The sequence below is a fragment of the Aquarana catesbeiana genome, linkage group LG10 (genome assembly GCF_042186555.1).
Source record: "Aquarana catesbeiana isolate 2022-GZ linkage group LG10, ASM4218655v1, whole genome shotgun sequence".
NCBI lineage: Eukaryota > Metazoa > Chordata > Amphibia > Anura > Ranidae > Aquarana > Aquarana catesbeiana.
The window spans coordinates 173391096-173535274 of NC_133333.1; the positions used below are offsets into that span (position 1 = coordinate 173391096).

Genomic DNA, 144179 nt, shown 5'->3' on the forward strand with positions numbered 1-144179 from the left:
TCTACCATTCTTCTTTGCAAAATAGCTCAAGATATGTCAGATTGGATGGAGAGTGTCTTGCAACAGATTATCAATTGGATTTAGGTCTGGACTTTGACTGGGCCATTCTAACACATGAATATGCTTTGATCTAAACCATTCCATTGTAGCTCCGGTTGTATGTTTAGGGTCTTTTTCCTGCTGGAAGGTGAAGCTCCACCCCAGTCTCAAGTCTTTTGCACACTCTAATGACCCGTACACACGGTCGGATTTTCCGACAGAAAATGTTCGATGGGAGCCTTTTGTCGGAAATTCCGACTGTGTAGGCTCCATCGGACAGTTTCCATCAGAATTTCCGTTACACAAAATTTGAGATCTGGTTCTCAAATTTTCCAACAACAAAATCCGTTAGTGTAAATTCCGATCGTTTGTACACAATTCTGACACACAAAGTGCCACACATGCTCAGAATAAATTACGAGACGGAAGTGATCGGTCTGGTAAAACTAGCGTTCGTAATGGAGATAGCACATTCGTCACACTGCAATTTTTTAAATAGTTTAATGCAGCGCATTCTCTTTTTCTTTAGAATGCTAGAAGAATGAAGTTGTTTTGTTGCTCATATTCACACAGAGTTCTCACAAACTGATTTCTTTATTATTTCTCGTGATCTCATGATTAATATTTTTTTCCCGTCAGATCTCCATAATAATGTTTATAATTTTTGTTTCTTCTTTTTTTATTTTTATTTTTTTTATCAAGATCTACATTTTTTTTCTAGTGCTCTCCATAATATTATCGTTTTGTGTGTCAAGTTACCACAACACCATTATTATCTAGTATTTTTTAACCTCAAGGAGGTTGGTTGGTGTTGGTGTCCCTTGTTAATTTCACATTGTATTTAGGAAATGTACCTGCCTACTCACAAACAAACTGTCCTTTTTGAAGTAAAACACATAGGCAAGTATTTCTGAAAAATAAATAGCCATTTATTCTGGGTCATAACAAAATACCACATACCACAGCCTGCATCTTTTGTCAGACCAGACTGAACCCAAGCCATCATTCTCTGGTCTTCCTTACATGCTTCCTTCCAGGCTGTGGCTCTGGTGTTGGAGTTGTGGAGGAGGAGGACCATGGTTCAACTCACAAACGTGGCTTTGGCTTGTGAGTTCACCCCTCAACCCCCTATTTAGGGCTTGTAAGATCACTTCCTCACATAAAAGGTGTTGGCCCTCCTCCATTTCCAGCATTTTGCAGGCTGTCATGTAGGAATAGTCCTCTTGAAGACGGGGGGGGGGGTTTCTGAGGGCTGCAGTAGCCTTCAGAAATAGGCCAAGTGCTGCCTCCTCCAGGTTACTCTTCTTCCTGGCACTTTTTTGTGGAAGGCCGAGGGGAGGGACCTGAAATTCGGGCAGGCTACTGGGGCCGCCACCTCCTGGCTGCCACTTACCCCCGCCACCTCCTGGCTGCCACTTTCCATGGCCTCCTCCTGGCTGAGACATTCCTGTGTATGAAAAAGGGACATAGTTTTAGTTTTTGGTTCATCAATCACACAATATTCAGCTCATGACTGTTGCAAATTGAATGTTAACAAATAGAAAAGACTATCATTCTGACCCCAGCATTTTTCATTCTTGTCCCAATCATTTTTGGTCACTATTGTCTATTGATATGTAAAACACTTTGTGAAATCAGAAATTAGTTATCAAAACTAACATATATTTAACATCATTAAATGGAAACCAGAAATATTTTTAAGAATGCTATACCTGACTCAAGCTGGGCTACTCCACATGTTGCTGCCTGGAGGGCCCAGGTTGGTTGTCGGAAGCCCCAGCTGGGGGGGAAGGAAGCCTTGAAGGAAGACTGGAGAGTGCTGGCCTGGGTTCAGTCTGGCCTGCCAGAAAATGCACTCTGTCATAATACCACAGCCTGGGTATATAAATGTCATCTGCTGCAGCTCCTAATCTCAGGGAATAATGGACCTTTTTGCGCTCCCTATTATAAGTGCTCCTCATGCCACCAATTTTGGACGTTAAATACTTGATGTCTGCCATGGGGATCACCAGCTTCACAAATTCAAGCAGTTTCTCCAGCGCTGCCTGCCTCTTTGTTGGATTATTATAAAATGGGTGGTTTACTTGCCACAGACAGGGCAGCTCCCTGAACATATCAACGAATATTCCTAGAAATTCCCTATCATTGAAGGGATCCATTTTCTCTGCAAGATACAACACAAGACAAACCCTAATGTCAGGTGAAACTCTCCTAATCTTGACCCAATATAGGCCTTAATCTATAAGCAGTATAAGCCACTGATACACCAAGTTAAAACTGTCCCTTCGTTATAACGATTGTCGCTTCCGTTACTCCGTCCTCTGCTCACAGATCATACGTACGACGTACGCATGTTACGCTTTATATACACTTGTCATGCGTGAAACTCCGCCCGCCCCTGACGTTCTTTCTAGTATATTCTCCGCCCCTTGTCTTTCGGCGCAGTGGGAGAGCATATGGCGGAGAGACAACAGCTGCATGCAGAGGAGAGCAGCAAAGATGAAAAAGGCCGGAGCCACGAACCTCCCGATCCCAGGGGAGATTGAGGGCTTCAATTGGTGGAGATGGTGGCCATCCTCAAGAGGGCCGACTATGATGGGAAGTATGGACCGTACCCAAACCCAAATGTGAGAAAGGCCAAGATCATGCTTAAAGTTGTGAAGAGTCTGCACAGGAATTTTGGGGTATGGCGATCCAAGTATCAACTGAGGAAATGATGGTCAGACCTCAAATTGAGCGAGAAAGATCAGTACAGAAAGATCAGGGAACTGCTTCTAAAAAGTAAGTACTTGTCGTGTGTTCCTATTATTATAATTACTTGCATGCTGCTCCATGTGCTTTTCTTTACTGTTGTACAGTTTAAAATGGCAACTTTCATGTTCATGGGCACAGAAATCGGTTGTAGGAAACCAGAACAAACTTTTTAGGGTGTCCCACACAGGTGCTCCATGTGTGATACTTTAACAAAAAAGGGAAGTATTCCAGCTTTAGAAAGGAAATAACATGTTCTTCAGCTTGGAACTCTGCCAAAACAGACAATTGTATGACACTTCCAAGCAATGTTTCATATTCCTATTTCTGCCCTCAAATATCTGAGTGCTAAGTATACCTATTTTTTATTCACATAGGGGAGAAAAGACTCAGGACATTAGACGGCACCAGGGACCCCCCACCTCTTAAAGAAGGGGAAATCCCAAAACCACAAGCAGAGGATGAGGAGGGAGACGTTTATGAAGTGGGCGAAATTGTCACCACAACAGGTGAGTGTCTGAGACCACAGCTTCAGGTAAGAGATGTATGCCTGCATATTTATAATACATGGTGTGTTTTTTTCTTTTAGGTGATGTGGATGTTGTGGAAGAAGAATCTCATTTCACCAGTGAAAGTGCCCAGATCCTCATCGGGGAGAGAATGGGGTGCAATCGTGATTTAGAAAATATAAAGGAAAACATCAATGATGTTCAACAAAAAATGAGGAACATCATTGATGTTTTAGGCAGAATATAAAACACACAAAAATTGTACCGTTTTATCGTGTATTTTTGGTTTGAAAACAAATTTATAAAGTATTTTAAAAGCCAAATTTTGAATATGCACACGGTGTGTCAACATGTGCTATCTGCCATCACGGGATATCAATGTACGCATTTTGTGGGCGCAACCCCTTCCTCACAACTCAATAAGGTGAGAGGAAGGGGTTGCACCCCCGAAACACGTCCATTGATCCCACATGATGGGAGCTAGCACATGTTGACATTAGGCATGGGATCAGGAGGGAAATCCTCAGTTTGAATCCCAATTTGTGTGCATCTTCAAAATTTGGCTTTTACAGGGGTGACATCACCCCATCTGATAAAGGCAATATCAACACAGTTTGGACATACTCATGTCTGATATTGCCTTCAGTTTGTCAAAGTTGAACTTTGTAAGTTCCTGAGTTGTGTATGTTATGCTTTGAAACATGCCTGTTTAACCAAAAATAGGATATTTACAATGTGAAAACGTTATACACCAAAGATGTTGGTTTGTTCCAAAACCCTTTTCTAACGCACATGTGAATGTGCTTTGAGTAAAATGTTTTCTTCTCAACAATGTGTGGCTTCTTCTTTCAATGCCCAATAGCAATTTTTGTAGTAAGTTGGTTTTTACAGTGACAATGGGGGTTAGTTACTAAAGGCAAACCCACTTTGCACTACAAATGCAGTTTCAGTGCAGTTTCTAGTGCACTTTTGCAGTGCACTTGGAGTGCAAAGTGGAATTTCCTTTAGCAAATAAGACACACAGTGCTTTATAATTTGTCACAATCACGCCATTTTCATGACTCCCCAAAATTCTTTCATGGTGCTGAAAATTATGAATATTTTTCTCAATAATGCATTACATACATTAACAACAAAAACAAGGTGTGTGTAGCAGACCCACAACATAATAATAGTTTGCTGAAGAAGTGATTGTCACCTCATGTATCAAATAAATTACATTTGCACTATTGAAGAAAATGTCCAAAAAGAAAAGCCCATTGGAGAACCTAGGAGACAGCTAAAAGAAACCCAGGCAGTAAATCAAAGTAAATCTTCTTTCAGTTTAAGTTAAAAAATTTAGGATAAAATGTTTCTTAAACATTCTCTGGCATATCAATGGCCCCCCTACCCGCAAAGTACTCAACATACTTCTGTCTTACTTTGTGGGCGCTTTGGGGGGGCAAGCCAGGACAGCCAGCTTCAAGCGCCGTCAGGGTTTCTTGTTGAAGTGTGGCCTCCGGCCCAACTGAGGCCACATAGTTCATTGAATTTCTCCTTAAATAGTTGTGTAGAATGCAGCATGCAAGGATTATATGGTTAGGTTTATATTCCGCCATGTTAATTGGCATAAGGAAAAGGCGAATCCAGCTGGCCATTATCTTCTGGCTCTGGCCAGACGGTAGTTATAAACCCTCTGGTCCAGGGTGAAGGTCCTCATGGCTTCAAAACGGTCCACTGGTCAGAACAAACTAACAGAAAGCACTGAAAAACAGAAAGGCCGGAGCTGAAAATCAGAAACGAGCAGACAAGAACGCACTGACAATCAAATACGTAATATAAATACAAGCCCAGAAGCACAAACTGAAGAGCAGCAACGATCGGAAAAGCAGGAGGCTGAAAAGCGTGAATCTTCTGTCACCAAACTTCTACTAACGCGAGATTAGCGTAAGGCGCCCAAAAGGTGGCACACTTGGTATTGAACTTCCTCTTTCTAGTGCCGTCGTACGTGTTGTACATCACCGCGTTCTTGACGTTCGCAAATTCCGACCAACTTTGTGTGACCGTGTGTATGCAAGACAAGTTTGAGCCAACATCCGTCGGAAAAAAAACATGTTGTTGTCGGAATGTGCGATCGTGTGTACGCGGTATAACAGGTTTTCTTCTAAGATTGCCCTATATTTGGCTCCATCTATCTTCCTCTCAACTCTGACCAGCTTCCCTGTCCCTGCTAAAGAAAAGCATCCCCACAACATGATGCTGCCAACACCATGTTGCACGGTGAGGATGGTGTGTTCAGGGTGATGTGCACTGTTAGTTTTCCAACACACATAGTGTTTAGCTCTTAAGCCAAAAAGTTAAATTTTGGTCTCATCTGAACAGACCACCTTCTTCCACGTGTTTGCCTTGTCCCCCACATGGCTTCTTGCGAACTGCAAACGGGACTTCTTTTTGTTTCCTTTCAACAATGGCTTTCTTCTTGCCACTCTTACATAAAGGCCAGATTTGTGGAGTGCACAACTAATAGTTTTCCTGTGGACAGATTCTCCCACCTGCGTTGTGGATCTCTGCAGCTCCTCCAGAGTTACCACGGGCCTTTTGGCTGCTTCTCTGATTTATGCTCTCCTTGCCCAGGCCTGTCAGTTTAGGTGGACGGCCATGTCTTGGTAGGTTTGCAGTTGTGCCATACTCTTTCCATTTTCGGATGACGGATTGAACAGTGCTCCGTGAGATGTTCAAAGCTTGGGATAAAGCTTGGGATTTTTTTTATAATCTAACCCTGCCTTAAACTTCTCCAAAACGTTATCCCTGACCTGTCTGGTGTGTTCCTTGACCTTTATGATGCTGTTTGTTCACTAAGGTTCTCTAACAAACCTCTGAGGGCTTCACAGAACAGGTGTATTTATACTGGGATTAAATTACACACAGGTGGACTCTACTTACTAATTAGGTCACTTCTGAATTGGTTCCACTAGATTTTAGTTAGGGTTATCAGAGTAAAGAGGGCATGCAAAACACATGCCGATGAGTCTGAGCAATTACTCATTATATCCCCTTTTTTTTACGGCTCTGTGGACTGTGAGTCATACAATACTTCCAAACTGAGAGTAAGGGAAAGCGCTCTTTATAAATACATAATGACTGCTGTCCCATGTAAAAAGTGTTTATTAATGAACAAAAAAATATATACAGTATCTCACAAAAGTGACACCCCTCACATTTTTGTAAATATTTTATTATACTTTTTTATGTGACAACACTGAAGGAATGACACTTTGCTACAATGTAAAGTAGTGAGTGTACAGCTTGCATAACAATGTAAATTTGCTGTCCCCTCAAAATAACTCAACACACAGCCATTAATGTCTAAACCGCTGGCAACAAAAGTGAGTACACCCCTATGTGAAAATGTCCAAATTGGGCCCAAAGTGTCAATACTTTGTGTGGCCACCATTTTTTTCAGCACTGCCTAAAACCCTGTTGGGCATGGAGTTCACCAGAGCTTCACAGGTTGCCACTGGAGTCCTCTTCCACTCCTCCATGACGACATCACAGAGCTGGTGGAAAGACCTTGCGCTTCTCCACCTTCCATTTGAGGATGCTCCACAGATGCTCAATAGGGTTTAGGTCTGGAGACATGCTTGGCTAGTCCATCACCTTTCCCCTCAGCTTCTTTAGCAAAGCAGTGGTTGTCTTGGAGGTTTGTTTGGGGTCGTTATCATGTTGGAATACTGCCCTGCGGCCCAGTCTCCGAAGGGAGGGGATCATACTCTGCTTCACTATGTCACAGTACATGTTGGCATTCATGGTTCCCTCAATGAACTGTAGCTCCCCAGTGCCGGAAGCACTCATGCAGCCCAAGACCATGACACTCCCACCACCATGCTTGACTGTAGGCAAGAAACACTTGTCTTTGTACTTCTTACCTGGTTGCCGCCACACGCGCTTGACAACATCTGAACCACATACGTTAATCTTGGTCTTAGTCTGCTTGTCTTCAGCAAACTGTTTGCAGGCTTCTTGTGCATCATCTTTAGAAGAGGCTTCCTTCTGGGATGACAGCCATGTAAACCAATTTGATGCAGTGTGCGTATGGCCTGAGCACTGACAGGCTGATCCCCCACCCCTTCAACCTCTGCAGCAATGCTGACAGCACTCATACGTCTATTTCCCAAAGACAACCTCTGGATATGACGCTGAGCATGTGCATTCAACTTCTTTGGTTGACCATGGCAAGGCCTGTTCTGAGTGAAACCTGTCCTGTTAAACCGCTGTATGGACTTGGCCACCATGCTGCAGCTCAATTTCAGGGTCTTGGCAATCCTATAGCCTAGGCCATCTTTATGTAGAGCAACAATTCTTTTTTTCAGATCCTCAGAGAGTTCTTTGCCATGAGGTGCTATGTTGAACTTCCAGTGACCAGTATGAGAGAGTGAGAGCGATAACACCAAATTTAACACACATGCTCCCCATTCACATCTGAGATCTTGTAACGCTAACGAGTCACATGACTCCGGGGAGGGAAAATGGGCCCAATTTGGAAATTTTCACTTAGGGGTGTACTCACTTTTGTTGCCAGCGGTTTAGACATTAATGACTGTGTGTTGAGTTATTTTGAGGGGACAGCAAATTTACACTATTATACAAGCTGTACACCCACTACTTTACATTGTAGCAAAGTGTCATTTCTTCAGTGTTGTCACATGAAAAGATATAATAAAATATTTACAAAAATGTGAGAGGTGTACTCACTTTTGTGAGATACTGTATGTACAACCCCAATTACAACAAAGTTAGGACGCTATGTAAAATCTACATAAAAACAGAATTCAATGATTTGCAAATCTCAGAAACTCATATTTTATTCACGATATGAAATAGAAAACGAATCAAATGTTTAAAATGAGAAAATGTACCATTTTATGAAAAAAAATAAGGTAATTTTAAAATTGATGGCAGCAACACGCCTCAAAAAAGTTGGGACAGGGCCATGTTTATCATGGTGTAGCATATCATCTCCTCTTCTTTTAACAATGCTCTGTAAATGTCTGGGAACTAAGGATACCAGTTGGACATCAGCTGGAGTTTTGGTAGAGGAAAACTCCAGGGAGAGGAATGTTGTCCCGTTCTTTCCTGATATAGGATTCTAACTGCTCAATAGTCCTGGGTCTCATTTTTCCATTCAAGATGTGCCAAATATTTTCAATTAATTGAGAGGTCTAGACTGCAGACAGGCCAGTTAACAACCTGAACTCTTCTACTACAAAGCCATGCTGTTGTCATAGAGTATGTGGTTTAGCATTGTCCTGCTGAAATATGCAAGGCCTTCCCTGAAAAAGATAATCTAATCTAAGCATATGCTACTCTAAAACCTTGATATTTCTTTCACCATTGATGGTGCCTTTCCAGATGTGCAGGCTGCCCATTTTGCACTAATGCATTAATGCCCCCCCATACCATACCACCAGAGATGCAGGCTTTTGAACTGAGCGCTCATAACAAGCCGGAAGATCCCTTTCTTCTTTACAGGCGATCCCCGGATTACGAAAACAATAGGGTCTGTAGGTTTGTTCTTAAGTGGAATTTGTGTGTAAGTCGGAACAGTGCATTTTTAAGTGTAACTTCAGCCTGTGCAGGGATGTGGGATGTTCTGGGCGCTTCTGGGCATGCAGTTATGTTATCTGGGGCTCTTCTGGCCATGCAGTACATGTAATACTGCAGTGTGGGATGTGTCTGGTGCTGCAAGATAGCTGCTTGGAGGTATCCAGGACCAGCGTGGAGCATGCCGACATTAAAGGTCCGTTCGTACGTAGGAGTCATTCGTAACTCGGGTGTTCGCAACCCGGGGATTGCCTGTAGTCTGGAGGAGGCGGTGCTCATGGTTGCCAAAAAAGAATGTCAAATTTCAATTCGTCTGACCACGGAACAGTTTTCCACTTTGCAACAGACCAATTTAACACGACACGGTAACACATATAAGCAGCGTCCAGGATGTGGGCTTTAAACCTGGGCGCCGTATACATGTATTTTGTTTCTCACTGACAACACTGGGCTTCCTACTAATGAATTCTGGTTCCTGATTACCCGATCGCTGTGATAGCCTCTGATTGGCGATCACAGCGATCAGTGACTGTGCAACCTGCCACTGCAAAGCTGCAAAATTCAGTCTCGGCGTTAAGGTTTCTTTACCTTTGGTCATGCAGGGGTTAAATGAGCTTTGGCCCTGAGAAGATGATAGCTGCTGACGGATTTCTGGATCATGTTCAGATATGGCTTCCTCTTTGCATGATAGAGCTTCACCTTGCATTTTTGGATGACACAGAGATCTGTGTTCACAGTCAGTGATTTTTGGAAGTATTCCTGAGCCCATGAAATGATGTCCATCACAGAATCATACCTGTTTTTATTGTAGTACCATCTGACAGCCTGAAAATCACAGGCATCCAATAATGTGTTTCGGCCTTGTCCCTTGCGCACAGAGATTTCTCCAGATTCTTGGAAGTTTTTGATGATATTATGTACTGTAGATGATGATATATTTAAAGTCTTTGCAATTTTATGTTGAGGAATATTATTCTGAAATTGTTTGACAATTTTAGACACAGGTTTTCACAGATTGGTGAAGCTCTTGTCATATTTACTTCTGAGACACTCTGACTCTATAAGATGCTCTTTTTATACCCAGTCATGTTACTGACCTGTTGCCAATAAACCTAATTAGTTGCAGAATGTTCTTCCAGCACTTTCTTGTTAGTACCACTTACATTGACAGCTTTTTGTTGCACTGTCCCAACTTTTTTGAGACATGCTTGCCAGTGGCGTCTCCAGCTTTCAAATTTAGGGGGGGCACATGGGGGGTCAGGGACAAAAGTAGGGGGGCAACTATAAAATGCATATATATATATATATATATATATATATATATATATATATATATATATATATATATCCTGGGGCCCTTTACTACGACCCCACAACGGGCCCTTTCACATGTTCTGCAGTGAGCTCCCTTCCTACTGTATTGGGGTCCCCCAGGGTGGCAGAAAACAAGAGATATATGTCACCAGCATATCAAGAAAATATAAGGATCCAAAGCAGTGGGAGAACTATCAGGGTTGCAAAGGTTGTCTTGCCTCCGGGCCCTGGTGTTCTGCCACTGTGGGGTTCCCCAGCCTCCTCTTGCTGTCCTGCCCCTGCTATTGACAGCTCTGGTCTAGCATCTCTTGGAATTTACAGGCTGGTCCTCCTGTCCTAAAATCTGTTTTTTCAGTAACTGAAAGTCCTGGTGGAGTCCTTCCTGCAACTCGCTCTTCTCCCTGCCAATGAGGATGCAGGTGAAGGAGCAGATCAGGCGGCCGTGGTTGTGTGAACGCTCGCATTATGCAGTGTCAGCGAGCAGGGGAGGGGGGAGGAATCACCCGCAGGAGCTGACTGGGGACTCTCTCCCTCTTAGACATTGATTTTTTGTAAAAAAAAAAAAATTTTTTTTTTTTTGGGGGGGCACATGGTGGGGCACAGCATAATGTTGGGGGGGTCAGGGCCCCCTCTGGCCCCCCCCTAGGGTCGCCATTGATGCTTGCTGCCATCAATTTCAAAATGACCTTGTTTTTTTCCAAAAAATGTTGTTAGTTTAAACATTTGATATGTTTTATATTTTCTATTGTAAATAACATATAGGTTAAATGAGATTTGCAAATCATTGCATTCTGTTTTCATGTAGATTTTACACAGTGCCTCAATTTTTTTGGAACTGGGGTTGTATCAAAATAAATAGATATAATATTGACAGCTCAGAGCACTAGTGTATGGTACTTCTAAAGATGGCCAACACCATATTATTATTATTATTTTTATTATGACCCCAGTCTCCAGCAGTGTCTAGTCCTTGACCCACTAATCCTACTCACCACAGTTGCATCATATCTCCCCCGCCTTTGAGTAGCCTGGGCATGCCTTCAAATTTTTAAACAATTTCACAAAATGTATTCACAGTGACTCTGCGAGTTACCCGATTCCCAGACAGGCCTATAGTTCAGTTTTAGTCAGCTAATTAGGTTATTAACTTACAAAACAGGATGGTCACTGCCATGTATTTCTGGTCACCCAGTCCACACAGCCAGCCAGCCCAGCAGCGTACTTTGTATAAGCTCCCAGGGAGCGCCTGTGCAGGGATGTTTTTTTGGCAGGTGTTGCGGGAAGGAGGTGGGTCTACATCTGGACGTTGGTCTTTATACAAGTTTCAAAATTCAGTTAATATGTTAACCAATTGCCCTCTGAAAGATTTACCCCCCTTCATGACCAGACCATCTTTTGCAATACGCCACTGCGTTATTTTAACTGATAACTGCGCGGTCCTGCGACTCTGCACCAAAACAAAATGTATGTCCTTCTTTTCCCCTCGAATAGAGCTTACTTTTGGTGGTATTTGATCACGTCTGCGGGTTTAATTTTTTGCGCTATAAACAAAAGAAGACTGACAATTTTGAAAAAAAAAACTATATTTTTTTTTCTGCTATAAAACACATCCAATAAAAAATAGAAAAAAATCTAATTTCATCAATTTAGGTCAATATGTTATCCGCTACATATTTTTGGTAAAATTATTGATTGGTTTGCGCAAAAGTTATAGCATCTACAAACTAAGGGTTTTTTTTTATTCATTTATTTTACTAGTAATGTCGGCGGTCAACGACTTATAGCGGGACTGCGATATTGTGGCAGACAAATCGGACACTAAGTGACACTTATGACATTTTTTGGGGACCAGTGACACTAATACACTGTCACTGTACTGACACTGGCTGGGAAGGGTTCAATCAGAGGGTTAAATGTGTTCCTAGGCAGTGCTTGTGTACTGTGGGGGAGGTGCTTTTACTAAGGGAAGGCATAGATCCGTGTCCCTGTTTTGCAGGAACACAGGATCAATGCCTTCCCTACTGACTGAACTCTGATCTGCCTTGTTTACATAGGCCATTCTGCCTATGTACTGAACAATCGGTGGGTGCCGGCAAACATTGAGTCCGCGGTACCGGCCGCTAGGCTCCCACTGTGTGTGATCACGGCAGGAGCAGGCCGCCGGCGGTGTGTGTGCGTGCCCCAGACCTGGAAGTGTCAGATCAAATACTAGGTACATGATTTGGCACAGAGAGCCCGCCCTGCTGCAGTATATCTACGGTCCGCAAGTGGTAAAAGCTTGTTTGATATTTTAGTGACTAGATTTATAACTACTTTAAGGCACAAATTATTTCATAAATATTACACAGCTGTGTGCGGTTAAAACTTTAAACCACAAATTAATTCTTCTAAAATCAAACTGAAACATTTAAAGCAATCAAAAAAACACTACATTATGTTTATGGTTTATGGTGAAGTGCATATTTGCTGCTGGTAAGTAAAAATTCCAGCCTCCATTAAGGTGTTGGTTGGCATATATTAACAAAAAAAATGCCCTGTGAAATTTTCAGAACCTAAAAACAGATTCTACTGAATACATCGGTCTCTTCAATAATACAGTACAAGGTGAAGACTTGTGAGGGAGGAAGGTAGGTTAAATACTGACTACCTTGGGTTTGACACTATACCTGGTATTCTGTATACTACAGATATACTGTATGCCTGTATTAAATAAATAGCAAGCTGCATACATTAAAACTTTTTTAAATTTGACAATTTTTATTCATGATTAAATACAATACATCACATTACTCAATATACAAGTTACCAAACAGTAATAAAACCTTCTAATACCCAAAGTGGTGTATGGATTCACACTATAAAAGATACAATTTTGTTTTACACCCCCCCCCCCTTACACCATTATATATACCTTGTACCAAACTTTTTTCCTTATATAGAGCACCAAGCATATTACTGCTACTCCAATCTTAAGAGCCACATCCTCCCTATCTTCTTCTTACTTTGTTACTCTGTAGGGTGGGCTACACTCATCAGCCAGGGATTCCATATTTTTTTAAATTCTTTTAAGTTTCCTGCCCTTATAAACACTGTCCTTTCTTTTCCTATTGTTTCCGACACTTCTCTACACCAGTCAGCAACCGAAGGGGGTTTCTCAGCTTGCCATCTCTTGGTTATTCCCTTTCTTGCCTGATATAGGCATCTCCGCACTGCTTTTATTTTATCTCTCCCATTATCCAAGTTCCCACCCACCCCCAAAATACATAGCTTTGGGTCTAGTTTAAGATTCATCTTAAAAAAACCTGTTTATATCCTCAATCACTTCTAGCCAATAGCGGGATAGTTTAGGGCATTTCCATACCATATGTAACAAATCTCCATTCATTTGGCATCTAGGACATTGGGGATCTACTCTTCTCCCCCATTTAAACAGTTTTTGGGGGGTATAGTATGCCCTATGCAGTAACATTAGATGTGATAATTTCTGGGCTGGCGAGACTGAGACCTGATGACCCCCCTTCAACACCTCCCTCCACTGGGCATCAGATATTATCCCCAGATCTCTTTCCCATTTCCCCCTACACCTAAGTTTATTTGGTCCTTCCCTGCTATTTCTGAAGATATGTTGGTAGAGTTCCGCTATTAATCCTCTTGACCCCTCAAAACTCTCTATCATCTGAGGGATGGGTGATTGGCTCCATTTCGGGCCTTGTTCCCCATACTGGGCCTGCAGTGCATGCCTGATTTGGATATACCCGAAATATGACTGCTTTGGGACAGCAAACTCTTCTTTTAGGGCGGCAAAGGATTTCAGAACATTACCATTATATAATTGCTCTAGTTTGGTTATCCCCCTTGCCTCCCATGTTTTAATTTTCCCTATCTTTATTAGTTCTTGCAGAAGTTTGTTATCCCAAAGAGGCATATCTCTCACTATTCCTTCCATACCCTTCAGGCTTTTAATACTTTTCCAAACTTTTATCATTAGTTTGATTGTGGGAGTCCTATATGCAAACGAATTTGCCTCCAACACCTCCAGCATTCGTCTATGGGGTGCACCTGTAGTCATTATACCAAGATTATTATTACACATAAGCCCACTACCTGTTCTTAGATGTTGCAGCTGGGCTGCTAGAAAGTAGCAGCGTGGATGCGGGACCGCCATGCCCCCCTCATCCATTGCAAGCTGTAGGGTCTGCAAACTTATCCTTGAGTGCCCTCCCCTCCACACAAGCCCTCTAAACAGCATATCTATTTTTTTGAACCATTTGCCACATATACAAACTGGTGAATTATGTAAGATATACAATAGTTGGGGCATCCACATCATTTTAACCAGGTTGCACCTTCCAGCTACCGACAAAGGGAGTCCTTTCCATATATCAACCTTTTTTTTAAATTTCTCCAATAATGGGGTCATATTATTATTCAAAAAATGGTCTGGATCCCTTGTTACCTGGATCCCTAGATATTTGGTTTTCTCCACTATTTTTAATGGGGTTTCTTCCAAAAAAGTACCTTGTTTGATGGGGTCTATTGACAGCAGGACAGATTTTTCCCAATTTATAGTGAGGTCAGAGACCTCCCCGAAAGTCTGCAAAGACTCCCATCACCTGTCTTAATGACCCTTCCGTATTCCCCAGGAAAATAAGGACATCGTCCGCGTATAGCGCGATCTTCTCCTCCCTGGTCCTTCTCTGAAACCCCTCCACCATCCTATTTTGTCTTACCGCAGCGGCCACTGGTTCCATAGCTAAGGCAAAGATCAGGGGTGAAAGAGGACACCCCTGTCTTGTCCCTCTCTCCAACTGAAACTTGCTAGAGAGTACATTGTTCGTTCTAACCCTAGCTATGGGATAACTATATAGGATTTTCACCCACCTCCTAAATGAGGGGCCGAAGCCATACACCTTCAGAACCTGCCAGATAAATCCCCATTCAAGACTATCGAAAGCCTTCCCTACATCCAACATCATAACAGCTCTGGTACCCATATTTTCTGTTGGAATCTGCAAATTCAAAAATAGCCTCCTTATATTCTCACTAGTTGACCTTTGGGGAATAAAACCTGTTTGATCCGGGTGAACTAAACTATGAATTATCTTTTGAAGCCTAGTGGCCAAAATTTTTGCCAGGATTTTTACATCTGAGCACAATAAGGAAATAGGTCTATACGATCCAGGTTCCAAGGGATCCTTCCCCTCCTTAGGTATCATTATAATTGTGAAAATAAATAAAGAACTGCGCTACGTGCATAAATATAAAAACCTAAAAATAAGTGAAATGTGAATGACCAAGTTTGAAAGGTTAATAAAGATATACCAAAATCCTGCTGCTAAACACTAAACCCTCGACATAAGGCAAAAGCAAAATACATACTAGTGAGTGTAGCGCTGGATATATAGAATTGAATAATTATAATGACTAGTGACTACAAAGATATTGTGCACAATCTCTAGTGTGACTAGAATATCAATTAGACAGGATAACCATCGTGGAAAAATAAGAAGTGACAAAGGTGCAGCATCAAATTAATAATACAATACCAAAAAATCGCATAAATTTAAATATGAATAAAGTTCAAATAAGTGATAAAAGGAAAATTCTAAAAAGTGTCCCAAATAACACTGTGTTAATTCCAAAAAAGATCCAGAAGAGATGTTTTTGCAGAGTTCGGGAATGTTTGGTCCACCTTTTGTGCGGCCCACCACCAAATGGAAAAAATGAAGGCTTACCGACAAGCCTGCGACCGCCCTTATTCAGGGGGGTCAAAACAGGCTTAGTAGTGGAAATCTCCTAGGATAATGGACCCTCCGAACTCCCTCTCTCCTCGTTAATCCGGCAGCCCACCGCAACAAGGACAGCAGTATGGAGATGTGCTCATAGGGAATCCTTTAGTGTTCCTTTTCAAAAAGACTCAGGCACAGATAAACCACGATTCCCAGGGGAAAAGAATAGAACAAGGACTCCAATAGTGTAGATTGTAAAAAAATCGGGGGCAATTTATTTAAAAACTAAGATGCATTAAAGCATAAAACAGCAAAATGACAGTGGAAAGAAAGGAAAAACGATTTAAAATCAATCCGCGCATGCGCGTTGCGCATCAACGTTGTGACCCTACGGCCGTTTCGTCACAACTGACGTCATCAGGGGTACGTGGTTACGCACGCGCATGCGCATTAAATAGCTTGGCATCTCCACTATGAACGGCGCTATTGGGTGGCTCAAACCTGGACTGAATGTTGATAATAGGCTGATCCAAAAGCCCATAAATCAACGATAACGCCCAGTGTAAAGGATAATACAAATCCAAGACGTTGATTAAACGTACACAAAATAAAATAAAAAAGAGCCACAAGCAACAGCGCCATCTAGTGGACATTATACAAAAGGCTCACAAGTAGCAACTTAGGCCACCCATAGTGAAGCACTTAACATTAAAAAAATCAATTAATTATGATATCATGATGAAATTAATTGTTAGTCCCAAACAATACTGCATCATCCTTACAAAGGATACTAATAATAACATAATTGAGACTAATTAGAAAATTAAAGAATCTAATGTAAATGGGAAATGTATAATAATTAATACAGTTCAAAACCAAAGGAACATCATATTATATATCATACTTCCTAGCAATATAATTCTCCCACTGAACACCTCACAGGGATATCCCCACTATAAAGCCTTGATTAAATTAAATAATCATAGATAAAAATTGTACATGTAGTAATAAGCACCAAACCCATAATCCTAAATGAAGGGCAATAGATATGGTGCTACATACCCAAAAAAACAGGAAGGGAGGGAAGGAGTTGTAGGAGGCTGGACAGAATAACAAATGTAGGGGACCACGTTAGAAGTATAATCCCATAATTATAAGGGGAACAAAATATCCCGAATGGGGCTAATAACAGCAAGAAACCGTATCCCAGAAAAGACATCAACTGTTGTTAATAAAACAGTTGATGTCCCATTCTATATTCAAACCACTAGGGGCATGAGAACCCAACCTATAGATCCAGTTGGTCTCGGCTCTAGAGATGGTTCTCTTCCCATTACTACCCCGCCAATGGGGAATGTATTTCTCTATGCCTATAAAAGTGGTGCCTGTTGGGTCTCGATTATGTACGAGATCATAGTGTCTGGAGACACTGTGCTTGTCGAAGCCCTGCTTAATATTGGTGATATGTTCACCTAGCCTCACGTGCAATTTTCTAACAGTGCGTCCAACATACTCCAACCCACAGGGGCACCTAAGGAGATAGACGACACATTTAGTGGTACAAGTAATCAATGATTTAATGGGGTATGTCAGGCCCGTATTGACTGAAGTGAACTCAGTCAATCTCCTGTCCTTTACTGTGTTGACCTTACACACTGCACACCTTCTACAAGGAGAAAAGCCTTTAAGGTCTCCAAAAAAACTCAAACGCACAGGTGGATCTGGAACATTGGGTGCCAGCATATGTCTAAAACTGGTGGCGCCTCTAAACAGAACCCGTGGTTTTTCTGACAATAGGGGCCCAAGGATCCGGTCATTTTTAATAACTGGCCAATGTTTTTTTATGATCCTTTTTATGGCCCAATGCTGGCTTGAATAGGTGGTAATGAAAGCGAGTCCAAAGTCCTCTCTATCCTCAGCTCGAGGAGGTTTGTCTAATAATAGGTCCCTCCGGTCTCTATTGCCAACCTCTAAGATTAACGAGTCCAGGGTTAAAGAATCATACCCCTTGCTCAGAAATCTAGATTTTAAAATAGATGCTTCCCTATAGAATTGTTCTAGATTAGAACAATTCCGCCTCAATCTTAGGAATTGTCCTTTAGGAACAGCTGTTAACCAGGAACGATGATGACAAGAGTCCAAGGGGATAAAGCTGTTCCTATCGGTTGGCTTGAAGAAAGTAGAGGTGGTGATATTTCCGTTGACAATTTTAATAACCAGGTCCAAAAAATGGATCTGAGTTGGGCTAGCTTCATGACTAAGCACTATACCCCTATCATTATTGTTGAGGCCCGAAAGGTAGGAATCAACCGATGCTTTGTCACCATCCCAAATAAATAGGATATCATCGATGAATCTTTTCCACATGACAAGCTGGTCAGGTCTGTCATGTAGAACTACATCTTCTTCCCATTTAGCCATGAAGAGGTTGGCCATACTTGGGGCAAATTTAGCCCCCATGGCCACGCCCTTCACTTGCAAATAATGTGCACCATTGTACCAAAAGTGATTATGCTCCATCGAGAAGTCCAATAGCTCCATCACAAAATTACATTGTGTGATGGAGATATTGGAGTCCCGATAGAGAAAATGCCGTACCGCATCATGTCCCAATTGATGGGAAATCGAAGTATAGAGCGATGCGACATCAGCTGTCACTAACGTGTAGGTGTCTTTCCATTCCACCTCACTCAATGTGTTAAGGACATGTTTAGTATCCTTAAGGAATGAGGGTGTGCCCATCACCAGTGGCTGAAGGTAAAAATCAATGTATTTACCAACCCGTGAGGTAATAGAATCTATGCCACTGATGATGGGCCTTCCCGGGGGGTTCACTAAAGTTTTATGGACCTTGGGCAAAATATATATGACAGGTAAACGGGGAGCTAAAGGAACCAAGTGTTCCTTCTCTTTTTTGTTCAGGATCCCCATGTCATATCCTTTTTCTATTAATGCACTCAGTTCACGTTTATACGTGGCTATTGGGTCTGATGGCAAGGGACAGTAGGTATCCGTATCAGATAAAATTCTATCCATTTCGTTGGCATAAGAATCTCTATTAAGGATGACAATGGCCCCGCCTTTATCCGCGGGGAGTATGATAATGTCCCTCCTATTGCATAAAGTTTCTAACCCTACTTTAATATTCCACTGAGCTTGCACTGATCTTAGTTTTAGCTTAGTCAAATCACTCAGCACCAAGTCACGAAAAATACTGATGTTGGGTGCTGTATTGCCTGGCGGGTTGAATAGCGAAGCATTAGACAAACCAGAGTGGACCACTACGGATGCTTCTCTGGTTAATTGTCTGGATGAATTACTCATAATGTACCTTTTAATATTAAGTTTACGTGTGTACTTTTGTACATCAACAAACGTTTGAAACTTGTCCAGATTGCGAGGAGGGACAAATTTCAAACCCTTGTTGAGAGTGATGAGTTCATCCGTTGTAAGCTCTTTGGTGCTTAGATTGATAATGCCATTGGTATCTAGATTCTCCTCCTTTTTGGGGTGAAGCTTCCTCCCCCCTCTGCACCCTCTCTTGCGTCGCCATTCCTTTTGTTTCGTCCTCTGCCAGCCAACTGAAAATCCCGTCTAGCGTGATTTTCTCCCATATGTTGGCCTGGAGGAGGACCAGTGTTATTACGATTACTACCTAAATCCACCGTATTGTCCTCAATGGTGTTAAACAAAGGTGAAAATCTATTTCCAGTGTTAATATTGACACCATATTGCTCGCGTCCGTCATTATGTTGACGGCGTCCGGCTCTGGAGTTGTGTTGGTCAAGATGATAGCGATCACTATTGCGACTTTGATAGTCAAATCGGCCCTCCTGTCTCCAAAATGAAGGTGAGTGCTGATATGAGCGAGAGACAGAGTTATTGCCCCCTCTCATATTTCTTGACTGACTAGGGTGTCGTTGTGGCTTTCTCCCTCTAGAGGGTTGAGAATGATTATGATAAATAGTATTGGAAACAGGAGCCCTAACTTCATGTGTCACTGCCAAAGGCTGTGGCTCATGGTTAGTGGGAATAGTGGAGGGGTCAATAGGGGGAGGTATCTGCCATTTAAAGACCAAGTTGTCTTTATAGTCCTTAGCATCCCTATTGTACTTCCTCCTTTTTTTCTGTTTTTGCTCACTTTCTTCTTTGATCAGTATGGTTTTTAGGGCCTCAGATCTACGAGAATATTCCTGATTATCTTTAAAGGGGGTAAGCCTTGTCTTGATATCATTAATTTCTAAATCAAGCATAGTGAGTCTACGTTTCTTTTTAGCCACCAAGAATTGCAGGAAACCCACCCCTGCCTCATTGAAGTACTTGAACCACTCCGCTAGTTCATTATCCTCCTTCTGGGGGTTGACCTCCCACCTTAGGCTCCTGGGAACCATATTCTCTTTTATGTATTCCTCTAAATACGCAATATCCCATCTTAGGTGTACTTCCGTGATGGTAAGGTTTTTAAGTCTGAGGAAACACCCAGCCAAATCGTCCCTCAGATCCTCCCTTCCATCAAAAACACCCTTAAGGATACTAAACATGTCCTTAACACATTGAGTGAGGTGGAATGGAAAGACACCTACACGTTAGTGACAGCTGATGTCGCATCGCTCTATACTTCGATTTCCCATCAATTGGGACATGATGCGGTACGGCATTTTCTCTATCGGGACTCCAATATCTCCATCACACAATGTAATTTTGTGATGGAGCTATTGGACTTCTCGATGGAGCATAATCACTTTTGGTACAATGGTGCACATTATTTGCAAGTGAAGGGCGTGGCCATGGGGGCTAAATTTGCCCCAAGTATGGCCAACCTCTTCATGGCTAAATGGGAAGAAGATGTAGTTCTACATGACAGACCTGACCAGCTTGTCATGTGGAAAAGATTCATCGATGATATCCTATTTATTTGGGATGGTGACAAAGCATCGGTTGATTCCTACCTTTCGGGCCTCAACAATAATGATAGGGGTATAGTGCTTAGTCATGAAGCTAGCCCAACTCAGATCCATTTTTTGGACCTGGTTATTAAAATTGTCAACGGAAATATCACCACCTCTACTTTCTTCAAGCCAACCGATAGGAACAGCTTTATCCCCTTGGACTCTTGTCATCATCGTTCCTGGTTAACAGCTGTTCCTAAAGGACAATTCCTAAGATTGAGGCGGAATTGTTCTAATCTAGAACAATTCTATAGGGAAGCATCTATTTTAAAATCTAGATTTCTGAGCAAGGGGTATGATTCTTTAACCCTGGACTCGTTAATCTTAGAGGTTGGCAATAGAGACCGGAGGGACCTATTATTAGACAAACCTCCTCGAGCTGAGGATAGAGAGGACTTTGGACTCGCTTTCATTACCACCTATTCAAGCCAGCATTGGGCCATAAAAAGGATCATAAAAAAACATTGGCCAGTTATTAAAAATGACCGGATCCTTGGGCCCCTATTGTCAGAAAAACCACGGGTTCTGTTTAGAGGCGCCACCAGTTTTAGACATATGCTGGCACCCAATGTTCCAGATCCACCTGTGCGTTTGAGTTTTTTTGGAGACCTTAAAGGCTTTTCTCCTTGTAGAAGGTGTGCAGTGTGTAAGGTCAACACAGTAAAGGACAGGAGATTGACTGAGTTCACTTCAGTCAATACGGGCCTGACATACCCCATTAAATCATTGATTACTTGTACCACTAAATGTGTCGTCTATCTCCTTAGGTGCCCCTGTGGGTTGGAGTATGTTGGACGCACTGTTAGAAAATTGCACGTGAGGCTAGGTGAACATATCACCAATATTAAGCAGGGCTTCGACAAGCACAGTGTCTCCAGACACTATGATCTCGTACATAATCGAGACCCAACAGGCACCACTTTTATAGGCATAGAGAAATACATTCCCCATTGGCGGGGTAGTAATGGGAAGAGAACCATCTCTAGAGCCGAGACCAACTGGATCTATAGGTTGGGTTCTCATGCCCCTAGTGGTTTGAATATAGAATGGGACATCAACTGTTTTATTAACAACAGTTGATGTCTTTTCTGGGATACGGTTTCTTGCTGTTATTAGCCCCATTCGGGATATTTTGTTCCCCTTATAATTATGGGATTATACTTCTAACGTGGTCCCCTACATTTGTTATTCTGTCCAGCCTCCTACAACCCTCCCCCCTCCTTCCCTCCCTTCCTGTTTTTTTGGGTATGTAGCACCATATCTATTGCCCTTCATTTAGGATTATGGGTTTGGTGCTTATTACTACATATACAATTTTTATCTATGATTATTTAATTTAATCAAGGCTTTATAGTGGGGATATCCCTGTGAGGTGTTCAGTGGGAGAATTATATTGCTAGGAAGTATGATATATAATATGATGTTCCTTTGGTTTTGAACTGTATTAATTATTATACATTTCCCATTTACATTAGATTCTTTAATTTTCTAATTAGTCTCAATTATGTTATTATTAGTATCCTTTGTAAGGATGATGCAGTATTGTTTGGGACTAACAATTAATTTCATCATGATATCATAATTAATTGATTTTTTTAATGTTAAGTGCTTCACTATGGGTGGCCTAAGTTGCTACTTGTGAGCCTTTTGTATAATGTCCACTAGATGGCGCTGTTGCTTGTGGCTCTTTTTTATTTTATTTTGTGTACGTTTAATCAACGTCTTGGATTTGTATTATCCTTTACACTGGGCGTTATCGTTGATTTATGGGCTTTTGGATCAGCCTATTATCAACATTCAGTCCAGGTTTGAGCCACCCAATAGCGCCGTTCATAGTGGAGATGCCAAGCTATTTAATGCGCATGCGCGTGCGTAACCACGTACCCCTGATGACGTCAGTTGTGACGAAACGGCCGTAGGGTCACAACGTTGATGCGCAACGCGCATGCGCGGATTGATTTTAAATCGTTTTTCCTTTCTTTCCACTGTCATTTTGCTGTTTTATGCTTTAATGCATCTTAGTTTTTAAATAAATTGCCCCCGATTTTTTTACAATCTACACTATTGGAGTCCTTGTTCTATTCTTTTCCCCTGGGAATCGTGGTTTATCTGTGCCTGAGTCTTTTTGAAAAGGAACACTAAAGGATTCCCTATGAGCACATCTCCATACTGCTGTCCTTGTTGCGGTGGGCTGCCGGATTAACGAGGAGAGAGGGAGTTCGGAGGGTCCATTATCCTAGGAGATTTCCACTACTAAGCCTGTTTTGACCCCCCTGAATAAGGGCGGTCGCAGGCTTGTCGGTAAGCCTTCATTTTTTCCATTTGGTGGTGGGCCGCACAAAAGGTGGACCAAACATTCCCGAACTCTGCAAAAACATCTCTTCTGGATCTTTTTTGGAATTAACACAGTGTTATTTGGGACACTTTTTAGAATTTTCCTTTTATCACTTATTTGAACTTTATTCATATTTAAATTTATGCGATTTTTTGGTATTGTATTATTAATTTGATGCTGCACCTTTGTCACTTCTTATTTTTCCATGTTGGTTATCCTGTCTAATTGATATTCTAGTCACACTAGAGATTGTGCACAATATCTTTGTAGTCACTAGTCATTATAATTATTCAATTCTATATATCCAGCGCTACACTCACTAGTATGTATCATTATAATTGTGGCCTCCGTCATTGATTCGGGTAACCTCCCTTCCTGGTATGCCCCCTCAAACACCTTGAGAAGTTCCGGTATCAGTATCTCCCCATATTTTTTGTAGATCTCTGCCGGGAGACCATCCGGACCCGGAGATTTCTGATTGGTCAGTTGTTTTACAGCGGCTTTAACCTCTTCTAATGAGATTGGGGCCTCCAAAGTCTCAATCTCCAGCTCTGAAAGGGATGGCAGTTCCATTTTCCTAAAGAATCTTTCCATTATCTCTCCTGCCACTGGCCCCTGGGATTTATATAGTTCTTCATAGTATTTCTTAAATGTTTCATTTATTTTATCTGGTTGATATGTAGTTTCACCTTCCCTGTTACTAATGGCGGGGATTATTGGGGGGGGAGCGTCTACTTTAGCAATATGAGCCAATATTTTCCCTACTCTTTCCCCCTCTCCAAACATTATATGTTTTTGGAATGTTCTTTTATTTTCAGCCTTCCTAGACATTACCTCTTTATATATTAATTGCTTGTTTTCCCACCTTTGATATTTTTCCGGGGATGGGTTTTCCACCAGCTCCCTTTCTGCTACTAGGATCTCATCTCTAGCATTCTCTTCCTCAGCCTTTGATGCTTTCTTTACTCTTGATATCTGTTGAATCAATATTCCCCTCATGTATGCTTTCAGCGCATCCCACATCACCCCTCTTGTTACTGAGTCCCCGTTTAGAGCTATAAATTCTCTCAGCTTTGCTATGGTCTCCTTCGGGTCCTCAAGAATCTCGAGCCACACTGGGTTCAGTTTCCAGGTACCCCATTGTTTCCTTATCCCGATATCCATCATAACTGTCACCGGTGTGTGGTCCAAGATTCCTCTTGGATGATAGGTAATATTACTAACCAATAGAGCAGCCATGTCATTTCCCAGAACTAAATCTATTCTTGACAGAGAGGAGTGGGTACCAGAGTGGCACGAAAACTGTTGTACCCCAGGGTTTCTCACTCTCCACAGGTCCATCAGCCCAGCCTCTTCAAGAAATTGGGTCATTCGTGTCCCACATGGGCTTGGTCCCGCTTTTCCTGGGGGAAATTTGTCTAATTCTTTATTTATTACAACATTAAAATCCCCTACTACAATGACAGGGGTCCTCGGTTTGTCTATCACAAACTCCAGCAGGCTATATAAAACTTCTAATTTAAAAGGTGGTGGGTTATAAATGTTTGCTATTATACATTCCTGGTTCCCTATCGTGCAGTGCAAGAACACGTATCGACCCCCTTCATCTATATTGCTCTGTCTGCAGGAAAACACAATCCCCCTTCTAATCAGCACCCCCACCCCCCTCGAATAAGAGGAGTGTACCGCATGGTACTGATTCTGAAATTTCTTGTTCTTAATAATTACTTTTGTCTCCCTGGTCAGATGCGTTTCCTGCAGGCAAGCAACATCTACTCTAAGTGCGTCTAGCAGATCGTATACCTGTGCTCTTTTTATGGGAGTACCCAGTCCCCTAACGTTCCATGAGCCAATCTTTATTCCCATTACCTATTTGCAAGTAAGGTTATCACTGCGAAACACAGGGAAAAAAAAAAAAAAAAAAACCCCTAAGCCCCAGTGACCAAGTATGGGAGTATTCTCCTTATTCCGTGAATTATATCCGAAAAAAAAACAAAAAAAAAAACCTACATATTTCACTATCAAATCTATCTCATTGCTTAATTATAATATCAGCTATACAATTTCCTTTATCCATATCCTTTGTGTCTTTATATGGTGTAATATACCTTATGCTTAATGTGTTATTTGGTACCTTATATTGCATTTTAATTTTCCTGTGCTCTTTACCCCCTCCCCCCTCCCTCCCCCCCCTCCCCCCCATCCCTCCCCCACCCCCCCTCTCCCTCCCTCCCATGTACTGGTTTATTTACCCATCCTTCCTCCCTCCCCACCTCCCCATACCACTCTAGGTTACCCCTCCGGGCTTTTTTAATGGCCGACCCATATCCATCAACCCTTCCGTACCTCCCCCCTCCCCCCCCATCTCTCCCCCACACCCACTCCCTCCCTCCCCCTCTACTTTCAAAAAAACAGAATCTTACTATAAACACACTCCATCTCAAACCTACTTCCATTTACCGTGTCCCCAAACCATCCCCACTCCATTTATGTAACTATTAATACAACTAATTCAAATTATACCCAATTACTAAATATTAGTTTTTCGCAGTATATCCCCTCTATTTCTTAGGCAATTGATCTTTCTTGTCCTCCAGCCATGCTAGCGCATTCGCAGGGGACTCAAAAAACTGGCTACCCCCTAACGCATTTATCCGCAACTTAGCTGGATAGAGAAGGGCATATGAAACATTATATTTCTGGAGGCTACGCTTAACCCCCAGAAACTCGGCTCTGCGTTTCTGAAGGTCCGGAGAGAAATCGGGGAATATTGATATCCTCATATCTTTATATAGTATCTTCCCCATTTCACGAGCTTTACGTAAGAGTTTTATTTTATCCTTGTAATTTAAAAATTTAACTAGAAACGGTCTTGGGGGGTTTCCCGGTGGGGGGGGCCTGAACGGGACTCTATGCGCCCTTTCTATAGAAAACTGCTGTGTAAATGTTTCACCTCCAAATACCCCCAACACCCAGTTCTCCAAAAATACAATAGGGTCCGGGCCTTCACTCCCCTCAGGGATTCCCACCACTCTGACATTGTCCCTGCGAAGTCTATTTTCCATTTCATCGACTTTCCCTGCGAGCTTTTCCATTTTTTCCTTCCAGATCTTTACTTCTTGTTTCATAGGGAGTAAATCATCCTCTATTAGACTTATTCTCTTTTCCGCCTCCATCACCCTTTCAGTTGTCATCTTAAGATCCTGGCGTACTAGGGTCAGCTCCTCTTTGATATCCTTCATTTGCTCTCCCAATGTCCCCAAAGAGAGGTTGCATGCGCCTATTGCCAGGAAGATATCCTTTAGGGAGGGTTCTCCTTCCACTATGGGGATTGGAGCGGCTAATGCCTCCATCTCCTTGCTGACGGCTCCTGAGCCTTTTGTAGAGGGATTCTTTGTACTGGGGTTGCCTACAGACTGACCCACATGACCCTGGCTTTTCCTGTCCGTTACTGACTTGGTCGGCGCTTGCTGTCCTCCCTTATTTGGGGTATGTTCCGCTGCCAGGACCAGTTTCTCTAATTTAGCAGAAGCTGCCACCACTGCAGCTGTTGCCCCCGCCACAGTAAGATGTGGGCCTTTTTCCTTCTCCTTGTCTTTGGCTGACCGCAAGGATTGAGTTCCCATATTTTCCTGGCTGGAATGATCCTCTCCCTTTCTTCTCCCTGTCATATTGGTTTTCCCCGGGTTGTCTTGTTCTCCTTAAACCTCTTGTATATTTATACACTTGTACCGCCAACTGTTGATATCTTTTTGAATACTCCTTATTACCAGCCTGGTCATTTACTAGAGATTCAAACGTTATACCCAGTTGCCCAACAGCAGTCCTGGTCTGGTATCAGACCTCTCTCCCCCTTAGTCCCAGATCTTGATGAAGTATCAGTAAGTCATACAAAGTTCTTATACATTAGGTCCCCCCCTCCAAAGCTCACAGTCCCCCTATTCTACTACAGGTCACCTAGGGACCCTTAATGCAGCCCTTCATAGTTCCCAGCAGTAGGGGGGTCAGAACCGTCCAGTATACAGCAGGGAAAATCCGCTCAATGTCTCCCTTCCATACTGCAAGGGGGAGCTTTAAACTGATTTTAGACAAGGATCAGCCTAGGGGGAGACTTCAGAGATTTTTCTTCAGAATTCAGGGTTCCTCCGTTAAATGCTTATCAATATGCAGCATACAGCTAACAAACTTCAACACTGCTCAAACAGGATACATTTACTGTGTACCTGTTTCTTGCTTGCAGCGGTCTCTCCGAGGCTCCGTCTCCTCGCTCGCACTGACAGCCAGACCGAGCTCACGCTCCCTTTCTTCTCTCTCGCGATGCTTGTGATGTCAGCGCTAGGCTCTGTATCCTCCCTCGATCACCGCCGACCTCACACCGCCTCGAGCGGCGTCTCAGGCAATGCCCCCACACGCCGCGCCAGCGGCCGCTCCAGCAGTCCCAGCAGGCAGGGTCTCCACAGTCCTCCGAGTCCACCCAGGACAGCTCAGCAGGCAGGACAGAAGCCCAACACAGCTCCGCAGGTATCTATGGGGGTAAAGGTGAAGCGGCTAACAGTTAGCCGCGGGGCTTACAGTGCTTCATGGAGCGGGATGGGGATCGCGTTCTCACTCCACTCCTCTCACCTCCATCCGCTTCCGGCCACGCCCCCGTAAACATTAAAACTTTAATGGAAAATGCTGATCATGATCCGCGGCAAACTCAGCACTTCTTCAGCATTAGGCATTAAGGTTTAATGTTTACACCGACATTGGTTTTGCAGCTTGTTACTTCTTGAAAGTATGTGGATGTAAGAGCAAATCTCTGCAGGCACATCACTTGTAGCCAACATTTGCAGCCATACCACTTTCAGAGGTACTCGATAGACAGTGGAACTGTAGATGCATTTTGCATGATATATTATGTCTGAAAGTAAAGGTTTATGATGCAGCTTACATAGCAGCAACACTTTACCCTTGGACACTGTCTTGCTACTCTGTGATTTAGAGAAACCTTTTAATCTTACAAAAGTTTCTTCTCCATATGGCTCTGCTGTTTATGTTAAACAATAAATAACAACTGAGAAGTCAGTATGTGTTGAACTATGAGTTCAACACAAAGAAACTAGGTACAAATCCTAGATCCGAAGGTCTTGGTTATTGTTGGCTTGGTTAAGTAATTCCACACTTAATTACATAAACGTGGTTTTGCAGTTATGTTTGACGGCAAGATATTGTTTGGACTAATTCAAAAGAATATCACTACACCTCAAACAATTGTATAATGTAAGTTCTACTGGAACTTTTTATTTAATGCCTACTACTTTGAGTTATAATAACACAATGGAAAGAAGATTGCTGTCAGATCAAGTGAGTAAAAATCTTCAGATAGAACATAAACAGCAATAAAAACTGAGATTCTAAGCTATTCCTCACTCTGTCCAAAACGAAGAGGAAAACAAAAAAACGAATAGTCTAGAAGGGCATTAACCCCTAATTGTATCCTACCCTAACTGTAACCTGTAAACTAGCACTGACTGAACCCCTAAACAACCCTAACAGTGCATACTTGTCTCCCAAGAAATGTGTCCCACAAAGTTGGTATCCCAGTGCTCATGAAAAATGTTCTGCTCCCATAGTGCTAGCATATGTTAACATTGAGCCATTCACTGTTCACATATTGAAAATGCCTGCCTATAGACATGTGAATCAGTGTTTCTTAATGTTGGTGCTCTAGTCGTGCCATCTAGTGCACCCACAATAACCTATGTTTTCAGAATGTTCTTCACTAATCCCATATCATATACATAGCGCTTCTGCATCTTTCTTCAAAGCTACATGCCTGTACCAGTATCTTATTTCCCTCAATAAGGATTTTTTTTATATGCAGCAGTGAGCAAGGTAAAAGAGGCACACTAGAAAAAAGGTAAGGTGCAGAGTAGAGATGATGCGCTTATGATTGACAGGAAAATTAGCCAGAAGGCTCTGTTGCTTATGTACTGCCATTGTTCCCAGAGGGCCAACGCATGAAAAGTGGTTGGTTTGGCCAACTGGGACAGAAACTCAAGCAGACAAGTATCCATGGTCTGTAAATATTTTAATGGCTCAGTCTATCCAAAATTGATACTTAAAATAAACTAAACCCTCCTATCCTTTACAGCCAAGGAAGTTGCAATCTTAGCCTCTGCAATTACCTTGGTGCTGCACATGCGATCAGTTATGGCATCGGCTATTTGACGTCTGGACAGTTCAGTTGATGGCATAAGCAACTGGGCTCATGGCATGCCTTGATTGTAACTGTTTTGGAACTCTAGCCATGAGAACTCCTCTTTTTTAGGTCCTGGCTCTGTTCCTATGCTTTGCTACTAGCCACAGAGCTATTGCACCTAACAAGTATCAACAACAGGACAATTCGGACTTGAATTGAGGTGTTATACCTGGATCATAGCTGCAGCTACAGCCATGATCCTGGTACCGTTCCTTTCAGGCAGTGGTTCTTTTTAATGTAAAAGTGATCTGAATGGCTATACAGCCACTGGATCATTTTTACAGGCAACGGAAGAGGGTCGCACCCCCCCACCTCCACCACCACCTTTACTGAGCTCTCCTGTCCCCCCTGTCAGGGAGTACTGTAAAGATGGGACCGGTTCAGTCTCATTCACTGAGGGGAGGGGCAGAAACAGAAGTTCCTGCCCCTCTTCTGTGACATCAGAAACCAGAAGCGATGAGGATTTCATCACTTCCGGTTTCATTTTGTTTGTTGACAAGCCATTACTGGCTTGTACTGCTTCTGTTTAAACCAATCTTGGTTTGATCACATGCTTTGGAGGCCAGAGGAGAGATCCAGGGTCTAATAGACCCCAGATCGCTCCCTAAAGAGGACCTGTCACGGCCCATGCAATAACAAGGGATGTTTTTCATCACGTATGATAACAATAAAGGTAGTAAAAAAAGCGTAAATATACAGTGAAAAAAAATGTACATAAAATAAATATTAAAGTAAACATTTTTTTAAAGTGCCCCCATTTTCCCATGCTTATGCGCAAATGTGAAAGCACACATAGGTTGCACACTCATAAGTCAGATCAAGACCAATAATTCTAGCGCCAGACCTGCTGTGCACCTGTAAAATGGTAACCTGTAAAGGCTTTTAGCCTATGCCTATTGCCCGTTGCCTATGGATAATTTAATGTACTGTAGCTTGTCACTGTCCCAAAGGCGTGCACAATTTAAAAGTATGACGTGTTTGGCATCTATTTTCTCTGTGTAACATCATCTTTTTTATTTTCTCCCAAACAATTGGCTATTATATTGTGTTTGGGTTCACTAACATTCATTAAAGTAAATTTTTGCCCAAAAATTTACGTTTGAAAAACTGCTGCGCTAAAATCGCAACAAAATTGCAACACGCACCATTTTATTCTCTAGGCCCTGTGCTTAAAAAAATATTGTTGGGGGTTTGGGTTCTAAATAATTTTCTAGCACAAACTGAAGATCTTTACAAGTATGAGAGAAATGTCAGAATTGGTCTGCGGGTCAAGTGGTTAATTTAATGGTAATCATAATACATTTGTGACATGGCTTGTAGCTAATTTTCCCTGCTAAAATTCTTTTCAAAGGGTGGGGTGACTGAGCTTCCATAATCAAATTTTATACTATAAGGGTTTCCACAGTGACATGGTGTTTAAATGAATTCTACGAAGCCAGTTAATGAGGATATCTAAAACTATTAGTGATCCCTTACAGAGGAACATGCATCTCTATGACTAGATCAGAGGATATTCTGAACAAGAGTCATGAAAGGAGAAATGAACATAAACTGAGCAAACTTTTCCAGATGGGAGCATCTTTGATAGATGATATAGACACTGAGGGTGAAGTCATTAATCGAACGTGTGAACCGATGCACATTGAAGCGCAAATAGCGATAATAAATACCCGCATATGTAAACAACTGGCGCTAGGGTAACTGCGGTTTTCTCATTGATAATAGCGCATGCCCAATACAATTGGTTAATTTCATCTCACTGGATGTGTCTTGTTAGGCAATTAGTAGGTGTTCTCAGTTAATTAACCCTTTTGATGCTAATCTCATTCCTATCACTTCTAATATATCTTTGAAATGTGTTTTTTTCTTTTTTTTACCCAAATCTTTCAATACATTACAAAGAACAGAAAAGTGTTTCTAAACTCAATAAATTAATAATTTCAGATCTTGATCTTTAAAGGTGACCATGCACTGCAATCAGATCTTAAATAAATTAGATTTAGTGCAAGAGCCTGTTTGATTTCCTATAATTTTGAATTAACTGTGCAAGTGCGTCTTCCTATTACCTATTTTGCCTAAATATCGAGTTGTACAGAGATTGGCCAATTAGATTGCATAGAGCATGACCATCTTAAGTGCCAAATTTGGAATGTAGATGTGCCATGACCCACTTGTATTTTCCAAACGATATTTCGTGGGCATTATACAAAGCACATGAAAAAACACCTTTTTTCAAGACATGCTACAGTGATCAGGAATCTTCAAACTACGGCTTTCCAGCTGTTGCGGAACTACACATCCCATGAGGCATTGTAAAACTCTGACATTCACAGACATGACTAGGCATGATGGGAATTGTAGTTCCTGAACAACTGGAGGGCCGTAGTTTGAAGAACTCTGTGCTAGACCATTATTATGCCTCCAGAATTGGGAGTTTGGCATCTACCCAACTTCTCTCTGCTGGTGGACACAAGAACCTACATCTATAGAGATATATAGATATATCTATATATACATACACACTGAAGCAGGAAGCAATATACATTTGCCCGGAAGTGAATCTGTACACAGGAAGTAGATGTGTGTTTTGAGGCCAAATCATTTAGACATACACACATGACCCACACAAACACCACCCCATGTAAAAAACAACTTAAAAATAATCTTAATTTGCAAATAAGGATCATCTCTTCCTCAGAGAAACGTGAGCGGGGCATGGTGGTGGGAAGAAAGTCACAGCAGGACAAGCAGCTTCCTGGAGGGGCGTGATGCAACCAGATATGCGCCATGGGTACATACCTCCGTGCACACAGCAGTTGCGCATCTCGCATACACATTGGTCGCGCATCTAGATGCATTTGGCGTATCTAGCTGCAGGAACCCAATTTTTTTTTTTTTTAATTAATAGTAAAGCAGATGCAGATTTCCAGGACTGGACTAACAAATGTTTCTAGTGACTAACAAATGTTTCTAGTGAAAGGCAACTGGTGTTTTCTATTAAACAAGGTCTAAATGGGCCATTGACATGCATCACAGTTGAACTTAGGAATGTGTCTTTGCAAAGTTAAACTAAATTAAATCCTTTCCTAATTTTGCTTGGGGATAGAGTGCAGAGGGATTAGAAGTCTTGTCAGTTTTGGGGGATGTCTGCACCCCTGATAGGGTGAAGACACCTCCCAAATTTTGCCAGTTTCTCCTTCAAATTAATTCACTTCCTGTCACATAGCCAAACAGGAAGTGAGGATAAAACCCTACCAATGTCTTTCCTTGGGGACACACAGGTCAATCTAAATAGTTTCCCCATTAGGTAAATTGTACTCTAGCATTTTGCTGTGTACACCCCAAATTATTAGGTATCTTGGACTTTTGGGTTTACTTACCAAAGGCAAATCCACTTTGCACTACAAGTGCACTTGGAAGTGCAGTTGCTGGAGATCTGAGGGGGACATGCAAGCAAAATAAAAAAACAGCATCTTTGCTTCTCCATGATTGGATGATAAAATCACCAGTGCTTCCCCTCAAATTTACAGCAAGTACACTTGTATTGCAGAGTGGATTTGCCTTAAATAAACCCCAAAATACCTATAAAATTGGGGTATACACAGCAAAGTGCTAGAGCGCAATTTACCTAATGGAGACACTAGTTAGACTGACCTGTGTGTCCCCAAGGGAAGACATTGGTAGGGTTCTGCCCTCACTTCCTGTTTGGCTATGTGAGAGGAAGTGAAGCCAATTTTCAGAAAAGGGACTCAAAGCCCAACCTAAAAAAAAAGACAAGCAGTGGTTCTAACACTCACTTGGTTTACCTCAACTGCTCACAATTAGAATAGGATTGTCTTGAGTTCGATTTTAGCTCAGTGCTTTAAATCAGTGGTTCTCAACCCTGTCCTCAAAAATATGGTTTTGAGGTCAGACCATTTTGCAGAGGAAATTAATGGGAGTTAAAAGGACTACGCCCACAAACGGACAGTCTCTTGAGGATTTAAACATTTATTAGTCACAACATCTTGAGGAAGATTTTGCAAAATAATGCAGCACAGACAATTAAATCGAAGTAAAACTAGCAACCTACAAATGACACACATTGACAACATCAAAAATATTTCAGGGAAAAATATACCCCCCCAAAAAAATAAAGAAACAAAAGTAAAAAAAAATACTTGCTCTAAAACACATCTGTTTTGCAAAGACATAACAAACAAAATACAAAGAGAAAATACATGTGTTACTACATGTGTACTCTCTTGCCACACACACCATCAAGCAATCTGGCCTCTTTTCAGGGCAAGGTAAAGAATGCTATCTGCAAGCTTTATATAACATAGGTTTGCGTGCTAATGATGCAATTGAAAACACAAGCACAGTCCATGAAACGCACAAAATGCGAGTTCACCCAGTGTAGAGACATTATGTCAAAGTGGGTACACCTGTTAAGGATGTCCTTAAATTACTAACCCAAAAAACACACTCTCTGAGCATGCCCAGAAAAATCCACGTGCTGTTCACACACAAAAAGCACAAAAAAAAAAACAACGTTCCTGAGCATGCCCAGATAAACTCAAATGCATTTCACACACCAAACACCACAGCACAAAAACAAAGTTCCAGAGCATGCCCAGACCAACCCAAATGCAGCTATCACAAAATAAGCCACCCCCTGTCCAAAATTAAGCACATCATCCAGCATATCGGGTATTTTTATTCCTGCGCTACCATGCGAAAGAGGTAATAATAAAGGAAAAGCAGCTTGCACCGAGTAGGGTCCAGCCTGACCCTAAGAACAGATGTAAATTAATCAGTAAGAATGGTGCTGCGCTAATCGGTGTGTACATTAGGATTAGCGCAGCACCATTCTTACTGATTAATTTACATCATCCAGCATGCTACAAAATTACAGATGGGACAAACAACCCCTCCCCCCCCCCCCGGTCCGGGGAGCAAACAAAGAGCCTAACATGGGCAAAAGTTATACAACAAATACCATTACATACTATGGAAATGAATGTTTATTTTGCTGGTCCCCACTTGGCTGGCTTATATTCTAGTTATTGGCCTTAAAATAGGTATGGGGGCCCAGGTCCCACCCTGAGGGACATATATCAATGTCACCAATTTGGATAAACCCAAAAACGAAACAAGGAGAAGTGCCTTTAAAAATGCAAAATTGCTTAAAAGCTAGTTACTTGGGGGGGCTTACTCTGCCTGTAAAGTGGTGCATCTGTAGCATGTATCCAAAATGCTGCTTCAAAGATTTATGGCTTTAGAGGAAACTTAAAAATCTACATTGCAGCTGCAAGATTCTAACCCCCCAAAAAAAAATAGCCCCCCCCCCCCAATACATACAAGGCCATTTGAGTCTGTTAAGGCTTAAAATGAGAACCCCCACGTGAAAAATACCACCCCAAACTAAAAAAACATTGTGCCCCTCCCACACACTAACAAACCACTAGCCAAATATACAGCAAGCCAGACCATTAAAGGGGTGGATGCTTGGGGGCAGGAGGGGCTCGGCACCCCTAAAGTCAACCACCTTGTTCCCATATTCAGGAAGACTAGGGCCTCTTCCACACAACCCTAGGCTGGGGTTGTGGGGGGCTGCAGACAGGGGGCTTTACGGAATGTGGAAAGCCCCTTTAAACTAGTGGGTACAAGGTGCTTTGTGGTGTTTATTGGGCTGAGCCTATCATGCCCCAAAGGCAGCCAGCTATGTTGAGTGCATGCGGCCTTGTATGGTTCAGGAGGGGGTTGGGCGATTGCTCTTCTCTGCCCTTTCCTAGCTGACCCTGTTGTATGCTCTGAAAAAAGGATGTGGTTTGGATTGGTGAAGGCAGCTCACAGCCTTTTGAGAATCGAGTGGAGTGTGGAGTTCCCCTTTAAAAGCAATAGTTAGCCCATGGAAATCCAAGGGATTAGAGAGGGGAGAGAAGTGCATTGGAGAATGGAGTGTGGAGTTCCCCATTAAAAGCAAAATCTAGCCCATGGAAATCCAAGAGATTAGAGGGGTGAGACAAGAGCATTGGAGAATGGAGTGTGAAGTTCCACTTTAAAAGCAAAAGCTAGCCCAAGGAAAACATATGCATTAGCGGGGGAAGGTTAAATGCCCTTTTAGGAGGAGCTAGAGGAGCGAAAGTCTTTTTACATAATTTTAACAAGGTGCATGTCACATGTTGGCAAGGTAATATGCTTACATGACCTGTGTGCAAATCTTCATAAAAAAATACATAAAGGTGAATCAGCGTTAAAAAAAAAAATTGTCAAGATTAGAGGTGCGCCCGTTCAACCCATGCAATTGCACGTACGTTGCTTAACATTTACTAAGATTTTGGCCACGCAGTGAACAAACTCATGTGAACAAGGGCAAGAGCCGCTTGCGCTTGCGCATGCGCACTGCTTACATTGATCTAACGCAGTTCTAAACGTACTTACAGGCACAGCAGCCTTTCTCTGAAAAAGTTACTTTCTCATTCTATTTTGGGCATATTTGTTATTTGGGCAGTTGTTACTAAACTTCCTCACATCACCCCATAATATTGGCACCTCCATCTTCTGTCAATATTGAATTGGAGATGCCGTGCATCATGTCCATAGTGGCGCATAGATTGCATTCTCCCGTGCGCCGAGATTGCTATAGTAAATGGGGGATTCAAGCTCTGTTACCGGCGCACCATTTCGTAAATATGGAAATGTGCGATGCGCCTCGCTGTGTGCCTCTACTGATGGCGCACGGCTTTCATAAATCACCCCCACTCTATTCTGTTCATTATCCATTTGCTATAAAATATTTTTCCGATCAATAGAACACATTGGCATAAATTGAAAGCGAGCTATCTCACATCTCATTTGTTAGCCATTTCCTTGAAGGTTTCATTCTGTAGCACATCTAAAATATAAGATCATGTAAAATATATGAATACATGATAATAGATAGCATTCTGGAGGGCCAAATAACTAAAACTTAAACAAAAGAATGTTGAATGAATAAGTAAACGCAATTTATTCTGAGGGCTTTGATAGAGATTTTTTATTATTATTTTTTCTAATTTTGTAAGTATGATTTTTTTTTGTTTTCGATTTATTTGATTAGATCATTCTGCTGCTTTTATGTTGTTGTAACATTGATCTTGTTCTTTTCAATAGGTAGTAATGCTTTTTTGATTGCAGATGTCTGTACTTTGATCTTCACATTCACTATCTTCACAATACTATATGCTGGTGTGATTTGTTATATATACTGTGTTGCTTCGTTACAGTTCCTGTGATTTTCTATTGGTGTAATGCCCTGTACACACGGTCGGATTTTCAGACGGAAAATGTGCGATCGGAGCTTGTTGTCGGAAATTCCGACCGTGTGTGGGCTCCATCTGACTTTTTCCATCGGATTTTCCAACACACAAAGTTTGAGAGCAGGCTATAAAATTTTCCGACAACAAAATCCGATCGCGTCAATTCCGACTGTGTGTGGACAATTCCGATGCACAAAGTGCCATGCATGCTCAGAAGAAATTCCGAGACGGAATTTGGTAAGTCTGGTAAAATTAGCGTTCGGATATAGCACTTTCGTCACGCTGCAATGTTTTAAATTGTTTAATGCAGCACAGTCTCTTCTTCTTTATAATGCTAGAAGAATGAAGTTGTTTTGCTGCTCATATTCACACAGACTTCTCACAAATTTTTTTCTATATTATTTATCGTGATTTCATCAATATTTTTTTTCTGACTAAAAAATTAAAAAACTGTAATTTTGGGTTTTGTAATTTTTTAGTTTTTTTGGTTTTGTATTTTTTTAAAGCCTGATCTTGTTTTTTTTTGGTTACTCTTTTTTACTACAGAATAGTTTTGGGTGTGTTTTGTGTGTCAAGTTACCACAACACCATTATTATCTTGTATTATTTATTAATCTCAAGGAGATTGCTTGGTGTTGGTGTCTCTTGTTAATTTCACATTGTATTTTTGAAATGTACCTGCCTCCTCACAAACAAACTGTCCTTTTTGAATGAAAATACACATAGGCGAGTATAATTGAAACAAAAATTCCTTTATGAAAGGGCTCATAACCAAACAAAGGGGGAGGCAACGCTGGATAAACATCAGAGATTGGCGAAGCCTTTGGCCCCCAGGGCAGAGGCACCCAAGGCATCAGTCAGTAATCACTGACTCTGTTTATTCACATAACTGAAACATTGTAATATCCTGTGATTACGATGTCTCAGTGTATGAATGGGGAGGAGCCGCTGTCTTCTCTCCATTCATTTTCAGTGCAGCTGAGGCTGCAGAGAAAGGAACTGGGGAATCTCTATCCTCAGTCTCTTTCTCTGTCTCAAGGGGGAGATTTCAGGGGTCTATTAAGACCCCTGATATCTCACAAAGCCCCCAACAGGGCTAATTTAAAAAAAAAAAAATATTGTAAAAAATAATAAAACTTAAAATAAAAAACACACAGACACCATCCACCCCCTCCCTCCCTAAAAAAAAATAAAAAAAGAAAGCATTGTAAACAAACAAAAATAAAAATGGTAAAAAAAAACCAAAAAAACACTGTCGCGTGACATTAAAAAAAAGTATCGGTAACGGTGAGTACTTGAAAAAAAGTATTGGTACTTGTACTCGGTCTTACAAAAGTGGTATCGGGACAACCTTAGAAAACATCAAGCACAACATCAATGATGTTCAAAACAAAATAAAGAACATCATTGATGTTTTAGGGAGAGTTTAAAACCCCTCGAAATCCCTTACTTAGTTGTGCTTTTTTTACAGAAAATATATTTCTCATTTTTTGACATGTTCTCGAAAAGCCAAATTTTGAAGATGCACACAGTGTGTCAACATGTGCTATCTGCCATCATGGGAAATCAATGTATGCGTTTTGGTGGTTCAACCGCTTCCTCAATAATAAAGTAGCTGAGAGGTAGGGGTTGCACCCCCAAAACACGTCCCTTGAGCCCCCATGATGGCAGCTAGCACATGTTGACATTCGGCAATTTGTGTGCATCTTCATAATTTTGCTTTTCCACAGGTGACTTCAGCCCATCTGCTGAACGCAATATCAAATACAGTTTATAAATACTCATGTCTGATATTGCCTTCAATTTCTAACAAAGTTGAACTTTGTAAGTTCCAGATTTGTGTATTTCTTGTTGGTTTTAAACATGCCTGTTTTACCTTAAATGGACATTTCTACTTTTATTAATGTGACCAAAAAAATTATTATACAACAAACATGTTGGTTTGTTTTAAAAACCTTTTATAAATGCACATGTGATTGTGCTTGTATTAAAAAGATTGATAATCAACAATGTGTGGCTTCTTCTTTCAATGCTCCTAAACTTTTTGTGTGGTAAAATTGGTGTTTTCAGTGACAATGGGGGTTATTTGCTAAGAGCAAATCCACCTTGCACTACAAATGCAGTTTCAGTGCAGTCTCAAGTGCACTTGTAGTGCAAAGTGTCTTTGCCTTTAGTAAATAACACCCAACAGTGCTTTCTAATGTTACACAATCACGCCATTTTCAGGACTCCCCAAATTTATGTCAGGGTCAGCTAAAAGAAACACAAACAGTAATGTCAACAAATATTTTAGTACCATATATACTCAAGTATAAGTCGAGTTTTTCAGCAATTTTTTTTGTACTGAAAGTGCCCTCCTCGACTTATACTCGAGTCAAGCACTTTTCTGCAGCAAAAAATTTCATTTTCTGAACCAACTTTGGGGCCCTGTATCTCGGGGTCACTTGGTGCTAGAAACCCCAAATTTGGTGTGCAAACCCAGTGGAACTGGTACCATAACATATCCAAAGCTGGGGTTCCTAGCACTAAGTGACCCCGAGATACGGGGCCCCAAACCCGGTTTGGAAAATGTCATTCTCTGCTGCAGAAAAGTGCTTGACATTTTCTGAACCGATTTTAGGGGCCCCATATCTTGGGCCACTTGGTGCTAGAAACCCTAGCTTTGGATATTTTATGGTGCTAGTTCCACTGGGTTTGCACACCAAATTTGGGGTTCCTAGCACTAGGTGGCCCCAAGATACGGGGCCCCAAAGTCAGTCAACTGTGTCCATCTGCAGCAATGTCATTTCGGGACCCTTCGGGTTCAGAGACCCCAAATTTTGGCTGCAGCTAGGGGGCATCTAGGAACCCTTAACTACCGAGTTTGAAGTTCAGGGGACCTATGGCTGCAAATGGGCACAGTGAGGCATGCAAATGGGCACAGTGAGGCTGCAAATGAGCATTGTTGACCCTCTTTTCCACTTACAGTAGCTGTGCATTTCTCACCCTCGTCTTATACTCGGGTCAATAAGTTTTTCCCATTCTTTTGTGGTAAATTAGGGCCTCGACTTATACTCGGATCGACTTATACTCGAGTATATACACGTTAGTTAAAATTTGTTTTTTATTTAAAAAATGTCTCAGACATTGTCTGGCATATTGATGGCCCCCCTACCCGCAAAGTATTCCATGTATCTTAGACGGACCTCGCGGGCACTCAGGGGGGGCAAGCCAGGATGGCCAGCTTCAAGCACCGTCAGGGTTGGTTCATTGAGATTAATTCCGGATTCAGGCCCAACTGAGCCAGCATAGTTCACAGAATTTCTCCTTAAAAAGTTGTGGAGAACACAGCAAGCCAGGATGATGTGATTAAGTTTATACTCCGCCATGTGTATCGGTGTAAGAAATAGGCGGAACCGGCTGGCCATTATTCCAAATGTGTTCTCCACCACTCTTCTGGCTCTGGCCAGCCGGTAATTAAAAACCCTCTGGTCCGGGGTGAGGGTCCTCATAGGGAATGGCCGCATAAGATGGTCCCCCAGCGCAAACGCTTCATCCGCAATGAAGACGAATGGGAGTCCTTCCGCATTGTCTTCTGGAGGTGGCAAGCCCAAGCTGCCATTCTGGAGACGCCTGTAGAACTCCGTCTGGGCGATGACTCCACCATCCGACACCCGCCCATTCTTCCCCACGTCCACATACAGGAACTCGTAAGTAGCCGACACCACCGCCAACATCACAATACTGTTGAACCCCTTGTAGTTGTAATAGTATGACCCCGAGCTGGGTGGTGGGATGATGTGGACGTGTTTCCCATCAATTGCCCCTCCGCAGTTAGGGAAGTCCCACCACTGGGCAAAGTGGGAGGCCACAGTCTGCCATTGCTGTGGGTTGGAAGGAAACTGTGGAGTCAAACAAGAAATAAAAATTAATCATTTTGCACATAAACATGGAAAGCAGATTAGACACAAACATTCTTGGCCAACATCAGTATTACATTTATTTTAAGGAGTATTTAAAGACAAAGGTATAAGGTCCACCTATCAGATTCCTCCCCCCCCCTCTCATGGGCCATTTTCTAAATTTTATGGGGGGGGATGTTTTGGACAGGTAACCCTTTCCACTTCATTGACAGATGAATGCCTAAATAATGTGTATTACTTTGGCCAGCCCCTCCTTACTTACACTATTGGCAGCCCACTGGACAGGTAAGAAGTGTCATAATACAATGAGATAAATACACACTGTACACATTTTAGCACATTTTTACATTCTGCTATTACCTATCAAGATAATAATAGGAAAACTTAAAAAGTACCATTTGAAAGTATTCAGGCAGGCCCTTGCACTAAATGCTTTGGGGAATTCATCCATAAATCTGACCACAAAAGAGGTGGGTATAGTATGTATGGGTTTGGCAAAGTCAGCAGATAGATGATTGGTATCAGCTGAGTTAGCAATAACAACAAAGGAAAAATGGCGCAAGGAACCAGCCAAACATGGAAGACAATAAGGATAATATAAACATGTTAGTGTCCAAACACGATGGTCTAAAACCGTGGTGTATGCGTATATGGAAGAATAATGTTAATATATAAACGCATAAACGCTAAGAAAGTAAAGTCCCAAATGGTGATGGAAAGTTCAAAAGGAGATGACACTTGGCACCAGCGGCAGCTCCCTTGGGAGTAGAAGCAAAAGGCAATGTGGAGAAAAAACAAGGTGCGCCAATCTAAGTGCAGTATCCAATAAAACTTTAATAAATAAATGTAAAAAAGAACAGGCAAATGGCTACTCACAAAGGCTCAATGAGGGTAAGGAATGTAAAGGCATGAGGATAGCCCATAAGCAAGACTGCGGCGGCTCACAGTGAAAAGTCCCAAGGTAGTGAAAAAAGCGGTCTGGAAGATGTTCGGAGGCTGTCCGTGATGTGCTGTCCCCGGTCGGTAGAGGCCCTACCATGGAGGGAACTGGAGACCCTGGTGTCAGCAAGGTGGTACATGTATCCTCTCAGACGCCGGAACAGGAAGATGACCAGCGTGAAGCACACAATACACTGGAGTGGAGGCAGCGGAAATGGCGTCTGGACGTGTTAGCAGTTGGGGGGAGGGAGGGTTCCAAATGATTTTGGGACCTAAAAAAAAAAAAACTCTGGCACTCTGAACTCTGGCAACTCTGAATTTAAAGCACAAAGCACAATTTTAAACATTTTAGGGGGTATTTAGGGTAAAGCACTACTATGGAGCTGAAAAAATACATTGTTAAGTGACTACACTAGGTGAATATAGGGCCAGGAGAGCATGCTGGGGAGGTAAGTGAAGGCAAATATGTATGAAGGACAAAAAAATATATGTATAAAACAATTACAGCATGCATGAGGACAAAGGGGACATTCACAGCATATTACAATCATGGTAATTAGGGAATGAGGAAAGAAATACAATATATTATCAGACATTATATACAATAAAATGTGATGTTAAAGGATAAATCTTACCTTAATATACTCCTTCTGCAGGACCTGGATGATGGCAGAACAGGTCTCCGGGATAATGATCCCCAGAGCCTGGGGGGAGATGCCTGTCGAGAACTTAAGGTCCTGCAGGCTTCTCCCCGTCGCCAAGTACCGCAAGGTGGCGACTAGCCTCTGCTCCGGAGTGATGGCTTGCCTCATGCAGGTATCCTGCCTGCTGATATAGGGGGTCAGCAAAGCCAACAAATGGTGAAATACGGGGTCCGTCATCCTGAGAAATTTCCTGAAATCAGCAGGATTATTCTCACGGATATCACGGGGCAACGGCATGTGACAGAACTGGCCACGCTGGAGCAACCAATTCTTGGTCCATGAACTCCTCTCCACCCTGTTCATGGACTGGGCTTGTGTCAAAGTAAGGACCCCAACACCAAGCCCCCACACAGCACGAACTCTACGATGAGTACGTACACGCAACATGGCTAGAAAACGGTCGGCTGCTCAGAACGAAGTAACAGAACGCGCTGAAGTACAGCAAGGCCTGTGAAGAGCGACCTGAAAATCAGTAACGAACGAACAAGAACACAATGACAGTCAAGGGTAACTCGCTGCACGCACTGAAGACCAGATATAAACCCACAAGCACAAACTGAACAGCAGAAAACGATCTGAAAACCACGAGTCTGAAAAAGCGCAAATCGTCTCTCACCAAACTTTTACTAACACGAGATTAACAAAAGGAGCCCAAAGGATGCCGCGCTTGGTTCTGAACTGCCCTTTTATAGTCTCGTCGTAGGTGGTATACGTGACCGCATTCTTGGCATTCGGAATTTCCGACAACTTTGTGCGACCGTGTGTAGACAAAACAAGTTTGAGCCAACATCCGTCTTAAAAAATCAATGGATTTTGTTGTCGGAATGTCCGATCAATGTCCGATCGTGTGTACAGGGCATAAGAAATGGCTCCTACCATAATGTTATATGACATTTCAGATGTAATTTTGACTTGCCAAAGAGCATTTATTCAGAAACTTTTTATGCACATATGTTGCACTTGATTAAAACTCTACATTTTCCTAAACAGAATGTATGCACAGAAAAAAATGTGACTCCTTTAGTCTCTTTTATGTAAAAAGAAATATAGATTTCAAATGTTACTTATTAGTGGTAATAGGCTCAGCAATCCAACATTTTGTGCAGTGGTGGCTGGTGCTCCAAATTTTTTGGGGGGCGCACAATATTAAACAAATTTGTGCACAACAAAAGTGAGGATCTGTCCATTTACTTGTGCTGCTGAGTGTAAACAAATATAATATTCTGACGCTGCGCAGAATCAGTACATTCAGAAAATGCTGCAGCTCAGCTTAAAGGGTCACCATCCCTGTGCTGAGTACCTGGGTCTATACACCCGCTGTGCCCATTATGAGGGGTTCCCACCATCCCTGTGCTGAGTTCTCAGGTCTGTACACCTGCTGTGCCTATTATGAGGGGTTAATTTTGTTTATTGAAAAAATCTTACAAACAACAACTTATATACAATAAAACCATAATAAATAAATAAAACATATTTACAAAATAATTGAATATGCCTATACAAAACAAGAACATAATAAATGGTGCAAACCAAATTGCGCACAACACAATCCCTATGGGAGAGCCAGACTAAGGATAATCACCATCACCATGCATGTAGCCTTTTATCAAAAATATATTTCATCTTGAAAATCTAGGGGAGTGAAACAAGAATACAAAGAAAAGCCGGACACCCCAAGATCAACAGGCAGCAGCTACAGAGTCCTGATATTCCTCTACACCCTTATCCAGGCCTCCTGCTGCCACCTGCCTTTCTCAAGACCCTGAATCTTCCCAACCTCACCCAGAATGTCCTGCACCACCACTTCGACAGGGAGGATTTTACTCCATAAGGATACCTGACACCGTGCACTCCACGTGAAATAACGGACTACTAGACTAACAAAAAAAAATTGTTTACAAATCATAATCCCGACGAGTCTGGAATGCCCCATATACCGACTCTGCATAACTCATATGGGGGAGGAAGGGTATACTAAGAGCCCTCCCCACCCTCTTGTACACCTCTATATTTAAAGGGCACTGAAGTAGAAAGTGATCCATGGCCTCCACCACTCCTCCACATTCCACTCTCGGGCAGCCCCGATCACTCATGGAAAGAAACATTAAGTTGCCCTTCACATATAGTTTTCCATGAAAGGCAAGCCAAGCCTGATCCCTAAACTTCATTGGGATTCTCTCCAAATTAATCAATCACAAACCCACCCCCAAAACCAGGCTTGGGCAATCCCTCAAGGCCAGTGGCTCGCAAAAAGCAGAGCTCATGATCCGCTTCTCAAGAAGTTTCCTTGGAAGAGATCTGACTTCTCCTGCTGTTACTTGCCACTGTTGAAGCATTTTCAAACACGGGGCAACATAAGCCGGGAGCTTATCATGCCTGACCCTCAGGCTTTTCACTGGCCCACCATTTTCCTAGTCTTGCAGAAAGGGCCTAAACCAGGACTGGAAAATACCAACCCACCCAGGCGGTCTCTCTGCCAACATGTTACCAAGATTATACTTCGCAAACATCAGAGAGAAAAAGACCACCCTCCGGCCTAGAAAGGTAAGTCACATTCCTTTTGACAAGGTTTATTCTGTTCCCCCATAACAGCTGGAAGAAATAACTATAGACCCTGGTATAGAGAGAAACTGGCAAAATGCAAACAAAACTGACATACAGAAAAATCGGAATCAGGTATATCTTGATCAGATCAACCTTTTCCCTCAAGGAAAGCTGCTAACCTTTCCAGCTTGCCACTTTGGCATCGGCATTCTCCAGCCTGTTCACCCAATTGGCATGACCATAGTCACCTGTGCCGAAATAAATGCCTAGAATTCGAATTTTTTGTTGGGGCTCCGGGAAGTCATCCGGGAGAACAAAGCTCTCACCTTCCACGCCCATCCAGAAAGCTTCACACTTGTCCTGGTTGACCTTTGAACCTGATGCCTCTGCATACTGCCTTATCACTGAGACCACCTCATGCGCCTCCCCAGTCCCAGTGATAAAAACAGAAACATCATCAGCATAGGCCACAACCTTCAAAAGAGGCTCACCAGCGATGCCCAAAGGTATCCCACACAACGGTCCACTCTCTAGCCTTCTAATGAAGGGGTCGATTGCAAACACATATAGCAGAGGACTCAATGGACACCCCTGACGCACACCCGAGCCGACCGCAAAGGGCTGTCCGACCCAACCATTAACCAGAGGAAAGCTTTCAGCCTCTTTGTACAAAATCTTGAGCCAATCAATGAAACCCCCCTCCAGGCCATATTTGTCAAAAAGGAGCCACAAGTACTCATGATTAACCGATCAAAGGCCTTAGCCTGATCCAATGTCAGCAAAAATTTACCCCAACCAGCAGCCCTACAATGCTCCAAGGCCTCCCGGACAGCTAACACTGAGAAAGTGCTTCTACCTTTGACCGAACAGTGCTGGTGGCGGAATAACAAACTGTCTGCAACTGGTGATAATCGCCAGAAGAAAATCTTTGCCAGTATCTTTCTATCGACATTAAGAAGGCTAATGGGGCGTCAATTCCCAATCATCTAAGCATCTTTACCCTTTGACAGAAGGATCACTGCAGATTGCCTCATGGAGAGAGAGAACCCTCATTCAAACAACCATTAAAAACCTCCGCAAGGTAGGGAGCCAGGATCGTCTTAAAACATTTATAAAATGTGACTGTCAAACCATCTGGCCCTGGCGTTTTCTTGATGGCCAGTTTATCAATAGCCTGAATTACCTCATCTGCAGTGATTTCATCTGTCAAATTCATCAAAGGAACATTACTTCCCAGTCCCGGTGTAGAGTCCAAAAAACCCAACATCCTTGTCCGATCAAGGTTCCTTCCTCCCAGATCGGCATAGTATGACCTAACAACCTCCAGGATCCCTGACCTAGACTTCGTCAGAGAGCCCGCACTGTCCCTCAGGCCATTGACCGTCTTAACTGCTACGCTCTGTTTACAATTCTGGTAAGGGTCAGGCGAATGGTATTTCCCGTAATCCCTCTCCTGAACCAAAGAGGAGTGCCGGTCATGTTGATATCTCCTAAGGAGGAGCTTCACCTCAGAGATCGCCCCAGAATCTCCTCCATTCGAAACAAGGCAGTCAAGTTTCCTCCGCAAATGCTGATAGGTGATATACTTATCTTGCTGCTTCTTTCTTCCTATGGCCTTGAAAAGCCCAACAGTCCACTGTTTAACAAGCTCCCACCATTCTGACTTACTGCTCCCCCTAGGTGGCATGTCTGGGGCATTCAGAGTCACAGATAGAATACAGTGATCAGAAAACTCCACTGCCCGACACACAGGCGCCGAAAAAACAGTCTCCCCTACTCTGACTACTACCTCGCTGAAAAGTGAACCCCATGCTGTCTGGGCAGCGCTTAATGTGCGCATCTACCAAACCTGCTTCCCTAACTATGGCATTGAGAAAAAGGGTGTCATAGCCCAGCTTATCTCTGAAACCTCTCCTGTCTTTAGACCTAGTAATGGTGTTGAAACCACCTCCAAAGATAATCTGCTGGGCTGTAAAAAGACAAGGTTTAATCTTTGTAAAGAGGCATTTCCTATCCCACTTCGTCTGGGGACCATAGTTGTTAATCAGGCGCAAGTCCTGCCCCTTCACAGAGACATCTAAGACCATGCATCTCCCTATCTCTACCTCAATTACCCGCCGTAACGTTACCATACCAGAAAAAAGGACTGCAACCCCGCTGTAAGGCTCGCCGCAAGAGACCAAAATGAGGGACCATGTCTCCACTCCTTCTTTGCCAGATGTATATCGGCCAGACTACTCAGATGGGTCTCTTGCAAAAACAAAATGTCAGCATCAAACTCGCTGAGCAAAAATAAGGCCATATGACGAGCACTTACTGATCTTATGCTGGCAACATTAATGGTTGCCACTTTTAACGGAGTGGGAACTGCAATTAGGGTAGTTGAGGCAGCCGTTTCTTAGCCTGACTACTCCCTCTCCCTGGAGAACCAGCGCGCTTCGTTGCACCCTGGCACTCATCCTCCATAGAGGATGCAGAACTCAATGAGTCCCATTCATCCTCATCATCTGACAGGACCTTAAGCTTATTTTCCAAAGGCAAAACCTTAGGACTTAAGGTAACTGTACCTCTTTTTTTTTTTCTTCCTTTTGCCCCTCCTCCTTTTATCCTCCAACCACTCCATATCATCCTTGGACAAACCGGAGTTAACAGCCTCCCCACACCTATCCTCCCCTTCACTCCCCTCCCCCCCACTCTCCCTTCCCTTATCCACCACCAGGCCAGCCTCTCCACCATCCTCCCCACTCCTCTGCACCCCACGATCCTTAACAGGAACCCTGCAGCCCCGAGGGAAGGGGACTGGCACCTCACCTGACGTACCAGCCTCAGCACCTCTCGCTGCCTCTGCAATTTTAGAAGACACAGAAGGATAGGATACATTCTCAGTAACTAAAAACTTACACACAGACTGGGAAGACACTGGCACACTAGGTAAACACACAGATTGAGGCACCACAGACTGGGAAGATACTGGCACACTAGGTAAACGCACAGACTGGGGCACCACAGACTGGGGAGACACAGACACATTGGGTGTTGGCACAGACTCAGATGGATTCACAGGCACCCCAGCTGCTGAGCTCTGAGCATCCTCCATGTCCAGGCGGAAGAACCCTCTCATGAGCTCAGGCTTGTTGTGTATTGCCACAGGACACTGACTATAAGGATGTCCCACCGCATTGCACAGATTGCACCTGATAATATTACAGTCCTTCGCCAAATGTCCTATCCCCTGACACAGAGAGCACTTCATCACTGGACAGGAGGATGCAAGATGCCCTTTATCTCCACATTTGTTGCAGAGCTTTGGCTGGCCTGGATAGAAGATGGTCAGCCTGTCCCTCCCCAGGAAAGCTGAGGATGGCAGATGCTGGACGACATTGTCAACAACCTTTAATTTTAGCTGCACAAACCATCCCCCCGTCCATATTCTCCGATCGTCCACAATCTTTTTTAGGGGGCTCAGGACGTCTCCATACCTCCTCAACCATACAGATAAATCCCCTTGTGGTATGGACTCATTGCGGACCAAAATTGTGACCATTTTAATGAGGGGCTGGCGTGAAACAAGCTTTGGGATGAGCCCTTTCTAGTCCGGCAGGCCCCTACACACGTGTTCATACTTCTCCCAAAATATGTCCAAAGACTCTGGACGGATAAAGGACAAATCATATTCATAGGAACCTGCCGGACTGATCAGAGCAAAGATATCTATGGGTGTAAACCCCATCTGTAGAATCTTATCCACCACTGCCCTCCTATGTGGGGAGATTCCACCGCCTTCCCATCTTAACTGCACAACATTCCTCCTTTTAAACAGGGAGGAAGGTAAAACATTTTCATGCTCCTTCCCTGCTTGCTGTCCCTTCCCAAATCCTGTAGCAGCAACACCAGCATAAGTTTTTCTTACACCAGCAGCATTTGCAGTCTTGTCCTTAGACACAATCAAACCTGCTGGCAGAGAGTCTAAATCAGCTGGGATAGCAGTCTTCTGATTAGCAGGGGCAGGACCCTCCCCCTCCCCCTCCTCTGAACACACAGTTTTTTTCCTGGGATCAATCACAGTCATGGCTGCTGCAGACTCCTGGAAAGTTGTAGCACTACTGCACCCAGCATCTCCTCCACCATTCACAGGAACAGCCGCTGTGCCTGGTCCAGGCAAAGTCTCTGTATTGTCCATGGACCTCTCTGCAGACTGAAGCTGACAGTTATTAGCAGATGTTATTGCATGTTGTACATTGTCTATGGGTCTGGGCTGACTGCCTGCAGCACTACAACCCTCAGCAAGCACATTGTCATTAAAATTCACACCATTATCCTGCACACACACTGTACCTGCACCTTGTCTCTCCACAGGTCTTTCTTCCACAGGGCTAGGAACGGCGTCCATCTTCTCCTCACCATCCTGGGAAGCCACACCTGGAGTGGATTCAAGTTTATTGATGAAATCCAGCATGCCAGAACCTTCAACCTCCTGCTCAGATGTTCCACATTGCTGGGGAGTGAAGGGGACAGAGGCCTCCACCATTGAGGGCTCAGCAGATGTCTGAGGTGTTGAAGAGCTGGGCTCATCCTCCGGCCCACTTTCTCACTCTCTGCTGTCTGTACCTGCATCTCCTCACTGGTCTCCTCACCCTCCATGCAGGAAGCGGTTCCTCTTCTCATTTGGCTGAATCTTTCTTCATTCTTATATTTTTCTTTAAATGCTCCACTATTCTCCTTCAGAGAATTCACCAGTTCTTTCTGCTTCCGCAGAGCTTGTTCCAGGTCTTTCAGCTCAGGCCTCAGAGCCGGTCTTTTCTTGCTGAACACTTTGGCACAAATCTGCTTTTTCTTTTTAAATTCATTTTTCAGAGCTACCAACTTCTCCTCTTCCTTCTCAATCCGCTTCAGCGTTTCAATAACCCTCCGTCTAAAGGCAGACAGGGACTCATCTTTCCTTGGGCCAGGCCCAGTGTCATCCACAGGCTAAGGCCTATCCAGGGGGCCTCCACCAGGGTCCTCCCCAGGATCCTGCATCACTCCTGGGGCAGAGGAGCAACTCTAGCCCCTGGTCTCTGGAAGCACAGGAGCAAAGGAACTAGCAACCTCACACCTCGTTGTCAAGGAGCGGAATGGCAGTTTCCCACCATCCCTGTGCTGAGTTCCCGGGTCTGTACACCTGCTGGTTGCTGTTCCCATTATGAGTGGTTCCCACCTTCCCTGTGCTGAGTTCCAGGGTCTAGACACCTGCTGCTGGGCTCTTTATGAGGGGTTCCCAGTGATGCAGCTCTGCCAGCAGCAGCAACACACAGGGACTAGTCTGGGAGTCAGGGACAGCATCTGTAGTCTGAAGTCCACCACCAGCTAACAAACACATAACATGATGAGTTCCTTCCTAAGCCCACACAACCATCCACACTTCCCTTCCCTGCACTGATATCTTGATCCAGCAGTTTTATGCCCAGGTTGAAGCCCATCCCCACCAGCTAAATCACCTCATCTTCCCTTCCCATATCGACCAACAAGGCAGTAAGTAACTCGCTGCCTGTGCTTACTGGTTCGGCCGAGACTCAAGGAGGAGGCGCCGCTCAGGCCATGCATTCCATCCAGGGCCAGGGGAAATCGGATGTGACGCTGCGGCTCCTGGGGAATGCATCACCCATGTCTTATGGCGGTGCCAATAGAAAACCCCACAACAAGGAGAACGCTGTAAGACGGGAGGTGTTGCGGCACATTGTATTGCGCCACAAGGATTTCCAAAATCAGGAAAATGAGACGTTACGTGATTGCATAGACATCACGCTGCCCATAGTGCACTGTGTCCAGCACCCGTACACAGTGCACTTAAAGAGCCTTGTTTTATTTATTTAATTTTTTTTAAAGGACCTTTTTTTTTCTTTTTTTTGGTGACCAGCTCTGGGGGGGGGGGGCTGTGCGCCCCAATGGACAGGCCACTACTGATTTTGTGATCCATAAGGCATAGCATTCTGTGCCCAAAGACATAGAATTTTAAAGTCCAACTCCAAGAATATCCAAAATTCACCCTTGTAGGGGGCCACAAAGTTCCCTTCCCTCACCCCACCTCCCACTGCCAGGGTTAAGCTGGCAGTACATTCATCATTTTTTTTCTAAGGGTCCATTCACACCACATACAGTACAGTGCTTTTTTCTGCAACAAAAAGAGTAAAAGTAGGTTATATGAGTTCCAGTGGCATAGTTCACACCAGTTCCAGTATGTTTCAATTGCAGAAAAAAAGTACAACATGCTGCTTTTTTCCTGCACAGAACTCTACTGGAATGTAGGAAAAAAGCATCAAAAAGGCATCAGAAAATATCAAAAACGCACCGGACCCCAGTACAATTAGAAAAAAAGAAACAGAAATAGAGAAGAAAAAAACATCTGGAATGCATCCAGAGACTCATTAAAAATGTGCGTGCAGAAGAGCTTCTGGAACGGAATCTGGAGTGTGTTTTTGTGGTGTGAAGCAGCCCTAGTAGCCTGATTGAAAACTGAATAGATTCCCCCGTTCACACCTTCAAGGTGAATGGAAGAATCTTAATCCTCCCCGCTATTGTATTCTGACAGCGGGGGCTCATTCACTGTAAAGATACACTAGTCAGCGCTGCAGCAGTGAGTGAACACATATTTTCCAACAGGCCTGTTTGTGAGAAGTTGACCATTAGATTGACTTCTCACAAACAGGAATGGCATTAGAATTATTGAAATTCAGCCTTTTCTTGCTGAATCAGTCCAATTTTAATCCATCTATGGCCAGCTTTAGATGCTTGATATGTCGAGGGGTGTACAGTGCTGGCTCTATCACTTACCTGTTTCCTTGTTCCAGCCACCTCTGGTGCTCTTCTCCTCTCCCATAGCTTCAGTCTGCGGTAGGAACCTTGGTGTCGTCACATACAGTACAGGGACAACTACCCTGTATTGTACATTGAGGAGGCTGGAATGTCACCGGGGACACTGCTGGAGTGAAGAACAAGGTAAGTATTTCTCCATATTCTTCTACACCTGGGCAGAACAAGCATTTAACCCTTGCAGTGCGGAGAAATAGAGCACTGCAAGGATGATTTTTTATATACTGTATATTCTTGGAGTTGGGTCTTAGGCTAGGTTCACACCTATATGTTTTCTAGCACTTTTGCAGAAGTGCAGGAATGCACGACAATCAATTTTAGATTGTTTCCTATAGGTCCCATTCACATTTAGTTTTCTGCAGTGCATTTGTGGAAGAGGTGCAGGGACTTTTTCTCATGTGGGAAGGTACAATTTTGGGTCCATAGATTTTAATGGAAATGCATCCAAAATGCATGAACATGCGATTTTGGTGGGGTTTTGTGTTTAACAACCAGTCTCTTCCTACAAAAAAAAACACAAAGCATAAAAATGCCTTAATAATTAGCTTGAAAATGCACCAAGACAACATTAAAAGCACACACATGGGTGTGAAACTAGCCTAAAGGAACAATGGCAGCTTTCATATTTCTCTGCTTTAACATTAAAGTTTTACCTTTAAATGTAATGCCAAATGTGATCATTTGCTATCAATACATCCACATCATCACTGCTGTTTGCACAAATATCGGCAGGTAGTCTTCTAAATAAAGTTATTAAAGTATCATACTCATGAAAACATGTAAAGCATATAAATGTAAAAGCATTAAAGTGTATTCATGCATTAGAATGAGGAAATATGTAACTTTTTTTGCATGTGAGTAATCATGCTGATCTTGTTAAGTACTTAGGATTATGCCATTATGCAGCAATATAGCTTAAACTGAATCTCCCCACATCTGACAATTCAGTATTGTTAAACAATACAATGAGAAAATCAACTTTGTACATAATATTTGAAGTTTATTTTACATTCAATTATGAGAGTTTAAGTGTTTTTATTTATATTTTGATGTGTTTTATCTTCACTTTAAATAATAAATTCTAGATTGGTTTGAAGTGTCATATATAAAAAACTTCAATAGAACCTGTTTATCAGAGTGTTGAAAGCACTGTAGGTCATTTTCATAGCAATCGGTTAAGCTGTTGGATTTATTTAGTATCATGTCTAGTTCTATTTCAAAGCCTTTTTTGTTAAGTTTTGGATAAAATGAGGAAAAGTTAAAGCACATCTCCAGTCAAACCTAAGGCCCCATGTACACGGGACGCTGCTAAACACACGTTCAGAAGCAGTTGGACCCATTTTTTTAACTGCCCCTGAACTCATTCAATGTTATCCTAAGTGACCATGTACACAGTCTTGTTTATTGCCTTTTTTTGCAGTTGCGTTTAACAGGGTTTCTTCGGAAGCAAAAAAATGGGTTCAGATGCAGAAGATTTCCACGTTTTAGACGCCAAACGTGGCTAAATGCGGCTAAACGCGGAACCGGCGTTTCGCCGCGTTTGTGCTTATAAGCGTTTTTAAAGGTGCCCTATTTTTTTTACATTAAAAATCTCAAAAATGATGGCAAATGATAAAAATCCATTAAAAATTTTTTTATAAAAATTGTAATTGCTTGCAATGATGCATAGACCATTTTAATACCCTAATGAGCCCTTGATCCAATCCAATACACCACTAGCATTGCTGTTATCAGAAGTATAATTGTAATTCGACCCATATGTTGTTAGATTTGAACAATCAACTTATGGCAGGTGACGTGGCAGGTGGACAATCCACAACTTGTGGCAGATGACATGGCAAATGACAATCCGCAACTTGTGGCAGGTGATGCGGCAAATGTTAATCCGCAACTTGTGATAGGTGACGTGGCAAATGAAAATCCGCAACTTGTGGCAGGTGATGTGGCAAGTGACGTGGCAAGTGGACAATCCACAACTTGTGACAGGTGACATGGCAAGTGGACAATCCACAACTTGTGGCAGGTGACGTGTCAAGTGGACAATCCACAACTTGTGGCAGGTGACGTGGCAAATGACATGGCATATGGACAATCCACAACTTGTGGCAGGTGACGTGGCAAGTGGACAATCGACAACTTGTGGCAGGGGACGTGGTAAGTAGACAATCCACAACTTGTGGCAGGTGATGTAGCAAGTGGACAATCCACAACTTGTGGCAGGTGACGTGGCAAGTGGACAATTCACAACTTGTGGAAGGTGACGAGGCAAGTGGACAATCCACAACTTGTGGAAGGTGATGTGGCAAGTGGACAATCCACAACTTGTGGGTGGCAAATGGACAATCCACAAGTTGTGGCAGGTGGCGTGGCAAGTGGACAATTCACAACTTGTGGAAGGTGAAGTGGCAAGTGGACAATCCACAACTTGTGGCAGGTGACGTGGCAAGTGGACAATCCACAACTTGTAGGTGGCAAGTGGACAATCCACAACTTGTAGCAGGTGATGTGGCAAGTGGACAATCCACAACTTGTGGCAAGTGGACAATCCACAACTTGTGGTGGGTGACGTGGCAAGTGACGTGGCAGGTGAGTCCACAACTTGTGGCAGGTGACATGGCAAGTGGACAATCCACAACTTGTGGCAGGTGACGTGGCAAGTGGACAATCCACAACTTGTGGCAGTTGACGTGGCAAGTGGGCAATCCACAACTTGTGGCAGGTGATGTGGTAAGTGGACAATCCACAACTTGTGGCAGGTGATGTGGCAAGTGACGTGGTAAGTGGACAATCCACAACTTGTGGCAGGTGACGTGGCAAGTGGACAATCCACAACTTGTGGCAGGTGACATGGCAAGTGGACAATCCACAACTTGTGGCAGGTGATGTGGCAAGTGGACAAGCCACAACTTGTGGCAGGTGATGTGGCAAGTGGACAAGCCACAACTTGTGGGTGGCAAATGGACAATCCACAAGTTGTGGCAGGTGGCGTGGCAAGTGGACAATTCACAACTTGTGGCAGGTGACGTGGCAAGTGGACAATCCACAACTTGTGGCAGGTGACGTGGCAAGTGGACAATACACAACTTGTGGGTGGCAAGTTTACAATCCACAACTTGTGGCAGGTGACGTGGCAAGTGGACAATTCACAACTTGTGGCAGGTGACGTGGCAAGTCGACAATCCACAACTTGTGGCAGGTGACGTGGCAAGTCGACAATCCACAACTTGTGGCAGGTGACGTGGCAAGTGACGTGGCAAGTGACTCCCCAACTTGTGGCAGGTGACGCAGCAAGAGGACAATCCACAACCTGTGGCAGGTGATGTGGCAAGTGGACAATCCACAACTTGTGGCAGATGACGTGGTAAGTGGACAATCCACAACTTGTGGCAGGGGACGTGGCAAATGACAATCCGTAACTTAAAGGTACACTATTTTTTTGACCTGAAAAGACCAAAAAATGATGGAAAACAATGGAAAAACATAAAAAAATAGTTAAAAATGTTTTAATTACTTGCGATGATTCATAGACCATATATAGCCCTTGATGCAATGCAATACACCACTGGCATTGCTGTATCCAAATTATGCTCAATTTGGATCCATTGCAAAAAAATGCACAGAAATAGAGGCAAATACAAGTAGACAATTGCGCTCTTTGCTGCTGCTACTCACTCTGGTCAAAATGCCTGAAACAGTTAACAATGTTTTTTTAGCTTGGGGAGGGTCTTAAATGAGGTAATCTTAATAAACGCTACTAGACGCAAATGCGGTTAAACGTGGCTAAACGCGGCTAAACGCGGCTAAACGGGCGTTTTAAACGCTGGTTTCAAGGTGTCAAAAAAATTCATTCAGAGACTTTGCCTCAGCGTCCCGTGTACATGGGGCCTTAAGCTGAAGTTTAAAGTAGAAGTTCACCCTATACTAACATCTCTAAATCTACTTCCAGCCACAATCTAATGCCGCGTACACACGATCGGAATTTTTCATCGGAAAAACCTTGGATGGTTTTTCCGACGGAATTCCGCTCAAGCTTGGCTTGCATACACACGGTCATACAAAAGTTCTCTGAACTTTTGACCATCAAGAACGCGGTGACATACAACACGTACAACGGCACTAGAAAAGGGAAGCTCCATACGAAGCGCGCCACCCTTTGGGCTCCTTCTGCTAATCTCGTGTTTATCTCGTGTTAGTAGAAGTTTGGTGAGAGACGATTTGCGCTTTTCAGCCTTGTGCTTTTCAGATCCTTACTGCTCTTCAGTTTGTGCTTGTGGGTTTGTATCTGTTCTTCAGTGCGTGTAGTCAGTTCGCATCCGGGTTTCAGTGCGTACTACTATTATTATTATTATAGTACATATTTGTTATACAGTGCGTTCTTGTCCGCTCGTTTCTGATTTTCAGCTCGCTCTTCTCAGGCCTTTCTGTTTTTCAGTGCTTTCTGTTAGTTCGTTCTGATCAGCCGACCGTTTTGAAGCCATGTTGCGGTTACGTACTCATCATAGAGTTCGTGCTTTGCGGGGGCTTGGTGTTGGGGTTCTTGCTTTGACCCAAGGCCAGTCCATGAACAGGGTGGGGAGGAGTTCATGGACGAAGAATTGGTTGCTCCAGCGTGACCAATTCTGTCATATGCCTTTGTTGCGGGAGATCCAGGAGAATAATCCTGATGATTTCAGGAATTTTCTCTGGATGACGGACCCCGTTTTTCACCGTCTGTTGGCTTTGCTGTCCCCTTATATTATGAAGCAGGACACCTGCATGTGGCAAGCCATCACTCCCAAGCAGAGGCTAGTCACCTGTACTTGGAGACGGGGAGAAGTGTGCAGGACCTCAAGTTCTCGATAGGCATCTCGCCACAGGCTCTGGGAATCATTATTCCAGAGACCTGTTCTGCCATCATTCAGGTCCTGCAGAAGGACTAAATTAAGGTAAGATTTCTCCTTTAACATCACATTCTATGTATTTAATGTTTGCTAATGTATTGTATTTCTTTCATCATTCCCTAATTACCATGATTGTAATATGCTGTGAATGTCCTCTTTGTATGCATGCATGCTGTAAGCTTTTAATGCTCCTTTTTTGTCCTTCATGCATATTTGCCTTCACTAACCTCCCCAGCATGCTATCCTGGGCCTATATACACCTAGCCTAGTCACGTAACAATGTATTTTGTCAGGTCCATTGTAGTGCTTACCCTAAACACCCCCTAAAATGTGTACAAATGTTATTGTTGTCCTTAAATTCAGGCAAAGTGCCAGAGGCTTTTTTTGGGGGTCCCAAACTCATCTAGAACCCCCTAAAAATTTTTAAATGGGCCATCAGAGGGGGTGAAGAATCTGATAAGTGTACCTTATCTTTTTGTCTTTAAATACTCCTTAAAATAAATGTTATACTGATGTTGGCCAAGAATGTTTGTGTCTAATCTGCTTGCAATGTTATGTGCAAAAGTACTAATTTTATTTTTTCTGGTTTGACTCCACAGTTTCCTTCAAAGCCACAGGAATGGCAGACTATGGCCTCCCAGTTTGCCGAGCATTGGGACTTTCCCAACTGCAGAGGGGAAATCAATGGGAAACATGTCCACATCGTCCCACCACCCCACTCGGGGTCATACTATTTTAGCTATAAGGGGTTTCATAGCATCGAGTTGATGGCGGTGGTGGCGACACATGAGTTTTTATATGTGGACGTGGGGAAGAATGGCCAGATGTCGGATGGTGGAGTCTTTGCCCAGACCGAGTTCTACGGACGTCTCCAGAGTTGGTGGCTTGGAATTGCCACCTGCTGAGGAGAACGTGGAAGGACTCCCATTTGTGTTTGTTGCAGATGAAGCATTTGGTCTGGGCGAGCATCTGATGAGGCCATTCCCCCAGAGGACCCTCACCCCGGAGAAGAGGGTTTTTAATTACCGGCTGGCCAGAGCCAGAAGAATGGTGGAGAATGCATTTGGTATAATGGCCAGCCGGTTCCGCCTATTCCTTATGGCAATCATCATGGCGGAGTATAAACTGGATCACACAGTGCTAGCATACTGTATTCTCCATAATTATTTAAGGAGAAATGCTCCAAATTATGTGGCCTCAGTTGAGCCTGAAGCCGCAATTCAGGACATAAATACAATGATGGCCCTGGAAGCTGGCCGTCCTGGCTTGCCCCCCCCAAAGCGCCTGTGATGTGTGGCAAAAGTATCTGGACTATTTTACGGGTAGGGGGGCCATTGCTATGCCAGCAAATTTTTGATTCTTTTATAAAATAAAAAATTATTTTGATCTGAAATCATCTTGAATTTGATTTACTGCTTGTGTTTCGTTTAGCAGTCTCCTAGGTTCTCCTAGTGCACTTGAAGTGCCAAGTGGATTTTGCTTTATTAATTAACCCCCATTGTCACTGTAAACACCAACTTAATACAAAAATTGGTATTGAGCATTGAAAGAAGAAGCAACACATTGTTGAGTATAAAAACTTTTACTCCGTGCACATTCACATGTGCATTGTAAAACATTTTTCTACCAAAAATACATCTTTGTTTAATTAAGTTTGACATTTTTAGTTTTATATTTTGCTTTAACAGGCATGTTTCAAACCATAACATACACAACTCTGGAACTTACAAAGTTTAACGTACAAAAAGTGAAGGCAATATCAGACATGAGTATGTTCAAACTGTGTTGATATTGCCTTCATCAGATGGGATGATGTCACCCCTGTAAAAGCCAAATTTTGAAGATGCACAAAAATTGGGATTCAAAAGGGGTTTTCCCACCTGATCCCATGCCTAATGTCAACATGTGCTAGCTCCCATCATGGGGGATCAAAGGATGTGTTTTGGGGGTGCAACCCTTTACTCTCACCTACTTGAGTTGCGAGGAAGAGGTTGCACCCACAAAACGTGTACATTGATATCCCATGATGGCAGATAGCACATGTTGACACACTGGGGGCCTTTTACTATAGAGCTAATTGCCGCTAATTAGCGCTAAAACGGTATTCACTATAGCGCTGGTGAGAAAATACTCCCAAAATAAAATTTACTATAGTTCCCTTAAACCAAATAGCGCCCAAACCCTTACTCTGCTAATACCTGGAGTAGTGTAGTATATTATTTAAAGATAATCTGCTTTTAAACTGCGTGAAAAAGTGATTTCTACACTGAAATATCTTTAAAAGTCTGAGAAGTGAAAAATTCCCCATTTTGTACAACTAGGTGCCAACACAACGGAGCATGCTCAGACCTGAAAATAACTCTCATTTTAACTCAAGTGTCTTTTTTAGCTGGTGCTATTGTAAATACCAAAATGAGAGCTAATTAGAGAGCATTTTTTTAAAATGAAAATCTGCTCTATTCTAGTCCAAATCAAGTATTAGCCATTGATTCTAAAGGAACAATTTTAACTTTCACAAAAAAAACCTTTTAACCACTTGCCGCCCGCCATATAGCAGAATGACGGCGGCAAAGTGGTTTCAATAACCTGACTGGATGTCATATGACGTCCGCAGGATATTGAGCCGCTGCGCGCCCCCTGGGGGCGCGCATCGCGGCGATCGTTGTTGCGGGGTGTCAGTCTGACACCCCGTAGCACCGATCTAGGTAAAGAGTCTCTGACGGAGACTCTTTACCACGTGATCAGCCATGTCCAATCACGGCTGATCACGATGTAAATAGGAAGAGCCGGTGATCGGCTTTTCCTCACTCGCGTCTGACAGATGCGAGTAGAGGAGAGCCGATCGGCTGCTCCCCTGACAGGGGGGTCTGTGCTGATTGTTTATCAGCACAGCCCCCCCTCGGATCCTACCCAGGACCACCAGGGAAGCCATCCAGGACCACCAGGGAAGCCGCCCAGGACCACCAGGGAAACCAGGCATACTGGACCACCAGGTATGCCCCCTAGACCCCCAGGAAAATACTAACCAGTGCAAAGGCAGCTGCCAATCAATGCCCAGGCAGCTGCCAATCAGTGACATAAAAAGAGAGAGGGGCGCACCGGCCATGTGCATTATCTTTTGTAAAACATTTATTGAATAAAATAATAAAAGAAATTACTCACAAGCAGTAGTACAATCAGGTGCCATAAAACTCGAGCAGCAACAAGCAGCAAGTAGTTATAGTGATGAGCGAAGCTTTCCAAAGGTCTTAGAGGAACATACAGGCATCACTGCTAGCTAACGTGTTTCGAAGGGCACGTCCCTTCTTCATCAGAGCTCAGCAGTCAATCAGTGCCCACTCCAATGCCTACCACTGCCAGTGCCACCAGGGATGCCTATCAGTGCCACGTATCAGTGCCGCGTATCAGTGCCCATCAGTGCCAGGTATCCGTGCCCATCAGTGCCCAGCAGTGCCGCCTATCAGTGCCCAGCAGTGCCGCCTATCAGTGCCCATCAGTGCCACCCATAAGAACCCATCTTTGCAGCCTTTCAGTGCCCATCAGTGTCGCCCATCAATGCCCATCAGTGCCACCCAGTGCCACCCATGAGTGCCGAACAGTGCCGCCTATCAATGCCCATCAGTGCTGCATATCAGTGCCACCCATCAGTGCTGCCTACCAGTGCCCATCAGTGCCACATATCAGTGCCCATTGTCAGTGCCCATCAGTGCCCGCTCATTGGTGCCACCTCATCAGTGCCACCTTATCAGTGCCTGTCAGTGCCACCTTATCAGTGCCCATCAGTGAAAGAGAAAATTTTGCTTATTTACAAAAGTTTTAAACAGAAACAAAAGCAAAACGTTAATTTTTTTTTAAAATTTTCGGTCTTTTTTTATTTGTTTAGCAAAAAATAAAAACCACAGAGGTGATCAAATACCACCAAAAGAAAGCTCTATTTGTGGGAACAAAATGATAAAAATTTAGTTTGGGTACAGTGTAGCATGACCACGCAATTGTCATTCAAACTGCGACAGCACTGAAAGCTGAAAATTGGTCTGAGCAGGAAGGTGTCTAAGTGCCCTGTATTGAAGTGGTTAATGTTGAGATGAAATGTATCTTTCTCTGAAATAAATTTTCCTTTGCAACATTGTTGCTTCTACTTAAAATATTTTGTTTTTAGGAATGCTAGAATGTGGAATGTTTTGATGTTTTGGTAAAATATATTTTTCTCTGTCACTTTCATTTGTTACTCTCCATCTCACAACAACCTTTACCCAAACTCACACAGGTGTCTTTACAATCCACAAACAAATTTGCAATGCAATGCAAATTTAAAATGAATCACCATTTTTTATGCTTTTTGATATTTCAAAATATTCATAATTTGAGCCCAAAAAATGTGATATGTGTACCAACATCAGAAAACAAAATGTAATTCCCAAAAATTTGAGGGTAATATTCTACTCTCACCCACAAAAAAAACACCAAATATCACAGAATAACTCATGACTATTGTAATTCCATCACTTGTTTGTCCAAAGAAATGCAGTATTTATGTGTAGTTATGTGTAGGAGGTTCTCACACATGGCAGCTCTGAGGCTTAGAGGTTAGAACTTCTGCTTAGTATCCCTTAGTGTCTAGGTTCAAATCAAAACCATGTTACTTCATGTAGAGAAGTTGTCTCATCTCCCAGGTCCTATAACTATGTCTAAATGTAGTATTTATGTGTAGGAGGGTTCCACCACCATTGTAAGTCTTTTCCAGATACACTATTTAGCCAAAAGTATTGGGACACCTGCCTTTACACACACATGAACTTTAATGGCAGCCCAGTCTTAGTCCGAAGGGTTAAAATTTGATTTGGCCCACCCTTTGCCGCTAGAACAGCTTCTGGCAAGGTTGTCCACAAGGTTTAGCGTGTCTATAGGAATGTTTGATCATTCTTCCAGAAGCGCATTTGTGAGGCCAGGCACTGATGTTGGATGAGAAGGCCTGACTCGCAGCCTCTGCTCTAATTCAGCCAAAGAGTGTTCTATCGGGTTGAGGCCAGGACTCTGTGCAGGCCAGTCAAGTTTCTCCACCCCAAACTTGCTCATTCATGTCTTTGGGGACCTTGCTTTGTGCACTGGTGTGCAGTCATGTTGGAACAGGAAGGGGCTTTCCCCAAACTGTTCCCACAAAGTTGGGAGCATGAAATTGTCCAAAATGTCTTGGTATGCTGACACCTTAAGAGTTCCCTTAACTGGAACTAAGAGGCCAAGCCCAACCCCTGAAAAACAACCCCACATCATAATCCCCCTCCACCAAATAATTTGGACCAGTGCACAAAGCAAGGTCCATAAAGACATGGATGAGTGATTTTGGGGTGGAGGAACTTGATTGGCCTGGACAGAGTCCTGACCTCAACACAACAGAACACCTTGGGCATGAATTAGAGAGGAGACTATAGGTCAGGCCTTCTCGTCCAACATCAGTGCCTGACCTCACAAATGCACTTGGAAGAATGGTCAAACATTCCCATAGACACACTTCCAAAACCTTGTGGACAGCCTTCCCAGAAGAGTTGAAGCTGTTATAGCTGCAAAGGGTGGGCCAAATGAGTTTTGAACCCAGTATGGGATGCCATTACAGTTCATGTGCATTTAAAGGCAGGCGTCCCAATACTTAGGCCAATATATTGTATATTGCTGTGACACTAAGCATGGCTATGGACTTAGGGCTGGTTCACACCACAGAGATGCAGAGAACATGTGTGAGGCTGCCTGGTGGCTAAGTGGGTAGCAGTTTTGTCTAGCAACACCTGGGATGTTGGTTCAATTCTCCAACATGCTAATCCTTGTGTTGAAGTTTATATGTTCTCCCTGTGTGGGTTTCTCACCACAATCCAAAGACATGCTGGCACTATATTTGTCTCCCGTCGAAATAGGTTCTAATGTAAGATAGTTAATTTTGGACTTTATATTGGAAGCTCATTGCAGCCAGGGACTGATGTTAATGTTTATTAGCACTAATCATGCCCAGGGACGTGGACATTTCAAATTTTAGGGTTTACACTGCACGGGTACATATGCTTAGAAAACTGTTGCTTTGTTTATATGGATACAAATGGACTTTGATCTTTGTCCTGTAGTTGGAGATTTGATGCACATAGCCAAGGGCTAACACAGTATGTGTTCCTGCCCATCAGCAGGTGCAATCACTTTAGACATACATGAAGAGACAGATTAAAAGATACTGGTGGGTGTGTACTTCTGTTGGGTGTGTCAGTGTGCTAACAATACAACCTCTCTTATATAAAGGCCTGCAGTAGGGGGGTTCGTTTGGCCTGAGAAGGTTAGGTTTTTTGCTGTGATTTGTGGGGGAGAAGGAATGATATTGTGCATATTGACAAATGCCCAACTAGGGATATTTGATGACATTCTTGTGCATTTTTTCAATCAAAAGTGGGTTTATGTGGCCATGCTGTCAATGTTGTGTGTGTATTGTTCCTGTCTGATCATGCAAACATCCTTTGGAAGCATCTGCTGACCTACTCTTTTTGATCTCGTTTAATCGTGTACACCGAAATGCAGCTTCCAGCAGAACATGGTCACCAATGTATGTATGTGTGGATTGTGGGCTGGTGGTGGGTGTTTTGAATAAGTCTTTTTTGTAATATTATGTTGGAATGCTTTATAAGAATGACTGTTAATAAGTATGTTTCTATAATCTTGCAGATAAAAATGTGATGTGTTGCCCATCATACACTGAAATTAAAGCTGTGTCCACTCTAAGGTTTTGTCAAATTTTAGATTATAAGCTCCTATGAGTTCCTATGAGCAGGGCCCTTAAAATCCCATTGCTAAATGTAGCACCATATATCCTGTCCAAACTTCTTGAAGCTAGTAAATGAATGTAATTTTTTTTCTGCTGGTAAAATAAAAGTACATTATTGAGCTTTGTTGTTGTGTTTTTTTGGTTTTTTTTTCTTCTACTTTTCATTCTCTTTAGTTTTGGTGGGTGGTGGTTTTGGGGAAGTGCAATATCTCTTATATTTTATTTCTATATGTATTTGTGCACCAAAAAAATAATCTCTTTGCTCTGGTTCACATTGATGCTACTTTGAAATCGCGCTACTTCACTTGAAGTAGCACAATTTCAAAGTAGCAAGGTCAGCGTGATTTCAGGTGCTACTTGATAGACATCCGTGTGGCTTCATACACGAGTGTCTATTGAAGTCGCACCTGAAATCGGCAAAAGTAGTGCAGGAACTACTTTAGCAAATTGGTGCGGCGCCACAAAATTGGTGTCGCATCAATTGGAACAGTGCATTGCTGCCAATAGTCATGCGATTTGATCTCTCAAATCACATGACAAATTGCTCCAATGTAAACCTAGGCTTCTGCACACCTGCAAGTAAATGATAAAGGTGGAATCTTTATATATAACAGCTGTGGAGAATTGCAGGCAATGAATTCAGATGGTGGATAGGCAGTGTTGTATGTGTCAGCTTTAGTTCACATTGGTGCGATGTGACAATTGCACTGTTTTAATTGGTGCGACTTTGGGGTGCAATTTGTATTGATATCAGTGCAGAAACCTGCACCGATGTCTCTGAAATTGGCTGGCATGCGGGAATGAAAGTGTGTGATTTCAGCTGAACGATTTCCTCCCTCTGTCAGTGTGAACCAGGGCTCAAACTGGGCCTTTTGTTTTTGTCATTCACCTGCTGCTAACCCAGGGACACCATTTCTTATTGAACACCTTTAAATATCATAAGTAGAAATACAAATTTGCATATCTGCAAATAAACAAAAATAATAAAATTCTAATTGTGGTTGCAATCAAATATTCGCAGCAGCGATCAAAAGAGTGTGGTTTTGCCTTCTGACCTAGAAATAAGTCATTGTAATCACCCGGAAGTTCCTGTGCTGGTCAGGATCTCCATCTAGGTAGACATGGCGAGGTCTCTCTTTAGCAAAGAGGAGGTGCTGCTCATTTTCCGGATAAGGGTATGCTATGTACTTGTGCTTAATCAATGCGGGGGTGGATGTGGTAGTTAGATTTGGTGTGGGTGGGGTTCATTGATTTGTTTGGCATCCCCACACATTTGCTTCTGGCCCATGTGCACACATCACTCCCTGCATTTGTTCTGCTGATGTAAATGCAAGTATAAATGAGAGCTCCTTTCTATTAAAATATATATGACTTGTTTCACAGTTGGGTGACTTTGGACCTCCAAGTTGCTTGACAAGTTGTACCCCATGATTCTCAATGAGAACTAGGGATGGGCCGAACATCCCCCCTGTTCAGTTCGCAGCAGAACATGCGAACAGATAAAAAATTTGTGCGAACACCGTTAAAGTCTATGGGACTCGAACATGAATAATCAAGTGCTAAGTTTAAAGGTTAATATGCAAGTTATTGTCATAAAAAGTGTTTGGGGACCCGGGTCCTGCCCCAGGGGACATGTATCAATGCAAAAAAAGTTTTAAAAATGGCTGTTTTTTCGGGAGCAGTGATTTTAATAATGCTTAAAGTGAAACAAAAAAGTGTAATATTCCTTTAAATTTCGTACCTGGGGGGTGTCTATAGTATGCCTGTAAAGGGGTGCGTGTTTCCCATGTTTAGAACAGTCTGACAGCAAAATTACATTTCTAAAGGAAGAAAGAAGTCATTTAAAAGTGCTAGCGCTAGTGCCGGTGTTCTGTCGAGAAAGTTCCCCCGGCGGATAAGGACTCCCCTGTACTGTGCAGGCGCAGCGCTTGCGCAGTACAAGCCGCCGAAAATAGCCAAAGCTGAACACCTGTGAGTCATCTGTACAGGGCGCCTGTAACAGGGCCCCTCGCGGGCTCGCTTGACTCGCCACGCTTCGGGCATGGCCTCGCTTAGTTCGGCATATCTTTATTCTAACTCTTTGTCCACTTGGATGGTGGGGCTTGAACCTGGATTCAAGGCAGAATGTAGTGCGCAGGCGCCGTGTAGAGCTGACGATCAGCTGTTCAACTTCGGAGACTTTCGGCGGCTCCGTAGTTGTTCGTACTGTGCAAGCGTAGCGCATGTGCAGTACAGGGGGGTCCTTATCTGCCGGGGGAACTTTCTCGGCAAGACACTGGCTATTAATGAATTGTCGGTCCCGACAATACACATAAAAGTTCATTGATAAAAACGGCCCGGGATTCCCCCATAGTCCATTACCAGGCCCTTTGGGTCTAATATGAATATTAAGGGGAACCCCAAACCAAAATTAAAAAAAAAATGCGTGGGGGTCCCCCCAAATTCCATATCAGGCCCTTCAGGTCTGGTATGGATATTAAGGGGAACCCCAGCCAAAATTTTTAAAAACATGGTGTGGGGTCCCCCTCAAAAAGGGGAACCCCGCGCCAAAATTAAAATAACATGGCGTGGGGTCCCCCCAAAAATCCATACCTAACCTGGCAGGCCACAGGAAAAGAGGGGGGGACGAGAGAATGGCCCCCCTCCTGAACCATACCAGGCCACATGCCCTCAACATTGGGAGGGTGCTTTGGGGTAGCCCCCCAAAGCACCTTGTCCCCATGTTGATGGGGACAAGGGCCTCATCCCCACAACCCTTGCCCGGTGGTTGTGGGGGTCTGCAAGTGGGGACCCCCAGATCCCGACCCCCCCTATGTGAAATGGTAAACGGGGTTCGAAAGATCCCCTGCCATTTCACAAAAAAGTGTCAAAAATGTTAAAAATGACAAGAGACAGTTTTTGACAATTCCTTTATTTAAATGCTTCTTCTTTCTTCTTTCTTCTATCTTCTATCTTCCTTCGGTTTCTTCCTCCATCTTCTTCTTCTTCTTCCTCCGATCCTCTGCTTCTTGCTCTGGTGTTCTCGTCTGGCATCTTCCTCCGTGGTGTCTTTTTCCCTTCTTCTTCTCGGGCTGCTCCGCATCCATGATGGGAGGCTCCCGCTCTGTGACGCTTCTCGTCTTCTGGCGGCTCTTAAATAATGGAGGGTGGGGCCACCGGTGACCCCGGCCCCCTCTGACGCACGGGGACTTGATGGGGACTTCCCTGTGGCATTCCCTGTGATGTCAGAGGGGGCGGAGTCACCAGGTGGCCCCGCCTTTCATTATTTAGGAACTGTCAGAAGATGAGACGCGTCACAGAGTGAGAGCCTCCCTTCATGGATGCGGAGCGGCCCGAGAAGAAAAAGGGAAGAAGACGCCGTGGAGGAAGATGCCGGATGAGAACACCGGAGGAAGAAGAAGAAGATGGAGGAAGAAACCGAAGTAAGATAGAAGATAGAAAAAGGAAGATGAAAGAAAGAGGATAGAAGAAAGAAGAAGCATTTAAATAAAGAAATTGTCAAAAACTGTCTCTTGTCATTTTTTACATTTTTGACACTTATTTTGTGAAATGGTAGGGGTATTTTTGTACCCCCTTACCATTTCACACAGGGGGGGCTCGATCCGGGGGTCCCCTTGTTAAAGGGGGCTTCCGGATTCCGATAAGCCCCCCGCCCGCAGACCCCCACAACCACCGGGCAAGGGTTGTGGGGATGAGGCCCTTGTCCCCATCAACATGAGGACAAGGTGTTTTGGGGGGCTACCCCAAAGCACCCTCCCAATGTTAAGGGCATGTGGCCTGGTACGGTTCAGGAGGGGGGGATGCTCTCTCATCCCCCCTCTTTTCCTGCGCCCTGCCAGGTTGCGTGCTCGGATAAGGGTCTGGTATGGATTTTTGGGGGACCCCACAACATTTTTTTTTTGTTATTTTGGCGCGGGGTTCCCCACAACATTTTTTTTTTTGTTATTTTGGCGCGGGGTTCCCCTTAAAATCCATACCAGACCTGAAGGGTCTGGTATAGATTTTGAGGGGGACCCCACGCCATTTTTTTTTTTAAATTTTGTCCGGGTTCCCCTTAATATCCATACCAGACCTGAAGGGCCTGGTATGGAATTTAGGGGGACCCCCATGCCATTTTTTCTTAAATTTTGGTTCGGGGTTCCCCTGTGGGGAATTCCAATGCCATTTTTATCAGTGAACTTTTATGTGTATTGTCGGACCGGCAATTCATTAATAGCCGTGAGTAGTTTTAAATGACTTTTTTCCTTTGAAATGTCATTTTGCTGTCAGACTGTTCTAAACACAGGAAACATGGCCCCCTTTACTGGCATACTATAGACACCCCCCAGGTATGAAATTTAAAGGAATATTACACTTTTATTGTTTCACTCTAAGCATTATTAAAATCACTGCTCCCGAAAAAACATCCGTTTTTAAATTTTTTTTTTGCATTGATACATGTCCCCTGGGGCAGGACCTGGGTCTCCAAACACTTTTTATGGCAAAGAACTTGCATATAAGCCTTCAGTGAGAATTTTGGATTTTGCAGGTTCAAGCCCCATTGACTTCCACAATTCCAGCATATGTGATCTGACAGGCATTATTGCTGGCAATAGCGCTGCTTTCCATTTGCATTAGCGCTGACTTTCTGAGAGTTGAAGTCTTTCTGGCCTTTTTTGAGAGTTATTTTTTGGTACTGCAGGATAATTTTTTGGCACTATAGTAAATGACCCCCACTGTGTGCATCTTCAAAATTTGGCTTTTAAAATGTATTAAAACTTTAGGAAATATCTCCAAAAAATTATAAAATTGTGTAATTTTGTTGTTATTTAGATTCTCCCTAATACATCAATCCTGTTCTTCAGTTTTTGTTCAACATCATTGTTTTTTTTGCTTTATGATGTCTAAATCCTGACTAGTACACACCATTATGTCCTGGATTAGCATTTGTGCACTTTCACTGGTGAAATGAGTAGATTGTTCTTCCACAACATGCACATCACCTAAAATCAAAAAACACACCATGTATTATAAATATGCAGGCATACATCTATTACCTGAAGCTGTGGTCTCAGACACTCACCTGTTGTAGTCATTATTTCAACCACGTCATCCACCTCTACTTCCTCCACATCCTCAGGTTGTGTGCTGAGTTCCCCTTCTGTCGGAGATGGGGGGTCCCTGGTGTCCTCAGACGTCCCAAGCCTTTTCTCCGCTATGAGAATGAAACAAAAGGTATACTTAGCACTTAAATGTTTGAGGCCAGAAATAGGAATATGAAACATTGCTTGGAAGTGCGGTGCAATTGTCTGTTTTGGCACAGTTTCAAGCTGAATACATGATTTTTTCCTTACCAAAGCTGGAATACTTACCTTTTTTGGACAATATTGACACATGGAGACACCCCTAATATCCCCTGGAGCACCTGTATAGGACACCCTAAAAAGTTTGTTCTCGTGTCCCACACTAGTGCTCCTGTGTCCAGATGTGTAAAGAGCTGCTGAGTATCCTCTCCTTACATTACACTGAATCAAGTTTGCATTTCATTCTAGTTAAAAACACATCTAGACAACAATGTACTAAACTTATTTTAATACAAATAGGCAAGGCCAAATGTAGTTAACCCTGTATCTACAAAAAACATCGTATTATTAGTGGGCGAACGAACAATGTTTACTACGACCGATTACTAAACTGTACAACAGTAAAGAAAAGCACATGGAGCAGAATGCAAGTAATAATTATAATAGGAACACAGGGCAACTACTTACTTTTTAGAAGCACTTTCTTGATCCTACTGTACTGATCCTGCTCCCTCAATTTCAGGTCTGACCAGCGTTTCCTCAATTGCTCCTTGGATCATCGTACCCCAAAATTCCTGTGCAGACTCTTCACAACTTTAGACATGATTTGGCCTTTCTCACATTTGGGTTTAGGTAAGGTCCATACTTCCCATCATAGTCGGCCCTCTTCAAGATGTCCACCATCTCCACCATCTCTACAAAGGCCATATTTGAGGCCTTAAATCTCCTCCAGGATTGTGACGTTTCTGGCTCCGGGCTTTCCTCGTCGTTACTGGAATTATGCACCTGCTGTGTCTCCGCCATGTCCTCTCCCACTGCACCAAAAGAGAAGGGGTGGGGAATATTCTAGAAAGAACGTCAGGGGCGGGCGATGCGTGCAGAGTTTCACGCATACGCAGTGTATATAAAGCGTAACGTGCTTGCGTCGGACATACGATCTGTGAGTGGAGGAAGTGCTGATCGTGAGAACGAAGTTAACATTTTAACTTTGGGCATCAGTGGCCTATACTGCTTCTAGATTGAGGTCTATATTGTGATAAGATTATGAGAGTTTAGCCTGACATTAGGGTTTTTCTCTTGTTTTTTGTCTTGCAGAAATAATGAATCCCTTCAAAAAGCCAGAGGTTTTTTTTTAAATTTGGTTCATTTTCACACACCTTCTTGCACTTAATTTTCCTATTCAGTTTATTCAATACTAATCACTCACTTTTATAATTCTATTTACTTTCTACAGCTCCAGTATGGTTTTTGTGATCACACATGCTTACTCACACATAGGGATGAGCCGAACACCCACCTGTTCGGTTCGCACCAGAACATGCGAACAGGAAAAAAGTTCGTTCGAACACGCGAACACCGTTAAAGTCTATGGGACACGAACATGAATAATCAAAAGTGCTAATTTTAAAGGCTTATATGCAAGTTATTGTCATAAAAAGTGTTTGGGGACCTGGGTCCTGCCCCAGGGGACATGGATCAATGCAAAAAAAAGTTTTAAAAACGGACGTTTTTTCAGGAGCAGTGATTTTAATAATGCTTAAAGTCAAACAATAAAAGTGTAATATCCCTTTAAATTTCGTAGCTGGGGGGGTGTCTATAGTATGCCTGTAAAGGGGCGCATGTTTCCTGTGTTTAGAACAGTCTGACAGCAAAATGACATTTCGAAGGAAAAAACCCATTTAAAACTACTCGTGGCTATTGCATTGCCGACAATACACATATGATACATATATATATATATATAAAGTATATATGTATATGTGTATATATATATATATATATATATATATAAAAAACCATCTTCCGAAATTGGAATTTGGTACAGAATGAATTTGAATAGAAAAGATTAGAATAGAATATTTTATATTTTTTTCTAATCTGTTCTATTGTTTTTCTGTGCTATTCTTTTATATTATTTTCTGTTCTATTCTAATCTTTTCTATTTGAATTCATTCTGTACCAAATTCCAATTTCGGAAGATGGTTTTATATATATATATATATCTATAGATATAGATATATATATCTATATCTATATGTAGATATAGATATAGATATATATCTATATCTATAGATATATATATCTATAGATATAGATATATATATCTATAGATATAGATATATATCTATATCTATATATATAAAACCATCTTCCGAAATTTGAATTTCTTATAAAATGAAGAAAAGATTAGAATAGAGTAGAAGAGAAAAGACTAGAAAAACAATAGAACAGAATAGAATAAAATATATATATTATCTTTTATTGTGTTCTATTGTTTGTCTAGTCTATTATTTTCTATTCTAATCTTTTCTATTCAAATTCGAATTCATTCTATACGAAATTCCACTTTCAGAAGCCATCTTCCGAAATTCGAATTTCGTATAGAATGAATTCAAATTCAAATAGAAAAGTTTAGAATAGAATATAAAAGAATAGCATAGAAAAACAATGAAACAGAATAGAAAAAAATTATATATATATATATATATATATATATATATAAAACATCTTCCAAAATTCAAATTTCATATAGACCGAAATCAAATTTGAATATAAATGATTACAATAGAATAGAAAATAATAGAAAAGAATAGACTAGAAAAACAATAGAACAGAATAGAAGAAAATATAATATATATATTATATTTTCTTCTAATCTATTCTTTTCTATTATTTTCTGTTCTAATCTTTTCTATTCAAATTCGAATTCATTCTATACGAAATTCAAACTTCAGAAGCCATGTTCCGAAATTCGAATTTCGTATAGAATGAATTTGAATTTGAATTGAAAAGACTATTATAGAATAGAAAATAATAGAAAAGAAAAGCATAAAAAAACAACAGAAGAGAATATTAAAAAAAAATGTTATTTATATATATATATATATATATTCTATTGCTTTATTATTTTATATTCTATCTTATTGGGTTTTTTTTAGAAAAACGTTTTCTATTTTTTTCTAATTCGATTCGAATATGTTTTCGAATTCGATTCGAATTTGTCTTCAAATTCAATTCGAATATGTTTTCGAATTCTATTCGAATTTGTCTTCAAATTCAATTCGAATATGTTTTCGAATTCGTTCGTTTTTTTTCGGATTCGTTTAAATTCTTTACTTTTGTAATTCGGAAATTCGGATGCTTCCGAATTTCCGAAAAATGAAAAATTTGTCCGAATTTCGATTCGGAACGAAACGAGATGCACATGCCTACTAAATGTTGTACCTTCATCAAATGTAACCGTATTGCTACACTTAGAGATGCCTCTCTAATCTTTTATACTCTGTAGCTCCTGCTTGATTTTGCTTCTAATCCCCTTGTGGAGACTTCCATTTATGGATGGACATTTTATGGTTACACAACCTATCACATTGCTATAATCATTATTTATGGACAATAAACTGGAGGACTTATGAAGAAATGGTTGTGGAATGAATCACTTGAGTTTCCATTATTTCTTATGGGGAGATTCGCTTTGATATGCAAGTGCTTTGGATTACAAGCATGCTTCCGGAACGGATTATGCTCGCAATTCAAGGTTTTACTTTAATAGTTTTGTATGTACAGCATCTTTGTATAGTAAAGCACATTTACACACTGCAGAGGTCTCAGCTTCCTTGCTTATACCACAAAGTAACCTTCCTAGATAGACGCAGGCAAAACAATTTGGGTGCTCGTGCCGCGATCTGTGCTATAATTCAACTGAAGCAGACCTGTTTTTCTGTGGTGTGTTGTGTAGCTTGTGGTAGGTAAAATGCTGCGTAAGCTGTTTAGGAAAAACAAGGCTGCAGAGGGTTCTGGTGGCCAGAGGGAAGTGTGCAGCTTACCTATCTGGGCCAGAGACAATGAGTGGGAGCCTCTTGCTAAAGAATTTGTAAAGTATGCTTCTCCCTTGAAGTTGACTTGGGTTGACAAAGTCTCAGATCATTTTGTAGATTTTAGCCTTAAGGGGTTATATTTAAGTAAAAAAGAGAAGAGGACAGTGTCCTCAGTGAGTTGGTACTTCCTTCATGCTATTTATACTGAATTACATAGAAGGGAGAAGGCAGAGGCAGAAATGTATTAAAAGACCAGCTAGCAGTTGCTTCAGAGTGTGTTCGTTCAACTGCTAGTAGGGCTGATGATTTGCAAGAGCAGTGTGCAGCCCTCATGACCAAATCAATTAATGCCTTAAGGAAAAGGAAGGGCCATAAACCTGTTAGTAAAGCCAGGGTACGTGCCATTGTCACATCCCAAAACTGGGATTGTGAGGTTGTCCTCAAATGATAGTGAGGATGAGGAGATCGTTTGATGTTTCTGATGATGATTATCCAATGGGAAGGAAAAAGTGTGCCAGACCTCTCAATACTAAGCATAGGAAAAGGCAACATGATAGAGAGGATATGGCAGATGGGGAGGTGCATTATCGCAACAACAGAGATGTTGAATTTGAAGAAGTATGGGAGTTTACACAAACTGAACTCCACAAGCTGGCAAAACAATACAAAAAAAGGTCTGGCGAGCCCCTATTGAGTTGGCTCCTACGCTTGTGGGATGAAGGGACGGACAGTGTTGTTTTGTTAGGTAAGGAAGCAGTGGCTTTGGGAGTGTTAACCCATGATTCACAATTGTGTCAGGCAATGCAAAAAGCCTGAGAGTTTAGTGTGAATTTTTCGCTGTTAGACCTCGTAAGAGACGGAATAGTCTGAGTATACGCTAGTCCTACTGACCTGGAAAATACTTCTGGAGAACAATAGGAGAGGGTATTTCCAGGTTACGTGAGATGGATTGTAAAACTGGATAAAATACATTTCCAGAATGATGGGTCCAGATATGGAAGCCTTTACGTCTGCTCTGCGCTCCAAGCTGATGAAGTCTGCACCATTTAATCTCAGGGCTACTTGCTTGGAGGCCTGGGATTAAACAGCAAGATTCAAGAAGCCACTACCCTTTTAAGCCAGTTAGGGGAGCTAGAGGAGACTAAAAAAAAACCTGTCAGGGCAGTAGATAGGGTCAAAGCCAGACAGGAAGAACACAAGCAGAAAAGAACAGAGAAGAAAGGGAATGGGGTAGAGAGGACAGGAGGTCAAGAGAAAATCAGGCTAGTTATCGCTAGGAAATAAATGTGGTTGAACCTATTAGGTAGGAATACCTAAAGATGAGATAATAGGATTTTTAAATACAGCTTACCTGTAAAATCCTTTTCTTGTGAATACATCAATGGACACAGAGGCTTGGTAATTACTTAGTGGGTTAGATAGTACCTTCAGGTGATTGGACATTGGTAACCCTAATTACAAAGTGAGTTCCTCCCCTATATAACCCCTCCCATATGGAGAGTACCTCAGTTTTTGTAGCAAAGCAATAAGTACCCCAACGTATAATCCCGAAGAGGGGGGGAGCTCTGTGTCCAGTGATGTATTCCCAAGAAAAGGATTTTACAGGTAAGCTGTATTTAAAAATCCTATTTTCTTATTCATACATCACGGGACACAGAAGCTTGGTAATTACTTAGTGGGGTGTCCTAAAGCAATGCCCAAATTGAGGGGAGGGAGACACAGATCAGAAAATACATAGACTGCCAAAGGACAAAAGGATCTATACTGCTGCCTGCAGCACACTGCGCCCGAAGGCTGCATCCTCATGCCCTCTTACATCCACCTGATAGAATCTAGTGAATGTATGGAGAAGACCAAGTTGCAGCATTGCAGATCTGAGCCATGGAGGCCTGGTGATGCACTGCCCAAGAAGCACTAATTGCTCTAGTTGAGTGTGCCTTAACCTGAAAAGGAGGAATCTTCTTCTTTATACCATAGGCCTGAATAATAACTTACCGAATCCATCTAGAAATAGTGGATTTCGATGCTGCCTGGCACTTTCTGGGAGAATATTCTGGCAGAATAAACAGGCAATCAGTCTTTCGTATTTGAGCGGTTGCCTGCGAGATAGATACTGACTGCTCTTACAACATCTAGAGAGTGTAACAACTCCTCTTCCGCGGACTGCGGATCTGGAAGAAAAGGCGGTAGGATCTTGATTCAGATGGAATCCTGACACCACCTTAGGTAAAAAAGTCGGGTGAGGACGCAACACCACCCTGTCCTTGTGAATAATCAAATAAGGCTCTTTACAAGAAAGAGCAAGAAACCTGCTAATGGCATACTTTCTAGGATGCCACCCACTGAGTTCACACCAGGAAACATATGCCTTCCAGATTCTGTAGTAGATGAGCCTGGAGGCTGGCTTCCCAGCATTAATCAGAGTGAAAAGGACTGATTCCGAGAGCCCACGGCTTTTCAGAATGTGGGTCTCAGCAGCCAAATCATTAAATTCAGATTTCGTAAAGCAAGATGGAATATTGGACGTTGTGAGAGTAGATCTGGGCGCAGCGAAAGAACCGAAAGTCTTCTCACTGCCATCTTTACGATCTCTGCATACCAAGGTCGTCTGGGCCAAGTTGGGGCCACCAGAATGACCGACTTTGCTTCTCTTTTGACCCTCCGAAGGAACCGCGGAAGAAGCGGAATTGAAGGAAAGGTATAGATCAGACAGTACCGATCCCATGGAATCGTTAAGGCATCTGACCCTTGTGCTAGCAGATCCTTTGTTCTTGACACAAAGCTGTCCAGTTTTTTGTTGAACCTGGATGCAAACAGGTCTACATCCGGGGTACCCCAATTTTGTCATATGGTCTGAAATATGTCAGGGTGTAGAGACCATTCTCCTGCTGGCTGCTTAGAAAATCCGCTTGCCAATTTTCTACCCCTGGAATAAAGACCACAGACAGGCAAGGAATATGCCTTTCTGCCCAGAAAAAAATATGATTCACCTCCCTTTGGGCATCCAAGCTCCTGGTGCCTCCTTGGTGATTGATATAAGCCACAGCCGTGGCATTGTTGGACTGTATCCAGACAGGATGACCTTGTAGTCTGAAAGTTCAGACCTTCAGGGCTAAACGAATTGCCCGAATTTCCAGAATGTTGATGGGCAAGAGCCTTTTGGCTCTGGACCATCTTCCCTGGGTGGAAGCTTCTTCCAGAACTGCTCCCCAGCCCAATAAGCTGGCATCTGTGGTTACAAGTTTCCAAGTGACTGGGACAAAGGACTTTCCTTTTAGAAGATTCTTGGTCAGTAACCACCAATTGAGGCGCACCCCTGGGAATAGGCACATTGGAAGATCCAAGGCTTGAACTCTCTTTTTCCAGGCAGAGTGGGTGCTGCTTTGTAAAGATCTCGAGTGAAACTGGGCGTAAGTGACAGCCTCGAAAGAGGCGACCATTTTCCCCAATAGTCTCATACATAGTCGGATGGAGGGATTTCTCCTTGCTGAGACTACCCGGACCAAACCTTTTATGGCCTTGGCCTTTGATCTGGCTAAGAACATTCTGCTTTGGACTGTGTCTATGACCATACCCAAATACTCCAGCCTTTTTAGGGGCTGCAAGGAGGATTTCTCTAGATTGAGGACCCAGCCTAGGTACTCTAAGTACTTTACCGTGCAGAGCACATTGTGGTCTAGGCGAGTTATGGAATGTTCTATGAGTAGCAGATCATCCAGATAAGCTGTCACAGTTATGCCCTGAGCCCTTAGATTTGCCAGGGGCGGGGCTAGAACTTTTGTGAACACTCAAGGAGCGGTAGCAAGAGGAAGAGCCACAAATTGAAAGTGGCGCTGATCCACCGCAAACCTTAGGAATCTTTGGTGAGCAGGAAATATTGGCACATGCAAATAAAAATCTTTGATGTCTATTGGTGCCAGGAATTCTCCCCCCTGAAGGGTGAAGACCACTGAGCAGATAGACTCCATGCGGAAAGGACGAATATCTAGAAATTGATTCAGGCCTTTTAGATCCAGAATAGGTCTGACATTTCCCTTTTGGGACCGTAAAGAGGTTTGAGTAGAACCCTGAGCTCTTCTGGGGCCACCTCTATAATTACCCCTTGGGATAACAGACGTTCTAAGGCCAGAAGGGCCTCTTTTTCTGGGTCCCTGGGGACACTTGACCTTAGGAAATGAGATGGCGGAAGCTCCCGGAACTCTAGCTTGTAGCCCAGAGACACCGTGGAGGCTACCCATCTGTCCTGAATCTCTTCCCGCCAGGTGCCTGCAAATTGCCGCAGCCTTCTCCCCACACGGCCGAGCGGGGGTGCCCCTTCATAGGGAGGCTTTGGGGTTCTGTTGACCAGATCTTGGACCCCAAGGTTTCTTTTGCCATTGGGCTTGACTTTGCCACTGCCTGGAGGATGAGGCTCCAGGGGCTGAGGACAGAGAACGTCTAAATGAAGGACGTTTACTCTTCCTTTTGACTGGTATATTTGTCCAGATCATTCCCAAACAGGCATTCTCCATGAAACAGAAACCCAGTTAAATATTTTTTGCATGAAGCTTCAGCTGCCCAATGCTTAAGACAAAGGGACCTGTGCATGTGTACCAGCAGGAGAGTGAGGCGAGATTCTTGCTGAGCAGAATCCATAATGGCATCAACCATAAAACACAAGGTTTAGGAAGTTCTGCATAAACCTTGGCCTCCTCAGTGGAAAGGAGGTTAAGCACCTGCTTTATTTGTTCATTGAGGAACTGGCACATGCCAATTGCTGCAACCGTAGGCTGGACCACAGCGCCTGCCACAGAGAAAGAGGCTTTAAATAAAGTTTCCAGTTTTTTGTAAGTTGGTTCCTTAAACCCTTGAGCATTGTCCACAGGCCAGGTCAGGCTCTTATTCACACAAGAAACAGCCGCATCTATGGCTGGGACTCCCCATTTCTTGGTGAAACTTTCCTCCACCGAATAAAGCATAGAAAACCTTTTAGTGGGAGAAAATAGTTTATCTGGGTGATCCCAGTCCTCATACAATTCATGCAGTAAAAGATGAGTTGGGAAGGCGTACGCAGCCTGTGGGGACTTCCGGGACCCCAGGGAGGAAACAGGGGAAATGGCAGCCTAAGCAGAGGGCAATCTGTATATGTAACGCACCAATTCAGTATAGTATTGCACCTACGCTTTGAGGGCCTGGGAGGTAGAAGATAGCTTTTCCTCTTCCACTGATTCGTCCGACTGCACCTGATCCCTATCCTCAGATAGGGATATTTCCTCATTATCAGAATGCTCATCCGATAGGGAACCCAAAGCAGAGGGAGGGGATCTACCCCTTTTCCTGCTATTTTTTAAAGAAGCTGTGACAAAGGTAGTAATCCTTCCTTCTAAACCATCCAATGCAGCCTTTAAAGCGCCTTCTGTGACATAAACTGGGACTGAAACATTGGGAGAGGCTGCAAAACCTGACAGGGGTACAGACTCATCCTGTGAGGCTGCCTCCAGTCTTGCAGGGGGGAATGGTATCCTGCAGGCATGTCCAGAACCCCTAGATGTAGGCAGTGATTTTCTGGTGCCTCTTTTCCCTTCCCCTGAAGTCCTCTTATGAGGAGACATAGTCCTAAGCTGCAAAGCAGAGGTACTAGTGTAAAGTGCAATCACTGTTGTGCTACAGTCTTACAATATAAACATTAACTACAAACTGCACAACCTGATGTCGAGTAGGTGTCTTAGGTTTGCCAGGATCCCATCCACTGGGAGGCTTACTGCCCACTGCTCTGTGTCCCACCGCTTACAGAAGCTCTGGTGTCTTGGGCTTTAAAAAAAGTCCGCTTTGCGTCTGCGCGCTGGCGTGCCATGTACGCCACACATGTACGGCGCCGCAATCATGCCCCCTTCCCCGCCGACCCTGCTGCAAAAGCAAGCGCACGCGTAGGGCCATCATGGTGGTGGCCGGGGTGAGGGGGGAGAAAAGAGACCATCAGAGGACGTGAAGAATGGGAGGAGAGAGCACTACCGATGCCACATCCGGAATATAGGGACAGAGGGAGGGGTACTAATTAATGTAATCAAAGTCGGACTTTGAAGGCATGGAAACAATGGAGAAGTATCAAGGACTAATATTCATAACATTTATTTAAAAAAGTACATAATATAAACATAGTGTTCAAAAAGATAAAAAAACATGAAAAATAGTACAGTAAGTACAACAAGCCCTAGTGCATCTCCGCGTTTCGCCGTGAGGCTTCTTCAGGATACGATCAAGGTTCTGAGACGTAACACAAGAAAGGAAAGAGCAAGTCTCACTGTCTGAAATTAGATACATTCCAATTAAAAGAAATGTTGCATAACAATATTACAACATGTTGCATTTAAAAAGCATATGCTAAAACATCCAAGAAGATTCTGAGGGAACAGTAAAATGGCAAGCAAGAAAAGGGGTACCTTTGGAATGGTTAGGCCTCATATATAAGATCCACGTGGTAGAAAATTCTCCAAGCTTATAGAATCTTTCATATACACGATGGAGATAGAGAAAATACAAGAGGCTCTAATACACAGAGTGTGATGCAAACGAATAGCTTGTATATGATTAAGAGCTAGCAAAGCCATGGTACCTACTAGTTTATATACTTTAAGGTATATCAGTATCAGGGGAAAGTGTGCGTCTTGTGTCCATAAAAGGGAAAGACCGTCAGAACCGCAGTGTTGAAAAATCCAGCGTAATAACATGGGATATACCTTGGTAAGGTTAGCACTGCTAGCAGCATGTAATAGAGCCCATGCTAACATGCATTACCTATGGACACAAAAACAAAAAAGGGAGGGGAAGGGTGCATTACATAACCATAAGTAACCATAAGCCAGGATGATATCCATAAAGGTGACAGGTAAAAACTTACGTGAAGATACCGACGCATAAATATGCCCCTAGGAGACAGCCAGGTGCTGTACACAAAATCAGCATTCAAAACATGGGCTATTTATATAGAAATCAGCCACGCCGCATCCCATGGGAATAGTGACGTCATTTTACGCAATCGCATCCAAGCATAATGGTAAAAGAAATTATAGGCAATGTAGGCAGAACGGCGAGTGGATGTGACGTTTAGTTTGCGCATGCGCGGAGTGCACCAAAAGAGACCGCTGCTTTGTGGGGCTTGTAGGCAAAGTAGTGAACCAAGCCGCGCTTCACACGTATGATTTGCACATACGCGGAGTGCATAGGAACAGGCCGCTGCATTATGGGGCTTGTAGGCAGAGTAGTGGACCAAACCGCACTCATACTACATCAGCATACCACCCGACCTCCAAGAGCCAATAAAGGCCCGCCCAAGCATTGCATATCGAATGCGATGACAGAACGGGGATTGTCACTGCCAGAGACACTTCCATGGGGAAACAGAGGAGACAAAGGGCAAATGATATCCTCCCATAGATAGGGGCTACATAACGTCATTAGAAATAATGACAGAGCATGGAATGCCACTGTTATAAGTACCTCTGGGGGAAGAAAAAAGGATAAACAATACCATATTGTAAATAAGGGCCAGATGCTGTCATTAGATGTGATGACAGGACGGGGAATACCGCTGCTAAGAGTACCTCTGTGGGGAGGGAGAAAAAAATGATAGATATTACCATCTCATCAATAGGGGCCAAAATACTGTCAACATCGATTCCCGTGGATGAAAAAGCACATGCTAAATAAAAACCAGCAAAAATACACATGAATAATAGTGGATAAATTATATAAAAATTGATTGATTATATCTTGTTTCATTGTATAGGGAGTCAGTCAATGTAAATGGCTTGCAATACAGCCGAGCAACATACTCCAATTGTGTGAGCTATACCTCATGGGAAAAACCTGTTGATCCACTTGTAGGATCCTTAAAGTTATTGAGTAGGTAACCACTGCAAACAAAACAAAACAGATAAGTAGAAAAAAAAAAAAAGGCAGGAAAACAAGGAATAAGGAAGAGGATATATGAAGGGCAAATTATCAATTCTAAAGAAAGGTACTAAGGTCACTTTACAGGAAAGGTCTAAAGCTCATCATATCGTTCAGGCCCGGGTATGTGGTGGCCTGCAAATTATATATCCATTGGGTCTCTCTCTGAAGAACCCTTCGGTCAAAATTGCCCCCTCGGGGGTCTTCGTAGATGACATCCACAGCAGCAAATTTCAAAACCATAGGTTCGTATTTATGTTTAAAGGCTATATGATAGCCCATAGTAGTGTTCAAAAGGCCACTAGTGGCATAATAAACATGATCTTTGATCCTCCTCCAAAAAAGCCTAATAGTTTTGCCAACGTAGAATGCTCCACATTGGCAAAATATAATGTATATCACTCATTTAGTTTGACAGGTGATATGATGTTGTAAGGAGTGAATTCTGCCATTTGGAAGAGGAACAAAGGATCCCACCAATAATAGGTCGCAGAAATCACAAGCATTACAACGAAAAAGACCCGGTGGGTCTAGAACTTTATTTTCGTTCTTGCAGTAATGACTTCGCACCAAGCGATCTCTTATAGAGCCTGCAAGATGATAAGTGATTTCTGGTTTGGACCCTATATATTTAGTTAGGATGGGATCTGCCAAAAGAATGTGCCAGTGTTTTTGGATCACTGACCTATTTTTGAATGTTGGTCCAAGTAAGTAGTTATAAACCTCACTTTCTGAGAATCAGTTTGTTTGGGTTCTGGGAAGAGGATGGTATTCCTAGGTTTAGCCACTGCTTTTCTAAAGGCCTTTTTTAGGCTGGTTTTGCTGTATCCCCTGGCTAATAACCGTTCGTATAGTCGGTCTGCCTCCTGTTTGAAACTGAGATCACTCGAACAGTTGCGTTTAAGGCATAAATATTGGCCAAAGGGTTCTAAGTAAATCCGGGGTATCCTTGATATATGACGGTAGTGTGACAATGTGTGGGTGTAAGTATTTATCCACAAATTTACTCGCTCTTTCCGTTTTAGAACCTACACCCGAGACTATGGGGTGTCCTGGTGGATTTATAGGGTTTTTGTGTATTTTCGGGAGCAAGTAAAAGGTTGGGACTCTCGGATGGGGGACTTGGATGCCCTCAAAAATCTCCCTGGTGATCAAGCCATTGGCAAAGGTGGACTGTATAGTATCATCATATTGTTGGTTAAATTTAGCAATAATGTTAACAGATATTGGTTTGTACCATAATCTGTTTCTGAGAATATCCCAGCACATATTTCTATATTGAAGTTGTTCATTACTACATTTCCGCCCTTGTCCGAGGACTTGATCATCAGGTGAGAGTTGCTACTCAAATTCACAAGTGAAGCTCGGTGTGCTTCACTTAAGTTTCGATTGGTCGATTTATGAAATAAAACTGATTGAATGCCCTTGGTGGTCTGTGAGAGAAACGTCCACACATTAGAATTAATGTGTAAGGATGGGAACTGGGTGGATTTCTTCTTAACTACCTCACCTAATGATTTAATTTCATTCTGATATACTGTTGTTTGGGTTCAGAGGCCTAGGGCCTCATCAGATTCAGGGGTGTCTTCCGTTGTTACACTCAACCTATTCTCCTCAAGTAGCAGGATCAGATTTTTTAGAGCTCTAAACTCAGCAACTGAGAAATCTTTCCAGATTTCTTGGTGTGAGATTTCAGCTTGTTTATTGCGTCTGTCATTATCATACATATATTTAAAGGTGAGTTTCCTAGCAAACAAGTAGAGATCCTTTATAAACTCAAACTTGTTTGGGGAGGAATCGGGGCAAAAACTTAGGCCAAGCTGAAGTAGCTCGTGTTCTGTGGTACTTAGAGGGTAAGAGGATAAGTTTATAACCTCCAATTTACAATGATCTCCAATATGTTCAGTGCTCTCTATGGTTGGTGCAGATGTGGGAGGATTCAAAGATGAATTGGTGTTAAAGTTAGAACTATGGGTTTTAGCCTTGGGAAAAAATCTGAACCCAAACGACAGTATATCAGAATGATATTAAATCATTAGGTGAAGCAGTTAGGAAGAAATCCACCCAGTTCCCATCGTTACACATTAATTCTAATGTGTGGACGTTTCTCTCACAGACCACCAAGGACATTCAATCAGTTTTATTTCATAAATCGACCAATCAAAACTTAAGTGAAACACCCAGCTTGTGTGAGTAGCAACTCTCACCTGGTGATCAAGCCCTCGGACAAGGGCGGAAATGTAGTAGTAATGAACGAACTTCAATATAGAAATATGTGCTGGGATATTCTCAGAAACAGATTTAGGGTCAAACCAATATCTGTTGACATTATTGCTAAGTGTAACCAACAATATGATGGTACTATACAGTCCACCTTTGTCGATGGCTTGATCACCAGGGAGATTTTTGAGGGTATCCAAGTCCCCCATCCGAGAGTCCCAACCTTTTACTCGCTCCCCAAAGTACATAAAAACCCTATAAATCCACCAGGACGCCCCATAGTCTCGGGTGTAGGTTCTAAAACAGAAAGAGCAAGTAAATTTGTAGATGAATACTTACGCCCACACGTTGTCACACTACCGTCATGTATCAAGGATACCCTGGATTTACTTAGAAGCCTAGATGGCCTCACTGTACTTTCTGGCTGCTCTTTGGTAGCCATAGATGTTGAGGCCCTTTATTCATCAATTCCACATGAATTGGGAATTAAGGTTATTGCCAGGTTCCTCAATGAAAGGGGACCTAAATCTGCAGGCCTCAATGGCCTTGTACTGCAGCTACTCTCTCACATTCTCACAAAAACGTTTTCTCCTTTGATGGGTCCCACTTCCTCCAGGTACAGGGGGTCGCTATGGGTACGTGTTGCGCACCTTCTTATGCGAACCTGTACCTGGGGGGTGGGAACGTGATCTGTTTGCCAACGATGAGCACTCCAATCTTTTTTCATATGTGCTACGGTGGTTCCGCTACATAGATGACATTCTGTTACTATGGGCGGGACCACCAACAGCGCTTGAAGAGTTTATGGCCATATTGAGTCATAATGATTACAATCTAAAATTCACCATGAAATCTAGTCTCACCACCATTGCATATCTTGACATTATTATCAACATCACTGAGGAGGATCTGATTAGCACGTCACTTTATCGGAAACCCACCGTGGGTAACACAATTTTACACGCATGCAGTGCACATCCCCAGTCCCTTATTCAAAGCATCCCCTTTGGCCAATATTTACGCCTTAAACGCAACTGTTCCAGTGATCTCAGTTTCAAACAGGAGGCAGACTGACTATATGAACGGTTATTAGCCAGGGGATACAGCAAAACCAGCCTAAAAAAGGCCTTTAGAAAAGCAGTGGCTAAACCTAGGAATACCATCCTCTTCCCAGAACCCAAACAAACAGATTCTCAGAAAGTGAGGTTTATAACTACTTTCTCAGACCAACATTCAAAAATACGGTCAGTGATCCAAAAACACTGGCACATTCTTTTGGCAGATTCCATCCTAAGAAAATATACAGGGTCCAAACTGGAAATCACTTATCGTCGTGCAGGCTCTATAAGAGATCGCTTGGTGTGAAGTCACTACTGCAAGAATGAAAATAAAGTTCTAGACCCACCGGGTCTTTTTCATTGTAATGCTTGTGATTCCTCTTCCAAATGGCAGAATTCACTCCTTACAACAACATATCACCTGTCAAACTAAAGGAGTGATATACATTATATTTTGCCAATGTGGAGCATTCTACGTTGGCAAAACAATTAGGCCTTTTTAGAGGAGGATCAAAGATCATTATTATGCCATTAGTAGCCATTTGAAGACTACTATGGGCTATCATATAGCTTTTAAACATAAATACGAACCTATGGTTTTAAAATTTGCTGCTGTGGATGTCATCTACGAAGACCCCCGAGGGGGCAATTTTGACCGAAGGGTTCTTCAGAGAGAGACCCAATGGATATATAATTTGCAGGCCACCACATACCCGGGCCTGAATGATATGATGAGCTTTAGACCTTTCCTGTAAAGTGACCTTAGTACCTTTCTTTAGAATTGATAATTTGCCCTTCATATATCCTCTTCCTTATTCCTTGTTTTCCTGCCTTTTTTTTTTCTACTTATCTGTTTTGTTTTGTTTGCAGTGGTTACCTACTCAATAACTTTAAGGATCCTACAAGTGGACAATTGGTCACAAGCTCACACAATTGGAGTATGTTGCTCGGCTGTATTGCAAGCCATTTACATTGTCTGTATTCCTATACAATGGAACAAGATATAATCAATCAATATTTATATAATTAATCCACTATTATTCATGTGTATTTTTGCTGGTTTTTATTTAGCATGTGCTTTTTCATCAACGGAATCGATGTTGACGGTATTTTGGCCCCTATTGATGAGAGGGTAATATCTATCATATTTTTCTCTCTCCCCACAGAGGTACTCTTAGCAGCGGTATTCCCCGTCCTGTCATCACATCTAATGACAGCATCTGGCCCTTATTTACAATATGGTATTGTTTATCCTTTTTTCTTCCCCCAGAGGTACTTATAACAGTGGCATTCCCTGCTCTGTCATTATTTCTAATGACATTATGTAGCCCTTATCTATGGGAGGATATCGTTTGCCCTTTGTCTCCTCTGTTTCCCCATGGAGGTGTCTCTGGCAGTGACATTCCCTGTTCTGTCATCGCATTCGATATGCGATGCTTGGGCGGGCCTTTATTGGCTCTTGGAGGTCGGGTGGTATGCTGATGTAGTATGAGTGCGGCTTGGTCCACTACTCTGCCTACAAGCCCCATAATGCAGCGGCCTGTTCCTATGCACTCCGAGCATGTGCAAACCGTACGTGTGAAGCGCGGCTTGGTTCACTACTTTGCCTACAAGCCCCACAATGCAGCTGTCTCTTTTGGTGCACTCCACGCATGCGCAAACTAAACGCCACATCCACTTGCCGTTCTGCCTACATTGCCCATAATTCCTTTTACCATTATGCTTGGACACAATTGCGTCACATGACGCTGCTATTCCCATTGGAATGCGACGCGGCTGATTTCTATATAAATGTTTTGAATGCGGATTTTGTGTACAGCACCCGGCTGTCTCCTAGGGGCATATTTATGCGTCGGTATCCTCATGTAAGTTTTTACCTGTCACCTTTATGGATATCATCCTGGCTTATGGTTACTTATGGTTATGTAATGCACCCTTCCCCTCCCTTTTTTGTTTTTGTTTTTGTGTCCATAGGTAATGCATGTTAGCATGGGCTCTATTACATGCTGCTGGCAGTGCTAACCTTACCAAGGTATATCCCATTGTTATTACGCTGGATTTTTCAACACTGCGGTTCTGATGGTCTTTCCCTTTTATGGACACAAGACGCACACTTGCCCCCGATACTGATATACCTTAAAGTATATAAACTAGTAGGTACCATGGCTTTGCTAGCTCTTAATCATATACAAGCTATTCGTTTGCATCACACTCTGTGTATTAGAGCCTCTTGTATTTTCTCTATCTCCATAGTTTATATGAAAGATTCTATAAGTTTGGAGAATTTTCTACTATGTGGATCTTATATAAGAGGCCTAACCATTCCAAAGGTGCCCCTTTTTTTGCTTGCCATTTTTTGCCATTTTACTGTTCCCTCAGAATCTTCTTGGATGTTTTAGCATATGCTTTTTAAATGCAACATGTTGTAATATTGTTATGCAACATTTCTTTTAATTGGAATGTATCTCATTTCAGACAGTGAGACTTGCTCTTTCCTTTCTTGTGTTACGTCTCTGAACCTTGATCGTGTCCTGAAGAAGCCTCACGGCGAAACGCATAGACACACAAGGGCTTGTTGTACTTACTGTACTATTTTTCATGTTTTTTATCTTTTTGAACACTATGTTTATATTATGTACTTTTTTCAATAAATGTTATGAATATTAGTCCTTGATACTTCTCCATTGTTTCCATGCCTTCAAAGTCCGACTTTGGTTACTTTAATTAGTACCCCTCCCTGTGTCACCATCAGAGGACTGCGTGAATATTGCATGGGATGCCCCCCTTTATGTTTTTATGGCAGAGCCTGCAGCAGAGGAGGTGAGCGGCTTCACAGACCAGCTTCACTGAGCGTGTATCCTGGAAGGCATGTAAGTATACACCAGTCATGTCTCTTACTCCCTCTAGTGGCGGAAACCTGGTAAGACATACAACTACTCACAGAAGATAATCCATAATGTGTATACTTTAGGATTGTCTTCACTTACCTTATCCCTGCCGCAGGAACTGCTGAGAACAGACAGATTCCAGCCTTCACCCATCACGGCGGGTAACGTTGTGCCAATCTTCAGGGTTCTGGGTTCCTACTCACAGGATCCTTTTCCCTGGACCTGTAGAAGACTCTGCCAGAATGTTTTCATGCCACTGTTATATTAGTACACCAAAGCCTTGATCCCAGAGCCCAGACCTTCAAGGAGAGACATTACAGGCAAAACCTCGTTTCTTCTTATCACGAGGCCCAGGTACCATCCGTCTTAGGCGTTTTAGTATTTGCCCGAGGTATGGATACACCCCGAGGGTGTATAGCACCTAGGTCCTCGCAGACCATCAAACAGAGCTTTCTTCTTAGCACATCTTCAATGTGACCAACCACCTTAGACACTAGCGAAAAAACTGAGGTACTCTCCATATGGGAGGGGTTATATAGGGGAGGAACTCACTTTGTAATTAGGGTTACCAGTGTCCAATCACCTGAAGGTACTATCTAACCCGCTAAGCAATTACCAAGCCTCTGTGTACCGTGATGTATGAAAAAGAAAGATGGGATTTCTACTGCAGTAATGCTGAAGAGATGGAAACATTTACTGGGGAAAAAATGTCAGGGTTAGAAACACTACACCTAGTGAAGATAACATCAGCCTAGATTTAGAGAAGACAGAACAGACCCCTTCTGTTAGCCCCAAACCAATTCCCAAAACTGAACATGAACCCAAACCCAAATCCCTTTATCCTGGGGAGGAGTTAGATAGGATCAGAAAAGGGAATTGGGAGGTTCCTTATCCTTTATGAAGGGAAGGTGAGTCTCCTGTAAAAGCAGTGAGGGCAGTAACAGCAGGAGACCGACACCCATATGCACCTGTCACTGTATGGTGGGGGAAGTCATCTCCTACACATGTAATGGCTTTGATACTGGAGCTGAAGTTACACTTTTGCAAGGAAATCCTTCCCATCACAAAGGAGAATTGATTTATGTAGAAGGTTTGGGAGGGCAAACCACACCAGCAGTTAGGATACGGGTGAAATTGGCTATTGGCAAGGGATCAGGATTTTTGACAAGTGTTTTGGTATTAGAGTTACCCGAAAATATTCTTGGGATGGATGTACTTCAAGGTCAGTCAATTCAGAGTGAAAGGGGTACATTCACATTCGAGTATCCTGATAAAGCGTATCTGGTTAGGGCGGTGAAGGCTGTGGTCAGAGGTCATGCAAAATGGACCCCTGGCCACATTCCTCTACCAGAGAAGCCAGTCTTTCTCAAGCAGTACAGACTTCCTAGAGGCCACAAAGAAATTGGGGAGACTATTCAAGAACTGTTGAGAGTAGGGATCCTTAGACCTGTTGTAAGTCCTTTCTCGTCTCTGGTGTTCCCGGTAAATAAAACTGATGGGACATATAGAATGACCGTGGATTACAGAGGTCTAAACAAAGTGGCTCCTCCATTGAAGTCAGCTGTACCTGATATGGTCTCAATTGTTGAGAAAATTGCTGAAGAGGCAGGAGAATATCATGCTGTGATAGACCTGGCTAATGCTTTCTTTTTGATTTCGATATACCCAGAGTGTCAAGATCAGTTTGCTATGGTGTGGGACGGCCGCCAGTACACTTTCACCATGCTTCCTGAAGACTATGTTCATTCTCCAACAATTTGTCATGAATTGATTGCCTGAGATTTAAGTACTCTGAGTTTGAAAGTCGCTGAGTTTCACTACATTGATGACATAGTGATCTCTGGAACAAAAGAAGATGTAACTGAAGCACTGCACCTGCTGATACAGCACATGGAGAACAGAGGGTGGGCTATCGACAAAGACAAAGTCCAAGGACCTGCCACAGAAGTGAAATTCCTGTGAATGATGTGGACTGGGCCGCAGAGGAAAATTCCAGAGACAGTTGTGCAAACTATCCAGGCTCTGTCGCCCCCAACTACGAAACAGGAGGCACAGAAGTTCATTGGTGTTGTGGGGTTCTGGAGATCATTCATCCCACATATTGGACTGATTCTGAAGCCTATATATAATGTCACCAGAAAAAAGACTGTTAAAGAAGCTATTTTGCAGCATTAGGGATTAGGACCCGTGAGACAAGGAATACCATTTCAGCTGGATGTAGTGGAGCGGAATGGTACCATATTTTGGAGTCTGTGGCAGCCAAATGAAAAGAAAGAACTGAAAGCTATACCCATTGGATTTTGGTCCAAACAACTGACAGGGGCACAGAAGAGATACACGCCCCTAGAGAAGTACCTGTTTGGGGCCTACACAGCACTTCAACATGTAGAGATTATTACAGGAAAGGACACAGTCACTATACACACTGCAATGCCAATAGCAGGATGGGTGAGAGATAATGGACTGACCATTAGGGCAGCTGTAGCCCAGAACCAGACACTGATGAAATCGAAGTGGTACCTTCAAGAAAGAGGGGGTATTGCAGCTGGGCATGTCAGAGCCATTTCAAAACAGGGCTTGTTACGTTTACCATCACCCAGCCAGAAAAAGAAATTCCTGTGCTGCAGTCACCCCCCATTCAAGAGGCTCCACCCTTTGAGCCTCTGTCAGAAGACATGAAGGAGTCAGCGAGGTTCACTGACAGTTCAGCCATAGTCGCCTCGTCTGGACATGAATGGACAGCAGCAGCCTACAGCCCATGTACAGACACAGTGCTGCAGGAGACCGGAATTGGAGGGTCCAGTCAGTATGCAGAGTTGAAAGCTGTAGTGATGACTCTTCAGGAGGATCCTTCTTCCCATGTCACTATCTACGCTGACAGCTGGGCAGTTTTTAAAGGGATGACAACTTGGATGCCCACGTGGAAGTCCGATGAATGGATGATTCATGGAAAGGTGGTGTGGGGAGGCAAGGAAGTCTGGGACTACATCTGGAAGGAAGCTCACTCCCGCACCATAAAAGTGGGGCATGTTGATGCACATGTGCCCCTAGTCCCAGACTTTGAGAACTATAACAGAGTTGCAAATGAAATCGCCAAAGTGAAGGCAGTTGTGCCAGTTTAACCTGTCTTGATGAACTTGGCCAACTGGGCCCACAAGCAATCTGGACATTTGGGGCAGAAAGCAACATATGAATGGGCACAGCAGAGAGGACTGCCTATATCCATGGACATGATAAAGACTGTAATAGGGAACTGTACAGTGTGTGCAGAAGTGCGATAATGGCCATTGCAAAAGTACTCTACCGGGTCGATTAAGAGGGGTAAGAGTCCTGCAGAGATCTGGCAGATTGACTTCATCGGTTCCCTGCCCCAGGGAAACAATGGACTGAGATATTGTTGCACTGCAGTGGACACCTATTCAGGACTTATGCTTGTTCATCCTTGCAAACATGCAGATCAAGCCTCAACGATTCAACTGCTCCAGAAACTTGTTGTTGCTTATGGTTGTCCCAAACAAGTCCAAAGAGATAACGGCTCACACTTCACCGGATCAACAGTACAACAGTGGGCCAAAGATTCTGGAGTGTACTGGTTGTGCCACATCCCATACCATCCACAGGCAGCTGGTTTGATTGAAAGATACAACGGCTATTGAAGGACCAGATATGCAAACTTATACCCACACATACACTAAGGGGGTGGGATAGGGTCCTCACACAGGCAGTCATGTTGTTAAATTCTACGCCAATAGCCAAAAGCACACCATATGAGAGGATAGTAGGGGCTTGGGCACAGATTCCACAGCTGGAGTGCAGAGTTCAGTATTTATGTAAGGTTCCTGAAAGAACAGGGATGAACAGATACCGTGTTACTGCTTCCCATGACATAGAAACCAAGAGTGACGTATCTGAAGCTGAAGCCTATCTAGGAATGAGAGGGAATCTGGCAGGAAGGTTTGAGGTTATATTTGCATTGGCAGATGAGCTTCAAGACAGTGGCTGGGACTCTGACTGGTTAGTGGATACTTCTCAGCAAGAATGTAAAGTGAGGCTACATAACATCAAACCTTCCAAAATAAACAGCAGCGATCTTCTGGGAAATATCAGTATATTTCCTCTCCTCCCTATTTATGTTCTTTGGTAGGGTCAGAAGTGCATGCAGGCAGGTGGCAAAGTATTGGTCAGATATCCAGGCAAGAAGCCATTTAGAGGAGAGATTGTAGCTGAAGGGCCAGTATCTACTGTTTATGTATTATTAGAAGGAACAGATAATCAGCGAAAAGTGGTTACATGATGGACAGAATGATGGAAGACGGCAAGATCTGTGGAGAGCAAGGCCTTTGATGTAAACAAGCCTGGAATTGTTTCTAAAGAACTTTAGAATGGACTTTCTAATGAACTTTTAGCCAAAGACTGAAACACCTTCTCAGTGACATAAATATGGGAGGGGGTTGCATTCAAGGAAATTAATGTGTAGAATGAGTTGTAAGTAATGAAGAGATTTTTTGTGTGTAGTCTGAGAGAAAAATCAAGGGCGGAATGTGTTAAGTTTGATATAAAATATAAGATTGGCTTGGTAACAATGGGAACTGTTGACAGTTGGAAGTTTTGTTGTTTTGTAACCATTGTCAACAAACTGGTAAACAAAAGGCCAAATAAAAGGAGCAGTAGAGACTGATAGGAGGCCACTCAACATGGATTAACACCAAAGGACACTTGAATCTGTAATCAGCGAACAAGAAGGTGCCTGATCTCCAGCAGCAACAGAGATCGTGAACTCAGTAACTGGAGTTAAGTAACTTTTAAGTGTATTTCTACTGTTACAGACCATAGTCTGTTTATTTTCTAGGCATTTTGCTTGTTATAGATCTGTCAGTCTTGTATTGTATTCCTAATATTGTACTATTTTTGTATGTACAGCATCTTTGTATACTAAAAGCACATTTACACACTGCAGAGGTCTCAGCTTCCTTGCTTATACCACAAAGTAACCTTGCTAGTTAGATGCAAGCAAAACAGGGGGTGCGGAGGTCGCAGCCAACAGCGGCAGCCCTATAGTAACTCTATGGGTGACGTCACTTCTCATTCATTTCCCAGTCGTTGTCAGCTGTCTCTCTTGCAGAGCTTCTGCCCCTTCAGACTGGACTGGTTTGGCTTCAGAAAATGTATGTATAGACATTTCTTCGTTACAGGGCTAGATAGGTTAGTCTTAAATTGTGGATGCCAGTAGATTTTAGTATTAGGGTGAACTTCCACTTTTATCTACATATATTTTGCCTTCATTGGTTCCTTCTTCCCACTTTATTCACATGCTAATAATATTTTTAAATACAGCCTTACCATTTTCATTACATACCTTATTTTAGACCCTTTGATGCTATCATTGGGTCTCTGGGCTTCTCTATGCAATGCAGGCAGATCATGGCTGGTGAGAGGGACCAACAGGGTGCTGTAGGTAGCTTCCTGAAAACACCACAGAACCGTGCCTCAGTGCCCCTCAGAGCCATCAGCTTTGATGGAAGTAGTGTGCTTGTTCTTGGGAACTATGCAAATATCAGAATGTTCATGATGGGTGGATGTCTTTTGAAATCCATTGGGGTCAGAGACAGTAAAACTGGGGAGTATAAGACTAGATAATCCTGAATACCCTCCAGCAAGGAAATAAGGTGAGCTCTGACTTGCTGCAGCTTATAATGCACACTGTGCGAAGCTCAAATTAAAACGAAAGACTTTTTTTTAGTATGTCCCCTGTCATTACTAGCACATTCTTCTACTCTGTGATAGTTTGACAGACAATGAAGCCTAGTACACACAACAAAAAAGAGACTAGCATGCAAAAAAACTCAAAAAGCAGGCCGATCATTCATTTGATATTCTGATCGTGTGTACAAAGCTTTAGTGCTCTTTCACATGGGCAGCCAGGAGGCAGCAAAAACAGATGGCTGAGCCGTGGCTTTATCACCCCCCCTTCCCTTCCTGAGTACCCACCCCCGAATGCTGTCATTACAGCCTGACAGGACTGTACACATGCCATGGTTGTGGCATTTTTTATTTTTTTTGGCGGTTAACAGTGGGTTCCCCTAAAGAAAGCCACACGTCGTGCCGAAACCAAAAATGCAGGATGCACTTGGCCGAAGACCGAAGATTACAGTTTTTAAAAAATACTTATATTTTTATATATTTTTTGTTTAATATCTTTTTATTGAATAAAAGATATACATATTGAGAAAAAGTAAACAATAACACAATTAAGTCATTATTCCAGCATGCAATGAGGACGAATATCTGAGGCTCCCGCGCTCCCACCTAGTCGCGAGTAGAAGAAATATAACTTAGGATCCATGGAGGTAGGGAATACAAGGCTGTCAGGAGTGTAGGTAATGATCCTTAAGCGAATGTGGGAATGTAACCGCCTAACAGTTATGCCGCGTACACACGGTCGGACTTTTCGTCTACAAAAGTCCAACGGACGCTGACGGACTAAAGCTGGCTGGTAATCCGATCGTGTGTGGGCTTCTCCGGACTTTCAACGTACTTTTTTAGCCTCAAATCTGACGGACTTTAGATTTGAAACATGCTTCAAATCTTTACGTCATAACTACGACGGACCCCGAAGTCCGCTCGTCTGTATGCTAGTCCGACGGACAAAAAAACGACGCATGCTCATAAGCAAAAACTAAACGGAAGCACTCGGTCTAGTAAAACTAGTGTTCGTATTGTAGGTAGCACATTCATCACGCTGCAAAATCTGTGATCGTTGAATGCAGCGCATTTTATTTCTTCTTTACGAATGCTCTAAAGAACTAAGGTGTTTTGCTGTTCATAATCAGAGTTCTCCCAAACTGATTTCTGGATTCTTTTTCTCTTTGATCTCATGAATGATATAGTATGCATTTTAAAAACAATGTTTCCATACTAATAATACTTTTTCCCCTTTTTTTTTTTTTTTTTTAGGTTTGTAAAGTTACCACAAAGAACCCATTATTCTATTTTTTTTTTATAGTGATTATTTTTTAGTTTTTAGATAAAGTTAACCCAAAGCACCGTTTTTGGTTATGTAAATTTTTTTATTTTCAAGACTTACCACTTGAACATTATTAACATTAGTAATGTATTTTTGGTGTGTTTTTTTCAAACTCAATGAGATTGTTGTCCCTTGTTAATTTAACATTGTGTGTAAAATCAATGATTTAAAAGAAAACACATAAAGTCTTTTGCTAAACTCCAAAAAGATCCATTTATTCATGGTCAAAATAAAATAAAGAGGAAGTCAACGCTGGAAAAAGTCGGTGTACAAGAAAATTGGGATCTTGCGGAGTCCATATAAGAGGGAGCACAATCTGGTCCAAGAATCCCAGAGATCAACAGCACCAGCAGATGATCTAGATGTCCCCAGACTGTGGTCCTACAACAGCCTGCGTCTTCTGTCAGACCAGACTGAACCCAGGTCATCACTTTCTTCTCTTCCCTGCAGCCTTTCCTCCACGCTGCCCTGCAGCCTTCCCTGTAGCCTTCTTTGGAGGCTGTGGCTGTGGTGTTTCAGTTGTGGCAGGAGGAGAAGGAGGAGGAGGAGGAGGGGGGGCTGCCTCATGTAGTTGGGTGTTTTGTGTTAGCGTGCCCTGCAGCCCCTTATGGATTGTTTCCCCAAATAGGCGCTCACAAATGAGGCGCTGCTCCCAATCCATCTGAAGAAGCCTGCTGGCTAAGTAGCAGCCATAGGATTCTTCCGCTTCGGGGGGGCTCCTTAAAAAACGGGTGGCCTCTTGCATGAGGCGCAGGGATGCGTCCTGTGTGACCATCCCCTTCCTGGCCCTTTTTTTGGGAAGGTGGAGGGGAGGCACTTGGGATTCGGTCAGGCTCCTACTGGGCCCAGCCACCTCACTTGGCCCAGCCACCTCACTTGGCCCAGCCACCTCACTGGGAGCAGCCACCTCACTGGGAGCAGCCACCTCCTGCCTGACACTGGGCCCAGCCTCCTCCAGGATGATGGTGAATCCGGCCTCCTCCAGGCTGTCCATGGGCCCGGTCTCCTCCTGCCTGCCACTTTCCCCACATTCCTCCTGGATGGACTCATCCTGTGTATAAAAAAAGGACAATAGTTTGAGTATATTTTTTTGGGTTCATCAATGACACACAGTTTGCTTCTCATGAATAGCAAATTCAATGTGAATACATCTCTTTAATAAAAGAGTCTAATCAGACACCCTAATTATTTCAAGCAGGTGCCAAACATATTTAGCCACTACTGTCAATTGATATGTATACACAATTTTGAGTGCAAAATTATTTTAGACAATTAGAACATCCAGTTAACATCATTAATATTAGTACAGTAAATATTTGTTAAAATAATTTACCTGACTCCAGATGGTCATATCTGGTTCATCCAGGATGGAAGACCCAGCTTGCTCCTCATCAGCCTCTGCTGGGGTGGAGGGAAGGGTGGAGGGAAGGGTGGAGGGAAGGGTTGAAAGTGATGGCCTGGCTTCATTCTGGTCATCAAGAAAACGGAGTTGATTGTAGTACCACAGCCTGGGTACATAAACATCATCTGCTGATGCTCCTGATCTCCTTGATTCCTGGATCTTCTTATGCTCTCTCTTATACATGTTCCTCAAGACCCCAATTTTCTTGAGCAATGTCTCCATTGTTGCTTCCGGGATGGTCGCCTGGACAAAGGACAGAAGTCTCTCCAGCGTTGACTTCCTCACATGCTTTGCATAATACTGAGGGTGTTTCACCTCCCACAAATTCCTCATCTCTCGATATTTAGAAATAAAAGCTGTAAGGAACTCTGGATCCTTAAATAGGGGATTCATTATATCTGGAAAAGATGAAGTCACAAGACAAAAAACACTTTTATTATAGGTTTCTGCTAACCCCTCATCATCTTCTCCCTATGTAGGCCTCATCAATCTATCAAGCCATATAGGCCGCTTGCTACAAAGTCATGACCATAAAACCCAAAAAAAAAATATATCTAAAATTACCTTCGTTTTGTAACGTCCTGGTCCACTATCACCTACGCACAGAACGTACGTACGACACGTGCGCAAGGGCCCTCTTTACACACTACGCATGTGTGAAACTCCGCCTGCGTCGCCCGCCCCTGACGTTCGAAATTAACTCATGTTCTCCGCCCCCTAATTCGACGCACAGAACGTACGTACGACACGTGCGCAAGGCCCCTCTTTATACACTACGCATGTGTGAAACTCCGCCTGCGTCGCCCGCCCCTGACGTTCGAAATTAACTCATGTTCTCTGCCCCCTAATTCGACGCACAGAACGTACGTACGACACGTGCGCAAGGCCCCTCTTTATACACTACGCATGTGTGAAACTCCGCCTGCGTCGCCCGCCCCTGACGTTCGATTTTAACTCATGTTCTCCGCCCATTTTTTGTTACGGCGCGTAGTGGAGTAAATAATGGCGGAGACACCTGACATGTTGACGACCTCAGGTAGTGGAGACAGCCCGGAGGCTGGAACGTCAACAAAATCTGTGAGGCCTAGATTTAAGGCCTCTAATATGAGTTTTAAAGAGATGGTGGAGATGGTGGCCATTCTTCACAAAGACGACTATGATGGGAAGTATGGGCCGTACGCACGGCCAAATTTGCGCAAGGCCAAAATAATGGCGAAGGTCGTGGACACTTTGCAGGCATCTTTTGGGGTCCAGCGCTCCAGAGATCAACTTCGAAAAAGATGGTCTGACCTGAAACTCAGGGAGCCGGATCAATACAGACGTATCCGGAAAGTTCTTAAAAAAAGTAAGTACTTGTCGTGTTTTTCTCTTGTGTTTATTACCTTGTATACTGCTCCATGTGCTTTTCCTTCCTATACGATTTTTTTGTTCATCGTTTTAAACGATCTTTTAATAAACCTCGTTACATATCTATAGATAGATCTATCTATCTATATATATATATATATATATATATATATATATATATATATATATATATATTATATAGATATAGATATATAGATATAGATAGATATAGATATATAGATATAGATAGATATAGATATATATAGATAAAGATATATATATATATATATATATATATATATATATATATCTATATATATATAGATATATATATATAGATATATAGAGATATATATATATAGATATATAGAGATATATATAGAGAGATATATATAGAGAGAGATATATAGAGAGAGATATATATAGAGATATAGAGAGAGAGAGAGAGAGAGAGAGAGAGAAATATATAGAGAGAGAGAAATATAGAGATAGGTAGATAGATAGATATAGAAATGTAAAACATTCTTTTTGAATATTTTAAGTTATCTTTTTTTTTTTCTTTACATTTAGTTAGATATTTATAGATTTTGTTCCAGATATAGAGAGAGAGAGAGAGAGAGAGATCAAAAGATTATTAACTATATTTTGAGATATTGATATCTAGATATCTATCTATCCGATATGTCTTTATAATTTTAAATATTGAGGTAAAATAGGAACTCTACACAAACCACTTCACTACAAATGTTGGAAAATTACTATGTACTAAAATATCTGTGTGCTAAGTAGATTAATAATTTTTTGTTTCACATAGGGGAAAAATCACTCAGCCAAAAAGAAGACAGTCCACCCCAAGCCAAACATGATTGGGAAATCAGCCCAAGCCCCACTGAGGATGTGGAGGAAGGAGAGGTGGGCGACATGGGCACCCCACCAGGTGAGTGTCTGACACACCAGCTTACGGTAATCTATGCATGGCTGCCTTTTGTTTAATGTAATTTTTCTACTCTATTTTAGGGGATCTTGTTGTGCTTGATTCAAGCAACAGCGCCACCCCCGAGGATGTGGAGGAATTATGCTACATGGGCACCCCACCAGGTCAGTGTCTGAGACAACAGCTTTATTATGGTAAGGTAAACTATGTATGTGTGCATATTTCTAAAGACATTTTTTGGTTTCATTCCATTTTAGGTACAAGAAGTGACTATTTCACCTCAGAAAGTGCCCAACGGCTAATTGGTCAAATAATGGCCTGGAATAAGGACATCGATGAAATGCGTAATCGGCTGGATCGTATGCAGCAGGAAATGAAGGACATGATTGATGTTTTGGGTCGAATCTAAATGCCCTTTTTGAAACCCCAAAACATCAATCATGTCCTTCATTTCCTGTTTTGCTGACCCCATTCTGGGCCTTCTCTTTATTTTTTTGGCTGAACAGAAATGGCTGTTTAACCTAATTTAAAAAAGGAGGGCTGTTTCTCGAAAATACATAAAAAATCCACAAAAAAATAAAACTTGATTTTCTCAAAAACCCAAAAAAAAAAAAAAATTGATTTTAAAAAACCAAAAAAAAAAAACAAAACTTGATTTAAAAAAAAACAAAAAAAATAAAAAACTTGATTTTAAAAAACCAAAAAAAAAAACAAAACTTGATTTTCAAAAAACCAAAAAAAAAACAAAACTTGATTTTCAAAAAAACAAAAAAAAAACAAAACTTGATTTTCAAAAAACCAAAAAAAAAAAAAAAAACTTGATTTTAAAAAACCAAAAAAAAACCAAAACTTGATTTTAAAAAACCAAAAAAAAAACAAAACTTGATTTTAAAAAACCAAAAAAAAACAAAACTTGATTTAAAAAAAACAAAAAAAAAAACAAAACTTGATTTTAAAAAACCAAAAAAAAAAACAAAACTTGATTTTCAAAAAACCAAAAAAAAAACAAAACTTGATTTTCAAAAAAACAAAAAAAAAACAAAACTTGATTTTCAAAAAACCAAAAAAAAAAAAAAAAACTTGATTTTAAAAAACCAAAAAAAAACCAAAACTTGATTTTAAAAAACCAAAAAAAAAACAAAACTTGATTTTAAAAAACCAAAAAAAAACAAAACTTGATTTTAAAAAAACAAAAAAAAAAACAAAACTTGATTTTCAAAAAACCAAAAAAAAAAAAAAAAAAAAAAAGCCTGTTTGCGAAAATCAAAAAGCCAAAAATATTTTTTTGTGGATTAGGTAGAAATATTTAAATATAATTATATTTTTCTACATTATTAAGATATCATTATATTTTTGTCTATGAACATTTTATACTAAATGCAGAACTGAATGCATAACAACCATTAATAAAAACATCTCCTTATAGGAATTAAATAAATGTGTGGTTTGTTATTTCAATGCTCAGTATCAGTTTGGTTATAATTGTCAAAAAGTTGTTTACAGTGGCAATTGAGCTTATTTAGACATTTAAAATGAAAATACAGTTGGCACTACAACTGCTCGACCATAACCTAGGAGAAAGCCCAAAAGAAAGGCAAGCAATAAATATAATTCAAGATTTCATCAATATTTTTTTTATTGTAAAAAATTAAATATCCTGGCCCATTGCAATGGCCCCCCTACCCATAAAATAATTAACATATTGCTGTCTAACTTGACGGGCACTTTGGGGGGCCAAGCCAGTACGGACAGTATCCAGGCCCGTAAGGTTGGCATCTATAATAAGTCCGGCCTCAGGCCCAACTGTGCCTATATAATTCTGAGAATGTTTGTTTAAAAAGTTGTGCAGAATGCAGCACGATAAAATTATAAAATTAAGTTTGTATTCCGCCAAATTAATGGCTGTTTGAAACAGGCGGAACCGGCTGGCCAGAATTCCAAACGCATTCTCAACCACTCTTCTAGCTCTGGCCAGCCGGAAATTAAAAACCCTCCTCTCCGGGGTGAGGGTTCTTTGGGGGAATGGCCTCATGAGGTGCTTGCTGAGAGCGAAGGCTTCATCGGCAATGAAGACAAAGGGGAGTCCTTCCACATTATCCGCATCAGGTGGCAATCCCAGGCCACCACTCTGGAGACGCTGGCAGAACTCCATCTGGGCAAATACTCCTCCATCCGACCATTCTTCCCCACGTCCACATATAAAAAATCATAGTGTGCCGACACCACCGCCATTAAAACAATACTGTGGAACCCTTTATAATTGAAATAGTATGACCCCGAATGGGGTGGTGGCACAATGTGGACATGTTTCCCATCTATAGCCCCTCCACAATTGGGAAAGTCCCAACGGCTGGCAAAATGGGATGCCACAGTCTGCCATTCCTGTGGCGTTGAAGGAAACTGGGGAATCAAACAAGAAAACCAAAATCAATTAATTTGGAAGCTAACATTGCAAGAAAATTAGACAATTAAAAACATTATTCCCCAGCATCAGTATAACATTCAATAATTTAATTCTTCTGGAATAACTAATATGGAAAGGCACACTTATCAGATTGCTCACCCCCTCTGATGGAACATTGATTACATTTTAGGGGGTTGTGAAATCCCTAAAAAAGATTACTTTTAGGACACGCAGGAATTTAGGGACTAAAAAGGCTACAAGACTGCAGTTGTCGCACTCTGCAGGTGCAGTTGCTAACCAGCTTACAGTAAATGAGGTAATGTAAAAAGGCATTCATGTTGCAAGGAGTACACAATCACATGCAAGGGCAATTAATGAAAACACTTTGAGGCTTGCATATGATTTGATGATGGAAATCAGCAGAGCTTCTGCTCATTTACTAAAGCACTGGAACAAATGCACTTGTAGAGTGCACATGCATTTTGCAAAGTGCAACATATATTTGCTTTAGACAAATCAACACCACAGAACATTCAAGCTAATTTTTACGAGGGTGGGGGGGGGGGGGGTTGTGAAATCTAGATAATTGCTAATTAGCAGCACACTATTTAGAGTGAGTTTAGGTGGGGGGGGGGTTGGGAAATCTAGATAATTGCTAATTAGCAGCACACTATTTGGAGTGAGTTTAGGTGGGGGGGGGTTTGGGAAATCTAGCTAATTGCTAATTATAAGCACACTAAATACACTCAAACAAAATACATTCAAAATGAGTAGACTAGGTGGATATGTTTCCATCACTTCATGCTGGGGAGGTTATTGAAGGAAAATATACATGCATGACAAAAAATAACAGGAAAAAAATCCAGCATGTGTGAGGATAAAAAGGGGACATTCACACTATATTGCAATGATGGTAAGTAGTGTTTGAAGCAAGAAATACATTACATTATCAAAGATTACATAAAAGAACATGTGATGCTAATAAAAGAAAAATATCTTACCTTAATATAGTCCTTCTGCAGGACCTGGATGATGGCAGAACAGGTCTCTGGGATAATGATCCCCAGAGCCTGGGGGGAGATGCCTGTCGAGAACTTAAGGTCCTGCAGGCTTCTTCCTGTGGCCAAATACCGCAAGGTAGCGACCAGCCTCTGCTCCGGAGTGATGGCTTGCCTCATGCAGGTATCCTGCCTGCTGATATAGGGGGTCAGCAAAGCCAACAAACGGTCAAAAACGGGGTCCGTCATCCGGAGAAAGTTCCTGAAATCCTCAGGATTATTCTCACGGATCTCACGGAGCAAAGGCATGTGACAGAACTGGTCACGCTGAAGCAACCAATTCTTGGTCCATGAACTCCTCCTCGCCCTGTTCATGGACTGGTCTTGGGCTGAAGAATAAACTACAGCACCAAGCACATACAATGCACGAGCTCGACGACGAGTACGTACAGGTAACATGGTTTCAAAACGGTCGGCTGGTCAGAACGCACTAAACAGAACGCACTGAAGAACAGCAAGGCCTGTGAAGAGCGACCTGAAAATCAGGAACGAGCGGCCAATAAAACAAAGTTTTCTCAATGCCAACTGACCAAACGCACTGAAAAGCAGATACAAACCTCACAAGCACAGACTGAACAACAGTTAAAACGAACTGAAAAATACGAGTCTCACAAGCGCGAATCGTCTCTCACCAAACTTCTACTAACACGAGATAAACACGAGATTAGCAGAAGGAGCCCAAAGGGTGTCGTACGGGCTATTGAACTTCCGTTTTATAGTCTCGTCAGACTTGGTGTACGTCACCGCGTACTAGGCTGTCGTACTTTTGTGTGGTCGTCTGTAGGCAAGTCCGTTCGTAAGAAAGTCTGCCGCAAGTCCGCCGAAGGTACGTCGGAAGTATGTCGGACAGGCTGTCGGACTTTTGTAGACGAAAAGTCCGACCGTGTGTACGCGGCATTACACGTAGAAACCTTCGCCACCTCAACCCTTCTCTTCTCTACTCTGCTACTGATCACCTCTATGACAAAATCTCACCTCTGTCCTGCCCCAGCCTAGCCACATTCATCTACAACAGCTCACTGTCTTCCTCCCTAGACAAGCTTGCCCCCCTCACTACACGCAGAATTAGGCCCCAACTGCTACAACCCTGGCAAACAGATGACACCAGAAGTCTCAGAAAACGTAGCCGCGCTCTTGAGCGACTGTGGCATAAGACTAAGATCCAGGAAGACTTCATACAATATAAATCTGCCCTTCTAAAATACTATTCCTGCCTTCACACTGCCAAACAGACCTACTTTATCACACTCATTAACACCTTCTCATCCAGTCCACGTCAACTCTTCTCTACCTTCAACACTCTACTCTGTCCTCCACTACCTCCACCCACCAACTCACTCACTGCCTAGGAGATAGCCAATCACTTCAAAACTAAGATTGATACGATTCATGAGGAGATTGCCAATGCACAAAAACCTCCCCCATGCAACACCCCATGTCCACAGATACAATCATTACTTCCCTCATTCAACCCTGCTACTATTACTGAGGTTGCTAAACTTTTATCTAACACTCATCTAACCACCTGCCCCCTGGATCCTGCTCCCTCACAAAGGCTACGCTCACCCTCTGACTCGATTCTACACTCTCTAACTCACATTTTCAACCTCTCCCTCTCTTGTGGCATCTTCCCAAACTCTCTAAAACATGCGCTAGTCACCCCCATACTTAAAAAGCCCTCACTGGATCCCACCAATCTCAACAACTTACGTCCCATCTCCTTACTCTCCTTCTCCTCCAAACTTCTTGAAAGACTGGTCTACAACTGACTAAGCGACCATCTGACCATGAATAAACTTCTTGATCCCCTTCAGTCCAGTTTTCGCCCTTAACACTCCACGGAAACTACTCTCCTTAAACTCTCAAATGACCTACTAATGGCTAAAACCAGTGGACACTATTCTGTAAAACTTCTCCTGGATCTCTCTGCTGCCTTTGACACAGTGGAACACCCCCTCCTCCTCAAAAAACTCCACTCCTTTGGTCTCCGTGACTGTACTCTTCGCTGGTTCTCATCCTACCTATCCCACCGCTCCTTCATTGTCACTTACAACTCTACTTCCTCCTCTCCTCTTCCTTTCTCCGTTGGGGTCCCCCAAGGTTCTGTTCTTGGACCTCTCCTTTTCTCAATCTACACCACCTCCGTGGGTCAGTTAATTGCCTGCCCACGGCTTTAAATATCATCTTTACACTGATGACACCCAAATCTATCTCTCCACCCCCCAGCTCTCTCCATCTGTCTCCTCACGCATTACCAACTTACTAGCAGACATATCAGCCTGGATGTCACATCACTTCCTCAAACTCAACCTATCCAAAACTGAGCTCATGATATTTCCTCCCTCAGGTGCCACTTCCTCTGATTTCTCTGTCAATATCAACGGCTCAACTAGCAACCCATCTCCCCACGTCAAGGTCCTAGGTGTAATCCTGGACTCTGAACTAACCTTTCGACCCCACATTCTATCACTATCCAAAACTTGCCGTCTCAATCTCCGCAACATCTCCAAGATACGCCCCTTCCTAACCAATGTCACCACAAAGCTTCTAATCCACTCCCTGGTCATCTCCCACCTAGACTACTGCAACTCCCTCCTCATTGGTTTACCTCTAAATAGGCTATCCCCACTTCAGTCCATCATGAACGCTGCTGCCAGGCTCATCCACCTCACAAACCGCTCAGCCTCTGCTACACCCCTCTGCCAATCCCTCCATTGGCTGCCACTCAGTCACCAAATTAAATTCAAGATACTAACTATAACTTACAAACCATCCACAACCTGGCCCCCAGCTACATCTCTAACCTAGTCACAAAATACCAACCTAATCATTCTCTTCGCTCCTCCCAAGACCTCCTGCTCTCAAACTCCCTTGTCACCTCATCCCATGCTCGCCTTCAGGACTTCTCCAGAGCCTCTCCCATCCTCTGGAATGCTCGACCCCAATCCGTCTGATTTTCTCCTACTTTATCCACTTTCAGACGATCCCTGAAAACTCATCTCTTCAGAGAAGCCTATCTGGCCCCCCCTAACAACTGTACATTTATCTTCTCAATCAGCACATCACCCACAGTTATTACATCTTGTATCTCTTGACCTTCCCTCTTAGATTGTAAGCTCTAAGGAGCAGGGCCCTCTGATTCCTACTGAAAAGTGTATTGTATTTGTAATGTCTACCCTGAAGTTGTAAAGCACTATGTAAACTGTTGGCGCTATATAAATCCTGTATAATAATAATAATAATAATAATAATGTAAGGGCATGTGGATCAACATTAATCTGAGGAACAAATGACTTGATAACATGTGCGGAGAGACATAATTGCAAATTAAAAGAAAAGAGGGGTATAGAGAGATACAGATGGTAGAAATTAAGAAGGAAAAAGTTAGAGGAAAGAGGTTTGAGAAGGGGGGAGAGGAGATGGGGAGAGGAGGGGATAGGAGGCTGGCAGACATGGTAACACACATACAGTCAAATTGAATGGGTGTGTAAATAAGCAACTGATGGTTCAAAAAAGGTTGATCTCTACGGTATAGGTAGCAATGGAATGGTAGACTAGTGCCTTGTTTCCACTGAGCGGATCGGTTCGGGTCGGTACAGTTTGAATGGCCTAGAATGGTCCGGTCTATTCTGGTCAGCGTTTCCACTGCAAGTGGGACCACAAGGGGCCATACAGGGTTTAGAAAAAATGCCTCAGCATAGCACAGCAGAGGGTTTTCTGTCAGCCAATCAGTGAAATGTATCGCAGCTCCGCCCTAACCGAACCGTTTCATTTTCTATGGCCCCACATCTGAAGCAGGACCCTGAATGGAACGGTTGTATGGGCCACTTTCATAATGGAAACACCCAAAATAGCGTACCGTACCAAACCGATCCACTCAGTGGAAACGAGGCATAGGTAGTGGGTCTAGTCAAGATATGGAAGTGTCCTGGGAGGTCGAGGAGATAATGTCTTTGTAACAAGAGGAGGTGAGGAATGAGGACCAAAGAGCCCAGGATAGGGCGTGATGGTCGGAGGTCCCCCTAGCGATATGTGTGAGCTCCTCCATGAAGTTTACTTCCGAAACTTTGTGCATCCAAGATTTTATGGAGGGGATAGTAGGTTGGTTCCAAAGGGTGGGGATGAGGGCATTTTTATATATAATTGTATTATATTTGACTTTTTAATTAATTTAATCAATTTATGAATATAAAATTATCGTTGGGCATTATTGGCACCTTTAGCGAAGAAAAGCTCAAGAAAAATTAATCCCTTTAAATTCTATGTATGTCTGCACACTGGTCCCTTGCGCTTCCATTGTGGTGCTAAAAATCCTGCTTGCTGCATTTTTGGTCAGTTAAAAAAAAAACACGCACAAAAAAACGCACATTTTTTATGTTGTTTTTGACCTATGATAAAGACACCATAAGCCCAGTAAAATTGTGATAAAATTGGTGCAAAATTGCTGTGAATTCACAGCGAAATCACACCTTTTTCTCTTATAGGCCAAATGCCAATAACACCATTTTCAGACAAAATTTTGGTGTATCTCTAGTCGTGACTTAACGCGTAGGGAGTCTCGTATGTAGTGCAGACCGGAAGTGACCTGAGAGGCATTCACTGCTGAGTATACAAACCTTATATGTGGATTTTAAACTGTTTTGATGTAAGCAGCTTTCATTTTACTGTTAAACCGTGGATTTACCATACTACACTATGGGAGGCACCATTTAGCTTTTATCCTAACATATATACGCAAATGAGTTTGGTGTTTTAAAGAGACCATCACCGCAATCTGGAGTCACCGTTTGGGGAGAACAAGGAGGGCTTCTTCCACCCTGACTGACCAGATCACTTTATAAAAATTCATGCAAGCCGTTTTTAAGCCTTATTTAAGGTGAGAGTTCTGTGCGCACATTGGTGACCAACAGCAGTGGAAGGACACTACATATTGTGACATCACTTTAAATGAACTGCATATAATTATTTCACATGTCTGAATCCACAGTTACATATGTACATTATTATTTGATTCATATATAGTATCTCGCAAAAGTGAGTACACCCCGAACATTTTTGTACATATTTTATTATATCTTTTCTTGTGACAACACTGAAGAAATTACACTTTGCTACAATGTAAAGTAGTGAGTGTACAGCTTGTATAACAGTGTAAATTTGCTGTCCCCTCAAAATAACTGAACAGTCATTAATGTCTAAACCACTGGCAACAAAATTGAGTACACCCCTAAGTGAAAATGTCCAAATTTGGCCCAAAGTGTCAATATTTTGTGTGGCCACCATTATTTTCCAACACTGCCTTAACCCTATTGGGCATGGAGTTAACCAGAGTTTCACAGGTTGCCACTGGAGTCCTCTTCCACTCCTCCATGACGACATCACAGAGCTGCTGGATGTTAGAGACCTTGCGCTCCTCAACCTTCCGTTTGAGGATGCCCCACAGATGCTCAATAGGGTTTAGGTCTGGAGACATGCTTGGCCAGTCCATCACCTTTACCCTCAGCTTCTTTAGCAAGACAGTGGTCGTCTTGGAGATGCGTTTGGGGTCATTATCATATTGGAATACTGCCCTGCGGCCCAGTCTCCGAAGGGAGGGGATCATGTTCTGCTTCAGTATGTCACAGTACATGTTGCCATGCATGGTTCCCTCAATAAACTGTAGTTCCCCAGTGTCGGCAGCACTCATGCAGCCCCAAACCATGACACCCCCACCACCATGCTTGACTGTGCGCAAGACACACTTGTCTTTGTACTCCTCACCTGGTTGCCGCCACACATGCTTGACACCATGTGAACCAAATAAGTTTATCTTGGTCTCATCAGACCACAGGACATGATTCCAGTAATCCATGTCCTTAGTCTGCTTGTCTTCAGAAAACTGTTTGCGGGCTTTCTTGTGCATCATCTTTAGAAGAGGCTTCCTTCTTTGACGACAGCCATATAGAACAATTCGATGTCGTGTGCGGCCTATGGTCTGAGCACTGACAGGCTGACCCCCCACCCCTTCAACCTCTGCAGCAATGCTGACAGCATACATCTATTTTCCAAAGACAACTTCTGGATATGATGTTGAGCACATGCACTCAACTTCTTTGGTCAACCCTGGCAAGGCATGTTCTGAGTGCAACCTGTCCTGTTAAAAAGCTGTATGGTCTTGGCCACCATGCTGCAGCTCAGTTTAAGGATCTTGCCAATCTTTTTATAGTCTAGGCCATCTTTATGTAGAGCAATAATTCTTTTTTTCAGATCCTCAGATTTGGGGTGCCATGTTGAACTTCCAGTGACCAGTATGAGAGAGAGAGTGATAACACCAAATTTAACACACCTGCTCCCCATTCACACCTGAGACCTTGTAATACTAACAAGTCACATGACACTGGGAAGGGAAAATGGCTAGTTGGACCCAATTTGGACATTTTCACTTAGGGGTATACTCACTTTTGTGAGATATTGTGTATCATAGTTTGTAGACTCTGTAACTTTCACACAAACTAAATAATATACACTGATTTCGGTTATTTCTACCAAAGAAATGTAGCAGAATACATTGGGTATAGAAAAGAATCACCCCCTTTAAAACAATCACATTTTGTTGCTCTGCAGCCTGAAAGTCACAAGCGCAGTTTGTGTTTTATCCAGCTGAATTTACTAGTGCAACTTATAACATTAAAGTGAAGGATATAACACCAACATGTCAAAAAAATTAAAAATAAATCAAAAACAGAATCACGAGCTGTAAAAAGGATCACCCCCTTATGTCAGTATTTTGTTGAGCCTAGGTCCACACTGACTGCGGGATTCATTCCCAACTTCAGGGGTGATTTCAGAGACATCTGTGCTTGTTTCTACACACATGTCAATGGAAATCGCACCCCGAAATTGCCAAAAGTAGTACAGGAACTACTTTTGGGAATTACGGCGCCCCAAATGCAGCGTTGCACCGATTCAGACGCTGCCATTGCCGGCAATTGCCGCCGATTTGGCATGTGATTTGACATGTCAAATCGCATGCCAAATCGCATCAATGTGAACCAGGGCTGAAACGCCTTTTGTTTAATTACAGCCTTTAGTCTGTTGGGATTTGTATCTACTAACTCGCTCACTGCTCACAAGATTGGCAATTACTTAAAGACTGATTGCAATTCGTGGGGACATCTCCACTGCACAGACATCTAACCCACTTAACATACCCTGTACAAATCTGCTCTCAACATTCTCCTCTTTTGACCTTGCTACTACTGAAGAGGTCTCTAAAGTTTTCTCAGAAGCCCGCCCTACCACCTGTCCCCTGGAACCTGTTCCCTCACATCCACTGTGGTCACCCTCTTCTTCTATCTTATGCTCCCTCACTCACATATTCAATCTCTTCCTCTCTACTGACACCTTCCCCTCCCCTCTAAAACATGCCCTGATCACCCCCATACTTAAAAAGCCCTCACTGGATCCCACCAGCCTGAACAACTTAAGACCCATCTCCTTGCTCCCGAACTTTTAGAATGCTTAGTCTGCAACCGTCTTAGCTCCTACCTCACTGACAACAACCTTCTTGGCCCCTTACAGTCTGGCTTTCGCTTGCTACACTCCACTGAAACTGCCCTACTGAAACTCACTAATGACCTACTAATTGGCTAAAACCAACTCCATACTCCATACTCGTACTACTCGATCTCTCTGCAGCCTTTGATACTGTTGACCATCCCCTCCTCCTCAAAAAACTCCACTCTCTTGGCCTTCAAGACTCTGGTCTTTCCTGGCTCTCCTCCTCTATCACAGCGCTCCTTCAGTGTGACCTATAACTCTGTTTACTCCTCTCCACTTCCTCTTTCTGTAGGGGTACCTCAAGGTTCTGTCCTCTGACCCCTTCTTTTCTCCATTTACACCTCCTCCCTTGATCTGTTAATAAACTCCCATGGCTTCCAGTATCACCTCTGTGCTGATGACACACAAATCTATCTCTCTGCCCCTCACCTCATTCCTTCAGTCTTCTCTCGCATTACTAATTCACTAACTGACATATCAACATGCATGTCACACCACTTCCTCAAACTAAATCTTCATAAAACCAAGCCCATAATTTTTCTTCCAGCCCGTGCCCCCCCCCTCACTTCTCCATCAAGATCAATAATACACCCATCAGTCCCTCCCCTCATGTCAGGGTACTAGGTGTAATCCTAGCCACTTCAGCCCCGGAAGGATTTACCCCCTTCCTGGCCAGAGCATTTTTTGCGATACGGCACTGCATCGCTTTAACTGACAATTGCACGACATTGTACCCAAACAATACTGATGTCTTTTTTTCCTACAAATAGAGCTTTCTTTTGGTGGTATTTGATCACCTCTGCAGTTTTTATTTTTTGCTCTATAAACAAAAAAAGAGCAACAATTTTGAAAAAAAGCAATATTTTTTACTTTTTGCTATAATAAATATCCCCCAAAAATATATAAAAAAACAAATTTCTTTCTCAGTTTAGGCCAATATGTATTCTTCTACATATTTTTGGTAAAAAAAATCGCAATAAGCATATATTGATTGGTTTGCTCTAAAGTTATAGCGACTACAAAATAGGGGATAGATTTATGGCATTTTAATTTTTTTTTTATTAGTAATGGCGGCGAACTGCGATTTTTATCGTGACTGTGACATTATGGTGGACACATCGGACACTTTTGACATCATTTTGGGACCATTGCCATTTATTCAGCGATCAGTGCTATAAAAATGGGGGCGATCAAGGGGTTAAGTGTGTCCTATGGAGGTGTTCTAACTGTGGGGGGATGGGCTACCACTGACACGATCACAGGGAGCAGTAGATCCCTGTCATGTCACTAGGCAGAACAGGGAAAAGCCTTGTTTACAAAAGCATCTCCCCGTTCTTCCGCTTTGTGACACAATCGTGGGCCCCCCGGCAGACATCGAGTCCGCGGGACCCGCGGGCATGGTCACGGAGTACGCGGCAGGTGCACCCACAATGCCGCAATTTAAAGGGGACATACCTGTACGCCCATTTACCCAGCCATGCCATTGTGCCAACGTACATCGTTGTGCGATGGTCGGCTGGTGGCTAGACTTTGACCTTTCTTTTCAGCCCCAAATCCAATCACTATCCAAATCGTCCAGACTTCACCTCCAAAAACATCTCCAAAATACGACCACTAAGCAACTTATTCACTCCCTTGTTATCTCTCGCCTTGACTATTGTAACTCCCTCCTCATTGGCCTACCTCTCCACAAACTATACCCTCTTTAGTCTATCGTGAATGCCACTGCCAGACTCATCCACCTTACCAACCGTTCAGTGTCCGCCACTCCTCTCTGGCAATCCCTCCACTGGCTTCCCATTGCCCAACAAATAAAATTCAAAACACTTACAAAAACATACAAAGCCATTCACAATTCTGCCCCGAGCTACATCACCAATCTTCTCTCCAAATATCACTCAAACCATCATCTCCGCTCCTCCCAAGACCTTCTGCTCTCTAGCTCCCTTGTCTCCTCCTCCCATGCTTGTCTCCAGGACTTCTCCAGAGCCTCTCCCACCCTTTGGAACTCACTTCCCCAATCTGTCTGGTTATCTCCTACTCTATCCACTTTTAGGCGATCCCTGAAAACTCATCTCTTCAGGGAAGCCTATCCTGCCTCCAGCTAACAACCGAATCTTCTACTCCCCTCATCAGTTCATCCCTCACAGTCCCTACCTTTTTGTTTGACCAGCACCTCCCTCTTAGATTGTAAGCTTGCAGGAGCAGGTCTCCTCTAACCCTCTTGTTTTGAATTGTACTGTTGGTGTAGTGTCTCCCTACATTGTAAAGCGCTGCGCAAACTGTTGGTGCTATGTAAATACTGTATTATAATAATAATAATAATAATACTGACTTTGCACATCTAGACTTTGCAAAATATGTCCACTCTTTTTTGCAGAACTGCTCAAGTTCAGTTAAATTTGATGGTGAGCGTTTGTGGACTGCAGTCTTCTAGTCATTCCACAGATTTTCAATGGGGTTTAAAGTGGTAGTAAACTGCAGATGATTAAAAATAAATTCCCTGCAAGGCAATGTCATAATGTGGTAGCATGCATTGCATACTAGCACATTATGATAGACTTCCCTTAAAACAAAGCCCTCCAGCGCAGGTATTGTCATTGATGAGATGGCTGAGATCATCCTTCTGTCTTCCTTCTGAGTTTGCAGCCTCCAGTTACATAAGTGGCCAGGGGCACAATGACGTGAGCCGCTGTTTCCGGCATAGGCTCTGAAGGTCTGGCACTGTGAGTGGGACCTTGCGCCATTGTTGTCATCAGCTGCATGCACTCTGAATATCTCCTAAAAATTTAGGAGATATTCACAATACCTACGGGTAAGCAATGATTAAGCACATGATACTGTGTGAAACATGTCTGCCTTCATTGTCGTTTTTCCTGTGGTGTGTCACTTGGATGGATCAATAAAGGACTCATATTCATCATCTTGGAGTGCAGCCATTTCTTCCTTTTTACAGTTTGTACGGCGGGTGAGCCGTGGCTAGCACCCTTGCAGGGCTGGACTGGGACAAAAATTTGGCCCTGGACTTCATCCAGACCGGCCCACTTTACTCCAAACACCTGGTGTTGGCGCTTCAACCTTCTCGGCACCATGGTTCATATGGTGTCAGGATGATTGAAGCGCATTATTTCTATTATTACATTGTAATATAACATGAAATAGTTCAACTCACCATAATGCAGAATCAGTGGGAGCCTTGAGTGTGTCACCTGCCACCTCACTTGCCACATCGCCTGCCACCAGATGCAGTGTTTCACTTGCCACGTCACTTGTCAGCAGAGGCAGCTTGTCATTTGCCACGTTGCCTGCCACCAGATGCAGTGTTTCACTTGCCATGGCACTTGTCAGCAGAAGCAGCTTGTCACTTGCCACATCGCCTGCCACCAGATGCTGCATGTCATTTGCCACGTTACCTGCCACCAGATGCAGAATGTCACTTGCCACGTCACTTGTCAGCAGAGGCAGCTTGTCATTTGCCACGTTGCCTGCCACCAGATGCAGAATGTCACTTGCCACGTCACTTGTCAGCAGAGGCAGCTTGTCATTTGCCACGTTGCCTGCCACCAGATGCAGAATGTCATTTGCCACGTCACTTGTCAGCAGAGGCAGCTTGTCATTTGCCACGTCGCCTGCCACCAGGTGCCGCATGTCACTTGCCACGTTACCTGCCACCAGATGCAAAACGTCACTTGCCACGTCACTTGTCAGCAGAGGCAGCTTGTCACTTGCCACGTCGCCTGCCACCAGATGCTGCATGTCACTTGCCACATTGCCTGCCACCAGGTGCTGCATGTCACTTGCCACTATCGCCTGCCACCAGATGCAGCGTGTCACTTGCCAGTCGCCTGCCACCAGATGCAGCGTGTCACTTGCCACGTCGCCTGCCACCAGGTGCTGCATGTCACTTGCCACCCTTGCCTGCCACCAGATGCCACATGTCACTTGCCACGTTACCTGCCACCAGATGCAAAACGTCACTTGCCACGTCATTTGTCAGCAGAGGCAGCTTGTCACTTGCCACGTCGCCTGCCACCAGATGCCGCATATCACTTGCCCCGTCGCCTGTATCCTGCCAAGTCACTTGTCACCAGATGGCAGATGCAGTGCTACTACATGACTTGATGGGCACCTCCAACCCAGCTCTGTAACCCCCCCAACACACAACGTGACAGGGGAGGAGAGAGAGATACACAGCGCCAATTGTAGCATTAAAACAACTTGTATTCCACTTAAAGAACGTTACTGACAAAGGTAGTAGGGTGAAAGGCATTGAGACACTGTGATCTTAATTAGGAGCCGCCACTGGGAACCGAACGGGCCAGTAGATGCAGAGCATCGGTGTGTACTACTACTTCCGGGTAGCGGTGGAACGCATGATGGGGCGGACGTGATGTCATCATCCGGAAATGATGCAAGATGTGGGAGGTGACGCATCCTTCAGGCCATCATTCCTCCGCCACCAGGAAGTAGTAGTACACACCGATGCGCTCTGCATCTACTGGCCCGATCGGTTCCCGATGGCCGCTCCTAATTCAAATTGTTGACAAGCCTGGATTCTTGCCAGTGTTTCAATGCCTTTCACCCTACTTTGTCAGTAACGTTTTTTAAGTGGATTAAAAGTTGTTTTAATGCTACATTTGGCGCTATGTATCTCTCCTTCCCTGTCTCTGAAACTGGCCCACTGAGCCATTGGCCCACCGGGAATCTCCCGGTAGTCCCGATGGCCAGTCCATCCCTGCACCCTTGAGAGAAATCCTTCAATTCATTTTACTCACCTATTTATCTGGATTCACTCACCTGAGCGATGTTTCTTGTTTCTTCCTTATTATAGGCTTACCTGTAGGTACAAGTGGTGTAACAGAGCTTACTACAAATTTAAGGGCCAGTTCACATTACATGCAGTCCAGTTAATTTTGTTCTGTATCAAAAACTCATGGAAAGTAGGTTATATGGTTTTCAATGGCATAGTTCACACCAGTTCTTGCAGTTCCAGTGCATTCCAGTTCCCAGAAAAAAAAGGAGAACGTGCTGCATTTTTCCTGCACTGGACTGTACTGGATTGCTGTAAAACGCACTTGAATGCACCAAAAACTAACTGGGACACATGTCCTTATCTAAAGTTAAGAAAAACAGAGGGAAAAATGCACTGGACTGCATCAAAAAAGCGCTGGAACGTGTCAAAAATGCGCATGTAGAAAAGCACCTGGAACGCATCCTGACTTCATTTCTATGGTGTGAACTGGCTCTAAGTAAGTGGATAAGGAAATTCTTCACATGACATCACAGAGGAGCGTCTGGGCTCTGACTAGACCATGTAAAGACATTTACCTTTTTCTCTTTCAACCACTGTGTGGTCATTTTTGCTGGGTGCTTTGGGTCATTGTCATGTTGGAAGGTAAACCTTCTTCCCATTGACAATTCTCTGGCAGAGGGCAGCAGACTTTCCTCAAAAATGTGATGGTGAGGGGGGCGTGGCTGGACGTGGAGCAGAGCAGACGCACATGTGAGGAGCTCCGGCCTTCCAGAGGCCTTTGAGACGGGGTAGCGACCCCCAGCAGCCTTACCTGGACCTCGGCTCAGACCCCTGTGACCCTCAGCCTGTCGTGGGACCGCCGGGTCCCGTGGGCGCAGATCGCACCTTTGTCCCGGCAGGCCATCTGCAGGAAAGCCCACAGCGCCGGCCTACTCGCGGGGAAAGGCGGCCATCTTGGTCCACCCGGCGGCAACACCATCGCCTTATCCAGACACCCCGGACTCTCCCACGCCTGTCTCTCTCCCTGCGAGCCGACCGGAACGACTCAGCCTTACGCACGTGGCCAGTGGACACCTCAAAATCCGCTCCTGGGCCTGACAGACGGCCCGCGACCGCGGCTCCCACACAAGGTATAGCGGCCATCTTGCTCCATCCGGGATCAGGGCTGACACACACCCCTAGCCACAGCGCACCCCTTCCTCAACCGCTGGAGCTGCCCAGGCTGTCACACCACTGTCTAGAGTGTGTGCACAGACACTCCACTGTCCTTAAAGTGCCTGGAAAGACGGAGAACGGCTCCAGGCCTAAAAGCGGCAGCCATCTTGCTCCACCCGGTCACTTACTACCATAAGGTATAGCGGCCATCTTGCTCCACCTGGGCTCAGCGCTGATACTCACCCCTAGCCACAATCCCCCTCGGCCACCAGACTGTCATACCGCTGCCCTGCAGCACATACACCTGCACTCCCCTGCTCTTACAGAGGCCTGGAAGGTAGAGTGTTCCCAGCTCCAGTCCTGGGGGTGGCGGCCATCTTGCTTCACCCGGACCTTAGTAGTGCAACACAAGTATATTTCCACCTACAACACAGGTCGCATTAGCTGCTTTACTATTGCACCTATGGGGGCGCGTGACTGACAATGGACGGCTGACGTCATGTACCGCTGAGCTCTGTGCTCTCCCGACAACTGCAGGCTGTGTTCCCAACTAATCATACCCGACCTGCTGATGGCGGCTTCCAACTCTAACTCTGCTGACTTTTCTGAACTACAACAAGGCACTATCGAAAGATATCTACTACGTACAAGCTCACAGGACTCCCGTACAGGGAAAGACAAACTTTCAACAAGCCGAACCCCAGACAAACCAAAACTTCCTCCCCCGACTGCAGCGGCTTCCTCTACCAGCGGGAACAACTCAGGTGCACACCAGGCTCATCCGATGGACCCTCCAGATCCCCTAACTGGATTCGCTCTGTCCCCTACCACAAACGTAGACGCTGTCCCAGCAGAGACGCTCTCCCCAGCCTCAGTTGGTGCCCCGGGCTCCACATCCACTGCCCTACACTCTGCCTTCCGGGCTGACTTTGACTCCTGGGCTTCCAAAATGGAAACTTCTCTCCACGTTGAACTGAATGCCCTCAAACAATGGATTTCGGCATCGGAGGTCGCAGTATCTGCTATGGCTACCACCCAAGAAGACCATACAGCCCATATAATGGCGCTTGAAACTGCATCTACGGCTCATCTCTCCAGGTTATGGCAACACCAGCTCCGAATAGAGGATAGTGAAAATCGGAGCCGCAGCAACAACATCTGGCTGCAAGGTGTCCCAGAGGCAATCTCAGGTACTGATCTCAAACCCACTATCATCACTATCCTCGATCAGATCCTGGGCAGGGAAGTTACATCCCCTATTGAACTGGACAGAGTGCACAGAGCATATTGGGGGCATAGGGGGTGACCGCGAGACCGCCCTCGTAACGTTCTCTGCCGGGTACATTACTATACCCTGAAGGAAGAGATCTTACGCAAGGCCTGGCGCCTGGGCCCACCGGACTTCCACGGATCCTCCATACACCTATACCCAGATCTTTCCCGCAACACGCTATACATGCGGCGAGTGGTCCGCCCACTTCTGGAATTGATTCGCCAAGTAGGTGCAACGTACACCTGGGGCCACCCCTTCAGCATCAAAGTGACCCGGGAGGATGACCACAAATTTATCCTATCAGATCCATACCAGCTTCCTGCCTTCTTCCTCTTCCTGGACCAGGACCCTATCACAGTCCCGAACTGGTTGGATCTTCCAGATGACCGTCAGTGTCTACTGGGCCCTCCCCTACAACATCGTAGACACCCACGGTCTAGATCGGTATCCTCCGGTCCTAGAATACGACGGGCCACGTCACCAGAAGACTGATCCAAACTTTTTCAAATAAGATCTGAACTGGTTCTTTTTTCCATGTAAGGAGGTTACAGATCTTGTCCTGGACTCAGGCCAGGTTTGCCTTAACTATGTTTTCTCTGTTTTGTTCCCCCCCCCCCTTTTTTTTACTTATGTTCCCCTATTGACTCCTGATCATTGTGTCATTTGAATGTTATTATGGTTTAGCAGTTTTGCCTGGCTCGGGGACTCTTTCATTGCCCTCAGCTGGTACAGTTGTGCTTTCTGGGGCTCTGGAAGGGAAGACAATACTGTTGATGTTGCCTATTAATTTGCAGTGGACCCGTTTGGAGCCGGACCGCCCTGGCCCTCATCATGTTCCCACACCATCCTGATTACACTAATAACATCATGACCGCTATGTGTGTTTAGATACACTGGGAGCCTTCTCCTATCAATTGGGTCATTAATACCTCTTTTGGGGGGGACACGGTCTGGGCCCGGGCAGAGCCACTGGTTGCTTCTCAAGGGATTGCTCCTACTCTCATTGTGTTTCTCTAGGCATTTGATTTGGTGTTTCCCGAATACGGTTCCCTGGCTTGTCCTGGGGCTTCCAAGTCTTTCCTCAGTACCAGACCTAAATGTCCCTGTAGCTCAGGACTATTAGACCTTATCAATGGCAACTAATGTGCGTTTACACTGTTATATGAAGCTAAGCTATGACGACGATCATAGATAATGCTGCTATAAAATGTAGTAATTGGGGTGTCCAACCTCTGCATGACCACATGGGAATACTTGAGCCTTTATTATGTCCCCAGCCAGTTCATACCCTGTTCTTCACTGATGTTATTTTTCGTATACTTCTATATTGTTTATGATGCCCAAGGGTACCAATAGTATTAGTTATACACTCTGCTCTTTAATGACCAATAAGTTGAACATTAGATGCCATGGTCATTGGGTATGTTACATTTATGTTATATATGCCTGCTTAGTTGTCGGGATCACAACTCAGCTATCCTAACCTTGTTTTCTCTCCCCAAATAGGATTGGCACAGTTTGTGCCTACCACGTGATATTTCACGAAGTGTTACGTTTTCACGGACACTTTAGTATTCTTTGAGCCACCTTCCCCAGGTGCTCTATCTGACCAACCTCTTTCCCACCTCTCTCCTCCTCCTTTCTCCCTCCCCATCTGTTTTTGACCCCTCTCCCTTTACTCCAGTCCCCCTCTCTATTATATATTTTTTTTCTTTTTTGTGTCACTCTGTCATGGCCCACACGGTGATTTCTCAACCAAGACTACAATTTTGTTCCTACAATGTAAATGGCATCAATAATGCTACCAAAAGAGGACAAATCCTTTATCAAATGCACAAACGCCTAGTAAATGTGTTTCTTCTGCAAGAGACATATTTTCACTCTGCCTCCACTCCTTCCTCTTCCAACAGATATTTCAACAGATGGTTCCATAGTACTAACCCAACCCAGAAAGCCAAGGGAGTATCTATTGCCTTTCATAAGACGCTCCCTATAGAAGTGCTTGATCACCTCTCTGACCCTCAGGGAAGGTATGTTTTTGTGAAATTCATGTTATGGGGCACCAAATTTACGGTAGCTAATATTTACCTTCCAAATGTTAATCAAGTGTCGTCTGCGTTGCAGTACTTGAGGATTCTGTCAGGAGGGTAAGCTCGTCTTGGGAGGGGATTTTAACACCCCTCTAGAACCACTTTTGGATTCCTCCACCTCGCGGTCATGTATTTCATTCCCCAAACTGAGGGCACTGAAACATGCATTCTACGATCTGCGCCTTGTCGACGTTTGGAGGGTGCTGCACCCCACATCCCGTAATTATACCCACTTCTCACAGGTACATCACACTTATAGTCGCATAGACTACCTAATGAGTGATCACAGCTGTCTAGATTGGTCTCCTGAATGTCACATAGACCCTATGGTTTGGTCTGACCACTCTCCTATACACATGACGTTCTCACTCCCCTCCAATTGGTTGCTTACAAATGTGGAGTGTGTGATGAAGGTTACGGATACAATATCTAACTTTTTTGTTGACCATGCCTCGGACACGACATTGCTGCCTTTCCAATGGGAGGCACTAAAAGCAGTTCTACGTGGAACCTTTATCCAAATGGGTGCACGTCTAAAAAAGGAACGTTTTGCCGCCATAAAGGCTGCAATTCAAACACTTAAAAACTTAGAAACTGAACACAAACGATCCCCGACAGAGACAACGCTGGCGGACGTTTCCAAGGCGCGGTCACAACTCAGAGAACTATATGAGACCTCCGCACGCACATATGCAGATAAGCTCGCTTTCCATCAATATAAGTTTCGCTCCTTACATTCGAAAGTATCTTCCACTTTTGTGCCATATTCGGGGGGCACAGGGAGAGTTGGTCTCCTCACCCTCTAAGATGGCTGAGGAATTCAGGGACTTCTATCAATCCCTGTACAATATCCCTACGACTCGACTGACGGGTTCCCCCTCTACCGGGATGGAAGACCAATTTTCCTATGTCTCGGAAACCACGCTTCCTACATTAGATGGTGACACCATTGCTGATCTGGAAACCCCTATCACAGAAGATGAAGTTGCCAAAGCCATAGCGGGTACGCCAAGTGGAAAGAGCCCTGGCCCCGACGGCTTCACTCCTAAGTTTTATAAACTTTTCGCCACCATTCTTACACCTTTTCTAACTAAGATGTTCAACTCTTTGACAGAGGGCTCCATGTTCCCTTCACAAACACTTGAGGCCCACATATCCCTCATCCCAAAGCCGGACAAAGATCCTACTCTTTGAGCAAATGACAGGCCGATATCTTTGATTGGTGTAGATTTGAAAGTCTTTGCTAAAATCCTAGCCAATAGACTACAACCATTGCTACCTGAGATAATACACTTAGATCAGGTCGGCTTTGTGAGTGGCCGCGAGGCTAGGGACAATACCCTTCTTCTAACTAATTATGCCCGGTCCCATAATATCCCATTATGCCTCTTAACAGTCGATGCGGAGAAGGCATTCGACCGAGTAGACTGGCAGTTTCTTCAACTATCCCTGCAACAAATAGGCTTGGGAACTAATATGATAGCGAGAATAATGTCCCTTTTACTCCTCTCCATCTGCCAGGATTAGACGGAATGGTTCACTATCTCCAGCCTTTTCTATCTCTAACGGGACATGCGACAGGGATGCCCACTGTCCCCCCTCCTATATGTTATAACTATGGAACATTTGGCTATTGCTCTGCGTAACAATTCCTCTATCCAAGGCATAACGGTCAGGCCCATTCACACTAAACTCGCCCTCTTCGCAGATGATCTGCTCCTGTTCATGACACACCCACACACATCCTTGCCCTCAATATTGCAAGAGTTCCAGAAATTTGGAGCAGTTAGCAACTTCAAAGTAAATTACAATAAATCAGAAATCCTTAACATATCCATGCATAAGTCGGACTTACAAAGACTCTCAACTACTTTTTCCTTCAAAACTGGTTCCACCTCCATCAGGTATCTCAGAATTCAAATACCGGCGGATGCATCCCAGCTCTTTTCCCAGAACTTTGCCCCCCTACTCCTTAGGACCCAAGCAGATTTATTTACTTATGCGTCCAAACGGCTCTCATGGCTAGGTAGAGTGAATGCCCTGAAAATGGATGTTCTCCCTCGGTTCCTGTATTTGTTTCAAACCATTCCTATACACATAGGTGAGTATAGTAGCAAGTCCTTGTTGCAATCTTGAAACACCCAATACGAGGACAATATGCGACCGGTCTAAACTATGTGGCATGTTCACCAATGCCAGGAGCATGGCGGACAAGATGGGTGAGCTAGAGATACTGTTGTACAAGGAGGATTTGGATTTTGTGGGAATTTCAGAGACCTGGTTCAACAGCTCTCTTGATTGGCTGGCAAACATTCAAGGGTATACCCTATACCGCAAGGATAGAGAGGGTAAAAAAGGGGGAGGGGTATGCCTATATATCAAGAATAATGTACAAGCGAATGTGAGAGATGACATCACTGAGGGAGCTAGAAAGGAGGTGGAATCCTTATGGGTAGAGCTCCAAAGGGATGAAGCTAAGGGGAAAATAATACTGGGAGTATGCTATAGGCCCCCTAACCTGAGGGAGGAAGTGGAGACGGATCTCCTATCACAAATTGGATTAGCAGCAAGGATGGGAAGTGTTATCATAATGGGGGATTTTAATTATCCAGACATAGACTGGGCGGAGGGAACCGCGCATTCATTTAAGGCTCGCCAGTTCCATAATGTCTTGCAGGACAATTTTATGGGTCAGATGGTAGACGCACCAACTAGAAATAAAACATTACTGGATCTACTGATTACCAACAATACAGACCTGATCACAGATGTGGAAATACGGGGCAATTTAGGTAACAGCGATCACAGGTCAATTAGTTTCAGTATAAATCACACAAATAGGAAACATGAAGGGAACACAAAGACACTGAATTTCAAAAGAGCCAACTTCCCTAAACTACAAACCTTGCTAAAAGGCATAAATTGGGATAAAATATTAGGAACAAAGAATACGGAGGAGAGATGGGTTTGCTTTAAGAGCATATTAAATAAGGGCATTAGCCAATGTATCCCATTGGGTAATAAATTTAAAAGAGCGAACAAAAATCCTGGATGGCTTAACTCCAATCTAAAAATGCATATAAAAGCAAAGGAGAAGGCCTTCAAAAAATACAAGGTTGAGGGATCATCCTCAGCATTCAGACTTTATAAAGAATGCAATAAGAAATGTAAGGGTGCAATTAGGACGGCTAAGATAGAACATGAAAGACACATAGCGGAGGAGAGCAAAAAAAATCCCAAGAAATTCTTTAAGTATGTAAACAGTAAAAAAGGGAGGACAGACCATATTGGCCCCATAAAGAATGAGGAAGGACATCTGGTTACAAAGGATGGGGAGATGGCAAAGGTATTGAATTTATTCTTCTCCTCAGTCTTCACGAGTGAATCGGGGGGCTTCAGTAACCAAAACTGCAGTGTTTATCCTCATGACACAACACAGGAAGCACCTCCATGGTTAACAGAGGACGGAATTAAAATTAGACTTGAGAAACTTAACATTAATAAATCACCGGGACCAGATGGCTTGCATCCGAGGGTACTTAGGGAACTCAGTCAGGTGATTGCCAGACCGTTGTTCCTAATTTTTACAGACAGTCTATTGACTGGAATGGTACCAGCTGATTGGAGAAAAGCCAATGTAGCACCAATATTTAAAAAGGGCCCAAAAAACATCCCTGGGAATTACAGACTAGTTAGCCTAACATCAATAGTATGTAAACTCTTGGAGGGGATGATAAGGGATTATATACAAGATTTTAGTAATAAGAACGATATCATTAGCAGTAATCAGCATGGATTCATGAAGAATCGTTCTTGCCAAACCAATCTATTAACCTTCTATGAGGAGGTGAGTTGCCATCTAGATAAAGGAAGGCCCGTAGACGTGGTGTATCTGGATTTTGCAAAAGCATTTGACACAGTTCCCCATAAACGTTTACTGTACAAAATAAGGTCCGTTGGCATGGACCATAGGGTGAGTACATGGATTGAAAACTGGCTACAAGGGCGTGTTCAGAGGGTGGTGATAAATGGGGAGTACTCAGAATGGTCAGGGGTGGGTAGTGGGGTTCCCCAGGGTTCTGTGCTGGGACCAATCCTATTTAATTTGTTTATAAACGACCTAGAGGATGGGATAAACAGTTCAATCTCTGTATTTGCAGACCATACTAAGCTAAGCAGGGCAATAACTTCTCCACAGGATGTGGAAACCTTGCAAAAAGACCTGAACAAATTAATGGGGTGGGCGACTACATGGCAAATGAGGTTCAATGTAGAAAAATGTAAAATAATGCATTTGGGTGGCAAAAATATGAATGCAATCTATACACTGGAGGGAGAACCTCTGGGGGAATCTAGGATGGAAAAGGACCTGGGGATCCTAGTAGATGATAGGCTCAGCAATGGCATGCAATGCCAAGCTGCTGCTAATAAAGCAAACAGAATATTGGCATGCATTAAAAGGGGGATCAACTCCAGAGATAAAACGATAATTCTCCTGCTCTACAAGACTCTGGTCCGGCCGCACCTGGAGTATGCTGTCCAGTTCTGGGCACCAGTCCTCAGGAAGGATGTACTGGAAATGGAGCGAGTACAAAGAAGGGCAACAAAGCTAATAAAGGGTCTGGAGGATCTTAGTTATGAGGAAAGGTTGCGAGCGCTGAACTTATTCTCTCTGGAGAAGAGACGCTTGAGAGGGGATATGATTTCAATTTACAAATACTGTACTGGTGACCCCACAATAGGGATAAAACTTTTTCGCAGAAGAGAGTCTAATAAGACTCGTGGCCACTCATTACAATTAGAAGAAAAGAGGTTTAACATTAAACTACGTAGAGGGTTCTTTACTGTAAGAGCGGCAAGGATGTGGAATTCCCTTCCACAGGCGGTGGTCTCAGCGGGGAGCATTGATAGCTTCAAGAAACTATTAGATAATCACCTGAATGACCGCAACATACAGGGATATGTAATGTAATACTGACACATAATCACACACATAGGTTGGACTTGATGGACGTGTGTCTTTTTTCAACCTCACCTATTATGTAACATACCTAATTCGTACTTCAAGAAACTACGCCAGCTGTTTTCCAAATGTATTTGGAATGTTACCCATCCCAGAATACGGTATGAAACATTATCCCTTCCAAAGGTTCGGGGGGGCGGAGCCCTGGCCACCTCCCTGTACCATAAAGCAGCAGTGCTCACCCGCATACTAGATTGGTTTCACCACTCTTTAACCAAACTTTGGGTTCAGTTGGAAAGTCACATGAACCCAATAGAACTCTCCGCTCTCCCATGGACCTTACCCATGGTCCGGGGGGGTTCGGGCCCTCTCAATTACCTTACCTGTCAAACGATCCAGATCTGGGATCGTATGCTGACCAGAAGGGGCTTATCAAACCACATGGGGCCTATGACTCCCTTTTTTGGGACCCCAGCCTTTCCACCAGCTATGTATGTAACAAGATTCGGTCCATGGCAAAAAGAAGACCATAGGAGACTTGCTCAAATCCTTCGAGCAGACCCCACTTTAAGGACAGATACCCCTACTGGTCTGACCTCCCGACACCCCATGCAGTGGCTTCAGAGACAACAGACTACTTCCTACATCCGGACATTCCCATCCATTCAAGACATCCTTGCTGAACCGACAGGATTTGAGGAACTGCTCATGCAGGCGGAACCTCCAACACATGTGGTATCTCAACTTTACTCCCTCTTGCTTAATATCTCCTCCCCTGACCTCCCACCCTTTACGGTGGCCTGGGAGGCAGAGCAAAAATGTTTTATCCTGACACACAAACTATCCCTAGCCACTAAGACCCAGGAAAAGGGATTCAAATTGGTAACAAGATGGTACAGATGCCCATCGACTATAAACCATTTCAATTCGGCAGTACCAGATACCTGCTGGCGGTGTCTTAGCGCCCGGGGAACCATACTCCACATCTGGCGGGATGCCCTCCTGTGCAGGGGTATTGGCAACAGATCTTCAAACTATACTGCAAACTGATGGTGACCTCTATTCACCCTTCACCTGAGGTGGCTCTCTTATCTATACTCCCTGGAACGTTCAAATCCATCAAAAAAGATGTCTTACGACACTTTCTGGCAGCGGCCAGAGTAGTGATTCCCCGTCATTGGAGATCGACAACCATGCCTTCCCCGGGGGATTGGGCTACTGAAGTGGACCGCATAAGGAACCTTGAACTCTCACCTGGAATTCATGGTCCGTGTTCCGATACTCCTCTGAGTTTATCTCCTGGACTGAACACGGCCTGGATGACGTCGCCCTGGGACCATGATAGAGTGATACTTGTCCCCTATCTTTCTACCCCCTCTTGTCTGCCCCTGCTCCTTTTTCTTTTCTGTATATTTAAATACACCCTTAGGAATCCATCAAGCCAACGTACCATGGCTTCAACTTATCTATTGTTACTGATTCGATGTGTGACCCCTACGTCATATTTTTCATACAGATTTTTGTAAAATTTCTTCCAATGCACTATGTATGGGGCATCTGTGATCCTCTTAACTGAAATGAGGATGAAGGTTACTTTAGCTTGTTTTTTTTTTTTTTTTTTACAGGGATTGCTATCACAAAAGGTCTCCTGGTGGGCCTTATGCACACACTTTCAATCCCTTTATTTGTAACTTAAACATGCATTGGTTCTGACACACACGATGCCTATTGTTGGTGTATCTTATCACTATTTGTAATGTTAAAGATAATATCTGTCTTTCTTGGTTTCTATACTGAATAAAATAAGATTGAATTAAAAATGTGATGGTATTTTGCCCCATTTATTTTTCCTTCTATCCTGACAAGTGCTCCAGTCCCTGCTGCAGAGAAATACCCCCCCCCCCCCATAACAGGATATTACCACTTCAATGTTTTACTGTAGGAATATAGTATTATTTGGATGGTGAGCTGTGTTGGATTTCGGCCAGATACAGTATCTCACAAAAGTGAGTACACCCCTCACATTTTTGTAAATATTTTATTATGTCTTTTCATGTGACAACACTGAAGAAATTACACTTTGCTACAATGTAAAGTAGTGAGTGTACAGCTTGTATAACAGTGTAAATTTGCTGTCCCCTCAAAATAACTAAACACACAGTCATTAATGTCTAAACCGCTGGCAACAAAAGTGAATACAGCCCTAAGTGAAAATGTCTAAATTGGGCTCAATTAGCCATTTTTCCTCCCCGATGTCATGTGACTCGTTAGTGTTACAAGATCTTAGGTGTGAATGGGGAGCAGGTGTGTTAAATTTGGTGTTATCGCTTTCACTCTCTCATACTGGACACTGGAAGTTCAACATGGGACCTCATAGCAAAGAACTCTCTGAGGATCTGAAAAAAAGAATTGTTGCTCTTCATAAAGATGGCCTAGGCAGATGGTGTCAAGCGTGTGCGGCGGCAACCAGGTGAGCTGTAGAAAGACAAGTGTGTCTTGCCTACAGTCAAGCATGGTGGTGGGAGTGTCATGGTCTGGGGCTGCATGAGTGCTGCTGGCACTGGGGAGCTACAGTTCATTGAGGGAACCATGGATGCCAACATGTACTGTGACATACTGAAGCAAAGCATGATCCCCTCCCTTCGGAGACTGGGCCGCAGGGCAGTATTCCAACATGATAACGACCCCAAACACACCTCCAAGAAGACCACTGCCTTGTTAAAGAAGCTGAGGGTAAAGGTGATGGACTTGCCAAGCATGTCTCCAGACCTAAACCCTATTGACCCTCTGTGGGGCATCCTCAAATGGAAGGTTGAGGAGTGCAAGGTCTCTAACATCCACTTTGTGATGCCATCATGGATGAGTGGAAGAGGACTTCAGTGGCAACCAGTGAAGCTCTGGTGAACTCCATGCCCAAGAGGGTTAAGGCAGTGCTGGAAAATAATGGTGGCCATACAAAATATTGACACTTTGGGCCCAATTTAGACATGTTCACTTAGGCGCGTACTCACTTTTGTTGCCAGCGGTTTAGACAATAATGGCTGTGTGTTGAGTTCTTTTGAGGGGACACCAAATTTACACTGTTATACAAGTTGTACACTCACTACTTTACATTGTAGCAAACTGTCATTACTTCAGTGTTGTCACACGAAAAGAGACAATAAAATGTTTACAAAAATGTGAGTGGTGTACTCACTCTTGTAAAATACTGTATATCGTTTAGTGTTGAGGCCAAATAATTCAATTTTAGTCTCATCTATCATCTCAGCTCTATTTGTGTGAAAAAAAAATATATGTAAAAATGCTATTTGGGTACAGTGTTGCAGCCTATCCATGCAGCCTCATTACTACACATTAGTGAAGAAAAAAAAGTACTTATTTGCAAAATTTGATAACAGAAATTAAGAAAACGTTTTTTTATTTTTTTCCCCAAAATTTTTTGAGCTTTTTCATGTATTTAGCAAAAAATAAAAACACGGTGGTGATTAACCACTTCCGGACCGTCTAACTGTAAATGTACGTCATTACTTTGACGTTAAATACCAGGGTTTTGGCAGCATCTAGCTGCCATAACCCCGGTATTTTTTTAAATGGCAGGTGATCCAGCATCCGATAAAACCGGAGTTAGACTTGCCGTTAACTCTTTTTCTAGGAGTCTTCCAGGACAGACTCTGAGACATAGGGCTCCTCCCTTCGGGACAGGAAACATGTACACCCACAATTGTTTAAAGGTGGTCCTCCAGGCCTCCCTCTTCAGTTTACACAAGAACTACTGGAAGGCTCTGCAAGACATAACACACTCACACAACATCAGTAATTACTTTCAACACCAGTCAAGGGAAAAAACACCGGGTGGGAACCAGGCTGTCCTGGAAGACTCCTAGAAAAAAGTTATCAGTAAGTCTAACTCCGGTTTTCTCCTTTTGTCTTCCAGGACAGCCTCTGAGATGATAAGCAAGAAACTTACTTTGTCAGGGTGGGACCACTGCCTGGAGGACCTTTCGCCTGAATGTCTGTTCCTTATCAGATAATAAGTCCAGACGGTAATGCCTTGCAAACGGGGAGAAGTTGGACCACGTTTTTGCTTTGCAGATATTGCTTGGAGAGGTACTGGCCCTCTCTGCCCATGAAACGGAGACTGCCCTGGTCGAATGTGCCTTAACTAGGGGTGCTTGCTTCTCTTCTAATGCATATGCCTCCATAATTGCCATTCTAATCCATTTTGCAATGGAAGACTTAGACGCCTTACATCCTTTGCGAGCCCCCATAAAGTTAACAAATAGAGAATCTGACTTCCTGAAGCTCTTAGTGACCTCCAGATAAGCCAAAAGGCTTCTCCTAACATCAAATAAACTAAAGGTTCCTTCCTCATCTACCCCTGAGGTGGAAAAAAATGTTGGTAAAATAATGTCCTGCGATCTGTGAAATGCAAACGATACTTTAGGGAGGAAACTAGGATCTGTTTTAAGCACAACCCTATCCTCCAAAATTAACAAAAACGGCTCTCGAATCGAGAGAGCCTGTAAATCACTCACCCTTCTGGCTGAAGTGATATCTATCAAAAAACTGCTTTAAGTACCACTTAATCTCTGATTTCTCCAGGGGTTCGAAGGGACTACCTGTAAGTGCCCTGAGAACCAAGGTCAGAACCCAAGTGGGGCAGACTCTAACACTTACCGGCCTGGACCTAGAGAGGGCCTTGAAGAAATTCTTAACAAATCGATTGTGCTGTAGTGAGATTTGAAGGAAAACACTCAAAGCAGCGGACTGTGCTTTTAACGTGCTAATGGAAAGGCCTAGCTCTGCTCCTGCCTGGAAAAAGTCCAGGACTGCCGGAATCCCAGGTTGTTCTAGCCCCTGTTCTTCTAACCAGGAGTTGAACCTTCTCCACACCTTGGCATAAATTGTCCTGGTTACTGGCTTGCAGCAGTTTAGAAGAGTTTTAATCACTCTGAAAACCCCTGAGCCCTCAACAATTGTTTCCGTCAGATACCAGGCTGTTAGTCTGAGGCTCTCTACCTGAGGGTGCAGGATAGGACCCTGGGAGACCAGATCCTCCCTGACCAGAAGAGGTAACAGAGGATATATAGCAAGCCTCCTCAGGTTGGCAAACCAGGGTCTCTTCGGCCAAAACGGAGCTATAAGAATGAGGTCCGTTGTTTCAGTCAAAAACTTCTGGAGAACTGCAGCTATCTCTCTCTGAGCGAAAGGCATAGCAAAGGCTGAATTGCCACGCATTGGCAAATGCATCTATCCCTCTGGCTTGATCCCGCGAATGGAGGGAGAAGAATCGCGTGACCTTCTTGTTGCCCTCTGAGGCAAAGAGGTCCACCTCTGGCTGTCCCCAACATTGCACAATCTCCTCGAACACGTCCATGTTGAGGGACCATTCATCCTGTCTTATTCGTTGGCGGCTGAGAAAATCCACCAGCGAATTCTGAGACCCTTTCAGATGAATGCCCATCAACGAAGTCAAGTTTACCTCGGCCCAACAAAAAATCTTGTTTGCTATAAACTGCAGAGCAGGACTCCTGGTCTCCCCCCTGCTTGTTTACATAAGAGACAGCTGCCAAATTGTCTGTCCGCACCTGTAGGTGCTGTCCCTTTATCCGAGACTGGAAGGTCTCTATAGCCCTCTGAATCGCTAAGAGCTCTCTCTGATTCAAGGATCATCTAGCCTCCACTGGACACCAAGTTCCCTGAGCTAAGGCTCTCTCCAGATGGGCACCCCAGCCGAAAGCACTGGCATCTATCGTCATCACTAGGGCTGAAGGTCTGGCCCATAAAAGACCCCTGTCTAAATTGTGATGGGCTCGCCACCACCACAGTGCCCTATTGATCTTGGATGACAGGGGCATAGGCTGATCTAAGCTCTGCTTGCTGCCATCCCAGCAATGTAGCATGAGACCTTTGCAGCAGACGCTGATGAAGTCTTGTCCAAGGGACCGCTGGGAAACAGGACGTCATCATCAGACCTAGCACCCTCATGACCTCTCTGATCTGGGCTCCTTGATTGGTCTGAAGCTGTGCCACTGCTTGTCCAATTTTCTCGATCTTTTCCATAGGAAGAAAGATCTTCATCTCTAGTGAAGAGATTCTGTGCCCCAAATACTGGACCTCCTGTGTAGGGTTCAGTTGAGACTTGTCCCCATTGATCAGCCAACCGAGGAACTGCAGGAAGTTCTTTGGCAGCTGCTGGAAGATATGGGTGACAAATAGCAGATTGTCCAAGTAGGGGATCACCGTAATGGCCCTGATTCTTAATGGGGCTAAGGCCTCTGCCAGGACCTTCGTAAAGATCCTTGGAGAGGAAGACAGTTCGAAAGGTAGTGCCCAGAACTGAAAGCGAAGAGCTTCCGAATTCACTCTGACTGCCAGCCTGCAAATTTTTCAAAGTCTTGATGTATCAGGATATGCAGGTAGGCATCCCTGAGATCGATCGCTGACATGTGGCAACCTGGAAACAGGAGATTTGTTACTGTAAAAATAGACTCCATCCTGAAGCGTTTGTATTTCACAAACCTGTTTAGAGGGCAGAGATTTAGGATCAACCTGAATTTTCCAGATGGCTTTTTTACCACAAACACGTGGGAATATACTCCCTGACAGCATTCCTTCTGAGGCACCTGCATAAGGACCTTCTGATCCACCAAATCCCCTAACAAAAGACTTAGAGCTTCTACCTTCTTCCGATCCCTGGGTAACTGGGTGATCTGAAAACTGCGAGGGGGAATGGAATTGAACTCCAACTTGTAGTCGTCCTCCATGTTGTCTAATATGAACGGGCTTGAAGTTGTAGCGGTCCAGCGCGAGAGGAAGTTCCCCAGTCTCCCTCTCACCAGGACGCAGGAGTCACTGGATGTCAGGGCTGGGCTCAACCCTTCCTTCTCAAAGCTGGCCGCTCAGCTGTGGGCTAATTGCCAGCTCCTATCTCTCCACGGTGACTCACCTGTTGATAATATCCTGCTCGTCAGTCCTGCCTACTTAAGCCGTCTAGTCCAGATGATTTATGCCTTCGCCTTGGTCACATCTCTACAGACGCTCTCCTGTGTTCCTGTTAAAGACTTGCTTGGCTGACATTCCTTCTGGCTCCAGATCCTGCTTGCTGTTCTACTACGCTCATCTCTGACTCCCTGACGTTTTGGCTTGTCTGACTATCCGTTCCGGTTCCTGAACTCTGGCTATGTTTTGACTACGTTTACTCTGCTTACCTTTTTTTATTATTATTAAACAAGTGTGATTTAACTGTACTTCTGTCTCAGTCTGATCAATGGTTTCTGACAGTAGGAGAAGGCCATGAATTCAGAAAATGCAGTCAATCCACTTGTTGGTAATATTTTTTCAGATTGGATGAGCAGGATCACCACATGGATCAGTTTGCCATGGCGTTACAAAGGCTCCTGGGTCGCACGGCTCACCTGGAATCTGCCACTGTGGCTGCTCCGGTACAACCTGTGTTGCAGGTCGTCCCTGCTTCGGATCCAGTCTAATGCAGAGGGTTTCCCAACCAGGTTGAAATATACTTTGAGATGCTGCCCCAGGCGTTTCCCACGGACAGAAGCAAAGTAGGTTTTGTGATATCTTTGCTGAGAGAGCCTTCTATGGGCAAACCCTCTATGGGAAATGCAAAAACCTGTTGTCTTGAGTTACCCAGAGTTTGTGGCTTCTTTTAAAAGGCTAATTGACGTTCCTGCATGCTCCGCTTCTGCTGCCAAGTGCCTCATGTCCATCAAACAGAGTATGAGAACTGTTGCCGATTATGCCATTGAATTCCGTACACTGGCAGCAGAGGTTGCTTGGAACAATGAGGCCCTAGTGGCTGTCTTTTCTCATGGTCTCTTGGATACCATCAAGGATGAGATAGCAGCCTGAGATATACCCACTGAGCTGGAGAAGTTGATCACGTTTGCCATCCTCATTGACTCCAGATTCAGAGAAAGACTCCCTTTTAAGGAGCGCTTGCGGAAGCCTCCTGTACATTTGTCCCTGAACTTTGCAGTCCCACCCTTGCCTCCCTCACCTCCCATACCTCCTGGTACTGAGTTGGTCTGTGAAGATGAACCCATGCACTTGGGCTTCATGCGTCACTCTGCGGATGAGAGAACCCATAGGAGGAGGAAAAGATTGTGCCTTTATTGTGACCAGGCAGGTCAATTTTGAAGTCTTGTCCTACCCGTCCAGGGAACACCCGAACCTTGAGGTCCTGTCACGGACAGACCTTAGGTGGCGTTGTTTTGTCCCCAGTTACCCAGAAGGATAAGCCCCTGGTTTCGGTTACCCTTTCTTGGGCTGAGTCGTCCGTCGAGATACAGGCTCTAATCGAGTGTGGGGCTGCAGGCCTGTTCATTGATGCTGCCTTTGTATCGAAGCACTTGATTCTGCTGCAGCTGCGTGACACTCCACTTGTCATTGAGGCTCTTGATGGGAGACCTCTACAGCCTGCCCATGTGACTCATGAGACTGTTTCATTGTCCATGGCCGTAGGGGCTCTTCACCATGAGATAATCCAATTCCAAGATATTTCCTCACCTAAGTTTCCGCTGGTTATTGGTTATCCTTGGTTACAGGGGCACAACCCCTCTTTTGATTGGCTCCTTGCCGGTTCTCTCCTGGTTGCCACAATGCAGTAAGACATGCTTCCAGAAGGTAGCCAAGGTCCTATGCACATCTTCACTCTCCTCCCTGCCGGAGGAGTACAGCGATTTTAGCGATGTCTTTGACAAAGGTCAAGCCGGTAGTTTACCTCCACACCGGTCGTATGATTGCGCAATTGACCTTCAACCTGGTGCCATACCCCCTCGTGGCCGGGTTTACCCTTTGTCGGTTTTGGAGGATAAGGCCATGGAGGAGTATGTTGCAGACGCACTTTCTCGAGGTTTCATCTGCAAATACTTCTCTCCTGCTGGTGCTGGTTTCTTCTTTGTGAAGAAGAGTGGTGAACTGAGACCTTGTATTGATTATAGAGGTCTCAATTGTTTCACGATTAAGAATGCCTATCCCATTCCATTGATTACGGAGTTATTTGACTGCCTCAAGGGAGCAACGGTTTTCACAAAGCTTGATCTGAGAGGGGCATAAAACCTCATGAGGATTAAGGAGGGTGACGAGTGAAAAACTGCGTTTAATACCAGAACAGGCCATTATGAGTACCTTTGTAATGCCCCGGCAGTTTTTCAGGAATTTATTAACGATGTCCTCCGAGATTTGTTGCAGTTATGTGTAGTGGTTTATCTCGACGATATCCTCATATTTTCCAAGTCCCTGGAGAGCCACCACACAGATGTCTGTTGTGTGCTTCAGAAACTAAGAGAGAACAATCTCTATTGTAAACTGGAGAAGTGCGAATTCCATCGTGAAGAGGTTAATTTCCTGGGTTACCTCATTTCCACTGCTGGTTTTTCGATGTACCCAGAGAAACTTTCAGCAATTCTACAGTGGCCCTGACCCGTGGGTTTACATCCTCTGCAGCGTTTTCTTGGCTTTGCCAACTATTTTCGGAAGTTTCGTAACTTCTCATCTCTGGTCAAGCCCCTGACTGATATGACCAGAAAGGATGGTAACCCACAGAGTTGGTCTCCAGAGTCCATTAAGGCCTTTGAGAGTCTCAAGGCTGCCTTTGTTTCTGCTTTTGTGTTGAAACATCCTGATCCTACGTTACCTTTCATCCTTTAGGTTGATGCTTCTGAGACTGGAGTTGGTGCCCTTCTATCTCAACCTCCTACCTCTGAGAGCGATATGCATCCTTGTGGCTACTTTTCCAAGAAATTGTCACCTGCGGAGTGCAATTACGAGATTGGTGACATTCTCATTTTAGCCCAAATCGTGCAGCTCTAATGTGAGGTATTTCTGCGAATGTCAGAGCGAGAGCAATAATTCTAGCACTAGACCTCCTCTATAACTCTAAACTGGTAACCTGTAAACATTTTTTAAGCATCGCCTATGGAGATTTTTAAGTAACGTTGTTTGTCACCATTCCACGAGCATGTGCAATTTTAAAGCATAACATGTTAGGTATCAATTTACTCGGCATAACATCATCTGTCACATTTTACAAAAAAATTGGCTAACTTTACTATTTTCTTATTTTTTTATTTAAAAAAAAGTGTATTTTCCCCCCTAGAAAATTGTGTTTGTAAGATCGCTGCGCAAATACTGTGTGACATAAAATATTGCAACGATCTCCATTTAATTCTCTAGGGTCTCTGCTAAAAATATATATATATATGGTTTAAAATTACTGCGCTGTCCCTAAAACCAGTGATACCAAATGGGTGATTGAAAGCAAGAAATAATAAATGTGAACAGCTGCGACTTTGCTGCAAGATACAAACATCAATATACAATTTTCCAATATCAAGCCGCGCTGTGATCTAAACAAGTGACACATGTTACTGTGACATTATACACATAAAACAGTAAAAAAATGACTGATCAAATAATGAATGATAGTCCTTTTAAATTGATATTCAATATCCTCAATGTGATTATCGCACACAACACCCAAGAGTAATGATAAGAGAAAAGGATTTGTCTTCCACCTCCACACAGACTGCCGCTTACCAGCTCCAATGGATCTCTTAATTATAGGAGATTGTATGCGCCTGTGGCTTGATACCCAGGCCCGGCCTTTTAGTTGATTCACAATCACGATCTCAGCGATTTAGCGTATGTTTCCCAACCAGGAGGTTAAGGCAGATGTTTCCCAAAAAAGAATAATATAAAAGCTTCCATAGCGTAAAACAGTACAGTATTTATTATTTAAAAAAGGTAACAGGTATTTGACTTACATTTAAGTAAAACTTAATATGCAGAATGTAAGCATCAAAGCAGAATAAAAAAAATAAAGCCGACCGGCTCTCTGTGGCTGCCCGTGGTTCCGGGACTTCCGTGTATCGCGGTTCCTCCCCTGAGATGCGGAGCTCCATGTCTCAGGGGTGGAGCGACGTGCTGACGTCACCGTGATACACGGAAGTCCCAGAACCATGGACAGCTACAGAGAGCTGGTCGACTTTATCTTTTTTATTCTGCTTTGATGCATACATTCTGCATATGAAGTTTTATTAAATGTAAGTTACCTTTTTTATACAATAAATACGGTACTGTTCTACGCTATGGAAGCTTTTATATTATTCTTTTTTGGGAAACATCTGCCAATAACCTCCTGATTGGGCTACATACCATGGGCATAGCATAAGGGGTTGCAGGGGTCACAATCGCAACCCCGCCCCTAACTCCAGGGGGACCCTGCAGCCTTCCTGTCATATTATCATATCCTCCACAAAATCCAGCTCTGATCTGCCCTAGAGCCCCACAGCCACGCTCCAGTACTGGGCTTCCACAGTCCACACCCCTCTGTTCCCATTGGCTGGGGAGAAGCTGTGAGCCATTTAATAGAGAGGAGCACAAGGTGAGAACAGCCCAGGATGGGGAAGTGTCTGTGCTGTTTGCTGTCAACATGAAATGGTAACCAAGCTCAATGAGGCAAGAGGAGGAGAGTGCCATCCTGTAGCCACGATGGGACTGATGTCACTGGTGAGGTATGACACTGCTCAGTGTCTCCTAGTCACCAGCTGGGATTCTCTGTACCCCCACCTGTGGATGTCTACTTACCCCACTTCCCTGACAACTGGGGAAAAACACACCTCCGGAGGTTGACCTTTTCCCAACACCTGCCAACACTGACAAAGAAAGCTTCGAAAATTGTTAAAACAAATCCCTTAACACCTCCTCTGGGGGCCCCTAAAGGTCTGCAGGCTCCAGATTTTGTGTCACATGGCTTTGCGCCCTCCCAGATCTAAGTTGCCCCCCCCCCCCCCAAAGTTCCCTGACCACCCCCTCCACCCTGCATGCTATGCCCGGCTGCTGAGCTCCTTTCCCATTACAGCACTCTATACTGTTCCTCCTCCCCAGGGCTGAAATCACATTCCTTTACAACACAGCCAGTTAGCCATGATCTGCACAGCGTGTATCTGCCTACTGCAAATACACCGCCGTTCCGACCAGAGAATTTCACAGGTCAGAAGGGAAACATAAAACCCAGATACACCCTGTGAAGACTGACAGACTGTGTTAAAGGAATGTGATTTCAGCCGTGTGTGTGTGTGTGTGTGTGTGTGTGGGGGGGGGGGGGGGGTGAGCTGTCTACAGTGCTGGGATGGGAAAGGAAGACTGCCATGTGACCTGCCAGGGGTCCCTGTCCTCTGATTCTCCAGCTGTGATCCCTGTCCTCTGATTCTCCAGCGGTGATCCCTGTCCACTGATGTAAAGAGGAACTCTGGGAACTCAAAACTCTTAAGCCACTTTGAGTATCTTGGCATTAGGTGGATGTATCTGCACACACGTTGGAAGTAGTAGGGGGGGAGCCCAGATCAACTTTTGCATCAGGGCCCACAAGCTTCAAGCTATGCCTCTGCTACATACTATTGCTTAATCGCTGAGATCGTGATTGTGAATCAACTAAAAGGCCGGGCCTGGGTATCAAGCCACAGGCGCATACGTTCTCGTATAATTAAGAGATCCATTGGAGCTGGTAAGCGGCAGTCTGTGTGGAGGTGGAAGACAGATCCTTTTCTCTTAGAGCCCTTTCACACTGGGGCGGGGGGCGGCGTCGGCGGTAAAACGCCGCTATTATTAGCGGCGTTTTACCATCGGTATGCGTCCGCTAGCGGGGCGGTTTTACCCCCCGCTAGCGGCCGAGAAAGGGTTAAATACCACCGCAAAGCGCCTCTGCAGAGGCGCTTTGCCGGCGGTTTAGCCGCGCTGTCCCATTGATTTCAATGGGCAGGAGCGGTATACACACCGCTCCTTCACCGCTCCGAAGATGCTGCTGGCAGGACTTTTTTTTAGCGTCCTGCCAGCGCATCGCTCCCGAGGGCTTTCACACAGGAATACATGCAGCGGCACTTTCGGGTCGGTTTGCAGGCGCTATTATTAGCGCAATAGCGCCTGCAAACCGCCCCAGTGTGAAAGGGCTCTTATCATTACTCTTGGGTGTTGTGTGCGATAATCACATTGAGGATATTGAATATCAATTTATCAATTTAAAAGGACTATCAATCATTCATTATTTGATCAGTCATTTTTCCCTGTTTTATGTGTATAATGTCACAGTAACATATGCGTCATTTGCTTAGATCACAGCGCGGCTTGATATTGGAAATTATATATATATATATATATATATATATAAAATGTTTGGGGGTTCTAAGTAATTTTCTAGCAAAACATACTGATTTTAACTTGTAAACAACAAATGTCAGAAATAGGCTTGGTCCTTAAGTTGTTAAATACCACCAAAAGAAAGCTCAATTTGTGGGAAAAAAATGATAAAAATGTCATATGGGTACAGCGTTGCGTGACCGCTCAATTGTCATTCAAAGTGAGACAACGCTGGAAGCTGAAAATTGGCCTGGGTAAGAAGAAAGTGAAAGTGTCTGGTACTGAAGTGGTTAAATATCACCAGAAAGAAGCTCAGTATCAAAGAATGATACAAATGTCTATTGTGTACAGTGCTGCATGACTGAGTAATGGTCAAGTCAAACTATCAGAGAGCTGAAAACTATCCAGGGGGTGGAGCGCTCTGTGTGGGCACGGGTGCTCTTTAAGGCTCTTTCCTTGTGAGCTGCAATGACCATGATAGGAAGGTCGGGTGTGTGGGCTGGTTTCTGGTGAATGAATGACCCATGAGAGTGTGTGAGGAATGCGGGCGGTGTATGAATTCCGGGAAGATGTGATGAGGAGAGTGTCAGCCGTGTGATGTAACCACATTCCTCACACTGACAGCTCCCTACACACAACTCAAGAGTTACTGACCCGCACCGCCGCCCGTCCTCGCCCGCCCTCTCATTGGTTGCAGGTGTAATCCGCTTGACCCTCATTGGTTAATCCTTGTAATCTTCAACCAGGTAATTGATACTCTCAGCCTATTGGAGGCAGCTCTCTTGCCGGCCGCGCTGACTGGCTAGAACGGCCGCTCCGTTACGGCGCGATTGGTTGGCGATGTGAAGCGGCTCTTTGCCATTGGCTGAGAGAACCACTACAGTTATTCCGCCATATTCCGGGAGTCCGGTGTTCTTCGGACGGGGCAGTATAGGCGGGTTGTCCGGAGGAGTTGCTGCCGTGTGGGCGTAGCGGAGCCCCGAAGCGGACAGAGTTGCCGTAAACTTGGCTGGAGTTGATTATTTCAAGGACTGCCCGGGCTCCGCAGGTGGATAAGGAAAGTCTTCAGATGACATCACGGAGAAGCGAGTGCTGTTCCCGGCCCTGGCTGTAGGGGGCGCAGTTTCGTCATATGGGTGGCCAGTGCTCATTGCACCATGTCCTGCTTTCTGCTCCGCTTTCCTCCAGGGGCCACAGCCGGCTCAGGTGATTGCTAACAGATCCCCGCACCCCAGGTAACTTCACACTGTCATGTTTTATTCATGTGGCTCCAACATACTCCACAGCGCTGTACACTAAATGCTTGTTTCATTCTGGATAGAGAAGGGGCATTAAACTAAAGGCAATGTTTTCATTTTGGATGAAGTAAGAAAAGGTTATCACCCCCTGTCGTGTTTTCTGCCGTTTCTGTCTCATTGGGGAGATTTCCTTTCACTTCCTGTCTCATAGCCAACACAGGAAGTGAGAAGAAATCCTTCTAAAGTGTCACCAGAACTTGCCGGAAATTTCCTCCCTGTTCCTGTTCTGATGACAACCAAATATTTGGGATTTTCTTCCCTTTTCATGATAAATGTTAACATGACAATACAGATGATGACTCTCCCTAATGGGGACATAGACAGCAATAAAAACCTGCCGGGGGGTCTGATCCCTGTCCACTCCATCCACCACGAAACCAAAAGTTTTGCCTTTAGTTTCCTGCATCTTTATGCTTTCAGAAAATGCCCCACCTAATAGAAGTCAATGGGATGGGCAGTACTCTGCACTGCGCCCCATGCTACGGGGGAAAACTACACCAGAGCTGTGTGAAAGGGGCATTAACTGTGTCACTACCAGACTGTGTAGCTGCTCCCCCCCCCCCCCGTCATTAATAGCACATTCGTCTGCTCTGTGATAGTTTGACGATGAAGCCTAGTACACACAACGAAAAAGAGACTAGCATGCAAAAAAGCAGGTATTCATTCGATATTCTGATCGTGTGTATGAGGCTTTGGTGCTCATTCACATGGGCAGCCAGGAGGCAGTAAAAACAGATGGCTGAGCCGTGGCTTTATCACCCCCCCCCCCCAATATCTTCCCTTCCTGAGCACCCACCCCCGAATGCTGTCATTACAGCCTGACAGGACTGTACACATGCCATGGTTGTGGCATTTTTTTAACTTGGGTGTTAACATCAGAGGGTTCCCCTAAAGAAAGCCACCCCTGTGACTAGAGGTGCACCAAATGGAAATTTTGGTGCCGAAACCAAAAATGCAGGATGCACTTGGTCCGACAGGTTTATAATTTTTTTTTTTTTTTATATATAATTGTATTATATGTGACTTTTTAATTGTCATGAATTTATCGTTGGGCATTATTGGAACCTTTAGCGCAAGAAAAGCTCAAGAAAAATGTATCCCTTTAAATTCTATGTATGTCTGCACACTGGTCCCTTGTGCTTCTATTGTGGTGTTTAACCACTTGAGGTCCGGGCCATAGCCGAATGACGGCTACAGCGCGGACCTCAATCTCCGGGAGGACGTCATATGATGTCCTCCCCATGCACGCGCACCGCGCGCACCCTGTAGGGTGCGCAGGCAGGACGGTGAAAAAAGTCCTGCAAACCGCTTTTTTGGAGCGGTGTATTCACCGCTCCTTCACCGCTCCTGCCCATTGAAATCAATGGGACAGCGCGGCAATACCGCGGCTATAGGTTAAAACCGCACCGCTAGCGGCCGAATACCGCTGCAAGAACGACGGTACAGCAGCCCTAAAAATAGCCCTGTTGTACCGCCGACGCCCCCACTGCCCCAGTGTGAAAGGGGCCTTAGGCTGGTTTCCCAATGGGGCGGTGCGGGTGCCGGCAGTAAAGCATAGCGCCGCTTTACCGTCGTTTTAGCCGTGCTATTCGGCCGCTAGCGGGGCGGTTTTAACCCCCGCTAGCGGCAGAAAAAAGGATTAAAACCACCCGCAAAGCGCAGATGCAGTAGCGCTATGCCGGCGATTTAGCCGCCCTGCCCCATTGATCAGGCTTTCACATTGGAGAGACAGCAGCAGTTGTTTCAGGGCGCTTTGCAGGTGCTATGTTTAATGCTGTAGTGCCTGCACAGCACCCCAGCGTGAAAGGGGTCTTAAGGTGAGAGTTCAGTGAGCACATTGGTGACTAATAGCAGTGGAAGGACAATACACATTGTGACATCACTATGAACTGAACCGTATGAACTGTATATAATTATTTCATGTGACTGAATCCACAGTTACATCCAGACGTTATTTGATTCATATATGCACCTAATTTATTTATTTCTTTGCACTATGTTTTGTATTTTATGTGATGGATTATATTCACTTGCAATATTATTAAGGAATTATGAGTTATATATATATATATATATATATATATATATATATATATATATATATATATATATATATATATATATATTAGGGTTGTCCCGATACTGGTATCGGCACCGATACCGAGCATTTGCCCAAGTACTTGTACTCGGGCAAATGCTCCCGATGCTTCCCCCGATACCTGGAAGACAGCTGTGATCAGCGCATGGGGGAGTTACAAGCTTCTCCCCCAGCGGCTTTCAGCAGCTTTAGTGACCTACAGCGGTGATCGCTCACCGCTGACTGTCACTGCATCCTCCTCCATGCCCCCTCCGTTCCTCTGTCCCCCTCTGCTGTCCCCCTCCGTTCCTCTCTCCTTCCCTGTGTCTCTCCGCTGTCCCCTCCGTTCCCCTCTCCTTCCCTGTGCCTCTCCGCTGTCCCCCTCCGTTCCGCTGTCCCCTCTGTTCTGCTGTGCCTCTCCGCTGTCCCCTCCGTTCCCCTCTCCCTCTCTGTCCCCCTCCGTTCTCCCCCTCCGTTCCGCCGTCCTCCTCCTTCCTTTGTGAATGGATAGAGTCAGCTGACTCTGTCTATTCACATAACTGAAACATTGTAATCTCCTGTGATTACAATGTGTCAGTTTATGAATGGAGAGGAGCCGCTGTCTTCTCTCCATTCATTCTCAGTGCAGCTGAGGCTGCAGAGAAGGACTGGGGAATCTCTATCCTCTGTCTCTTTCTCTGTCTCAAGGGGGAGATATCAGAGTTCTGTTAAGACCCCTGATATCTCACCAAAGCCCCCCAACAGGGCTGATTAAAAAAAAAAAAAAAAAAAAAAATATAAAGAATAAAAAAAATATTATTGTAAAAACAAAACAACACACACACACACACACACACACACACACACACACACACACACACACACACACACACACATATATACACACCGTTCACCCCCCCCCCCCCCCAAAAAAAAAGAAAACACTGTTAAAAAAAAAAAAAACCCTGTCACGTGACATTAAAAAAAAAAGGATCGGTATCGGCGAGTATCGGTCCTAAAAAAGTGGTATCGGGACAACCCTAATATTTATGAAAGTTACAAGGATATCACCAGGATATATTATATACAATCTTCAGGCTGCACAACTCCCATCTTCACCCTGAGAGTTTGACAGGCGTCACTGTCTGTCAGAGTCGCCCTTTGAGATCAATGGGCCGCAGTGCAACTGCAAGCCAAACGTGTGGCTCACGTTTACGGTGCGGTCCCACAATGTAACATTGCTGTTTGCTAATTAATATTAAAGTGGTAGTAAACTCAACTCTTATACTTTTTTCAGCAATGAAAGGAGAGAAAAGGGCGCCAGGTCAGTGTAGGTAAAAACAACCACACTTTAGTCAATATCCGCTTAACATCTGAGAAGCTTGCAAACAACGCGTAGAGGTGCTGTGGTATCGTGTGCTATTTCCCAGGACGGTAGACAAGGTGGACTGGAGGGCAGCTGTATAACGTTTGGACCCGCTGGAGATGACAACCGGGACTGACGGTGTCAGCAAACTCCAAGAATCCCACCACTGAATAACTGCGTTGCGCCCCACCTCCTCCCCAGCTTGTGTGTCCTGTCTTGCTGTAGTAGAGGTGCGTGAGAGCCTGTGACGCCACTGTTCTCCTGCTCATCCATGTGGTGGGTCCTGGCTTGTGTGAGCGTCTGTCTCCACCTGGTGTGTTCATCTTTGGTTATTTAGTGGTGGGATTCTTGGAGTTTGCTGACACACAGTCCCTGTTGCCATCTCCAGCAGGTCCGGACGTTATACAGCTGCCCTTCAGTCTACCCTCCTAGGAAACGGCACACGATACCACAGCACCTTTACACGCTGTTTGCAAGTTTCTCAGATATAAGTGGATATTGTATTAAGTGGTGGTGTTTTTATCTACACTGACTGACCTGGTGCCCTTTTCTCTCCTTTTCATTTCTGTATCCGAGGAAATCCCAAACCTCTAGAAGAAGCTGGCGGCTTGTGTGTATCATGTCCAGTCACCACCTGGGGGGGTGGACTCAGTACTAGAGGTCGACCGATATGGGTTTTTCTCTGGCCGATGCCGATATTTAGAAATCTCGGTGGCCGATGGCCGATATGTGATGCCGATTTTTTTGGGCCGATATATTAGGCCGATTTTTTTTTTTTTTTTCCTTCATCTCATAAAATTTAACAGTTAGACCCCTTTCACACTGGGGCGTTTTTCAGGCACTTTTGGGCTAAAAATAGCGCCTGTAAAGTGCCTGTAAAACGGCTCCCCTGCAGTCTCAGTGTGAAAGCCCGATTGCTTTCACACTGAGGTGATGCACTGGCAGGATGTTAAAAAAAGTCCTGCAAGCAGCATCTTTGGAGCGGTGTATACCACCACTCCTGCCCATTGAAATGAATGCGCACCGCTGCCAAAGCGCCTGCAAAGCGTTTCGGCAGCGGCACTTCAGGGGCGCATTTAACCCCTTCCTCGGCTGCTAGCTGGGTTATAAGCTCCCCGCTAGCAGCCGAATAGCGCCGCTAAAATGACGGTAAAGCGCCGCTAAAACTAGCAGCGTTTTACCGTCAACGCATGCCCGCTGCAGTGTGAAAGCAACCTAAAGTGATACAGAAAATTTTTTACATTTAAACATTTATTAAACAAAACAAACCTCCAATCAGTTCACTTGTATGTAGAATTTAGATTAAAAAAATATAAAAAAAACTATATCTTAAAAATAAATGCATAAAAACAGGTAATCAAAACTTTTGGACGAAAAAAAATGGGCTAACTTTTACTGCTTAGTTTTTTTTTAAATTTATTAGTGTATTTTTTTTTTTTTTAAATTGCGTTTGAAAGACCGCTGCGCAAATACCGTGTGACATAAAATATTGCAACAACTGCTATTTTATTCCCTAGGGTCTCTGCTAAAAAAAAATATATAATGTTTGGGGGTTCTAAGTGATTTTCTAGCAGAAAATACAGGATTTTTACTTGTAAGCAACAAGTGTCAGAAAAGATTTAGTCTTTAAAATGGTTAAACTGAGAGCTTCTACACAAGGAGTTCAGCTCATTCAGAAGTGTAAACATTGTATCAATTCAGGTTCTTTTTATCAGATTTGGCAGGCTGCCCAGAGAGGGGGAGAAGTGCTTCACAGAAGAATACAGGCAACTTGTATTGACTTCAGAAGTCATTTACAAGTCGCGCTGAGTTATATCGGCCTTTGCCGTTGCCGATTAAGAAAAAAACTTCAAATATTGGCCGATATATCGGTCGACCTCTACTCAGTACTAAGCTCTAGGAAATTCTAGATTCCTTGCCTATGATGCACAAGGCAGCAGGTTATATGACAGATGCTTCTGCAGTAGGGCTGCAACTAACGATTATTTTCATAATCGATTAGTTGGCCGATTATTGTTTCGATTAATCGGTTAATAACCTTAAAAAAAAGTGTGGTGTATAATTTAGTTAATATGTAAAGTTTAAAAAAAAAGGCAATTTATTCTTAAATATATCTATGCAGTGGTAAATATAAATAACCAACTATATGGTTAGGGAGTGAAATCTTTAATCCTCTCTGAGAATAACAGACAGAAGAGATATACTCTATATACTATTAGAGGTTGAATCTGGTAAATATCATCAGACTCAGAACAAATTTTTTTATTTAAAGAAAAAAACAATTCTAGACTGTTTTGCAGATTTTCAAACAGAACTGTAATATCACATGCTTTTCTGCAGCTTCTCCATTGAAGTATATTGAACAAAAAAGCACCCTTTCCAAATACACAGCAGCTGAAAAAAGCATAAATATGAACGTTAAATGAACTGTAGTGCATTTCTGCAAAAAGCACCAAAAACACATGGGTGGGAACCAATCCTAAGACATTTAGTAACATAATGGAGTTAAAAAAAAAAATAAAAAAAAATTAGCCCTTCGTTTTTTTACTGTGCAACATTGAAAGTAATATTTACAGTAGAGATTTTTTGCTCTTTTTGTACTATATAGGGCTGATTTTAGCTTTTTTAACCCCATTATGTTACTGGCCGATTAATCGATTATGAAAATAGTAATCGATTCATTTCATAATCGATTAGTTGGCGATTAATCGATTAGTTGTTTCGGCCCTATTCTGCAGAGTCGGTCTAGTTATCGGCAAAGGGAGCAGCACTAGTAAATTCCTCTCGCAGGGCTCTATGGTTAAAATCCTGTTTGGGGGACCTGGCCTCAAAAGTAAGGCTTTGTGGCATCCCATTTGAAGGAGACCTCTTGTTCAGGCAAGATCTGGAGAAAGTTCTAGATCGTAATGCCGAAAAGAAGATTTTTCCTAATAAATATAAGAAGGCCTCAGGAAAACTTATTTTCTCAAGTCATCTTCCAGGACGGCACACCTGAGAGATGAGAGGCTCCTCCCCACAGGAAACACAATCAATCAACAGCTGTTTTAAGTCCACACCCTTCCCCCTGATCCTCAGTTTTTGATTGTGTTTCTCCCTACACGGCGAAACTGTTTGTTTTTTTCCAAATGACCGAAGCCTGGGGCTGGTGGTCTCCCCCTGGGAGCCGGACCAAATGCCTGGGAAGCCTCTGGGTCTGGCGGGATATATTTATCCTTCCCGGGGGGTTCCCCTATCCTTTCCTCAGGGGGGGCAGCAGAAACTGGAAGAGCCCCCCTGAGAGCTGAAGGCCCCTGGGTACAGTGGTGTCCCCAGAACTTCAGGGGCCTTTTATCCTGTCTTTCCCCCCCCCCCTTACCTGTCCGGAAGTCCTTTCAGACGGGGGTGCTGGCCGTCGGTTCTTTCCAGGGGGATCGTATCCCCTGACTCCTGGGTCCCTGGTAGCTCGCGTGGGCTGCTGGAGAGGGCACCGCCTGAGCGACCCGCGTTCTTACCCAGAAGGGAAGGCTGAGAGTCAGCAGGAGCAGGCGCCCACATCCTCCTTTCGAGGAGGCACCAGTTTACTATGGTGAATGTCTGCCTAAACCACCTCATGGGAATGAGGAACGTACGGCATTGCCCCCCCCCCCCCCATGTGTATATACTGACTGGACAGTGCAGGACACAGCCTAACCTTGCAGCTCCCTAAAGGGACAGCAGTTGGAGGGGGGGGGCACTTTGGCGGCTATCCTCCTTGCGTGTGGACCATAAGGATGGAAAAGCAAGCCCGGTGGCTGTGGAAAAAGGGGAAGACGACAACGGTGAGTCAAAAATCCCCAAT

General features: G+C 43.6%; 1 protein-coding gene across 1 annotated transcript in view; it reads left to right on the top strand.

Moving 5' to 3' along the window:
* The first annotated feature begins 136492 nt into the window (after nt 1-136492).
* Nucleotides 136493-144179, top strand: part of PRKCZ (protein kinase C zeta) — a 608643-nt gene continuing 600956 nt past the window's right edge. The window contains exon 1 of the mRNA XM_073602984.1: nt 136493-136877. The gene's annotated coding sequence lies outside the window, so the exon portion shown is untranslated. The remainder of the gene's footprint in view (nt 136878-144179) is intronic.